A 144,179-nucleotide genomic window follows, 5' to 3' on the forward strand; every position below is an offset into this window, starting at 1 on the left:
CAACTTTTCAGCCTGCTCGTCTCTGGATTTCCAGCCCTCCTCGTCTTCCCTTCAAGGAGACTCTTCCTTCATTTCTGGTGCTGATGTTCTGGAACGTCCAGGTCCTTCTTCTGCCTTGCTGTCGGACCAATGTTCACCTACTGACTTCACTGATGATGTTTGTGCCTCTAATGTTTTACCTGATGGTTCTGCCTCTGCTGCAAATGTTATTTCTGCTCAATTTGATCTTCCACCTGCCCTTAGGCGGAGTTCCTGCTTATCTCAAGGACTATTATCTTTAATTTGTTTTTTTTCTTTTTTTGCTTTTCTCTCTTCCTTCCTTCTTCTCTTTTTGTTTTGGGGAAGGGAGATGTGTGGTATCTATGGTTCAGACCCTTAGTCTATCTATATTCTTTATCTGTCTCTATTGCTTAGAATGCCTGTTAGGTTCTTTCCTTGATGTTCTATCTGTTGGCAGTTGCTGCCTGATCTCTGCTCTTAGCTGACGCTACTTCATGTATGCTGTGAAGGATACTTATTAAAGAACCTATTCTTCACCAGTCTCATCTCCGCTTATCATTGAAGACTGGATGTAACAGGACCCCATATTTCTGCTCCATACAAGGCAGCTGACTGAGCCTTGAATTTAAAAACCTCTATAGCAGGAGATACAGCCTTCGAGGTACTCCCCGTGTGCCTTTTCAAAATGGGAGTATAGTTTTGGAGCAATACAATTCTGTTTTTTTCCAGTTGTGGCTTCCAGGTCAATTTTGTATCTAATGTGATGCCTAAATAGTTAAAACTGTCTTCATATTCTAATCTATGGGCATTTAACTCTATATTTTTCTTAAAAGATGTATGAGGGTTAATAGACATATATTTGTAAATGTAGTGCTTTTATATAGCGCAAGAATCTCCCCCGAAGGGGTCTCAAGGCGCTGTGCACATACCGCTGTGGAACCCTTACTGGCCTTTCCCTGTGAAGTGCCCACTCCTGGGCACCTCCAAGGTGAAGCCAGGCATCCGAGCGCTGTTGGGGCCGTTATGGAGAATAAGCAAGCTATTGCCCTGAGTTGCAGAGTGGGACCCATGATTAGAATAGGCACTGAGGCAAGAATGATCAGGTCCGGGGATATTGAGCCCAAGACCCGCCAAGGCAGGAATTGAACCCTGGTCCGGGCCAGACCTCTGCATCAGGGTCTGCGCCTCTAACCATTTAGCCACACTTCTACATATTTGGTCTTGCTGGAATTTATTTCAAGTCCCTTATTGGTACAATATAAATGGAAGGAGTTCAGGAGACTTTGAAGGCCGCAGGGAGTTTGTGAGATTAAAATAGTATCATCTGCAAAAAGTAATGCAGGACTTACTTCACCCACCAGCTTCGGGGAATCATTTTTACAATCTTTCAGGAAGAGGGGGATATAATTTACATACAAGGTAAACAAGGTGGGCGCCGCCACACAACCTTGATGTACTCCTCGTCTCACTGGTATTTCCTTAGTAAGCTCGCCCCGCTGCCCCATCTCACTTTGGCATAGTTTCCCTCGTGAAGCCTAATTATCTGGACAAGCAGTTCCATTGGAACCCCTAAATCTTTTAAACAGCCCCAAAGGCGACTCCTGGGTACCAAATCGAATGCCGCCTTCAAATATACAAAGGCTTACCTTTCCTTAAAGTTATGTATTTCCAGGCAAGACATAAAAATCTGAAGACTTGATCAATCAATCAATCAATTAAGAAATTCGTAAAGCGCGCTACTCACCCGGAGGGTCTCAAGGCGCTTGGGGGAGAGGGGTCCGCTACTGCTCGAACAGCCAGGTCTTGAGTTGCTTCCTGAAGGAGAGGTGGTCTTGGGTAAGACGGAGGTGGATGGGGAAGGAGTTCCAAGTCTTGGCTGCCAGGTAGGAGAAGGATCTTCCTCACATGGTGGCTTTTCGTATGCGTGGAACGGTGGCGAGGGCATGGCTGGTTGATCGTAGCTGGCGGGTGGGAGTGTAGAAGGTCAGGCGGTTGTTGAGGTACCTGGGGCCAAGGTCATGGAGGGCCTTGTGTGTGTGGGTGAGGAGTCGGAACGTGATTCTCTTGCTGACGGGGAGCCAGTGCAGGTCTCTCAGGTGTCCGGAGATGTGGCTGTGTCGGGGGATGTCCAGGATGACTTGTGCGGAGGCGTTCTGGATGCGTTGGAGTCTTTTCTGTAGTTTGGCTGTGGTTCCGGTGTAGAGGGTGTTCCTGTAGTCCAGTTGGCTGGTGACGAGTGCCTGGGTGACCGTCTTCCTGGTTTCGGTGGGGATCCAATGGAAGATCTTTCGGAGCATGCGTAGGATGTTGAAACATGATGATGAGACGGCGTTGACTTGTCTGGTCATCGAGAGGGAGGAGTCCAGGATGAAGCCCAGGTTGCGAGTGTGGTCTGTTGGTTTGGGTGCGCTGCCCAGGGCAGGGGGCCACCAGGAGTCGTCCCAGGCAGAAAGTGATGATCCAAGGATGAGGACTTCCGTCTTGTCTGAGTTCAGTTTCAGGCGGCTGTTCATCATCCACTCGATCGTACTTGTCTTCTTTCTGAACCCAGCTTGATATTTTGAAAGTAGGTCAATCTCTTCGATCCATGCAGTTAACCTAGATAATATGTGTCTGGCAAATATTTTCTGTGGAATATCGATCAGACTAATGGGGCGATAATTTGCCGAATCATGTCTATTTCCCTTTTTAAAAATGGTGACTATTTCCACCCTCTTCCACGTGTTTGGTATAGATTCGAAATCAGCTATCGCATTACAAAGTTGGTTAATATAGGGTCCCCAGATTCTCAAATCATGCTTTAAGAGATTACCTGGAATTTTGTCTGGACCTGGTGCTTTACCTGATTGAACAGACTCTAATATTAGTACAGTTTCATTTAATGTAAAGTGCAGATTCATTGCCTTTGCAGTATTCTTCATATCATTTGTTATCACAAAGGCATTACCATTAGAGTCAGAGTAAAGGCCATAGAAATGTTCCACCCATGTATTCTCGTCGAGAAATAGGTCTCTTTGGGTTCTTCCCTATCGATTATCTTTAGCTATCAGATTCCAAAATCTCGCCTGGTCCTTCGCTTTGGCCGCACAGATTTGGTCTGACCAAATCGCCTCATCCCATGACCTCTTTGCATCTTCTAGAGTCTGTTTGTAACTTTGCCTTTTTGCCCTCATTCTGTCTATATTTCTGTTCCTGATGGCCTGAATTAGCTCTGTCTTGGTCACTCGGCAATTCCCATTATACCAGGGATTACCAAGGCTAATCTTATCTGATACTCCTGCATTCCCTTCTTTGGGTATTTTACTTAGTACTGGTCCTAAGGCACTTACCAACGTATCATGAAGGTCTGCCATCTTAATTTGGCCTGTGAGATGTTCTTTAAAAGGTGCAATGGTATCTGCAAAGATAGAATAAATACTAACCATTGCTAAAATATGTGGCCACTTTATGGCTCGATTATTTTTCCTTAATATAATTTTGTCCTCCTTGGTATCAGTCACATTGGAACCAGTTTGGGATGGGAGGAAAAATCCTGGTGCTACCATCAAGCTCAAGGGTCGATGGTCACTCTCAGTTCTCGCATCTACTTCAAAGTCGATTAGATGACTCCAAAATCCCAGTGTCACTAAAATATAATCTATATTTCTGCTAAATGTAAAAACGTTTGGTCTATCAGAGGGAAGGCACCCATTACAGGCTCTTAAATTTATGGGCCATTGTAAGCCTTAATAGTGGAGTCGCCGCTACTGTACATTTTACCTCTTTGCTACTTTCTATTCCTGGGATATTGTGTGCGAGGTCTTCAGCATCCAGCAGATTTCCAAATCCCAATACAGGTTCAAATTTACAGTTAAAGTCTCCTCCAACTATAATGTTTGGTCTGTCTCCTAGTGTATCAAAGAGGAGGTCCAGCTGACTTATTACTGCTGACTCACGATGTGCAGAGCCAGGTCTATTGTAGATATTAAATAAAAATAAGATCCCACCATCCTTTGCGACTAATTTTTGGCCAAATAAATCTTGTGATGGTACATTTAGTGGAGCAATAATAGTCTCCAGAGAATCCCGAATCCAGATAACCAATCCCCCCAACGGCCTTCCTTTCACTGAGGGACTTGCTTCCACACTAAATGTTTTGTAATCAACTCTGTGGGGAATTTCCAAGAGCCATGTCTCCTGTAGAAATATCATATCACCAGCCTCTATATATTCATTCCAGGATGGGTCAACCATATTCCTCCTTAAACCTGCAATATTCCACGATGTGACACACAAATTTGGGGTATTGCTAGGGACCTTAAACCGGGTTGAGTCATCTCCAGTAGACCTAAATATTATAGGTGCATCATTAGTGTCCATCATAATGGTTGGGAGCACCTCTATGTCTCTCATCTGCGATTCCCAAGGATCTTCTACTGTCTCTGGATTAGTTATTTCATCCATTGGGTCCCTAGGGAGAAGTGGGTGTTGAACCTCCACCATCATGGTCTCAGGGACGGAACCCCTGTCCAAACAACCATCTTCCCGAGGCACTGCTGGTGCTTTCAACCTACAATATGGGAGCTTTGAATGTCAATCCAGATCTTCGAGGGTTGATAAAACCTCGAAACCATTGTTCAGTGGGACCATTAAATCAATGCCATTTGTATTACCTCTCTCCATTGGTCTATAAAAATAGCCCAACAGTAACACACAGATACTAGTGTTCCGCAAAGCAGTTAAGTCTTTGGTGGCTAAAATCGCCCTGGTCATCTGTGGCCGTCTGAAATTTACCACCACACAGTCCCCCCTAATATTCTTCCTGGATTCTCCCACCCAGCCTACCCTGCGCACCATTAGGATATCAGCTGTTCTCATTGGGTTGAATTGCCTGAATTGTACTAGCCAGTCTATCACCTTGTTTTTCAGGTTCATCCAGTTCTCATTCTGATCCCTCCTGAGTGCCCGTACCCCTGCTAAGACTAACGCATAAGGCGAGTGGTAAATTTAGGGCGTCCTTGTTGGGAATTGGATCTGTACCTTTGGGTCTATATACTATTGGTTTGTCAGTATGAGTTCCTAGTCTGTAACAAGCTAGATCACAAGGTAAAGAACCTCCTGGGTTGCGTTGAGGTTCTATACTAGCTCCTATCTTAGCCACCGTTGTTACCTATCGTCTCCCTTGGGCTTATTATATGATCTGGAGCTGTTCACGGCCATGCCATGGCATATGCTTATCTCTGGTTCAAGCGGTATTGGCCTATTTGCTCCTTGTTCACTTCGTTTTAACGGATCTTCATCATTTTTTCTCATCACTCTCCTCTGGGCGCAGTCACTAAGGGGGAGACTACCTTTACTCAATAATCCTATAGAATTTTGCAATAGGCCCAATTTTTCTTCCAAGGGTCTTAAAGCCACAGTAATATGGCACACTAAATCGGATAACATAGCTTCCTTAGCGGAATCAAGGGATTTCTTTATAATGGACTCAAGATCCCCATAATAATTAGCTAGGGGCGGGTAGTTTTGATCATCATTAGGCTCTGTCTAGGTGCATGCATTTTTCATAGATACTCCTGATGACACAAGGCTGGATTTTATTTTCCCCCCATGTGCCAAACCCCCTACAGCCCTGGCCCTAGATTTCCTTGGAGCTGGAGCCTTCTTTTTTACACACTTGTCATCTCCTTTTTTCCCAAGTGTCTGCATTTGATTTCTTAGTCTAGTTCCCACTGTCGAATTAATTGTGTCGTTTGTCACTGTAGAGACAGAAATATTAGAGCAATTAGTTGCTAGTTCATCCTCTTTACCTGTTTCTATGGATACCAGTGGGGATAGATGCGGGGTACCAGAAAGCCTGGGTGAGCACATTTGTGTGTGTATTGGTTCAAGAGATAATCTCCTTTCGGCAATTTGAATCTCATGATTTAATAGAGATTCTGCCCTAATGATAAAAGCATCTAGGGTAGTAGCAGGCCCCTTGCGTTTACTCATAATACTCCCTTTGTAAGCAAAAGATAAGCAAGAAGATACAAAACACTTTAGAAAGTACAGAAAGTCCAACCACACTAGTAGTTGAAGCTTACCACACGGCTAGAGGGCTACCAATGTCCAAATGTCAGAGGGGTGACCCAGTCCAGTCTCTGTCAGGCTCTGTCAGGCTATGACGGGTACCGACGGGCCCGCCCTTGGCCAGGGCTTCGCCCGGGCAGTGCCCTGTCGTTCTCTAAAAAGATGGCGTAGGGACCTCCAGAAATTCTGCTAAAAATTTACCAGGCCAAGTGCATCAGCACAGCCATATATGGAGCAGGTATCTGGGGTATTGACAATTGTAATGAAATACAAAAGGTTGAGAATGTGTTTTTAAGATTTATCCTGGCAATCCCTGTAAGCTCCCCTGTATTCAATTGTCATGCAGAGCTGGGGATTCGATATATCATCGACTTGATTAGTATGCAACCTGTTTTGCTTTGGCACCGAATGTGGACTACTCCTGACCTTATGTTAAACAGAAATATCATTAAGGACTGCATGGGGTTGGACGAGGCCAGTAAGATACCTTAGCTGATGTATATTCTTAAATTTACCAGGGATCTAGGAAGGCCAGAGTATTACCACCAACCAGACTCACTGCATAAGATTTCAAGAAAGGACTTGAAGCAGTTGTGCTGGTATCATGTCGAATCCCTGAGACTAGATGTGGAAATGAACAGAAAACTCGTTATACAGCATCAACTCACCCTAGTTACATATACTATTCAGCCTTACTTAATTTGGTGCCTGGAGGCCTTTCAAATTCTCAATGTGAGCTCAGAGGGAAAAAGGAAAGGGTCGCCCTCCACTCAAACTTAGTCATACAACAGAAGACCCAGTCCACGGGCGTCAAAGCATATCAGTGACTAAATCAAGACCAGTCAATATGTACTGATACCTATTACTGTCCTCTACAATTTCTAAGGGGACACTGCACTGTACTCCGCCCAAATTAACATTAAAAAGGAAAGCCTATTTTCCTTGACAGTGACACAGAAACTACTATGACCTATATAGGTCAATGTCAGATGTCCACACCACCAGTGTTGGACTGAATTCTGCTTAGAAAAAATGTGTGAGAAACAAATGACACCTCACGGAAACACCACCAACGGGGTAACTGTTATGTAATTTCCAAACAAGCCCCTATCTCATCATCGGTAGTCACTTGATTCTCAAAGAAAGTAGAATGAAAGAAAAGAAGTGTCCAAAACAAACAACCAAAGATATGTGACAAACAGTGGAAAGCAGAGGCATCTGCTAGTGACAAACATATAACATAAACAAGTGCATAAAACACAGCATAGGGTTCCCTTAACCAACTTTATTTATAGGGAAGTGATTATATGCTGCAATGCTAAAAAGGCTTGTAGCTATTCATGCATATCATTACCTATTGCCAGTGCCGACATGTTTCACTGCCATATCGATTTAAGCAGTTTCATCAGGGCTGCACTTATATGCCGCCACTCCACTTTTGGACACTCGTTCTGTGTGAACTGCCAAGGAAGAACAGGCAAAAAGAACCAATTAAAAACATGTAAACCTACTGTTTGTTAGGCGTATGTAAGATATGGTGTATAACCCTTGTTTACCCAGAGTCGGCCTAGTTGTTCATACCAGCCGCCCCTGGGTGAGTTCTCGCCTTCACTTAACATTAAGCTTTCTGCTGATAGAGAAAGAAGCATTTTCACAAATTTGTAGGAAAAAATAAGACCGGACAAACAGTCTTGTTACTGTGTGGCTCGCAACTCATAATCAATCAATCATACTGTTTAGTGATATAAATTCAACACCATTCAACTCTTATAAAAATGTCTTATAAGGAGAACTCCTCATAGCCTCTAGCTGTCAAAGTGTTGGGCAAGATGGGTAGCATAAAACTGCCTAGCTTGATACGTAAAACCGTACTCAACTTATCAGAGCGCGACTCCCTTTCTATTTAGACAAGTGCACGTACACTGCCCTGCCCACCATGTCGGAAGTCACAATGTCCGATCACACTTCTATTAGCAAACTACAGGCACACTGCCCTGCCCACAATACCGGTACCGGCTTGGAAATGGACGACAACGATACTCCTCACCGTGCTGCTGCCGCATAGACGCTTTTACTCCTCCACAACGTATCAAGACCCGGACGCGCTGAAGTAGCAGCTTACAGCGGTCTCCACCCTCAAACACACGTCACGTGACACAGGTGCCGTAGGCGTCGGCCATGTTAGAATAGTCAAGGCGGATGCGGGGAATTGGCTATAGGCGACCAAGCGCGGGGGTATTATCGTATAAACCTTATACCTAGCGTGCGCCCACACTCAGTAGAGGTTTGATATATTTACCAGAGGCTTTTTAGTGGGTATAGCACACATCTTCCACGGAAGCTTGTTACAATAATGTATATGGCAGCCATCTTAGAATGGTTCCATGGTCATACTCAGTAAAGGCTCTTTAATGATTACACTGCACGTCTAGCGGAGAAGCCTATTACAGTGCTCTCTATGGCGGCCATCTTCAAATGTTTCCATGGTTAAAGGGCATGGCTGCGATCTAGATTATAGTGATGTGTGTATATGAGACATGGCTATAGCTGTAAAAGCAGATGTCTATATATAAAGGAATCAGCAACCATTCATGCCAGGTTGAAACTTAATTCTGCAGCTGTGCAAGAAGAGAACTTTGTATGTCCCATACCAATAAGGACTTCCTACTCAGTATATATTCCAGTCCCTATTTATTAAACGCCAAAAGTTCAGAAGGCAGATAAATAGAAGAAAGAAATAATATGCAACAGCCATATCGAAGGTCCCATTTTACCAGCATATAGGCATGCATCATCCATGGGACCTCGGTCCTCAACTACATGGGCAGGGAACAAGGACTGGACTGATACTAGACTCACAGTTTAACCCTATTCCATTCGATAATTTCATTTAGCCCAAATTGGTCAGTTTTTTCGCCATAGATCCACCGTGCTTCCTTTGAGAGTAAGATGCTTTCAATGTTGTGGGGGTCCCTTTCACCTTTTCTAACACTGTCCAATTGAAGGTGTGTTTCTCTGTGAAGCAGTGTTGTACCAGCTTTGTTGTTAATTTGCCTGCCCTTATGGTACTCAGATGTTCTTGTAATCTCACTTTGATTTTGCGGGATGTAAGTCCTATATAGTGTAAACCACATTGGCAAGTCAATCTATACACTACTTGAGTCGAGTTACAATTGCTGAAATGGTTAAGAAACCATTCCTTTCCAGATGTAAGTCTCACACTCGTGCTCTTCTTGGTGACAAACGGAGCACGTCCCACAAGGATAATGACCATTAGGAACCGTGAAGATTGAATTAGTTCTTTCAGTGGGGGCCCGGGAGCGTACAAGTTTGTCTTTCAGATTACATGCCCTCTTAAAGGCAAATCTAGGTGGTGGTATTTGGAATTCATTATCCGATAACAAGGACCAATGTTTCCGGATGGATTGTCTTATTTTGGTTGCCATTGGATCGTATGTCATAACAACCGGTACACATTCTTCTCTAGGTTTAACTACTTTCTCCAAAAGGGCACTCCTTGGTGTACTTAGAGCTCTTTTTTTAGCTTGTTTTACAGTCTTTGTAAGATAGTTCCTGTTGGTGAGTTTGGATGCCAATTCTTCTGATTGTTCAAGAAAGGTATTAGTGGAGGAGCAGTTACGTCTGTATCTCAGAAACTGCCCCACGGGCAGGTTATCTCTCAACACCCTAGGATGGAAAGAATTGTAGGACAGGAGAGAATTCCTGTCAGTAGGCTTCTGGTGTACACAGGTGTTTATCATGTTGTTTCTATACTCGATATCTAGATCCAGATATACCGCCTTGTGCCTGTCATAGGTCCAGGTGAACTTGAGATTTGCATCTTGCACATTGAGCCAGCTGAGGAATTCAAGCAGATATTCTTCCGTGCCTGACCAGATGCAGAGCAAGTCATCTATATATCTCTTTCAGAGTCGGAGATTACACTGGAAGGAGTTGTTATTGTGATAGATGACGTGCTCCTCAAACTGCCCAACGTAGATACAGGCTAGACTGGGGGACACAGTGGCCCCCATAGAAGTCCCCGAAACCTGGAGCTAGAGCTGTTTTTTATAGGTTAAGTAGTTTCTTGTGAGGGCCAACTCAATGCATTGAAGTACAAATGCCGGGGTGGTATCATAAAACCATTCCTGGTCACCCAGGGCGCGGGCTGCTGCCACCAGCGCCGCGTTCTGGGGTATGCAAGTGTATAAAGATTCAATGTCAATAGTGACAAAGAATTCTTCAGTTGGATCATACTGGGTGTCCTCCAAAATATTCAAATGTCAGTGGTGTCTTTTACTAAAGATCTCTGGTTGACCACGGATTCTCTCAAAAAGAAATCAGCATAATGGGAAAGCGGCTCTAGCACCGATTGGATCCCAGCAACAATGGGGCGTCCCGGTGGCGGGCGTGTAGGTTTGTGGATTTTTGGGAGTATGTAAAAGGACGGAGTCCTGGGGTTGGTATTATCCAGGAACTCCGCCTCTTTTACAGAAATCCATTTTTTCTCCTTTGCTGTTCCTACCATCTCACGGATGATTTTCAATAAGTCTTCCAAAGGATCCTTATTGAGAGGTTGGTAGTTGGTCCTTACACTCAAAAGGCGCATAACTTCTGCATCGTAGTCAGCAGTGTTGAGCAGGACAATTGCCCCACCCTTATCTGCTGACTTTATGGTCAGGTTATGGTTGTTTTGGAGGCTCTTGACTGCTTCCCAGTCTTCCCTTGACATGTTTTTGTGCACAAACTGTTTTTGAGTTTTCTCTATTCTGTCTATACACTCGTGACTCGTGACTCAAAAACAACTACCTCAGGGCCAATAGATGAGGCAGGTGGACAGAAGGTGGAAGGTTTTCTCAAATTGGTCCCATAGGAGGTATTCTCAAATAATTTCTTGTCCTTGAAAAATTTCTTCAGTTTAATTTTTCTCATTGTTTCGTGAAATTCAATCCTGCATTTAAAGGCATCATGGGTAGGGGTAGGAATAAACCCAAGGCCTTTATTGAGCACTCTCTCCTCATTCCCTGTGAGGACATGATCAGAGATATTGACTACGATGTTACTCCTTATTTCTGAATCCTGCCTCTGCTGCAGGTCAGCCTGGGCGAGAATGTTTGCCATTGTGGGCGTTGCTGGTTCGGTTGATTGGGTTGGTTTCCTCTGCCTCTTCCCCCGACCTGACCTCCCCCACGATGGTTGTTCCTTTGTCCTTGAGACAAGGCCAGTAAGATACCTTGGCTGATGTATATTCTTAAATTTACCAGGGATCTAGGAAGACCAGAGTATTACCACCAACCAGACTCACTGCATAAGATTTCAAGAAAGGACTTGAAGCAGTTGTGCTGGTATCATGTCGAATCCCTGAGACTAGGTGTGGAAATGAACAGAAAACTCGTTATACAGCATCAACTCACCCTAGTTACATATACTAATCAGCCTTACTTAGTTTGGTGCCTGGAGGCCTTTGACCGATATCTATTAACAAGATTCAGGTTTGATGTTATCTTTCGTTTAATTTCATTCCCTAAAGTAAATGATTGGGGAAGAAATCTGTGTAAATGCCCATGTGACAATTTGTCTACCCAATCTACGCTGCATGCAATTTGTTTTTGCAAATTTTATACAATGGAAAGGTCTAGATGGATCTAACCACTTTTAAAAAAACATGGTACTTGGAAGCAATGCCGCCCAGCTTTACTGTTCTTATTATCCTTAAATGATGTAACATGTGCGCCGTTATGCTGGGTTTTTTAAAAAGCATCTTAAAGAAAAGGAAAAGCTTAATTTTCTGCTAAAATATATGTATTTTTTAAATTATATTGTTAATGTAATGAACTTGTTGCTTTTATGATTTTATGTATTTTAAAATCGAATAAAGCTTTTTCATATCCTACTCATAATACTTCCCTTTGTAAGCAAAAGATACGAAAGAAGATACAAAACACTTTAGAAAGTACAGAAAGTCCAACCACACTAATAGTTGAAGCTTACCAGGCGGCTAGAGGGCTACCAATGTCCAAATGTCAGAGGGGTGGCCCAGTCCAGTCTCTGTCAGGCTATGACTGGTGCCGACGGGCCCGCCCTTGGCCAGGGCTTCGCCCGGGCAGCGCCCTGGCAAGCCTGCACACGTCCCGCACTGAGGGAGACTCGGCGTACCTATAAGCACCTCCTCGCGCTTACAGATGATGCGGGACAGCAGTGAGCCGAGAGAGCGCCGGGAATGCAGGGAGTTGTAGGCGAGACCGTCCGCGTTGCCACCAGCAGAACGTTCTCTCCAGGCAAAGCTCTGGAGATACTTTAGCACCTTCCCACCACGGATACCAGGTGAGTCAGACTGGGCGATTTTAGCAGAGTGTCACCCGGAAATAATAAACAAAGGAACCCGCGCTGCGGGAGACTCGGCGTGCCTATAAGCGCCTCCTGGGGTTTACAGATGATGCGGGACAGCTGTGAGCCGAGAGAGCACCGGGAATGCTTGGATTTGTAGGCGAGACCATCCGCATTGCCACCAGTGGAACGGTCTCCCCAGGTGAAGCTCCAGCGATACTTTGGCACCTTACCACCACGGATGTCAGGTGAGTCAGGCTGGGCGATTTTAGCAGAGTGTCACCAGGAAATAATAAACAAAGGAACTGACATGTCGATTTGGCAAGTGTAACGACTTGCCAGGCCCTAACCTTCCCTTTTCTTACATGTTAGTAACACCAAGGTAGGTCCAAGGTACCACTATGGGCAGGGTGCATTGTATGTGAAAGGTAGAATATGCCCTGATGTGTGTGGCATGTCCTGATAGTGAATTACTGCCAATTTCATTTTTCACTATTGCAAGGCTAACTGTTCCCATAGGACAGAATGGGGAGTGTGTTTATAACATCTTATAAACATAACTGCCGCTGGGAACAAGGTAGGAGTTTAGGCTCTCTGAACTCAGAATTTTATAACACGTCTTTTACTAAAGATGGTTTCTAAATTGTATGTTTGAAAATGCCACTTTTAGAAAGGTTTTCCAGTCCAGGGAAGACATGGCTTGGCAGTTCGGGCTGGACTGGTCCCATGAGGCACAGGGTCAAGGCTGATTTGCATATGGCCATGTCTGAACTGGGGTGGTGTGGTGAGCAAAAAAACGATGGATTTAGGCCCAGATCTCTGTACTGGGGTGAATGTATGACATTGTTCTGCATTCTATCCATCAACTGTTGTTTTTGCATTTGTCACCCCGAGTGAGACAGGTATGCTCAGACTTGAGTCCTGTGCTCTCCACGCCACTGGAGTCAAGCTATCCTGGCTGAAGACGGCTAATTGCCAGAAACTGGTCCTAGGATGCTTGATTCTGGTCCAAGGAAGACATGGCTTGGCAGTTCGGGCTGGACTGTTCCCATGAGGCACAGGGTCAAGGCTGATTTGCGTATGGCCATGTCTGAACTCGGGAAAGTGTGGGGAGCAAAAAAAACGCTGGATTTAGGCTCAGATCTCTGTACTTGGGTGAATGTATGACATTGTTCTGCATTCTATTCATCAACTGTTGTTTTTGCATTTGTCCCCCTGAGTGAGACGGGTATGCTCAGACGTGAGTCCCGTGCTCTCCACGCCACTGGAGACAAGCTATCCTGGCTGAAGACGGCTGATAGACAGAAACTAGTCCTAGGATGCTTGATTCCGGTCCAGGGAAGACATGGCCTGGCAGTTCGGGCTGGACTGTTCCCTCGATGCACAGGGTCAAGGCTGATTTGCATATGGTCATGTCTGAACTGGGGTTTTGTGGTGAGCAAAAAAACAATGGATTTAGGCCCAGATCTCTGTACTGGGGTGAATGTATGACACCGTTCTGCATTCTGTCCATCAACTGTTGTTTTTGCACTTTTAGAAATGTAAGCATTTTCTTGTGTAACCATTCTGTGTGCCTCTTCCTGTTTGTGTATTTGAATGTCTGGTTTTGAAATGACAGGGGCTCGGGAGGTGCCTTCTCTCAGACAGCCACCGGGGGGGTTTGGTGTGCGTCCTGCCTTTCCTGAATGAGTCAGCAATAGGTTGAATAGGCCTATCTGCGTTTGGAGTGGTGGGAGGAGTAGCACCTGTACCTGAATAGAGCTGTGCCTGCCTTCCACAATGCTGGATCCACCCCTCAGTGTTGTGTCTGGAGCCAAGACTCACACGGATAATGGAGGGTGTTCTGCAGAATGCCCCCCAGAAATGGTTTGAACTGGGCTCAGATCCCCTTGCTTAAAGAGAAAAAAGACATTTTGGGGTATAAGTGTCAGACCCCAAACCCCTGAATTTAAGACTACTTCTGGAATCAAAACAAACATTTGCTGAGGAGAAGAGTTGGAGAAACTGAGGAGAAGTACTGCCCTTGCTGTGTGTCGGGGGTTGGCCTTCAGCTGCTGTTTCTGCCAAAGAAAGGAGAAGGACTTTTCTGTGTGCTGTGTCCCCTGCTTGAGGAAAGTCTCCAAGGGCTTGAATAAGCTTGCCTCCTTTTTTGAAGTCTCAGGAACACAAAGATTCACCTCCAGCTCCCCTGAACTTCCTTGCTGGGATTTCTGACCTGTAAGGAGTGCCTGTGATTGTGTGGGGCCTCTGGAGGTTGTTTCTGCTTCTGGGAGTTGGAAAGCAAGGCAACAAACAAGGTCTATGCGTCGCTCTTCTGGCAACAGTTTTCCGATGCAATGTCGTGGTGCGAGAAGAATCTCCCCCAACTGCCGTGCTGCTGCTGAAACCGATGCTGGGCCTATCGCTGCTGCAAGAATGGATGAAGGATAGCAGCTGAAAAGGGTCGATGCAGTGCCGCTCGCCGCAGCTGCATCGTTCGCCAGCGCATCCCGGATTTCCACGGATCGTCCCTGTGCCACACGTTTTCCCCAATGCATCACCCGCGGATGGGAGTTATCTCAGAACCGATGCATCGCTTCCCCCTACAGACCGGACCCGATGCATCGCTTTCCTGCGTACAACAGACTGTCGCATCGCATCCATGAAGGCTTCTCATCGCTGCGGCTGTTTGGCTTGGTGAACTCTGTCGCAATGACAGGTACTTTGCTTTTCTATCAACTCAGTTGCTAAATCCTTTTGAAAGTAATTTTTCCTAATACTTGTATGTTGGACTTTTGTCGTTGTGGTCTTAATAAGTTTAGATAAAGATACTTTATTTACCTAAACTGGTGTGGTGTTCATTTGTGGTGTTATCACTGTGTTACTGTGAGTGATGTTACAAATACTTTACACATTGCCTTTGGGATAAGCCTGTCGGCTCATGCCAAGCTACCAAGGGGTGAGAAGAGGTTACCTAAATTTTGTATCCCCCTTACCCTGACTAGAAGCAGGGGTCCTTATTTGGACAAAGATACATACCTCTGCAAACTAGAGAGCCCCATTTCTAACCCATTCCTGGAGAACATTCACTTGGACATGTCTGCCCTACACAGATTCAATCAGGCTCTGGCCTCCACAATGATGGCAGCCATATCCCAGCACCACCAGTTCCTCCTCCCCTGGCACCTCTTCCACATCCACTGTCCCAACTACCCTGCCTGACCTAAGCGCATGCAAATGCACACATGCAGACACCTCAACAGCCACACACAACACACAAACACGAGTTGAAACCTACACACATACACACTCAGGAGACAGACAGCACACTCACCACCAGGGACATCCCAGCAAATGACACACATGCATCATCAGACACTCTGCAGACCTCAGAACCCTCTGCCTCCACACCCACTACACTTTCCTCTACTGGTCCCCCCTCCATCTACTCCTACCACTACAGCTGCCCCCCCCCTCAATTAGAGCAAACCACTGCAGTGGAGCCAGACACCCCGCCTGGTCCCATGCCTCCCAAAACCCAAGCCAGTCCCACCTATTTTTGTCCCTTTTGTGCCTGGCAGGCCCCCTAGATGCCACTCCCAGGGGAGAGGACCCCTTGCAGGATTTGCGCAGGCAAGAGTCGATGGGCAAGTTGTTTTGACCCATTGGGCTCATGAACATTTATGGACTGGCCATTGGCCTTCTATCATCTTACGTTTATTCCTTTACATGCAGAATAAGCCTGTTACACGTTTTTTATTGCTGATCTGTGTCCCGCAAATTGTTTTTAGTAACTGTAAATCATGTACAATAAGTAGTGTAAGTATATGATGATGTTAGTATGGCATGGATTGCATACGGTCCAATGAGTATGTTCCCTTTGACAGTATGTTTGTGTCTACATTTGCTGTGTGACATCATCCACATCAGTTTTGCCTATGTGGCATGAAGTCACAAACCTTGACTCTTTTACATCACAATTGCACATAGTTCGAGCTTTCATATGTCAACATATTGCAAGTGTCTCAAAGTGCCGCAGTTTAGGAGAATCATGCTGCATATGTTTGTGATATGCAGAAAGACACCTGTCTCATCAATACACCTGGATATATGTGGAGTTTGACTACATTACAGTGCCTTTCGACACACCCATGTATACACAGTGATGTTACAATACTTGTATGTGACTTGATTGTGGTGGACACATGTCTTCTTTCTTCTGGTAGATAAGTGGCAATGTCAAATTTGTCACAGGTGTCATGCCACTGTCGGCAAATTCCCTTCATGGCTGTGTACTCATCTGATGCATTTCCTGAGTGCATGGCGAGTGTAAGGTGAGTAGTATTCTCACAGTCTTCAGTCCTTGTGTCTCCAAGGACTTCACTCTCTGCAGGGATTCATGTTAGGCAAGGTGTGTATTGGCTTAATAGTCCATTGCTTTCTAATTTATATGTCAGTCATACCATCCTGCTTTTGTTTGGTAACATCACGGGTATGGCTTTTTTTATCAGTCCAATGTTAGATTTCATATCTAATCACAGAAGAATTTGTGGGAATTAATTTCTTTATGCATAAAACGTGTGAAATGCAATGTGATTATAATTTTATGAATATGCTTCGTTTTTTGTGATGAGAAAAGTTTAAAATTTACATTCTGGTGTCGAAATAAAACATTAAGAATGTGCAACTTATAGAGACTAAATTGAGAAATTTGTGTTATCATAGAAAGGTATAACCTTAAGCTACAGTGCGTGGGGGTCGAGATCTTGGGTCTTGAGATAGGGACATTCACTGTAGATAGCCACACAGGGTTGAGGTGCAGCCTGCCTTTCCTGGGTGACTCATGGTAGGGCTGAATAGGCCTGGTCTGCATTTAGAATGGTGTGAGGAGTTTTCACTACCACCTGAATACTCAGTGTCTTCTCTGCACAATGCAGTCTCAAGCTCCTGTAGTAACGCTAGGCCAGAGAGGTCAGAACTGGTTTGGGCTGGGCTCAGAGACCCTTGCCAAAAAGAGAACAAAGAGTAAATGTGGTGTGTTCGCCTGCAGTCGATGCTTCTGTCTTGGGCAGAGATAGGACTGGGCTGAACTTTCTGCAATTTCATTTTTGAGTTTCTCCAAAGGCTTGAGGTAGAGCTTGTCCCTTGTTCAAGAAGTCTCAGGAACAGCAAAGACTTCAAGTTCATCTGCTACCAGTACTGGGAACTGTGTGTTTTGTGCTGCAACAGAAGAAAAAGCAACCCAACACCATCAACGATGCAGCTGCTGCCTCCGTGTCCCGAAGGCACCGCAGAGGGCACCGCCACACTTCGCACTGCAACCCTGCTCTCATTGATGAAGCCCCGTGCTGCCACCTAGCTGCTGCGTGCACCAGGACCTGTGGGCACCGCACTTTGCAATGCCTCACTTCACACCGCCACCCTTGTATCACCAAAAACGACACTCCACACCGAAATTGACACTACTCCTTGCGCATTGGTTTGAGGGCACCGTTCATAAGAAACATGATGCCATGCCCCATCCCACACTGCAGCCTTGGCCTACTAACCCCGGCACCATTGACTCTGGTTCGTCAGCCAATGAAAGTGCTTCATCAACAACAACAACACTGCCTACACCATGACCTGCTAGCACTGCAACAAGCACCGCCCCACTTTACACAGCAGCCCTGGTCTCACCGATGCTGCTGGATGACCATCACAGAGCCGCTGCCTGCACCACAACCTGAGGGAATTGCACACCGCACAGCTGCACTTCACACCACAGTCCCAACACCCGCCGATGCCAGCACTTTGTTCAACCCCATGGAGTTTGATCTGCAATACGTGTGACTTCAAGGGCCCTAAGACTCTTGAACCAACCTCCGAACCGACGCCTGCCAACAACGGTTCTTTTTCAGCTCACTGTGAGGTCGCCGACACCCAGCATTTCTAAAGGCACTGTTTTGCGAGTCTTTCCAACAACAATACTGTGATAGGCCCAGACGGAGATATCACCTTCAAGGAACTGTATTTTAAGTCTATTTTTACTTGTTAAACTGTCTAGTGGATTTTTATCATTTTTGGTCTTGATTTGTACAGATAAAATATTCGATATTTTTCTAAAACTGGTGTGGTGTCCTTTTGTATTGTGTTCACTGTATTACTGTTGGTTAAGTGCAAATGCTTTACACCTTGCCTCTGCGATAAGCCTGATTGCTGGTGCCAAGCTGCCAAGGAGGTGAGCAGTAGTTATTCCAGTTGTGTAGCCCCCTTACCCTGACGAGGAGGAAAGGACCCTACTTGGACAGGGTAACAAACTGCCAACTATAGACCCCCATTTCTAACAAGTACCTTATATCCTGGGTGCCAAGAGATGGGGAGTCCTGTGTCATGGATGCATTGTGCAGCAGAGGAGATGTGAGGTCCATGTGATGAAATGTGTCGCACTGCAGCCATTCCGAGGGGCTACGAAGGGCAATGTGATATCCTTGCATGGAGATCAGTCGTGCAGCGGCGGTTGTGATGAGCTTCATTGGGTGAGATGATGTCCTTACATGGAGAGATTTGTCTTCACAGTTGAGCTGTGATGGGCTGTGCAAAGTCCAAGCATTGGGGAAGTCCATGCAGCAGAGGTGATGTGTCAGTTCGGAGGGAAATGCATTGAGCAGCAGAGGTGTTGCTGCGGTATTGTGGGAGCTGTGAAGTGCGGTAGAGGAGATGCATCAGTTCTGCTGAATCCACAGCAGGCTGAAAGAACACCTTGAGGCCCACTTCCAAGGGTCCAGGACTGGGATGACACCACTTGGGAGTGGAGGACTCACAGACGACAGAGTCCAGGTGCTGGGTTCAAGGTTGTTGGAAGGCTGTTATGTTCCTGTAACAGCCACGTTTTGCTTGAAGTCATTCTGGGGATCTGGGTTTAGAGATAAAGATCCTGTCCTTCACACAAAGGCAAGACAGCAGCAGGTCAGCAGAGTTGGCTAAGAGTTCTTCAGAGCATCAGTCCAGAAGATTGGCAGTCCTTTCAGCAGCACAACAGTCCTTCTTCCTGGCAAAGTTCACAGGTCCAGAAGTGTCCAGAAGCGTTGGGGTAGGAGGTCTGTTATTTATTCTTGTTGCCTACTTTGACGAGGAGGAAGCTTCTAGAGGTTTCCACTCCTGAGGTGCCAGACATACCCTTCCTACCTATCCTTGCTCCAGCTTGTCTGGGGTCACAAAAGACCAGTGGTAATCATTAGCAGCTAGAAAGCAATACAATACCAGTATCTCCTTGGCCAAAAAGGCATGGGAAGAGAAGTATTGGGAGGAATTAAAGGAGGCCTCCGGAGCAAAGGATTCCAGGCTATTTTGGAAGATGGTGAAGTGGGGCAGAGGTGGTACCCCAAAAAAACCAGACAACAACGTCGCAGAATCCGCCTGGGTGAACTATTTTAGGCCCCAATATGCTGAGACAAAAGATTGGGTTGGTGGTGATGCAATTTCAGTTGTATTTCCCAAGGATAATTTGTTTACTGCCAAGGAAGTCGAACTTGTAATCAGTTCCGTACAAGGGGGCAGGGCCCCCGGATTAGACGGGCTACCTTCAGATGTTTTCAAGAATGATAAAACTAGATGGGTCCGGTATGTGTTCTTATTAGGGAATGCAATCGCTAAAGGTGCGCTAGTCCCAGAACAGTGGAAAGGAGCTATTATTATACCTGTACATAAAAAAGGAGATCAATCCCTCCCAGCCAATTATAGGCCCATAAGTTTGATTGCCACTATCCAAAAAGTAATTGGAAAGATGGTGGTAAACAAGCTTATGGATTGGGTGGATGAAAATGATTCCCTTTCCCCCTTTCAGGCAGGTTTCCGGAGGTCCACTAGTACCATCGACCAGGTGTTCCGCTTTACCATGCTGCGGTGGGGGACGGTACTTCTTGGCGGGGGCAGCCTGTATGTCGCTTTTGTCGACCTGCGGGCTGCCTTCGACCTAGTCCCAAGGGGCAAGCTCTGGGCAGTTTTAAGCAAGATAGGCATCCCAGCGGAATTGCTTAGTTTACTTATGAGGTTACACGAAAGCAATTTTGCCAAAGTACAGTGGGGAGCAAATGGCCAATCCTCCATCGACTTTCCGGTGGAGCGAGGGGTTCGCCAAGGTTGTGCAATGGCACCCTTGCTCTTTACATTATATATCAATGGGATAGTTGATAGGATGCTAGATGCCAGTGTGGATGCACCTTCGTTAGCGGGCATCAGGGTTCCCATCCTGATGTTCGCTGACGACACGTTAATAATGTCCAAGACCCCTGCAGGGCTACAGCGAGCCCTGAACATTTTTGATGACTTGCCAGGAACATGGCCTGGAAGTAAACATAGGCAAGACTAAGTTGATGGCCTTCTCCCGAGGATGTAAACCTCGCACTAGGATACACATGAATAATATTGGGCTGGAGGTGGTAAGGGAGTTCACTTACCTGGGGGTACAAATTGCAAATAATTATTGTTGGTCGCACCACATAGAAAAGGCGGTTTTGAAACACCAGCAAATATCGGGGGCCTTGCGTGTGGAGCACAAAAGATCTAAAACAAAACCCATAAAACCTGTCCTCGCTGTATATGATGCTAAGGCAATAGGCTCGGCCCTATATGGGGCGGAACTGTGGGGTTTTGACAAGTTCACTTCCCTACAGATAGCAGAGAATAGGTTCCTTAGGGGGATTACGGGACTACCCCAGAGTACCCCATTAATCCCTCTTAGTCTTGACTTGGGGAGAAGATCGGTTAGTGACCGAGCCAGATTGCGTCCCATTCTATACTGGAGAAGACTCTGGTCCACCCCTGAAATTAGGCATTACGCGGAAGGTTTTCTGGCAATAATCAAAATTGATACCTTCCATAAAATATCTTGGTTGAAAAACCTAAGGGTAATGCTAGGTGAACTAGGTCTTTCCAATCTCTGGGACAATCCAGGGGGGGTAGTATTCCCAAGTAAAGATACGCTTAAAAGGTTGTACTGGGAGTGGATAGACGGCAGGCTTTGGAGGGGGGTTAAATCGGACTCAATCGGTGGTCGTTTTCTGGAAAGTAAAATGTGTCCTGTAATAGAACAATATCGGGACAGTATAACTGTACCTATGGACAGGAAGTTATTCTTTCAATTAAGATCTGGTTCCCTCCCGTTGAGATATCTAACAGGCAGATGGAAGGGTTCGAATTCTATGTGCTGCCCAGCGTGCGGCGCTATCAACGAAAGCGTAGGACACTTCCTATTTGCTTGTAATGCCTACGCCTCCCCAAGAAGGGTATGGTTAACCCCTGTCTGCAAGAATCTTGGGACATCTAGTGCAGTTGAGGCTCAGAGAATCATTTGTACTACTTCTGAGGAGCCTATTGTCATGGGAACAGCTAAGTATTTGGGCTGGGCTTGGTCCATTAGGCGGAGAACTCTTTCTCTTAATGCTTCTTGATCAATGTTTTTAGCTTGTATGTATTTTTCCTTTTACAACGATTAAGCTGCGCAACTGTTTTAATATGTACTGGAAGAAATGTTTTATTAAGTGTTATGTTTGTATATGCATGTTGTGCTTTTATGAGTATATAACTCGAATAAAGCTTTTTCTACGTCATTTTACCTCTCCAAAGCCTTGGAGAAACTGGTCAACACACAATTGTCCCGGTATCTGGAAAACAACTCACTCCTGGACCCCTCCCAGACCGGCTTCAGGGCCAACAATAGCACCGAGGCAACGTTGCTGGCAGTGTCGGACAGTATCAGATGCATCACAGATCAAGGGGCATCTGTGGCTCTGATACTGCTTGACCTGTCAGCAGCGTTTGACACGGTATCACACGATTGCCTACTAAACACCCTCCTGAGTAAAGGAGTGCAATCTACAGCTTTAAACTGGATTAGATCATTCCTTAGCAATCATACCCAGGCCGTGCACATGGGCCAGTTCTACTCAAAACCCTATCCCATCGGCTGTGGGGTCCCACAGGGGGCCTCGCTGAGCCCCACTCTCTTCAATGTCTATGTTTCATCTCTGGCTGACATTGGAAGAAAGTGGGGCATCGGCATATGTTCCTATGCCGACGACACACAGCTGATGGTGACAATGGATGAAGGGTCGGAGACAACAAAGAAAAAGCTACACAGCTGTCTCTCTGAAATGGCCCAATGGATGCGCAACCACTGCTTAAAACTAAACGCCGGTAAATCGGAGATACTACTGTTCGGAGGAGCTAAACTTACATGGGAGGCCACATGGTGGCCACTCTCACTGGGGTCAGCCCCCACCCCAAAACAGCACGCCAGAAATCTAGGCATCATCATGGACGACGCCCTGTCCATGAAGGACCACATACGATCACTCTGGGGCAAAGGCTTCGCAATACTCAAACTTCTGGCAAAAATCTTCCCCTGGATACCCCTGGACTGTCGACGTACAGTCACTCAAGCCCTACTGGTCAGCCGCCTAGACTATGGCAATGCCCTATTCGAAGGAATGAACGAACAACTGTTCTCCCGCCTACAGGTCCTACAAAATCAGGCAGCTAAACTGGTCTGTAATAAAGGCAAGCGAGACTCAGCATCCGCATGCCTCATGAAACTTCACTGGCTTCCGATGCGCCAGAGGGCTACTTTCAAAATACTCTGCCACGCGCACAAAGCTCTTCATAAAACTGGCCCCACTATCCTCCAAGGGAAAATGGAATTCTACGTCCCCAACAGGAACCTAAGATCGAATCACTCAGCTCTCGCCAAATCCAAGCTCATCCACAAGGCAAGGACAGGCGGACGCGCTTTCTCATACCTGGCAGCCAAAAGGTGGAATGAGTTACCAGTAGACCTCAGACTCACCATAAACTACCTTCAGTTCCGCCAAAAACTAAAAACTCACCTTTACCCCAAAAACTAATCCCCCAGCACAGTCCTCAGCAGTCCCCTTTGTTTTACAGCGCTGTGATATCCCATGGGATGAGTGTTGCGCTTTACAAATACCAGAAATAAATAAATAAATACATTTTGCAAGAGTGCTCAAGCAGATCCATAGTGATTTGCAAGTGTGGTAGGTGACGACGCCTCCCCCTCAATAACTCAGAGTGGCCCATCCTGCCAACACCTATTTCACTTTTCTCTCACTGTCTGAGAGCAATAAACAAAGACCAACTGCCAGCTACCCCTAGTCATGTGATCCAGGATCAGGCTGCAGGTACCGAATGGCTAGGACAAGAAAATGTCAACTTTATATAAAAGTGGCATTTTCAGGATTGTGATAAAAAATCAGGCTTTACTACTAAAGAGGATTTGTAATTACAATACTTTAGACACCAAACTAGAACTATCTGTCTACCTGTTCCCAATTAGAAGTTGCAGCTTATTTAGTGCAATAAGGTACCTTCAATGTTATCCTATAGGAGATGTAGTCCTTACAGTAGCGTAAAATGGTTTAAGAGTTTTTTACTACCACGACGAGTAATAATTAAATGTACATGTCCAACTTTTTTAACCGCATCGCTTTTCCCGCTGTGTGCGGCATTTTTAAATTTATCGCGTTACATGACGAGCTCAGCTCGTCATCAGCACACGGCAGGTAAGCCTGATGACGAGCTGAGCTCGTCATCGGCATCGAAGTGGTTAATATATTGAACCACTGGGCTGTTCAGGGCCTACCCTAGAGGTGACTTATATGTGTTAAAAAGGAAGGTGTGGGCCTGGCAAAAGATTTGTTTTGCCAGGTCGACATGGCGATTTACAATTGAATACACAGATTACAATGACAAGCCTGAAGGGCTACATGACTGGGTGGGGCGATTAGTGCTGCATGCCTCCTAGTAGCATGTAATTTACAGGCCTGGACACAGGTAGCACCACTTTACCAAACCCAATTCTGCTATATCTGAAGGAGAGAGCACAAGCATTTTGGCTAGCAATGGTAACATTTGCTGAATCCTAAAGCAAGCAAAAATGAAGTTAGCACAACAGGAGAGTTGAATGCAAAAAGTTTGGGAAGAACATGCCAAAGATACGTGGTCCCACTCTTAGATTTTGGCGGCAAAGCAGCAGTTTGAATTGGAGCTCAACAATGATGTGTTTGATTTCAAGAGCACTTTGTGGGCAACAGCCTTTGACCTTGCCCTGCGGGAGAACTTTAAGTTCCTTAACCCCTCCCATGCTCATGACGAGCTCAGCTCATCATGAGCCACGGTTCCTGTGTGCTCATTACGAGCTGAGCTCGTCATAACGGTTAGAACGCTCACACGCGGGGCTAATTCCCCTGCTGTGTGAGCTTTCTACAGAAACGGGTGTGGCCGTGACGAGCCCAGATCGTCATGAGCACACGACCACCGTGGCTCATGATGAGCTGAGCTCATCACGAGCACAGGGGCTCAGTGCGCGCCCCCCTCCCTCCAGCACAGCGGGGGAATCAGCCCCGCAGCCAAGGGGTTAAAAAAGTTAGAAGGTAAAACCCTTGACCAGGCCGACTTGCTTGGTATATCCGACCTCTGGTCCATGGCTGGCAACCTAAAATGATGCCTATCCCCCTGGACAACTGTTAAGAAAGACTTTTAATAGGTGCTTTACTTTTTCTTGGTGCGTTCTACCCCACAAATTCAAAAATTCATATCTCTGGATCCCCTTCACCTACTTCAATGATCTTGGTATCTTTTTGCTTAATTCATTTTTCAAAAATGTCCTAAAGTTTTTGGGAATTTTCTACTGTTGTAATCTTTACTTTGAAAATGTTGGTGCTGCTTGAGCATAGCCCGCACTCTTCTGGAGATTGCCTACTGCCTTTGCCATAAATTCAAGCAGTTGAGCATAAATTCTCTCAGAATTTAGTTTTGTCCTAACCAGAGCAGGATCCATGAGTGAGTTTATTGAGTTGGTAGAGGTTCACCTCTCTAAAATTAATGCCCCACTTTTTGACAGAATAGGAATAGGAAGTAATGCTCATATGTCTTAACAGGACTCTTCAATAATTCAATTTCTCATTGTGTCCCAAAATGCTATCATTTTCTAAGTGTATTGGTACTTCTATATAGGGTTTGTTTTAGTGATAATCTTCCCTATATAAAGTTCTTTTATGAGCCATTCCAGAGTAGGGTTGAAGCTAAAGGTGGGAAAGTGCAATCCATTTGGGGGGGGGGGGGGGGGGTTAGAAAACATTGTGCCTGTCAGGGAGTTGATAGCACCTCAAAATGTGTCCGCAAATCAGAGTGATAAAGATTTCCAATAAGTAATCAGATTATTCCAGACTGACAAACTGAGTGGGGATTTTGTAGCTTACAACTTTGCATCTCACCAAGCTGCACTGGGAATTAATACAGGATACAAAAAAAGATATATATTGCAATTTCCCACACCAACACGACACTCGGAGGTCTTCTACGCCATGCTCAATATGACTGGACCAATGACTGTTCAAATAATCTCATAAAGGCACCCCTCTTCAACTCAACATGACTATATTACTTAAATAAACAGGGTGAACATCAATACTCAAGTATTCCGTCTTGCAGGTTGTAGCATTATCAATGCAAACAATAAGCATCAAGACGCCCAGCTAAGTGCATGGTCAAAGCTTTGAAAGGACTGCTGTCCAGCCCAACTATAAGAAGTATAAAAAAGCCTCTGGACTGACTGATTTGATTTCATTTAAAAACAGCTTTGAGAATACTAAATGTTTCCTTTGGACGCCCCTCAGACAGAAGAGGTGGACTGACATGGTCATCAGGTGATTATTACAGCACCTATTACAGGGCAGATCGGCCCAGACACCTTGATACATATGGGTCACACACTTGATATCTGCCATCCTTGGACCAGGTAAAAAATATATATGGTTCTCGCGCTATGGGATGAAATGTCGATGTCCACTAGCCTGGGATATATTTACATACACAGTAGCTTGTCCTGAAGAAATCCAGTGTCTGTACGAAACACGTTGGCTGCTTTGTGCTGTAAATCTTGTGATGTTCTTTTCAAGAGAAAATAAATAAGAGAGAAGAACCTGAAAAGGTGCCTTCTGGAATTTGATTGGGCCTCTGCGGACATTCTTTTGCTTTTGGGGGAACATACCTGGTCATCACCTCTGCTGCTGGTCTCCCTGGTCTCCCTCTCGCCGCCGCAGCTCACCAACAACGCTGCGCGCCCGCGGAGAGAGGGAACCACAATCCCCAGGAGCCTTAACGGCGGAAGCCGCCACCGCCCACACCGCGCCCTGAGGCGCTTAAATTAGAGCAGAGCCCCGGTGGAGCGGATGCTCTGCGGACATTCTTTTGCTTTTGGGGGCACATACCTGGTCATCACCTTTGCTGCCGGTCTCCCTGGTCTTCTCTCGCCGCCGCAGCTCACCAACATCGCGGCGCGGCCACGGAGAGAGGGGACCACAATCCCCAGGAGCCTTAGCGGCGGAAGCCGCCACCGCCCACACCGTGCCCGGAGGCGCTTAAATTAGAGCAGGGCCCCGGTGGAGCGGGTGCTCTGCGAACATTCTTTTGCTTTTGGGGGTACATACCTGGTCATCACCTCTGCTGCCGGTCTCCCTGGTCTCCCTTTCGCCGCCGCAGCTCACCAACAACGCGGCGCGGCCAGGGAGAGAGGGGATCGCAATCCCCAGGAGCCTTGGCAGCGGAAGCCGCCACCGCCCACACCGCGCCCGGAGGCGCTTAAATTAGAGCAGAGCCCCCGCGTCGCGGGACCGAGCGCGGGCTGTGCCGGGCTAAGCCCGGGCAAAGAGCGAGTCGTCTGTGGCCGTCCGTGGCAGACTGTGGCAGGGCAGGGGCACTACTCTTACTCCTGAACATTTAGAGTGCATTTCTAACCTAACTCGCCTGTGTTTTTTTTTGTTTTGTTTTTTATTGTTATCATACCGTTTTAATACTAGAGCATTGGCACACGCAAAGGAGCAGGAGACCAAGGGGTGGTGGGCACTCTTGATGCCTTTCTGATTAGAGCAGAGTCGGTATTAATAAAGTAAATTGCGCTAACACAGCGCAGACTTTCCCTGGAAACACGTAGAATTTCCATAGAACCTAATTTAATGGGGGGCCCTCTTGTGAATGTTAATAACATTATCTCTGATAAGCCTGACAGCCCCAACTTGACCACTGCACCACAAATGCCCTTAGAACCCACAGTAGTGATATTGGATGCTCCATCTACGCCCCATGTTACTGCCATAACATGTCCATTAGCATCATCACCCCCCTGGCTGTAGCTAGATTTACACGACAATCACAGTTCAAAGCTAAGGGAGGTACGGATCAAGGCCCAACAAGGAAAAGGAAGGCTGGAGGGGCACCACTTATGACACAACAAACCCGAAAGGTGGCAAAAACAAAGGCCAACGCACCGGGGAGAGAAATGTTCAGAAATAGAAGCAACCCCCCGTTGTTCCTCTCATCTAAACGCATCAAAAACCTCCACCGAGCGTTGCCAGGTGGAACTGGAAGATGCAACTATATTAAAAATAGAGGGGAAGCTAGCAGTATTGCTCCAACCTTTACTAGACAAGCTCTCAGATATTGACATCCATAAAACGAATACTCTCTCCACACACTAGCCACATAGTTGACAAGGGGATCGAAATCTTGAATGGCCAAATAACGCACACCACCTCTGAGGCAAAGTCTGCCCCAGAAGTTAGAAATGCCCCAACTAAAAAGGGTTTGCAGGCCCTACCACTGAGTGAGGTTAATACTCAATCAGCGGACGCCAGCATCCCATGGGCAGGGATGGAACTTAGAAGAAGGAAGGGGTTGGGGGCCAAAGTAGGGGTAATTCTGTCCCCGTTAACAGCAACAGAAAGGGATATTTTAGCCTACCACCTGAGTCCACGCCCTACACAGTCGTGCTCACAGATTTTCCACCAATACACCCTAACTCAGAAGAACACTGGTTTACCCTTAAAAACAGGGCCCTACACCTGCTAAACACCAGGACTGGGCTGGGCAACTGCCTTTTCCAAGAATTCAAAATGGTGCTTAGGGGTCCCTGGATAGGGAATTCAAATAAAAGTTTAAAGGGTGATTGTATAGTCCTAAATTTTGCTACTCCTGAGCTAGTTCGAATAATCTTAGAGAGAGCAGGGACCATACAGATGAGCATTGAGGGGATCCTTATCCTACCTCTGGGTTTCTTTTATTGCAACCCACAGATGTCACCCACACACAGGCGCAATAATCAGATCAATAATCAGATTGCTAATCAGATTATTAGCTCAAATGAGGGAAGATATGATTATAACATCCCAAAATATAACCACTTTGAACAGGCTCTCTCCAACATAGATAATCAGGATTGACATTTAACTAGGTTGATTAGCCCTAACAGCCAGGAGGGAAGTCGTGCAAGGGAAATTTTAGCCAATTGGCGCCAAACAAGCGTGAGGGGAGTGGCCACAGTGCAGATAGATACATCTACATGCACTGTAACGCAATCAGTTAATCAACCCCAGTCACATTTACCACCATCCACTAATAATGGTAAAACGACGAATTCATGTAACCTAAAGAAACCAATTAACAATTCTGATCTCAGTGTTTTAAGATGGAACGTCGCTGGCTTAGAATCAAGGCGGTCGGACCCAGACTGGATGGAGATACTGTCTGGTAAAGATACAATAATGCTCCAGGAAACATGGGCTACAGACGACGTATACATTGAGGGATACCATTGCTCCAGCGTTGCAGCACTAAAGCCCGATTTCGGTCGAGCATCTGGCGGGTTATTAACCGGGATTAGGATAGCGGCTGGTGGCAGTATCAAGGTAATACCAACTACAAGCCCAAATATACAGGTAACAGAATATAGAAGACGGGTCCCGTTTTACCTGATCAATTTTTATAACAATGATTTTTCTTCAATCCCAAATAAGAATTTTATTGAGCTTTTTAAAGTCGTGTCAGATTTGGCTCAACACCAAGATACAGATGATGGTAAAAGGATCCTCCTAGGGGGGGACTTTAACGCAAAAATTCCAAAGGCTGATCAGGATATGGACAAATCACAAAAGGACCAAGCAGTAAGAAGGGGCCTAGAATTAGATAGTTTTGTCAGTGAACACATCCTTAGTAACATAATGGATATGGGCTATACCCCCAGGAATGAACACGCTCCTACCTTTAGAGGCAGAGATTGTGCTTCGACCATTGAGTAAATTTTTATGTCCCCAGGCTTAGCTGATTGCCTTATAATGGCAGAAGTCCTTGAAACAACCTTTGGAGACCATAATCCGCTGACAGCGGTTTTACGATTAGGCTCCAGTCCTGTGTTTGCTATCACCCATGGAGCGAGAGATATCACCCTCTCAATACATAATTTAAGGTTAAAATGGAGGGGAGTGGATAGTGGTAGCATAGTAGAGACGGTGATAAAGGAACATCAGCATTTAAACAACTCCTGTGTATTGTCAGCTGGGAATTACGCATGGGTCATCGCAGATTTCACCAAATTGTGTTCCGTTACGTAATAAAATCTCTTTTGTCAGTTCCAATACATAAAATAGACAAAGATCCCAGATGGTTTGATTGTAATTGCTCGGAAGCAAATAGGACCCTGCGTAAAGCCCTGACCTCTAAACCTAGGTGCCCAATAGAGGTAAGGGCTGCAAGGAGGACGTATAAAGCCAAAATTGGAGAACGGAAGGCCGCCTTACTGACAGAGCATTGGGAGGCACTAGTTAACTCAGCAGCAGGGAAAATGGAGCCTTCTTTTGCCTGTAGTTAGAAATATGCGAAATATGGGCCAACAACTGACAACAGTTAGTTGTACTATTTCAAGTGACCGATGGGAAAACCATTTTTTTTAAATATATGAAACTCCTACAGATGGTGAAGTATGCTATGTGCCAGGACAACTGCGCTGCCTGCAGAATAGACTGGATGAGGTGGAATTGGCCATCAGACAGAGCCTTGGTAACAAGGCGCCTGGTCCTGATGGACTTCCAATAGACATCATCAAGTGGAAACCAGAACTCTGGGCCCCAATTTTATTAAATGTTTTTAACAGCTTGCTCCTAGCACCCATGCCAGATAACTGGTCAATGAGTACTATTGTGCCAATATATAAAAAGGGTGACAGATCGGACCCAATTAACTATAGAGCTATCTCGCTCCTGGATAACACTTTAAAGATTCTGGGGCGAGTACTTTATAATAGGGTGTTGGAATGGATGGAGGAAAGTGGCATGCTAGACCCTTGCCAGATGGGCATTAGAAGTAGGGTTGGCACGGTCGAGCAATGCCTGAATTTAAATTTAGTAATAGGTAAATATAACATCGCTCGATCCTCACCAATCTACTTAGCATTCATGGACCTATTGTCCGCATTCGATTTAGTTAACAGGTCTAAACTCTGGTCCATCCTTTTGGATTATGGACTTGATGAATCCCTTTTACACTTCTTGGCATATTTACACACTGACCTCAAAGCGCAAGTAAGGATCGGGATGGGTGGGGAGATCTCTGGGGCCATTAGGGAAGGAAGAGGAGTTAGACAGGGCTGCGTTTTAGCAGCCCTGCTTTTCATTACCTATATTAATGGGCTGAGTAACTCTTTAAAGAAGGCGACCTCAGACGTTCCAAAAATGAAAGGGAATTTACTACCAGCACTTCTTTACGCAGATGATGCGGTCCTTATGGGCCGCACCCCAAAAACTCTACGCATCCTTGTTAAAACCTTCACACAGTATATGGATGACCTAGATCTGCGTGTGAATTAAAAAAAATCTTTTATCATGTCATGTGGGCCGGGGAAGAGGCAACTTAACTCGATCTTGGTAGGGACTGAGAGATTAAACTCCACTAGTTCATTCCCATATTTAGGGATGGTCTTTGCTGCGAACGGCTCGTGGAGTGGACATTTGGTCCACGCCACGAGCAAGTTCTCAAAAGCCATCAATTCCATCCTTAGTCTACGCCGCCCAAAGAAAATAGGTGCTATTAAAGCCATTTAAAAAAAAATTAATTACAGTGTGCCCCAGTGGCTACATATGGGGCGGAGATCTGGGGCATGCTAAACACCCATAGTATACAATCAGAAGAAAATCGCTTCTGTAGGAAAATGTTGTGCACCCCGATCTCAACTTCCGAGTATATTTGCCATAAGAAATTAAATTTGCACTTTATATCTGATTTTATTGAGACCAGACCATCGTTATTCTGGCTTGCGATCTGGAGGAAACAAATCAGCCACTCTGACACAATAAATTATAAGTTACTGTCTCGATTGTGAAAAGGGAATGGCCATCCCCTGGCTCTCAGGGGTCCATAATAGTTTAGGCAGGGTGGATAAAGGCCACCTCTTCTCAGATCCTTCCAGAATCGAGTCCAAAGATAAGAACGAGTTGAAACACGCACTCTATGCACTTTACAATTCAGAAAGGACAAAAAAGGAACTTAATAAATCGTCAGTTGTGGCATATTTGTATAATGATCTGTGCAGGCACCCACTCCCACTCTATCTCATCTTGCCAATGAATAACTGGGAAAGATCACTCCAGTTTCTCTTAAGGGCAGGAACTGTACGATTTTTATTATGTTTCCCCATGGGCTATTATTCAAAATCGAATTACAAGCCTTCTCCTTGTGATGGTGTGAGTACACAAAATGATTTTCACTTTTTCTTTTCCTGTAAATTTTACTTAAAATATATAAAATGGTTTTTATTTCCGTATTTTAGAAAACGAAGACCCCTTTCCTTGGGGCAGTCCCACTTGATGTTGCTCTCCCTGTAAACTGATGAACTGGTCTTTCGCACTAGCACTTTTTTGAGATTTGTTACCCGTGCCCGCCAAACGATGGAAAACCCTGGAATACCTGTTACATCTTGGCTGTAATAATCTGCCATCTAATTTTAATTTTTATTAAATATCTGTAAAGTTTTAAAAGGGATTTTTATGACACTTTGTATATGAGATTGCTTTTATGAATTTTTGAGATTAGAATAAAGATTCTGAAACGAAACGATTGGGCTTTATATGTTGTGTGGTGCATCACTAGTTTAGTTGTGAACATAATTTACCATATGGCAACATCCAGGGGCAGCTGATTGTAGAAGTGAATGCACATGTTTTTTTTTATAAAATATTAATATTTTAAATACATTAGGGATAAAGACAGGGTGAGCTTTTCATGACTCGCTGGCCCAAGCCTATATAGTATTGATTACTAAATTTGAGAATCGAAAACATCAAAAGAATCTTTATTAGAAAATCCATTTATGAGGGTAAAAATGAGAAAACTATTGTAGAGAATTGCAACATTGTATGAAATCCTCAGTATGAAAGATGAGTGAATATTTCAAAAACACCAATAAACTTACAGTTTCTAAAAAAAAAAATTGCAATTTGAGTCGATGATATTTTACCTGAGAAAACAATTAAAAAGAGAAAGTAAACGGTATATAGTCACAAAAACAATGAGTGACACTTGGCAGAGGGCAGTATTTAAAAGTAGTAATTATTTATATTGATTTATTATGTCTATTTACAGTACTCCATCTTCCATCTTTACCATAATCCACTATGTTACATAAAGGTAAAACAAGACGAGACACAAAAAGGGAAAGCATTACTGTGAGAAAGTCCTTATTTTTTTTATGGTTCTACCCCTTTGCTCAATTGGCACTGCTGCTTGTTTAACTCTGTGCACTGGGAAACTGCTGCCCTGTCCCCAGCGTATGTGTTCTGCCCCCGGAAGCACTGTAAAGCCAGTTAACTTCTAAATGATAAATTTCAATCTTCAGTAAGGCCACAGTATATGGTTAAAGAAAATATTCAAATTTCATAGAAACTTAAGTGTCATTTGTAAACGGAAGCACCTATATTGCAATTCACTAGGTTAAAATGGAAAACATGGCTTCAAGTTTACGTGTAGGCTGGCTGCTGCAGCTTTTACAACTAGACATGTGAAAATTTGTTTTTGACATGAGGGAAACCCTACTTTTAAATATTTAGTGCATTGCCCCTAAGTATGCAGGTATCCCACCAGGTAGGGTGCCCTGTATTTAAAATTGGAACATGTAAGAATTGTATGTGATTACCCCACAAAGGTGATTTTCAGTGTAAGGGTTATAACTATGTTTATGAATAAGCATGATTCAGAAAAGGGGGTGGTGATGAACAGAGTGTCTGAATAAAGCAGACCACTCTTACCCAGTCCAAAGATCAGGGCTTGATCCATCACCGTTATTTATCTCACTGCCCCATCCCAGCTCAGAACCTGGCTATATGCAAATCAGTCTGTCCCTGGCCCAGTGCATCATGGGAACAGGGCAGACTAAACTACCAAGCCAATTCTTCACCAGAAAGGAGACGAGCTACCGGGGACCGGTTTCTGGCATTTCAGCCGTCTTCGGCCCGGCTTGCTTGAATCCTGATGGAGCAGTGAGAAAGGGACTCATGTCTGAGTATACCCTGCCACACCTATAGTGGCCAAAAACGATTCAGAAAAGGGGGTGGTGATGAACAGAGTGTCTGAATAAAGCAGACCACTCTTACCCAGTCCAAAGATCAGGGCTTGATCCATCACCGTTATTTATCTCACTGCCCCATCCCAGCTCAGAACCTGGCTATATGCAAATCAGTCTGTCCCTGGCCCAGTGCATCATGGGAACCGGGCAGACTAAACTACCAAGCCAATTCTTCACCAGAAAGGAGACAAGCTACCGGGGACCGGTTTCTGGCATTTCAGCCGTCTTCGGCCCGGCTTGCTTGAATCCTGATGGAGCAGTGAGAAAGGGACTCATGTCTGAGTATACCCTGCCACACCTATAGTGGCCAAAATCGATTCAGAAAAGGGGGTGGTGATGAACAGAGTGTCTGAATAAAGCAGACCACTCTTACCCAGTCCAAAGATCAGGGCTTGATCCATCACCGTTATTTATCTCACTGCCCCATCCCAGCTCAGAACCTGGCTATATGCAAATCAGTCTGTCCCTGGCCCAGTGCATCATGGGAACAGGGCAGACTAAACTACCAAGCCAATTCTTCACCAGAAAGGAGACAAGCTACCGGGGACCGATTTCTAGCATTTCAGCCGTCTTCGGCCCGGCTTGCTTGAATCCTGATGGAGCAGTGAGAAAGGGACTCATGTCTGAGTATACCCTGCCACACCTATAGTGGCCAAAAACGATTCAGAAAAGGGGGTGGTGATGAACAGAGTGTCTGAATAAAGCAGACCACTCTTACCCATTTCCAAAGATCAGGGCTTGATCCATCACCGTTATTTATCTCACTGCCCCATCCCAGCTCAGAACCTGGCTATATGCAAATCAGTCTGTCCCTGGCCCAGTGCATCATGGGAACAGGGCAGACTAAACTACCAAGCCAATTCTTCACCAGAAAGGAGACAAGCTACCGGGGACCAGTTTCTGGCATTTCAGCCGTCTTCGGCCCGGCTTGCTTGAATCCTGATGGAGCAGTGAGAAAGGGACTCATCTCTGAGTATACCCTGCCACACCTATAGTGGCCAAAAACGATTCAGAAAAGGGGGTGGTGATGAACAGAGTGTCTGAATAAAGCAGACCACTCTTACCCAGTCCAAAGATCAGGGCTTGATCCATCACCGTTATTTATCTCACTGCCCCATCCCAGCTCATAACCTGGCTATATGCAAATCAGTCTGTCCCTGGCCCAGTGCATCATGGGAACAAGGCAGACTAAACTACCAAGCCAATTCTTCACCAGAAAGGAGACAAGCTACCGGGGACCGGATTCTGGCATTTCAGCCGTCTTCGGCCCGGCTTGCTTGAATCCTGATGGAGCAGTGAGAAAGGGACTCATGTCTGAGTATACCCTGCCACACCTATAGTGGCCAAAAACGATTCAGAAAAGGGGGTGGTGATGAACAGAGTGTCTGAATAAAGCAGACCACTCTTACCCAGTCCAAAGATCAGGGCTTGATCCATCACCGTTATTTATCTCACTGCCCCATCCCAGCTCAGAACCTGAGAGACCCTTGCTCATTGCACCATCAGGATTCAAGCAAACCGGGCCGAAGACGGCTGTAATGCCAGAAACCGGTCCCCGGGAGCTTGTTTCCTTCCCAGTGTAAGAATTGGCTTTTGTAGTTTGGTTTGCCCTGTTCCCATCATGCACTGGGACAGGAACAGACTAATTTGCATACAGCCAGGTTCTGAAACTGGGATGGTGCAGTGAGCTAAAAAACGGTGTTGGATCTAGCCCTGATCTCTTGACTGGGTGAGAGCTTTCTGTTTAATTCAGAGACTCTGTCCCTCACCACCCCTTGTCGTAAATATTTTTGTCCACCCTAAGCGTGGAAGGGTATTCTCAGATGTGAGACCCTTGCTCATTGCACCATCAGGATTCAAGCAAACCGGGCCGAAGACGGCTGTAATGCCAGAAACCGGTCCCCGGGAGCTTGTTTCCTTCCCAGTGTAAGAATTGGCTTTTGTAGTTTGGTTTGCCCTGTTCCCATCATGCACTGGGACAGGAACAGACTAATTTGCATACAGCCAGGTTCTGAAACTGGGATGGTGCAGTGAGCTAAAAAACGGTGTTGGATCTAGCCCTGATCTCTTGACTGGGTGAGAGCTTTCTGTTTAATTCAGAGACTCTGTCCCTCACCACCCCTTGTCGTAAATATTTTTGTCCACCCTAAGCGTGGAAGGGTATTCTCAGATGTGAGACCCTTGCTCATTGCACCATCAGGATTCAAGCAAACCGGGCCGAAGACGGCTGTAATGCCAGAAACCGGTCCCCGGGAGCTTGTTTCCTTCCCAGTGTAAGAATTGGCTTTTGTAGTTTGGTTTGCCCTGTTCCCATCATGCACTGGGACAGGAACAGACTAATTTGCATACAGCCAGGTTCTGAAACTGGGATGGTGCAGTGAGCTAAAAAACGGTGTTGGATCTAGCCCTGATCTCTTGACTGGGTGAGAGCTTTCTGTTTAATTCAGAGACTCTGTCCCTCACCACCCCTTGTCGTAAATATTTTTGTCCACCCTAAGCGTGGAAGGGTATTCTCAGATGTGAGACCCTTGCTCATTGCACCATCAGGATTCAAGCAAACCGGGCCGAAGACGGCTGTAATGCCAGAAACCGGTCCCCGGGAGCTTGTTTCCTTCCCAGTGTAAGAATTGGCTTTTGTAGTTTGGTTTGCCCTGTTCCCATCATGCACTGGGACAGGAACAGACTAATTTGCATACAGCCAGGTTCTGAAACTGGGATGGTGCAGTGAGCTAAAAAACGGTGTTGGATCTAGCCCTGATCTCTTGACTGGGTGAGAGCTTTCTGTTTAATTTAGAGACTCTGTCCCTCACCACCCCTTGTCGTAAATATTTTTGTCCACCCTAAGCGTGGAAGGGTATTCTCAGATGTGAGACCCTTGCTCATTGCACCATCAGGATTCAAGCAAACCGGGCCGAAGACGGCTGTAATGCCAGAAACCGGTCCCCGGGAGCTTGTTTCCTTCCCAGTGTAAGAATTGGCTTTTGTAGTTTGGTTTGCCCTGTTCCCATCATGCACTGGGACAGGAACAGACTAATTTGCATACAGCCAGGTTCTGAAACTGGGATGGTGCAGTGAGCTAAAAAACGGTGTTGGATCTAGCCCTGATCTCTTGACTGGGTGAGAGCTTTCTGTTTAATTCAGAGACTCTGTCCCTCACCACCCCTTGTCGTAAATATTTTTGTCCACCCTAAGCATGGAAGGGTATTCTCAGATGTGAGACCCTTGCTCATTGCACCATCAGGATTCAAGCAAACCGGGCCGAAGACGGCTGTAATGCCAGAAACCGGTCCCCGGGAGCTTGTTTCCTTCCCAGTGTAAGAATTGGCTTTTGTAGTTTGGTTTGCCCTGTTCCCATCATGCACTGGGACAGGAACAGACGAATTTGCATACAGCCAGGTTCTGAAACTGGGATGGTGCAGTGAGCTAAAAAACGGTGTTGGATCCGCCCTGATCTCTTGACTGGGTGAGAGCTTTCTGTTTAATTCAGAGACTCTGTCCCTCACCACCCCTTGTCGTAAATATTTTTGTCCACCCTAAGCGTGGAAGGGTATTCTCAGATGTGAGACCCTTGCTCATTGCACCATCAGGATTCAAGCAAACCGGGCCGAAGACGGCTGTAATGCCAGAAACCGGTCCCCGGGAGCTTGTTTCCTTCCCAGTGTAAGAATTGGCTTTTGTAGTTTGGTTTGCCCTGTTCCCATCATGCACTGGGACAGGAACAGACGAATTTGCATACAGCCAGGTTCTGAAACTGGGATGGTGCAGTGAGCTAAAAAACGGTGTTGGATCCGCCCTGATCTCTTGACTGGGTGAGAGCTTTCTGTTTAATTCAGAGACTCTGTCCCTCACCACCCCTTGTCGTAAATATTTTTGTCCACCCTAAGCGTGGAAGGGTATTCTCAGATGTGAGACCCTTGCTCATTGCACCATCAGGATTCAAGCAAACCGGGCCGAAGACGGCTGTAATGCCAGAAACCGGTCCCCGGGAGCTTGTTTCCTTCCCAGTGTAAGAATTGGCTTTTGTAGTTTGGTTTGCCCTGTTCCCATCATGCACTGGGACAGGAACAGACGAATTTGCATACAGCCAGGTTCTGAAACTGGGATGGTGCAGTGAGCTAAAAAACGGTGTTGGATCCGCCCTGATCTCTTGACTGGGTGAGAGCTTTCTGTTTAATTCAGAGACTCTGTCCCTCACCACCCCTTGTCGTAAATATTTTTGTCCACCCTAAGCGTGGAAGGGTATTCTCAGATGTGAGACCCTTGCTCATTGCACCATCAGGATTCAAGCAAACCGGGCCGAAGACGGCTGTAATGCCAGAAACCGGTCCCCGGGAGCTTGTTTCCTTCCCAGTGTAAGAATTGGCTTTTGTAGTTTGGTTTGCCCTGTTCCCATCATGCACTGGGACAGGAACAGACTAATTTGCATACAGCCAGGTTCTGAAACTGGGATGGTGCAGTGAGCTAAAAACGGTGTTGGATCTAGCCCTGATCTCTTGACTGGGTGAGAGCTTTCTGTTTAATTCAGAGACTCTGTCCCTCACCACCCCTTGTCGTAAATATTTTTGTCCACCCTAAGCGTGGAAGGGTATTCTCAGATGTGAGACCCTTGCTCATTGCACCATCAGGATTCAAGCAAACCGGGCCGAAGACGGCTGTAATGCCAGAAACCGATCCCCGGGAGCTTGTTTCCTTCCCAGTGTAAGAATTGGCTTTTGTAGTTTGCTTTGCCCTGTTCCCATCATGCACTGGGACAGGAACAGACTAATTTGCATACAGCCAGGTTCTGAAACTGGGATGGTGCAGTGAGCTAAAAAACGGTGTTGGATCTAGCCCTGATCTCTTGACTGGGTGAGAGCTTTCTGTTTAATTCAGAGACTCTGTCCCTCACCACCCCTTGTCGTAAATATGAATAAGCATGGGCTGAAAATTTGTTCCGCTCGCGGAATTTGCGGATTTTCCGCGATTTCGCGAATCTCGCGATATCGCGGTAAAATCCGCAAAACAGCGGGGACGAATTTTCAGCCAAGCACTTACAGGGTTACAGCAGCAGGTGCAAAAGTTGAAGCTAATTTTTTGTAACCTTTTACAAAAGGCTTACAAAGAAATTAACTTCAACTTGGGCACCTGCTGCTGTAAGCCTGTAAGTGCTTCCTGGCGCCTCATTGCCTACTTGCAACTATTCTCTGACCCTGCTCTGACCCTTGAAGCAGGGTCAGAAAATAGTTACAAGTAGGCAATGAGGCGCGTGTCATGAAAATTAAACCTCAACAGGAAGCACTGATAGATATAAAAACAAGAATTTGCAATGCAATAGGTCTCGCTTAAGGAACGTTTGAGCTATTGGTCTAGTAAATGACAATTTTTTTAATTTATGTGTTGGTTTTGAAAATAGCTAAATTAATAGCTTTGTCATTTACAATGCCAATAGTTATAACTTTCGCAAATGTGACACCTATAGCATTTGTAATGCGATATGTTTTGTATTTACGTGACTTAGATGTATTGATATTACAAATTACAATGGCTTTTAATTTTTTTAAAGAATTAATACTTAAATAAAAGTGATGTTAATATATAATGGCAATAGTTTAAACTTTTGTAAATAACTTTTGTGAAGATTATGTTCAGTGTATTTTATTGTGACGAAAATCCAAGAACACAAGTGAAATATTAACATATTTTTGTGACATTTGTAATAAAGCTTGAAACATTGAGAGAACATATTTGAACCAGTTGTTGTTGAATGGTTGTGCAGATTGATGCTGTGGTGGTACCGAGTGATGCTGTGGTTGTACTGAGTGATCCTGGGGTGGCACTGAGTGGTGCTGTGGTGGTGCTGAGTGGTGCTGTAGTGATGCTGAGTGATGCTGTGGTGACGCTGAGTGATGCAGTGGTGGAGCTGAGTGTTGGTGTGGTGATGCTAGGTGATACTGGGATGGTGCTGATTGATGCTGGGGTGGTGCTGAGTGGTGCTGTGGTGGTGCTGAGTGATAATGTGGTGGTGCTGAGTGATGCTGTTGTGGTGCTGAGTGATTCTGTGGTGGAGCTGGGTGGTGCTGTGGTGGTGCTGAGTGGTGCTGTGGTAGTGCTGATTGATGCTGTGGTGGTGCTGAGTGATGCTGTGGTGGTGCTTAGTGGTGCTGTGGTGGTGCTGAGTGGTGCTGAGTGGTGCTGTGGTGGTGCTGAGTGATAATGTGGTGGTGCTGAGTGATGCTGTGGTGGCGCTGAGTGATGCTGTGGTGGCGCTGAGTGGTGCTGTGGTGATGCTGAGTGATGCTGTGGTGACGCTGAGTGATGCTGTGGTGGCGCTGAGTGTTGGTGTGGTGGTGCTAGGTATGGGCGGAAAATCCGTTTCGCTCGCGGATTTTGCGGATTTTCGGGAAATTCGCAATCCGCGAGATTCGCGAATCTCCCGCAAAATCCGCAAATCCGCGAGCAGCGGATTTTGCTCGCACTGCTCGCACTGTTCGCGTGAGTTCGCGGCTTCCCAGTACAACTTCGCGCCCCGCGAATAAGTGCTAAATTGCAGAAATACGATCTTAGCAAAACTGAAACTACTTACCAGGTTCAAAAGTTCAGGCTCATCATTAGTAGCCATTTCCTGTAGTGCTTCCTGAGGGGCCCCTCCAGAGTTCAGTTGCCAGTTGCAACTAATATGTGACCCTGCTCTGAACCTCAGAATAGTTACACATATGCCACAAAGGTCCTGAATTACAGCTAAGGGAGACAAGCAGGAGCCAGGCTGGAAGTTAAAATCCATTAATCAGCCCCTAATTCATTATTTTCAGTTGGGGCAGGGCAGGTGTTGTAACTAATTTTGCAACAATGAAAGCACTTAGCAAGTGCAAAAGATCACTAATCAGGGCGCACTAAGGAAGCAGGTGCCAGCTAAAAAAATATTCTGTGACACATTAATCAGCCCCAAATTAATTCAGGTCACTTGAGGCAGGGAAGGTGTGCTTTGCTTTGCCGAAAATAATGTACACTGGACAACCAGAGGGTGTGGTGATGAAACAGAGGGTGGCATGGGTGGGCCAGAGGGTGGCATGAGTAGTCAGAGAGTGGCAGTGGTGACAGAGAGTGGCAGTGATGAAGAAGAGTGTCCCAAACAGGCTGGACACGTAGAAACAACAAGTTCGCAAAACTTGCGACCCGACAGGTAAGATCGCAAATTGCGAAATTGTAAAAACCCTCGCGAACTGGCAGAAACACGGGCGAACACAAAAAAAAAAAATCCGGGAATTCGCGGATTTTGCGGATTGCGAGTTCGCAAATCCGCAAAACTCGCGAACGCGAGATTCGCAAAATTCGCCCATGCTTAGGTGGTGCTAGGTGATACTGGGATGGTGCTGATTGATGCTGGGGTGGTGCTGAGTGGTGATGTGGTGGTGCTGAGTGATGCTGTGGTGGTGCTGAGTGATGCTGACGTGGAGCTGAGTGGTGCTGTGGTGGTGCTGAGTGGTGCTGTGGTAGTGCTGAGTGATGCTGTGGTGGTGCTGAGTGATGCTGTGGTGGTGCTTAGTGGTGCTGTGGTGGTGCTGAGTGGTGCTGTGGTGGTGCTGAGTGATAATGTGGTGGCGCTGAGTTATGCTGTGGTGGCGCTGAGTGGTGCTTTGGTGGTGCTGAGTGGTGCTGTGTTGGTGCTGAGTGATGCTGTGGTGGTGCTGAGTGGTGCTGTGGTGGTGCTGAGTGATGCTGTGGTGGAGCTGAGTGATGCTATGGTGGTGCTGAGTGGTGCTGTGGTGGTGCTGAGTGACAATGTGGTGGTGCTGAGTGATGCTGTGGTGATGCTGAGTGGTGCTGTGGTGGTGCTGAGTGATAATGTGGTGGTTCTGAGTGATAATGTGGTGGTGCTGAGTGATGCTGGGGTAGCGCTGAGTGATGATGTGGTGATGCAGAGGGCAGAAAGGCACAAAAAGCAGTCTAACAAAGGGCAGAAGGGCAGAAAAACAAGGGGAAAACGAGTCTAACAGAGGGCAGAAGGGCACAAAAACGAGTCTAACAGGGGGCAGAAAGGCACATAAACGAGTCTAACAGAGGGCAGAAGGGCACAAAAAACGAGTCTAACAGAGGGCAAAAGGGCAGAAAAACAAGGGAATAACAGAGGGCAGAAGGGCACAAAAAACGAGTCTAACAGAGGGCAAAAGGGCAGAAAAACAAGGGAAAAATGAGTCTAACAGAGGGCAGAAGGGCACAAAAAACGAGACTAACAGGGGGCAGAAGGGCAGAAAAACAAGCGGAAAACAAGTCTAAAAGAGGGCAGAAGGGCAGAAAAACAAGGGAAAAACGAGTCTAACAGAGGGCAGAAGGGCACAAAAAACGAGTCTAACAGGGGGCAAAATGAATCCCGCCCTGCGTGTTTGTCCACGAAGATGCCACCGTTTTGTGCAATACCTCTACTCAACTGGAGTACTTTCTACTGTTTAATCAGTAAATGCTCCCTCGTTGGCTAAATGTATAGGGGCAGATTTACAATAACTGGTGCATCCCCAGGGATGCGGCAGTTATTGTGCGCCGCAGCTCCGCCACCCATTGTCCGCTGCATTTACAATGAGGTGCACCATGTGACAAAAACGGCACAGATGTGTCACGCATCTGTGCCGTAAAAGCAGCGCATTGCTGGAGCTGCGTCGCAAGCGCGACGCAACTCCAGCAATGCTCTGGGGGGCCCTATCTCCCCAATGCTGCGTCAAGCCTTGAGCCTGCTTTAAGCAGGCGCAGGGTTTTGATGCAGCATTAGCCTAAAAGTGACTTAGTGAAATCTTCTAGATTTCACTCAGCCACTTTTAGGAGGCGTTCCTGCGCAGCAACGCCCTCCCCTGCGCCAGAACGCCTCCTGATGGCGCAGGGCTTTACAACGTGACGCATCTCTCAGCATTGCTGGACGCAGCTCCAGCAATGCTCTGGGGGGCCCTATCTCCCCTATGCTGCGTCAAGCCTTGCGCCTGCTTCAAGCAGGCGCAGGGTTTTTACGCAGCATTGGCCTAAAAGTGACTGAGTGAAATCTTGTAGATTTCTCTCAGCCACTTTTAGGAGGCTTTCTTGCGCAGGAACGCCCTTCCCTGCGCCAGAACGCCTTCTGATGGCGCAGGGTTTTACAACGTGACGCATCTCTCAGATGCGTCATGTTGTTAATACCCAGCACCATGGTGCATCTTTAGTGCTGCCGCTCCGTCACAAAAGTGATGCAACTGCGGCGCAAAAGAGGCGCAAGCGGCTTGTAAATCTGCCCCATAGTGCTTTTACCACACTGTAGCTGCATAAAGGGTCAGAAGATGTGTCTCCAGTGACCATGTGTGCCTGTGCCTGTGTTACAGGCACACATGGTCACTGGAGACACGTCTTCTGGCCCTTTACGCAGCTGCAGTGTAGTAAAAGCACTATACATTTACCCAATGAGGTACTTACTGGATTAGCCAGTAGAAAGTACTCCAGGGCAAATCGCAAAGAAATCTGCGATTTCGCTGGAAAATTTGCGAATGTGCAGACATTTTTGCGATTCCGCGGGGAAATCCGCGAATTCGCGGAACGCAAATTCGCAAATTTCGCCCATGCTTATTTATGAAGAAATGCCTAAAGAACAATTAATATGTTATTCCTGTATATTGGGTTTGGATTAAGCTACAGAGCCTGTTCAAACACTGTTTTTAATAATTAATTAAAAAATCCAATTTCAAAGGAGTAGGTGGATTTTTGATAAATGTGCAGGAAAAGTAACTTTTAAAAAATGTAATGCTTTCCCATCGGAAGTGCCTGCAGGTTTGTTAGCACTGGCCAGCCTGCAGCTGGTCTGTTAGTCCTGATTTGATGGTGTGAAATACTGCTCAAAGAGCAGAGAAAATGGGTTGTACCAGGCAGGATGGCTCAAAGGTGGAATGTGACCTAGCTGAACCCAAGCACAGCAGTTTAAGAGTGTCCATAATCTTCACTAACTGAAAAAGGACCATGGGAGAAATCTGTACTTTTATAGTTTAATAACAAAGGAGTCCTAGATGGGATGGGTCATTTGATCCCAAAAAACTTTAGCCTCCTTGTTTTAGTTTAAATGGAGGAGAGAGCTGTCCCCAGAACTAGTTTGGAATGATTGAGTGGGAGAGGACTTTTCCTTACCTTAAACACACCCTGGGTGTGCCACAAACTCAAAGGGCAAACTGTGTTTGCCATGTTGGATTTTACTGAAAATGATACACTGTGGTATGGTTTTCTGTGAGACAAACAGGATGTACTGCAAAAATGGGAAGGCTTGCCCGTGGCAATAGTTTTCCCATTGGATACAGATTGCCAAAGAGTCACCCCAACCCACTGGCTAGTAAATCGAACAAATGTAGCACTTCACCTCTAGCTACTCTGATGAATTTTTAGACTTACGATAGAACTGGAAAGAACTGGACCAGCAATCTGTAAACTGGGAAAAGACCTAAAGGGCCCAACATGCTCCCACATGCACCTAGGACAAAGAAGTGGCCCTGATGGGTCAGTTGGTGATCTCCTTTGTGGTTTAATTGACATAACAAGCTGCTAGAGACCTTTTTGTGTAGTGACCAATGAACCAGTTACAAATGAAATTGGGATGGACCTTGTCGGTTGCCTGCTGAAGGGTGCCTTATTTCCTAAGTGCTATTCCTGAAATCCTGGTAGCCTTAAAAGTGGCTATGCTACAATGATCTACCTAAGGAAGTCTAACAAATAGAAAACAATAATTATAATAATACTAGTATCTACAATTATAGTAACTAATATATATTAAAATAATTTAAAACTGTTGTTAATACATCCATAATAAAGTAACTGATATTCTCTTCAATTTTTTTTTTTTAAATATAGTGTGTACAAAAATAGAAATGATTACCTTCTATGGTCTGGCCCTCAATATTCTTGAGATGACGATACTTTTGACACAGTATTGTTACACCTTAATATTTTTAAGACAATGTTTTGAAATGTATGTCAGAGAGGAACTTTGGAGAGATAATGGGCACTGTTGGAGCGTGGTAGTGAGGCAATTCATGGAAAAAGGAAGGGGGAGAATGTGGGAAACACCTAAAAAGATTGTTGCACCAGGCGCTACCAGCACTAAAGCCAGCCCTGCATGAAGCCAACCACTGACAGCAGAGAGAAAAAATGTTCATTGTAGCTTCTACACTGCTATTATCAATAAACAGTTTACCGCTTTCCCTCCAAATCAAGTTTCAAATCCTAAATATGTCAAATGGGATGACTACCCCATATAGAATGCTATTTCTCACTGCTGTTAAAACTGCAGCAGGAAGCCAGATATGAAATCTGTAGCCATTGTATTTTTATAAAAGCAGCATCTGAGGATTGGAAGTTCAGTTTCAGCTCTGTTGAATCGGCAGTCCTTTCTATATAATGTCAGTAGTCCCAAGTACTCCCAGGAGTTCATTTGGTGGCTAAATAGAACCGCGCGTTGAAACCCTCATTTACACACATTTAGGAGTACTTTACTTCGGATCACAAAAGATCCCGCAAATATTCACTATGAAGAAAAATCTATATCTAAAACTGAAACATGAAAAATGCAACCCTCTTCTCATATACCTTTTTCATGCATTATGAAACATTCATTCAGCGCTTGTGTGCACCATGAGGTGAACCTTAACTTGCATTATGGAAAGTAAGAAATATATTTTCAGCAAATTTGAATGATGTGACAGTGGTTTATTTATATGAAATTTAAAATATTAAAATATAAACGCGTTCACAAAATGAAAAATATACTTTGCCGCTATGAAGGTTAGTAGCTGCTTGAGCATAACTGGCTTTCAATAGTACCTTTCGTCAATGCTTATGATGTCATTTCAAAGAGACAAATTTTTTCAGTTTTATACAGCGCAAACATGAGCACCATTTACATCACACAACCACAAATGAATTTGTTGAATCACAGGATGCCGAACCCGGGTGACTCTGGAATCTGCTTTTTCAGCGCGAAAGTCGGCAGCTCTACAACCTCATATATGAACAACAAGAGAGTGAGGATAAACAAGAGGTCACTCCTATATCCCCAGTAATAAATACAAAAAACAACTAAAGAGTGACTTGTTGGTGCTGTGGTCAGAGAAATAAAGCCAGAGACACCAAAGAAACCAACCTCACAACAATAGTAACGAGGCAGTATCGGAACAGGAAATGGAGAAAAGAGTGAAACACATACAAAAAAAGGAGGGAACAATAACTCATATTTGGTTAAGAAGAACCCTCACTCACCCTAGTGGTGACATGCTTCATCATGGGGTTCCCACTGGAGGAACCGAATGTCCCTCCAGTGTGCTTCAACGCCTGATTTACAGCGGAGCAGGTTATTGTGAAAAAGATTTTTTGTTTTTATAGGTATGTGTTATGTGCAAGTGATGGTGAGGATTAAAAAATATCAGTTGTACCAAAAACAACTTTATTTGGTGGTCAGCTAATATTATTAAAAACAGTGTGTTGGATATTAGTAGTGGTAATATTCTTGACCACTTATATCCCTTCAGAGTTAGGTCAAACTCTGAAGGGATATAAAAACAAAAAATCTTTTTCACAATAACCTGCTCCGCTGTAAATCAGGCGTTGAAGCACACTGGAGGGACATTCGGTTCCTCCAGTGGGAACCCCATGATGAAGCATGTCACCACTAGGGTGAGTGAGGGTTCTTCTTAACCAAATATGAGTTATTGTTCCCTCCTTTTTTTGTATGTGTTTCACTCTTTTCTCCATTTCCTGTTCCGATACTGCCTTGTCACTATTGTTGTGAGGTTGGTTTCTTTGGTGTCTCTGGCTTTATTTCTCTGACCACAGCACCGACAAGTCACTCTTTAGTTGTTTTTTGCAGCTCTACAACCTCACCCACAAGAGCAGAAGCATTTTCAACATTAAATACAACGAAGTCATGTTGTTGCTTATTTATCTTATGCGATGTACAACCACTGACAAAACCAATAGCCTGACTTCTTGAAGGTGTAAAGTTATATACTGTGTTATATATCTGGATGAATTGACAGAAGCAGCAAAATACCAGCACACTATGCTAAGTACAGATAAAGTGTTTTAAGCTACGCCCTTAATACATAGGCCATGTCCCTATGAGAGACCCTATGAGAGACCAACCACTTTATTCATTCCACGTAAAGCCATGGTAGAAGGTAAAAAACGTTGTGGCTGCCTGCTGCCTGCTGCGCACTCCCAAGAGGGTGGCCCCTTATTGCCGACTTCTGGCACACGGACCAGCTGACCAGTCTGCAGGACCCCTGGGGGGGGGGGGGGGGAAATCCCTCACTTCCTGCACTCGCCAGTGTCATGTCCGGCACCTGGTGGGATGGGGCCAGGTACCTATACCGGCTCCATCAGTTGCCCCACCTTCTATTTTCTGCACCAAAAAAAGACTTAAATATGCTTTTTGCACTACAGTGCGATTTTATTTACTAGGAAATTCGTATAACAGATGTTTTAGGTAAGCCCGGGTAAAAATGAAATTTTGCCGACATAATTCACTGAATTTTTGGAACATCACAATAAGTTTGTGATGTGACGTTTCTGAAAATAAGTTACACCACATTGTGTAATTACACTGCAATTCGCATCATATTTAACATCACAGGACAGAAACGACAGAAGCAACCAGAATCTGAGCAGCTGCTGTTTATGACAAATTTTTCTTTCCACCTATTTTTTTTAGCACAAAATGCGAAGTTGCTTCAAATGCTGATATGAGGACACGTTTCAAGCTAAAATATAGCACAAAATGATGGACTTGCATTTCGTGAAATTACATGTAATTTTGCATTTTTGTCCCGATTATTCACTAATTACTTGAAAGTAAATTACATGGAGAGCCAGAAACTCATTAATTTGCTGTATGTTCATTACGGAAAACTATCGCAAAATCACCCAAGAGTTTGTGGAATTACGCAAGAAGAGTAACTTTGCACTTAGCCTAGTTTCCTAGTGCATAATGTACCCTCGCATCCTAAATGAGTCAGAGGAAACGTTTTTGGATAAGAAAATATTGCAAAATGCAACAGAATTGCTCCTGCTATGTTCCTATGCTCTAGGGTAGTCATCTTTGCCACAAATTAATCTAATATTTGGCAATTTTGGTTCGCAAGAGAAGCGAAATTGCCGCAATTACTCCAACTATGTTGGCCTAATTAGACTTTCTCCCACGCCTACAAATCACGCAAATTTCAGACACCAGTTTTTTTAAGTTTATTTTGTCCATGTCAAAGGCTTTACAAATTGAGAAAAAAAAACACAAAAAAGCTTGCGGTTCCAAACTGTTTTTTGTTTCATTAATTTTTGAAAAGATAGGATTTTGTAGAAGATTAAACGTCCGATGTTAAATGAAGGTTTTTCATTTAGGTAAGACATAAATGGGCAGCTTTGCATTTCAGGTGGATGCTTTTAGTTTTCAGGTTTCTGACTTGGAATACATGTAATTTTCGTATTTTTTCCTTGTCACGAAATATATAATGGTCAACGCACGCACCACACAAATGGAAGGAGAGACATAAACAGGCCGGTGTTTGTAACATACTGTTAGATCTACGTAGATTAAAAAAATACACACTGTTTTTTTGCTGCTGCAAAATCGGAACACGGTTCTGAATTGGACGTCAGCGCAAACTGTCAGCACCCAGGCAATGTACCTGTCTACCTGATGCAGCCACTCGGTGTAAAAAAGTGCAAAACACACTTTGCGCCATCCTAAAAAATTGGAGCCTATTCTGACAGTAAAACATACATTAGGCATGTGCAGTAGGATAAGGGACAGCAGCTTGGATCCGGGAGCCAATCTTCGTTTTGCGGACGTAATTTGTTTACAGTGTAAATGCTCAAAAATAAATCATGGTACTATGGAAGCATACGTATTCGAATAGATCTATGTTGCTCAATAATGACTCTATAGGAAGTCTAGGGTTTCACTTCAAGGTCACTGTTAACAAACATCCTGTTCCAATAAGTGTGTAAGGAAATCCACACGAGCAAGCCACCATGCACGAATGCGATTCATCGATTACTTCTTAACAGTAATATACATACACGGCAGGGCATGTTTTGGCCACTCCTAGGCCCTTTACAGAAATCAAAATTCAAATATTGCTTAGAAAAATGTATCTATGCTCACATTTGTGATCAGCAATTACACTTAAACCAAACATCTCCATATGAACACTGTGCTCCCATTTCAGTGGCATTCCCGAGGGGACTGAAGCATGTTAGGTTGTTTGTAAAGTTCATGAAAGCCTTTGGCACTAGTGCGCGCACAGATGGTGCTGCTGGGCTGTTTGCCGTAGCAAGACACTTCCTGATCTACACACAGGGCCCCTAGTCACAAAGATGTGCCTGTGGCTTATCTTTCAGGAGCACTCTTGCTTTACTCCTGGTATTCAGGCGTAAGCTGGGAGGACTAGCTGAGTACAGCATGACTGCCTATAGAAAAATAATGGCGACTGAAGCCCATACATAATAAAAATATGAGACACTCTTATTTAAGCACTACGCATTCACGATATTGAATATTCCTTCATTTTGATCGTTAAAAATGTACTAATACGTATATACTGTTTTTCTTTAGGCATCTTAATTGGTTGAATCTTATTGTACCCTATATAAGTATATATATATATATATATATATGTATATATCCAAAGTTTTTTGAGAAAATTAAAAATGCGCACTCAGAGGGGAGTATCAATCAGCAGTTATGTAATCCATACTATCGTGACGCGGTTCGACGCTCCGTGGCGTCTTGGTCACGTAATGGGTAATGGGGTGCAATTAAATGTATATATATATATATATATACGGGACATTTCTCTCTCTCTCTCTCTCTCTATATATATATATATATATATATATATATATATATATATATATATATATATATATACATATATATATATATATATATATATATATATTGTCTATATGTATAATATTTCGTTTTAAAATTTTATAAATACATTTAAAAAAAACTTCACAGTAAAATTGAGGTGCTGGTTTGAAGTATACGTTTTTGTTTTTTTAAATGCTGTCCCATAAAGTTCTGAGAAAGGGCTGCTCAGCTAAACACCAGTCCCTCTTCGGTCAAGGACCACTTAAACAGGCAACAGAAACCATCAAGTACAGCCCTCAGCCATGCAGGCACCAACAACAATAACTTACCACACTCTAGTCCAGAGGCGATATATTGCTCTTACATCGCGTCAGTGTCACTCTTCCTAGCAACATAAAAAGTTCGATTCAGTCGTCAGGATAATATGCGTGTGTTGGGGGCACGCGATCCTCTTTTCCGCCCCAGCGCTGGCCCGATGCCCCTGGACCGTGTGCGGGGGAGCTGCGGGGCCTCCTTTTATGCGCGGACCGTGTGCTTGAGAGCGATGCTCATTGGTGGAAAGTTTCCTGACGGTCTGGATTTCTGCCAGAAATAGTAATATTCGTACAGGGAGCATGCAGCTCAAGGGTTTGCAACTGCCCTCAGCAATTACTTACTTTCGGGACGACTTTGAGCCTTGCACCATATCAGTGAACCAGCTGCGGCCACCGCTCTCCTGAGATACTCTTGAGATACTAGTTCTGTGATTTCATAAGAGTACAAACTGCACACTTTTCTTCTTGCAATTTCTAGCAGTTTTACAAACACATTAAAAAAGTCTGCCTAATTGAAAATACTGACCCATGGTTATTTGCCCTGTTAAATATCGTTTACTATCTTTTCCATTCGGGTACGGCAGAATGGAACAGTTTCGGCATACCCACCCCCCATGTCCGGGGCGGGACCACTGCTTCGGGGGGCAAACGAGTTCATCTATGTCCCGAGACCCGGAATGATCGAGTCTGCCTGCTCCGGACCTGATAGCTAAGGGTCCAAAGACACCAGTTTTATCTTTGTGAGCAGCTACTAAGGCCGCAGGCAGCAGCTGCACCCGGCCTGCCCCCATTTGACCTGCATAGGGTGCCACTGTGTGTCACATGATATTGGCTTCCTTTAAACAATCACCTTGTAAGAAGCTGCTTTCATACGCTGGATCAAAAGGTGGGCAGAAAGCCCCTGCATAGAAGGGGGTTACAGCTCATGTTTAGAGCCTCTGTACAGCCCACGCCCCTACTGGGTTGTAAAAAAAAACAGGAATTCGGTGGTGTAGCACTTGTACGTTTTTTGTTTGGGGGGTGGGGGTGGATGAGGAAGTGTCATATGGTAGATACCTACCTGGTAAAAACTGTGGTTTTGTTGGACAATATAAACGTTAGACTGGCGCGAGTCTGATTCCACGCACCTCCTCAGGGTATGTTGGCCTGGGGTCCTGCTGACTCACAGTGCACCATCGGGACCCTTATCCTGACAAGGTAACAAATGGATTGTGCAACCTCAGAAAATGCCAACCCTGACTACCCTAGAAAATTGTGGTAATAGATCTAGAAACCTTTTCACTTAGATACTCATGCATACCCAAAGAGATGCACAAGAAATACACAACATGCAGTTTCAATATTTATTGAAGCATTGCGATTCTTCAGTAAAATATGTACGCTGCAATGATCGTCAGAATGAACACAGAACAATGTGATTAGCATTACGAGAATGGTGAAAAAGTTAAACAGTTTACCCATTTTGCTTATTACAGAGAAGATATGTTTGCATAAAAGTACTGTAATATATTATACTGCTACATACCGCTATCTAACCTAGTGTACCTAGGGTAAAGGTGAATCTGCAAAATTCCCGTACAGTGACCTAACTCCCCTTTACCTGTGGGTACGTGTCTTCATGCTGCTTGTCCTGGTGGAGATCTGGGCAGCATCCATCACATGACATAAACAGGAATCAGCTGAGCTGGAATTTTGGCATGACCTCTCTGTGACAGCGAAATGCTGCTCTCCCTAAAGCAGGAAATTATTTTGTTTATATAACAAACCGTCCATAGTGCCATGCTGAAGTCTCAGTCGGGCTCCTTTGTTTATTCTTTTGGGGTAGCTCTGTTGCCAAACAGCCAAACAAATAACAACATTTTGCATAATGAATTTAGCTCTTGTACAGAATGTTCAAAGGTATTTGATAATATGCCTACGAAGTGGAAAAGTAAGCAAAGCTGAATTCAGAGAATATAATCCTGCAGAGACAGGCAAGCACATGTGTGTTAAATGTCACCTTATTTAAGAAAAGAAGGCAACTTTAAAATGTGAGTATGTAAAATCATGGTATTGCCAACACGGGCCTAATGTGACCACATAACAGAAGATTACAATTCCCTCACAAGCAGTGCTTGGGGACAAAGCCCCCCCACATCATTGCTCCCTGCCTCCTCTCACACTGAAAAATGTTCAGACGTTGGAGGGTCTGCTAAGTTTCCTTAGCTGAAGTAAAACCAGCACTGCCTTTCCTCAACTCTCCACCCACGTTTATTCCCCTACAGCTGAGAAAAGAATCCCACACCACATTTACCACATATAAGAAAATGCCTCTTTTTTGGCATGGTCACCCCTATTTGTGTCTACTGATGCTGTTGGGTTTTAAACTGTGCTTGCTGATATACTGGTGTCCAGACCCCAATCTAAGTACTCTGACTCCTAAAACGTAATAGAATTGGCTACTCCTGGATTGGCATATTTAACTTCCAGTAAGATTGTAGTATGTGGTGCAGGAAATAAATCAATGGTATGGAACGTTAAATGCACTTGTGGATTGCAGTCACCAGACTGGCAAAGAAAACATAGCTTCAAGTCTCCATATGTTGCCTAACTACTGCAGCATGAAACCTACAGACAGGCTCTTCACAATAGCCTCTTTTTGAACAGTAGCTGACCGACTTTTAAATATTAAGTATGAAACCACTCATTAGGCCTTGCAGTGCTCATAGTAGGGAGTATGGCATTTGAAAGTGAAACATAAAAAGTGAAGACTGTCATGTTCTTGTGGTGACTGACCCCCTTGGACAAATTACTTCCCTTCGGTGACGATCTTTGAGGCAGATACACTATCTAACCACAGGTCCCACACCTTAGAAAACTCCCAGGTGCCAGATGGGGGGGGGACGGACTCCGTTGGGTGCTGGGGTCATCTGAAGAAACAGGTGTTGGGGTCCTTCCTGAACTAGAGCAGTGTCTGGATTTGCTGGAGGTGGAGGGGAGGGTGTTCCAGGGCTTGGCTGCGAGGTAGAAGGACTTTCCACCCGTTCTGGTCTTGTAGATGCATGGTGTTGGACTTGGCCCTTAAGGCAGGTTCCCCCCTAATCTTTTTGCTTTTAATCTATGATATGTGTGGATGATTTTTGGTCTGTGCGCACTTTTTCCCTGTGTCCCAGAGTAAAGTACGTGCATGTAGTTAGGCTGGCCTGCCCTCCCATAGGAATGCATGGGGAATGTCTGTGTCCCTAGTAGTTCCTGATGCGTGGGGAGTGCATGCTCGAATTTGGTATGTGCGAGCTCGTGGGAATGAATGCTTCGCAATGGTGTATGTGGCATGTGTGTGTCATGTGTAGAAATGCCACTTCTAGGACTTGGCATATTAATGTAAAATATGCCTGCAGTGTGATTGGCTGGAGATGGCTGGTGAGCCTGGCTCCAGGAAGGCTGGATGGGTTTGCCCGGTGGTGAGTGTGAGATTAGCATGTTGATGGCTTGGGAGGAGTGCACCTGGTCCCTGATGGGCCTGGACTTTCCCCACACAATGCTGGCTCCACCTCCTGTAGTGCGACTGATGACCCTAGCCCTGCCAGTGAATGAAATGGGTGGTTGAGCTATCAAGGGTACTTCAAAACCAGCTGCAACTGGTTTTCCCCCACCCTGCACCTACAGACAAAGGATTTTACAGTATAAGAAGGGGCTGTGTCCCCATACAATTTGGTTCTGTTCTGCCTGTGGATCCTTGCCAGAGGGGGCTGCTGCTGCTGCTGGGGCCAGGAGGACCACCACTTGGCTTGTCTCCCTGCATGGAGACCCAGTGAGCTGGCTCTGGCCCTGCCTTGCCCCCCTGCCTGCCTAAGAGACTTTGTGCTTGACTTTGTGTTTAGAGAGCGCTGCTCTCTGTCCTTCAGAGCTGGGGAGCTCTGGAATCCCTTACCTAGCGTTTGAGAGCGCTTTATTTGGCTCCTAGCGCTGTGAGCGCTTTATTTGTCCTGTGGCGCTTGGGAGCGCCTGTTCTTCGTTGCTAGCGCTTGGAAGCGCTTTGTGTGTAGCCGGTGCCCACCCGGCATCTGCCCATTTTGTTTGGCCGATTTTCGGCAGAGCGAGTGCTGACCTCGCTCCACATTTTATTCGGAAGCCGGTGCCCACCCGGCATTGCCCCGTGTTATTTTATTTATTTAAAAAACGGTGCCCACCTGGCATTGCCCGTGATCACCGCCGCAGCACAGGGACTCCGAAAACCGTTGCCGGGCCGCTGCCTAGTGCGACCCGGAAGTGCTGGCCTGTCTGGCCAATTGCAGCGCGGCCCGGGAGAGGCGAACCGGAAGTCCCGCCCCCCACCGAGCCGCGAGACGAGAGAAGCAGCCGGCCGAGCCCCGCGCTGCTGAGAGGAGGTCTGGTGAGTGGGGCCGGGAAGACGAGTGCAGGGAGGAGGGCGTCGGGGCACATTGCCGGTGCCCACCCCTCCCCTGCAGTGCGCGGCCCAAGTGTGTAGAGCCGATTGAGGCTCTGGGGCCATTACCTGATCCCGAGTCCCCCGTGAGGGACTCCAACGAAGCCTGCCGTTTAGATTGGAGCCCCGAGGCTCCTGGGGGCATTTTCATTGTTTTAGAGCCCTGAGCTCTTAAGTGCATATTTGTTCTAGAGCCAAGAGAGGCTCAGCACTGCCACAGTGGTGGTTCTTGAGCCCACGTGGCTCCAACGTTTGCCCAGCTGTAATTCACAACTGTCCAGCACTTAGTGGACAGTTGCTACGTTTAGGCTTGTGGTTTGCGCTGCCTGAAAAGACCCCCTGACATTGAGACTCAGGGCATTCAGCCCCTTGCGAGGCCAGTTGGCCTGAGGGACAATTCTAGTGTTGTGGTATATGCACCCTGCGCATTGTAATTTACTGATGTATGTGAATCTTGCGCAAATGTTCTAACCTGCACCTCTGAATGTGTTTAATGCCTCATGTGCAATTGTTTATGTCCCATTACCTTTGCTAAAAGTGACCTGCTTAGGTATTTTATGTTTATCCCCTTTGCTAAATGTGACCTGCTTAGGTGATTGTTTAGGTTTTCTTCCCTTTGCTAAAAGTGACCTGCTTAGGTGATGGTATTCCTTCCTTAGGTCCTGATGATAAGGTCCTAGTTCCCTGCGTGATTTTCCTACAGTGTTTAGGGTTGCGTAGGAGGTATTTACTCTTTACCAGTGATTACTGGTTGTGTGCTACATGTACTATTTTGGTGCTATTCATTATATGTTTATGTGCTAAGTGTATACCTACAAGTATTATTTCTAACAGGTACCATGTGGCCCTGTCCTGTACATAATCCCTTGTAAATTCTGCCCGTGCCTGTTGGCACATTGTAAAGTTGTGTGTTATCTAATGTGTTTTACTATAATACAAAGGCTATTTTTTATATAACCTTGTGTGGAGTTTCCTTTGTTGTGGGACTTGGGTGTTGTTGCTGGGGTGCGTGCGCAGATACTTAACTCATACCGCCTCCAAGTTTAGCCTTGCTGCTCGCGCCACGTTACCTAGAGGGTGAGCAGGGGTTATCTTGGCGTGTAACTCCCTTGACCTGACTTAGGAGTGGTGGTCTCTGACTGACTTTGGCGTGAGCCCTGGCCAGCCAGGGATCCCATTTCTAACACATGGGATGGTCGCCAGAGAGAGGTTGGCTGATCAGAGGTTTCTCTTCGGAGCGTGGAATCTAGAGGGGGTTGTTTAGGTATGCTGGTCCAATGTTGTGGAGGGCCTTGTATGCATGCGTGAGGAGATTGAAGGTCATTCTACTTTCGATGGGGAGCCAGTGGAGATCACAGAGGTGATGGGTGCTCTGGTTGTGCCGGGGATGTCTAGGATCAGTTTGGCTGCGTCGTTCTGGATGGTCTGGAGCTTGTGAAGGAGTTTTTTGTTGTTTCCGGCACAGAGGGCATTGCCGTAGTCTAATCTGCTAGTGATGAGGGCGTGCATGACTGTTTTTCTGGATTCGGAAGGGATCCATCTGAATGTTTTTTGGAGTATGCGAAGGATGTTGAAACAGGCTGGAGATACAGCATTGATCTGGCGGTTCATAGAGAGAGATGAGTCCAGTATGATGCTGAGGATTCGTGCATGGTCAGTCGAGGGTGGGGGACCACCAGGTGTCGTCCCATTCTGAGGTGATGGAGCCAAGGATGAGGACTTCTGTTTTCTCAGAGTTGAGTTTCAAGCAGCTCTTCTTCCTCCAGGTGGTGACAGCTTTCATCCCTTCTTGGAAGTTGTGCCCGGTGATGTTGGGTTCCTTGGTAAGGGGGAGGATGAGCTTGGTGTCGTCAATGTAGGAGACAATGTTGACCCCGTGGTTTCGGATGATGGTAGGGAGGGGGGCCATGTAGATGTTGACGATGGTGGGGCTGAGGGAGGATACCTTAGGTACTCCACATCTGGTCTCTGTTGGTTCTGAGAGGTAGGGTGGGAGTCTGAGCTGCTGAGTTCTGCTTGTGAGAAATGAGCATATCCAGTCGAGGGCCTTTCCTCAGATACTGGCATTGTGGAGTCTGGTGGCTTGTGGCAGCAATTTCCCCAAGTTCTCCCAACACTATGGGACTCCCAACAGAGGATGGTCTCCTGGTACAGGATGTGTCCTCCTGCCTATGCCCACCCTGAGAGCAATCCAAGCACTCTGACTGGAAATAGGGTACCCCAGGCCTCTTTCCACCCCAACCCTCTTCCTACTCTTGAAAAGGACATGAGACACCCTTTACCCCCCCCATTAAACTGGGATCTGTCTCCGTCACTGTGAGCCCCTCACTCTAACAGGGACAATCTGAGCCACACCTATCGAGATCACTCCCCAGTGCCATCCCAGAACCACTGGCACTGATCCAGAGGTCTACCTCCAGTGAAAGCTCCCTGGGGTAAGAGAAATCACATGCCACCAGGAGTTGGCATAGCTATGGAAAACTGTCATTGAACACTCTTCAGCAATCAAATTGGAGAGCCCCTCATACATATTCACCATACTACTCTTCACCCAACCATTGAGTACCTTGAAAAAGTACCCCACACCATCTCCCATCGGGTGAGACAGTATCTGAATGTCCCTGTAACTCAACCCATACTCTTCAGGGGTGACTCCATACTTCTCTACCAGAGCTTCCTCCATGGGGGCGCAACTCACCCTGTCACGCCTTTCTAGAGCTAGTAGAGTGTCCCTCCCACCACTGGGAATATGACTCCCTATGTCAGTCTCACAATCCTCCTCAGGGACCCTGCACACCTTTGGGGCTACCTAATATGCCTTAACTCCCTGGTGTATGTCATTCCTCACCTTGAAGCCAGGCACCAAGTCTCTGGGTATGCAGAACTTTACTTTGGGACTGGACATGGTACTTTCGCCTCCACCATCTGTGTTGGACTCAGCCCTCTTGGCTTCCAAGCCAGCTCTCCCAACTTCAGCTTGTAGTGTTGGGCCTCAGCAAGGCCTACCAGTGCTAGGGGTTCTCCCTTCTATGCACAGAGTCCTCATACCATAGAATAGAAGTTGGCACAGAAATTGGAATAGAAAATACAAGTTTTATTAAACCTCATGAGGTGGAACTACATTCACACAGCACCCTTCAGTAATGTATGAAGTAGCACACTGAATGGAAGGAGCTTGGTCCTTTTATACCCACACAGGGGCTCAAATGAAGGCGGTACAAGTACAAAATGCTGGTTTTAGGTACATATAAGGTCATACAGATACTGCACAGTCAACAAGTGGGAGGAGCTAACAGTGGCTGTTTTTGGCAAACACTTCTTGACAGTTACATTCTAGTGGCAACTGAAAAGACAGCTGCAAGCTCAACTGAGCATGTGCGAAAGTGGAAGATGCTAAATATATCTCGTCTCTAGGCAGATTTCAAGATCAGTTAACAGAAAGGTAGGACAGAGCACATGGTGAGCCCATGGTAGCACATGGCAAACAAAATGGCTGACAGAAACACAAAATGGATTCCACAAAACGGACAAGATAGTCTCTTAATACAGGATGGCTTCTGCTAATGCTAACCTAATCGCTGCCAAATTACAATAGACAACCCTTTTAGCACAAGCTGAAGACATTAGTTTATCTGGGGTAATCCAGATATGCATCTTGGACATTGATGCTCATAATCTTAATGATCTCTTTATTTAGCATTTTTTGTGCTTTCATTTCTGCAATATTTCTCTTGGCAGGTGTACAAGCAGTGATGCACATGGAGCACAGCATAGGACCACATTGTATACAAGTACAGCATGTAAATAATATCTCCAACAGTATACATAAAATAGTCAGCAGTTTCCAGCCCCAAGTAGAAAATCGTGTCCAGAACAGGTCGAAAAAGTCCATGTACGAGTCTCTGGGTGAATCTCTGCAGCAATCTTATAGTGTTTTGATATTGCGTTGTATACTGAAGGTGAGTGATCTGGTATAAATACGCAGGAACTGCTACCGATGAGGCGACGCACCACCTCTATCAGCCAAAATCACATCAAGCACCATTCTGTTTTGGAGTACTACAATCCTTGCAATTTGCAGTTCCTCTGTAATGTTCTCAAGTGCCATTGCTGTCTGATTGGTAACAGCTTCCACAACATGAGTGAGTCTCCTTATTTTCCTACTGTTTAATGCAGCACCCACGAAAAAGAACAAACCCAAATTAAAATCGACATATTGTTGCAAATTGGTATTATTCTGATCAACCTCATCAGTACTTATTATCCTCTTATTTCTGTTCTTGGAAATGTCATTGTACAATTTGAAGTCGAGGTAATATGACGCAGGTGCAAAAAACACAGGGGGCAACAGAAAGGACATGTAGCAGATCCCTGACCACCCAACGGGTGGGTGATAGTATCCCTTATTTCCGCACACAAAATAAGTATTATGTGAGGCTGTAAAACTGCTGTTATTAGCACCTTCAATGGTCAGAACTACTGTAACTCACTCCTTCCTACTGGAATTCTCCCATCACTACTAATACACAAATCTGCTTTAGCTCAAGAAACAGAAATTACAAAAGGTCAATGGTTCTTAACATTTCTCATGTTCGTAAAGACATATGGTGTTGAAATATTGTCAGGTTGATACTCTTCCGATTCCCATTTAGTCCCTTTAGCTTGTGGATACCATTCTTTATCTTGGTAGCATACTTAATTGAGGTGAAAGTTAATCCCACCTACTGAAGGCTTTCTAGATGCAAACTAAAGCGGATGCGCAGCTTGACATGAACCATTATGGGAAAACATTAGAGGAATAAAAGGTGTTCCTCCCTTTTTCTGGTGAGCAGGTATCATCCCACACACCCAACAGTTGGTGGTATTCGTGGCATTATGTGTATAATGCAACATTTGAATAAAAGTATTGTTTAAGTAGGATTATCGATGCTTCTGCTCGTGATAGGGAAGCGAAAAGTAGTGATATTCCATTGGTACTGTAGTAGTGGCAACAAAAAGCTATCCAGCAGGAGCCACTTTCTCAACAACCCAAGTTATTGCTGCCAAGGCCACCATTGCAACAACAAACCCTATTGCACAAATGATCCTTTTACTACAGATCCTGGCAACAACAGATCTTTTTGTAGCCATGATCACTTCGTTGTTTTAAAACAATCTTTGGAGCTCTTATCCCTGGGCAGCCGTTGATTTCTTCACCACGGCCCAAGACGGCTAGGGCGCTCGACCTCGGACCTGGGGAACTGAGTTCGAGTCTCGGTAATGTCGTTAAACATCCTGTGATTCTGGGCAAATCACTTAATCTCCCCGTGCCTAACAAAAAAAATGAATGTGTGTTGTTAGACCTGACATCATTGGCTTGAGTCTCTCCTCCATTTTTTCTGTTTGCCTCTACTGTTTTACGATGTTTTGCTGGTATATGCTTTGGGCGCCGTGTCACTGCTGATCAGTGCCATAGCGCAAGTGCTCCCTATGTTAAAATGATGTATCTATTGTATCCATGTTTGGCTTATTTGGTTTACTGTCAGTCCCTAGTCTAGTGCACCAGGAGTGCCAGGGCTTGTAAATACAAATGCCGCTCGTGGGCTTGCAGCACGTGTTGTGCCACCCACAGGAGCGGTCTTGTAAAAGAATGTCTACGGGTCGGTCATTGCGAGACCCACGTGCAGTCTTGCACTGTCACGTCGGCTGCGCAGGTATAACTACTTGCCAACCCCTCCAACCTTCCCTTAACTTCATGTTAGTCACCCCTATGGTAGGCCCATGGGCCGGGTGCATTGTAAGTGTAAGGTAGGACAAGCCTGACCAAGTTGGCATGTCCTGATAGTGAAGTGCCGCCATCTTAGGGCTTCACTATTGCGAGGTAGCCTGCTCTCCGTTGGATAGAATGGGCCGCCGGGATTATTAACGCTATAATCCTAGCTGGCTCGGGGAGCATGGTGCAATGTCGAGTTTGGTATCCCTGAACTCGGGGTTTAATTACGCATCCGTTGGTGTGGATGGTTTTTGGACTCTGGGTTCGAAAATAGCACTTTTAGAAAGTGTCTATTTTCTTGTCTAACCATATCTGGTCTCTGCTGGTCTTACGTGTGTGTGACAGGAGCTGGGTGGCTCCAAGAGGTCTGGATGAGTCAGTGTGGGATGAGTGGGACATTACGTTGAGAGTAGGGGGAGAGTAGTTGTTGATAGCCTGCCTTGCCTGATACAATGCTGGCTCCACCTCCTGCCGAGCGACTGATGGCTCTGTACCTGCCATGGACGATCCTAGCCCCACCTCCTGCCAGGAGGGCGATAGCTCTGCTCCTGCCAGTGTCAATGCTGGCTCCACCTCCTGCGGGGCGTCTGAGGACCCGGCCCGGCTCAATGAATAGGCCAGGTGCTACTGCCTAGCTCCACCCACCACAGACCCAGGATGTTGGGAAATCCCCGGCATAGACAAAGGGATCAAAGACGAAAAGGGGTATAAGAGGAGGACCCCTGAACTAGGAAATCAGATCACTTCTGACAAGGAACCCTGTAACCAAGGACAAGAAGCCTGCTGATCTAAAGGACTGCCTACCCCTTCTGCCAGTGTGCTGTTGTTGGGGGAATCCTGCAGTGCTTCTTTATTTTTGCCAAGGAACCAGGAGAGAGGAACTTTGTGTGTACTCTCACGCTTGCTAAGAAAATCTCCAAGGACTGGAAGAGTGCCAGTCTCCTGCCGAAGTCACAGGGCCAAAAGACTTCACCTGCTAAAAAGTGCTATCCGCTGGAAGTTTGAATCCAGCACCTCTGAAAAGAACAGCATCACGACGACCGGACACTGGGCCCAACCGACGCCAGCAGCAACGCCAGTGAGTAGGAGTACGGCTCTAACTCCAGAGGACCTCGTGTCTGCCCCGCTGCTGATTGCATCAACCGAGTGCCCTTCGACGCCGTGAGCGCTGCTCACTCTGTGCAACTGCATCATCGACAACGCCTGCTGAGGCCTGATCGACACCGAAGACGCGACGCCGGATTGCTCGACGCCGCGGATCATCGTGTGCTTCATTTTCCTAAGGTACTGTGTTGTTGGGGGTCCGTGTGACTCCAGGCCCGACGCAGCGCTCCTCGCGGTCGACGCCATACCTGTGGATTAACTTTGCCTCGACGTTGTGTAGCTCCCGTGTGAGTTACCCTGTTGCTAAGAACTGTGTTTCCAAGAAGAAGATTTGCTTGATACTAAAAGACTTTTGTGCTAAAGAAGAAACTACCGTTGAACTATCCTTTTTTCCTTCCTAAACGTATTTATTCCGATTGTGTACAGTTTTGCCGTTATTTGGTCTTGTGCTAAGCCTTATATAAAAATACTTATTTTTATAATACTACGGTGTCGTGCCCATTTGTAGTGTATTCACTGTATTACTGTATGTGGTCATAATTGCTTAACACACAGCCTCTGAGATAAGCCTGTTCTGCTCTGCCAAGCTACCAAGGGGGTGAGCAGGGGTTATCGAAGGGTGTGATCCCCTTGCCCTGACTAGAAAAGGAGTGTCCCTATTTGTCAGAAGTGTATACCTCTGCCAACTAAAGACGGCCGGATCTAACATGTGTCATAACGTAACTGGTGCTACGTAAAGCGCTCTGATAACCTATTCGGTTCAAGTTCGCGCTATATAAAAAAAACTCTAAAAAACTCTACAGTATGCAGGACTGATCCCCCCCTTGCCACATCGGTGTTCCATTTCACTAACCCAGGGCGGTAGCTCAACCAGTCTTTTTCGGCAAAGCAGATTCTTTCCTTGGTCTCAGCTGATATCGGGATTCTCCTGCGATCGTGTGGTCTTTGAATACTTCCGCAGATTCATCAGGTAAGATAGCTTGACCTTTCCCCGTCTCCAGAATCTCTTGATGGTCGGTCAACACAGCAGGTTCCACCAAGGCAGGCGACACACGTTTGCAGTGTGTGCTATGGACCCAGTTCTTCTTGTTTGTCACTCAAACTGCTGTCCTTGTTGCTAGGAGCACCTGCTCCGGTCCTCACCACCTCGGTTTCAAACTGTTCGATATGTCGAAGACCTTGACCATCACATGGTCGCCAGGACGGAGTTCATGGGCCTAACCTGTAGATATGTCAGGAAGAGCTTCTCGAACCTGTTGATGAATAGAGATCAACTGTGCCAAATAGTCATTCATCAGAACACATGGAACTTCATGTATGGGGTTTGCCTTAGGAACTCCCCAAATGTTAATTGGTCTCCCAAAGACCACTTCATATGGGGTAAGGCCAGATCGTGAATGTGGCACCGATCTTATGGACAACAATGCCGTGGGTAGTGCATCTGGCCACTTCAAAGACGTGGAACCCAGTACTGCATGGAATTTCTGCTTGATCCCTAATCCTTTCAGGACATGCTCAACAACTTGCCCGATAAAATGAGGTCTGTTGTCACTCCACAAAAGTTTACAAACAACATATCTAGGGAAAAACTCCTTTAGAAGCACCTTCGCTGTGGTGAGAGCAGCATTATCCTTTGTAGGGTATGTCTCTATCCATTTACTGAAGGCACATACCACCACTAGGACGTATTTCAGATTATTGCAGCATTTAAGTTGGATGTAATCCATCTGCAAAACTTCAAAAGGTGCGGTTGGTGTAGCAAACCCTCCCGTTGGAGTTTGTGTCCCTTTACCAGGATTATACTGCCAACAGATCAAACAGGACTGTACTACTCTTTTAACTGTGCTGGCAATTTCAGGATGCTCCCAAATTTGCGTAAGCAATTTAGTTATTGCTAGAGCTCCAACATGTGCCAGCCCATGTCCCATTTGAACCATAGGTTGTAAATAGGCTGCAGGCAATTTCCATGTATTCATATCTTTGTTGCGCCAACAACCCTTGTCGTCCAATATTCCTTCTTTAGCCCGTTGCTCAAGTTCTGCTACAGAAGCAGATCTCTGTACATCTAATACTTCCTGTCTAGCACCATGCCATCGCTCAGCTTGAGACTTCACTACATACATCGAAGTAGTGCTTCGTTGCATTGCAGTCTCACGAGCTACGCGATCTGCAAAGGCATTACCTTGTCCTATCTTATCAGTCACTTTCTCTTGTGCACTACACTTCACAATCACTATCTTCTTTGGATATGTCAGTGCAGTCAAAAGGTTATGCACTAATTCTCCATGCATTATCTGCATCCCGATGGGATGTAAGAAAGCCTCCTTCCTGCCAAAGCAAGCCAAAATCATGGGCCACTCCAAAAGCATAGCGGCTATCTGTACAGATGTTCACACACAAGTCAGTGCTAAGCTCACATGCTCTTGTCAAAGCTATTAGCTCAGCTGCTTGAGCCGACTTCTGAGGTATGCAAGCTGTTTCCAATACTGTCTGAAGTGTTGTAATTGCATATGCAGCTGAGGTCCTGCCATCTGTTAACTTCAAACAGGACCCATCAACCCACAGATCCCATCTTCATCTGGAAGGTGCGTATCTTGCAAATCGATGCAACCCTTTGTCTTTTCCTCAGTAAGGAATATACAATCGTGAGACTCCTTTGACTGAGACTCAGTGGCAGTATACGGCAACAAAGTGGCTGGGTTCAGTGTCGCCCATCTCTTCAAGGTAATATGAGGTGCTAACAGTGTCAATTTATATCCTGTCAGGCGAGCACTAGTTAAGTGTTGTGTCTTAGTCAGATTCAAAAGGGCATCTACTGCATGGGGTACTAACACCAACAGTTTGTGTGACAAAACTATCCCTTCACTCTGGTGTATGGACACAGCTGTTGCTGCAACTGAACAAAAACACCCAGGCAATGCGCGAGCAACAGGATCAAGAACGGCTGAAAAATATGCACAGGGACGCTGCTTGTCACCGTGTGTTTGTACTAGAACTGACAATGCACATCCATCTTTTTCATGTACATAGAGTGTAAAAGGCTTTGTGTAATCTGGAGTGCCTAACACTGGTGCAGAACAAAGAGCTTGACGTAACTGTCGAAAAGCATTCTCACATTCATCTGTCCATGGAAGGGGCATTGGAGTATCTTTCGTCAAAAGTGCTAGCAAGGGTTTGACAATGTGAGAAAACCCTAATATCTGTTGCCTACAAAACGAATCAAAAAGTAAATTCCCTTTGGGCAAGTGAACATCAATACAAAGGTACTTACAGACAATAGACTCACTAATACATAAGCATAACAAGGAAGCAATGAAAAAACGGAAAATTCAAACACGTGAAAACACTATAATAGGATCAAAACATTAGTACAATTTATTGACATACATTATGTTGGTTAAAAATTGGGAAACAAACACAGGACGGAACAATAATAAATAAAAACATTCCAATAAAAAAGGAGCTACAGGAAAAAGGACTAAATTCAAATAACACAATTATTTCGAATTTTCCTTGATTTCTTAATCCACATTCACTCCTTGAGCATCGACGCATTTCGGCGGTATGAACAAAGTATAACCGCCTTCATCAGGGTATATGTATACCTGTTTCCCACTATTTCTGTACATTTAAATGAGATTGGTCTAAATTATAATAGGCAAAACAAATCAAATTTAAAGATACACTTTAGAAGTTATTGGTGTTAATCACGTTTTGTTCCCGTCAGACACAGGTTGTCAGGGATGCAAAGTTATTTAGATTAACTTCCTATTAAAATACAGATAAGGCATTTTTTATTCATAAACCCCTCTCTTCCCTCAGACCAGTGTGTTGATGATAATCCACAATATCTACTCAGGGCCATTGTTATTAACAGGACAAGATAGCAGAGCTCACTACTCCTGCTATACTGAAAGAGGGTACTTTTAACCCAAACAACAACTAAACATGCTTCTTATTAAGAGAGATGCTGATTCGAATCAAAACCTCAGCATGACCTACAGGATTTTACACTGAATAAAGTGTCACTAAGTTTCAGACAAAGGATACTTGATGTTTGAAAGTGTATATGCAATGAAATGTAAGGTACTGCCTAAATTTGTGGACCTATTTGTTATCTATTCAATATGCTGTCAATGTTTATAAAATTGTTTAGTGTAATGTTTCTGTATTTATGTGTTGTGCAATGTTGGAAGCAATGCTATAATGTGTGTTCAAAGACAGAGTAGGACATTTCATTGTGTTTTAAAAAAAAAAAAAAGTGTATCTTTAAATTTGATTTGTTTTGCCTATTATAATTTAGACCAATCTCATTTAAATTTACAGAAATATTGGGAAACAGGTATACATATACCCTGATGAAGGCGGTTATACTTTGTTCATACCGCCGAAACGCGTCGATGCTCAAGGAGTGAATGTGGATTAAGAAATCAAGGAAAATTCGAAATAATTGTGTTATTTGAATTTAGTCCTTTTTCCTGTAGCTCCTTTTTTATTGGAATGTTTTTATTTATTATTGTTCCGTCCTGTGTTTGTTTCCCAATTTTTAATCAACATAATGTATGTCAATAAATTGTACTAATGTTTTGATCCTATTATAGTGTTTTCACGTGTTTGAATTTTCCGTTTTTTCATTGCTTCCTTGTTATGCTTATGTATTAGTGAGTCTATTGTCTGTAAGTACCTTTGTATTGATGTTCACTTGCCCAAAGGGAATTTACTTTTTGACTTGTGTCTATTGTGGTACCCTATCCCTTTGGTTTAGGGGTCCCTCTCTCTTTTATTAGAGAGCCTACAAAACGAGGTCAGACCAATGAATGCACGGACATCTTTCTGAGTGGAAGGTACTGGTGTGTCTAAAATTGCTTGAATGTGATCTGATGTAAGTGCACGGCCCTCCTTAAACAGAAGGTGACCTAAGTAGGTTACCTTTGGTCTACAATATTGAAATTTCTGTTGTGACACTTTATGATGGTGTGTAGAAAGAAAAGAAAGCAAATACAAAATACACCCTTCACATAGTTCAGGCGTATCGGCTGCCAACAAGATGGCATCGACATATTGAATGAGAGCCACCCCTTTAGGTAAGACGAAAGAATCAAGTTGTCTTTTCAGTGCTTGGCTATTGATACTAAGACTCTCAGTGTACCCTTGAGGAATTCTACATAATCTGTATGATTGATTATTTAAAGTGAAACCAAACAAATATCTGCTATTAGGATGAATAGGGATCGAGAAGAAAGCATTCTTCAAATCAATCCTTCTAAATGTAGTCGTTGTCGGGGGAACCAAAGTAAGTAGTGTTGTTATATCAGAAACCACTGGGTATTGTGGTACTACAATCTTATTAACTTCTCGCAAATCAATAATCAATCTGTAAATCCTAGTATCAGTATCCTTTTTCAAAATGGGCAGAATAGGACTGTTTCAAACATTGTAAGGGACTTCCTCCACAACCCCCACTTTAATCAAATCATGGACAATGCGAATGAGTGCTTCTTCGCCTTCCTGAGAATCTTTATATTGAGCCAAGCGCAGCAATGAAACGCCCTCCTTGGCACTAATATGCACAGGTGGAATAACCATTTGTCCTACATCAGTGTCTGAAGTAGCCCACAAAGCACTAGGGAGTGAAGCTAATGCAGTATCTTCTTTAACCAAACAAGATCTCTCATGCCTGGGGTAGTTGTCATTCAAAATAACACGAACTCCTTCAGGAGAACATCGTATCATAGCCTTGAAATACTTGAGCATATCAAGACCCACAATATTGTCTGGTGTGTTCGGAGAGAGCAAAAATGGACATGGACCAGTAAACTTATCAACATGGAATGCGAGTGGTTGTGATAATGGGCTAAGGGAAGGCGTTCAATCGAACCCTATCGATGTAATGGTTGAGCCAGAGAGGGGAGCCCTTGGAACCAATTGTTTAGATAAGATGCTACGAGTAGCTCCTGTATCAACCAGAAAACTGATCAGTAGAACCCAAAACATGTGCTGTAACATAGGGACCCCTCTGATCTACTGGACCTTCAACTGATTCCTTACCCCATCCTAGGCAATCCTTTGCATAAGCAGAATCTTGAAAATCAGACGGCACATAGTCGGACATTTGATATTGGTTCCTTCTATCAAAAGTGTTAAACCCATCCTGCCCACGTGTGTTAGCATCAAACCTAGCACGATCATTCGTGCTTCCTCTAGGCCCTGGATATCCTGAACGATTTCTCATTTGTCTTCAACCACGTGGACACTGCTGAGCATGCAGCACTGGACAATCAGAAATCCAATGTTCAAATTTCTTGCAGTACACACACTGGTAAATAGACGAATTCGGACGAGCATAAGAAGAAAAAGACGAAACATAAGATCCACGTCCACCTCTATCATTACTTCTAGAAGGCGGACCATAAGCCTGAGCCAACATAACCTTTGTTTTCAACTCTTTAGTCTTTTTATCCTCATTACCCTTCGCTTCTAATTCCTGGCGTTCATAATACTGAGCCATAGTCAAAAGAGAAACCGTGGAAGAGGTAGTCCATGAACTCTCACTGGCCTTTAGGCGACTAGCTATTCCTGGTAAAAGGTTTGCGACATATTTTTCGACAAACAGATGCCTACCCGTGTTATCTGTCAATGACTGGCCACTAAAATCGTGGAATGCCTCCTCAAAGCGTGTAATAAAATCTGAAACCGATTCATCTGCCTTTTGCTTACACGACGCTAATACAGTCCAATCTATCTTTTTAGGGGGAATAATCATCTTTAACTTAACTAATAAAGCTGTAGGGAGATCTAAAATCAAATTACACGGTTGCTGTGCAGTCTCCCGGACTACATCCATTTGTTCTAACTCTTTCCATAATTCCCCAAAAGTTGCACGATCATCAACTTTACGCACAGTTCTTCACATGTCAGGCTGCAATATCAATCTGAAAAACAAATCAATATCAGGCAAAGTCAAGGTACAAGAGCTAATAGCACCCTCAACTTCCTCATAAAAAGCTTCAGGATTTTTGTGCGGATCAGGCAATGCATTTTTAAGGGCCATAGCAACCACTTTATTCCAAGGAGTATAGACCCAAATATAAATAAAGTAACCCTTTGCATCAGCAGAACTTTTATCATCATCTGTTCCCTCGCCTCTAGGAGGAACATACAAAGGCGTGGCTTCCAGCATAGGTTTCGCATGAACTATCATAGTCTTATCTGTTCTGACGATAGAAGCTTATACCACGCCGGTCTGAGATGTTAGTGCAGCTGCTGCTGCATTTTTCTCCCCTCGCAAATGGACTGCATCAGCACGCAGTTTAACCAAACTCCTAATTGTATCAGCCACCTGAGAAAAGACAAAAAGACCATCACGCATTTGCTTACAATCAGTTGCTACATCATCAGGTTCCAATTCATCAGAATGTTTCCTAAACCGCTCAACAACTTCTGCAGCAACTACCTCGGTAAAATATATTTGCTCCCTTTCCTGCCAGTTTTTTATGTCATCTAAAAGCTCAGAAGCAGGGGCAGAACTACAAAGGGTCTAAGGTTAGACGCACGTCAGCGGACAACATAGAACGAGTTCCCATGCTTTCTCCTGTTCTTTAGAAGAGTCCTCATCTGACTCATGAGGGGCAGAGGGAAGAATATACGGAGGTGGAGAACGATCTAATAACAAGAAATAATCTTGAAGTTTATTAAGGATAGGATAAAGGGGTTGCCTAACAGCGTATTTGCCAGTTACCTGTAAATGGCGCTCCCTATCCTCTCTCTCTTTCAGTTCTTTTAGGTCCTTGTTTTTCAACTCTAATGCTTTTGCATAAATGTTCTTTCGCTGTTCTTTATCAATCAAGGCTTGCTCACGCTTCATCCGTTCACGTACTTCTTTCTCCCACATTCGTGCACAGTCAAACATATCTTGCCTAGTCTTATGCTTAAACATACATTGTTCTACATACTGAATCTTTCGCAAATCAAATAACCCATGCATAGGCCAACGCAACTCAGGACCCTTACGAGTATATTTATTCCATAACGTGCCGTACATTATAGAAGAAATACCATACTTAATATACATATCCCTATTAGGTGTCCCCTCCGGGGCGGGCGGTTGTGCTTCATCTAGTCTCAAACTGGTACCTCTACAAAAGCAACACATCCTACCAAGTATGCCAGAAACAGGCATCAAAGTGGCGCTTAAGGTACTCTTCGTACGTTGCGCCGTTCAAACAAATTCAATTTGAGAAAAATCTACTCATTACCTGCCTATATAAATTGCAATTTATATATTACATACATACGAATACAAATATTGGCCAAGGCAGCAAAAACCAACAGCAAGTGCCGCAGAACGACTCTTATCAATCAAGTGGTGTCAAAGTTCCAACTGCCAAGTTCTCAAATTGACCAAATGGTCACTGCACGGCGAATCAACAGAAGAGATCTCAGTCGAGGACCGGCATCACCTGGATGGTCGGATCAGAAAGAAAGAAAAAACACTGTGGTTGGCAATACTCGGGTCTCCTCAGGCAGCGATCGCGTCCAAAGCGAGATTCCAATCCTTCGTTTCGACCAGTCCTTCGGGCATCCGAGTTCGCCGATGATCTCCACGTAGGGCGCCAATTTGTGGTGATGGGCCTCAGCAAGGCCTACCAGTCCTAGGGGTTCTCTCTCCTCTGCACAGAGTCCTCAGACCATAGAATAGAAGTTGGCACAGAAACTGGAATAGAAAATACAAGATTTATTAAACCTCATGAGATGGAACTACATTCACACAGCACCCTTCGGTAATGTATGAAGTAGCACACTGGATGGAAGGAGCTTGGTCCTTTTATACCCACACAGGGGCTCAAATGAAGGCGGTACAAGTACGAAATGCTGGTTTTAGGTACATATAAGGTCATACTGAAAATGCACAGTTATCAAATGGGAGGAGCTAACAGTGGCTGTTTTTGGCAAACACATCCTGACAGTTACATTCTAGTGCCAACTGAAAAGACAGCTGCAAGCTCAACTGAGCATGTGCGAAGATGGAAGATGCAAAATATATCTCGTCTCTAGGCAGATTTCAAGAGCAGTTAACAGAAAGGTAGGACAGAGCACATGGCAAGCACATGGTAGCACATGGCAAACAAAATGGCTGACAGAAATACAAAATGGATTCCACAAAACGGACAAGATAGTCTCTAAATACAGGACAGCTTCTGCTAATGCTAACCTAATCGCTGCCAAATTACAACAAGCTCATGAGCAAAGCACATTTTTCTCTCTTCCATGGCCAACTTATACTTTTTTGCCTCTCTTTTTGAGTTTAGCCAGCTCCAACTGGAGCTCCCTTTCATGCTCCATTTTGAACTTTTCCAGCTTCAGCTCGTGCTTTCTAGCTTCCCGTCTGTGCTCCAGCAACTTTGGGGATAAACCTTTAGAGGACACATTGCTGCTGGCTCTGGAGGGTGCTGTCCCCCCCCAGACAAATCCTGATTCACTAAATCACCATGCAGTCTCATTCTCGGTGTGCTCTCATCAGCTTCCCTGACTGCCAACCAGGCCCTCAGTGCCTTTTGCATCTCCTCCTTTCTATTGAGGCCTTTAAATGCACATTTCAGTTCTTTGCAGAACGCTTTGAGCTGAGGCACCGTATAGGTTTCCAAATTCTCCTGCTCATCCACCAAATCTGCAGCTACAGCTGATGGCTTATCAGACTGAGACATGACTGTGGAAAAAGCTCAGAAGTTGCAAACAGACCAAAAAGGTCAGAAATAAACCCAGTATGTGGTTGCGTAATGGTATGCGATATGGAAGTAGTGTACATGAATCACTGTATGTAAAGTATAAATACAAGTTCTATCCTCACTGCTGACCAACAGTGTTAGAAATGGGTCTTCTAGTTGACAGTGGTTTGCATCCATTCCAAGAAGGGACCCTCACTCGAATCAGGGTGTGGGAGTCACGCAGCTAAGATAACCCATTCTCGCCCCCTTGGTAGCTTGGCAGGAGCAGTCTGGCTTATCTCAGAGGCAACGTGTAAAGTAGTTGTACACACACATACAGTAAAACACTGAAAAGACAACAAAAGGGAGTCAAAACCATTTTAGAAAAGTATCCAATATTGATATGAATAAAACAAGTCCAAATCGATAAAAATCAAACATACACAAGTCAACATATCACTTTTAAACAATTAAGCAAGTTTAGTCGATAGAAATCAATTAGTGCACTTGTTTAGGACAAAGTACTTTAGATGCATCAAATATCAAAGACGAGATAAGGCGCAAGGGAGGTGAGGTGCCGGAAAAGCTAAACAACATCAGTTCCTTACTGCGCAGGAGAGGTGATGCATCGGTTCTTTACTGCTACAGGGGCGGTGAGGTATTGGCTCCTTACTGCTAGGCAGGGGAGGTGATGCGCTGGCTTCTTACTGGCAGGGGAGTAAATGCGTAATTTCCTTACTGGCAGGGGAGGTGATCCGTCATTTCCTTACTGGCAAGGGGGGTGATGCGTCAGTATCTAGACACATGGCCTATATCGCAGTGCAGTGTCAATGAAGAATCAGCACCCAGGGATGATGCAATGAAAATCAACAGAGGCAAAGCAGGCGCTGCATCAATTCCACAGCGAGGAAGCAGGAACTGCATCGGATGTCACGGACGTCGGTAATGCGGTGCTCGAGACTCACGCAGCAGCGATTCTTCTACGTAGTGCGACAGCAAGCTGGGGCCTGTGATGAAAGCCGTGGTGGATGCGTCAAGCAGGAAACATGCTTCAGGGCAGGCAGCAGCAATGCATCCATCTTTACAGCGAGGTGTTGAATTTGACAGACACTGGAAGTTGATGCATGGATTTTCTCCCTAAATCACCAGAAATCAATTCCAAGGGCCCAGGAACTGGATTTAATGCCATTTGGCAAGTCGGGACTCTTAACACTAACAGATGAAGTTTATGATGGGCCTGAAACTTTTTAACAGGAAGCAAGCTGAACTCAAGTCCTGGAGAACCTTGGAAGCAGGATACAGAAAGCAAAGTCCAGTCGGTTCACTCCCAGGACAGAAGCAGCAAGCAGCAGGCCAACACGGCAAAGCACACAGCAGAGTGGTTATCCCTCCTGACAGCTTATCCAACGCTTCTTCCTGGTAGAATGCCCTCAACCCACAGGTGTTCTAAAGATATGGGGTCACAGGTCTAGTACTTATACCCATTTTAGTCTTTCTAGTAGGCAAACTTATAAGGACAGTCTTTGTGGTGCATAAAACCCTGCCTATCCCTGCACGGGCTCCAGACACACTACAGGGGTGGAGACTTCTTTGTGTGAGGACCAGATTAGCCCTATTCAGTTTCAGATTCAACTCCTCCCACCCCTCTAGCTCAGGAAGGCCCATTCGCCTGGTCATTGACCATCAGGATATGCAGGGCACACCTTAGCTCCCTTTGTGTGAGTGTCTAGAGTGAATTCACTAACAGTCCAACTGTCCTCCTAACTCAGATGTGTATTCAGCAGATGGGCAGAGGCACAGAATGGTTAAAGTAAGAAAATGTCAACTTTCTAGAAGTAGCTGTAGACAACAGGGGCAGCCATGAAAACCTGAACTAGTGGCAAGTAATACTGGAATCGTAACAAGGGTTCGAGTTGACAAAACATACATCAAATATCAAACCAAAACAAAAAAGTCAGTAACATGCTAATTGAAAAAATAAGAGAAATAAAAAAAGGAAGAAAGAGAAAAAGAAATAGAAAGAGAGAACCCATGTACAAATAAATACAGTTTGTAGAAAATGTATTATCAAAAATAATTGAATACTCCTGTAGTGAAAAACGAAATTAGCATTATTTCACTACCAGGACATGTAAAACACAGCAGTACATGTCCTACCTTTTAAATACACTGCACCCTGCACATGAGGCTACCTTTGGCCTACATTAGGTGTGCCTTAACTGTAACAAAAGGGAAGGTTTGGGTCTGACAAGTGGGTGCACTTGCCCGGTCAAAAGGGCATTTTAAAACTGCACTCACAGACACTGCAGTGGCAGGTCTGAGACATGTTTGCAAGTCTACTCATGTGGGTAGCACAGTAAGTGATGCGGCCCCACTAGTAGCATTTGATTTACAGACCCTGGCCACACACAGTACACTTTACTAGAGACTTACTAGTAAATCAGACATGCCAATCATGGAAACCCAATTACCATACTTTAGAGGCGAGAGCATATGACATCCTCCTCATTTGGAAAGGTAACCTTGAGACTTTGAAGAACTTCCACTGCTGGTTGAATAATCAAGATGATTGTTTGAAATTTATATACGTTGCCATTTTTTAGTTTCTTGTACAAATCAGTGATAAAAAAACTGTACAATTGTACACAACTGTGTTGTCTCCTCCTATTCCCCTTTCCCTATACGTTGTTGTGTGCACGTCTTTTTCTCTTTACAGGTACAATGCGACCTTCTACTACCCGAAGAATCAGGTTATAAATTTACCTATTCTTTCACCTTTATTCACTGCACCCCTTTGTTTGGTCCTGAAGAAAGCCTACTGACCATTTGGCAATCAAGGCTGAAACATGTCGACCTCTATATCTCACTAATGGAGTGCACTAGAATTCATAATCGATTCATTAGCTGCACAAAATAAATTTTATATTTGTCCAACTCCAGATTCATTAAAAATCGATTCACTGGTTGTTTTGGACAATTTTTAAGATATCACCACCTTTTCACTCACCTATTCACGATCACTACTGCCTCAACCAAAGGTAAAGCCTCCTGGCGGAGGGTGCACACAAAAAATTGACCCAAGGATTACGCACTAACGTGTTTAAATGAGCGGGGACACATTATATACCGCTACGAGATATCAAAAAACGTGTGTATGAGGGTCTTTTATTGGGAGACACCCACTCACCTACCTGCAGTCCTTGGTTTACGCCAGACAAGTGATCCTTTCCCCTTTTTGATCATGAATAACTAAATGGAGTCTGAAAGGATCCGATCTCTCTCTCCTCCCTCAAATTGATTATACGTGCAATAGAAATATTCATTGCAGCAGTCAGAAGGTATTTTCACAAACAGAAACATTATGGTAGTGGAGGGTATACCCCTGACGATATTTTTCCCTGAAGATCAAAGCCCACAAACGTGGCCATTTCCACTTGCAAGAAGTTGAATTCACAGTGTGCTAGTGAAATATTTTTAAATAGCAGCAGGTGCTACTCTCAAGCTCAGGTACACCAGTGAAGCCATTGCCATTGTCCAGTTTTGCCAACAACATCTTTTGACAAGTCTAAGATTTTCCTTTGACTGTATTATTTGGAGCTTATGTTACCGGAAAGATGTGTGAGAGGCACATGCAGCCTATGTAGTGCAGTTATTTTCTTTACATTCCTTACATTCTGGGACTTCTAGTCCTGATTGTTATAATAGGATCAATGGGAATAGATATCCATACTGCAAAAAAAAGCACTTGGACTGGAAGAGCTAATCATGCAAGGAGCTGATTTGCGCTTGAGCGCTTTATTTTATTTTATTAATTTTAATTGTATTTATTTTAAAAGTTTTGTATAGCGCTGGCTAGACCCAGAGGTTTACATGAGAAGATAATATAAAGCAAACAAGTAGATAAAAAGATAATGAAACATCATGTGAAATATACAAATCAAAATAGATATACAGGTGCAAGAGCTGTACACTTCAAGTAATAAGTGGATGATGTTCAGAAAATGGACAAATATAACATGGTGATTGGAGATCAGGTGCAGGTCACAGGCTAGGATCCCCAATAATAATTGGGCCAAACATGGCATACAAGTAGATAAAAGATAATGAAAGCAACTTGCGAAATATACAAATCAAATAGATAAACAGGGGCAAGAGCTATACATATCAAGTAATTAGGTAGATGATGTTCAGAAAGTGGACAAATATTACTGGACTACCATAACACGGTGAATTGGAGATAAAGTGCAGGTCACAGGTTAGGATCCCCTATAATAATTGAGGAGGTGGATTTTTAGGTCTTTTTTTGAAGCTGAAATAGGAGGGGTTACAGCGCAGGTTTTTTGGGAGTGCATTCCAGATGATAGGGGCATTACCAGAGAAGGAGCATGATTGTGTTGCTTTCTTTTTATGCAGTGGTGGGATTAGGAGGAGGTCGTTGGTGCTTCTCAGAGGTCGTGTGGTGCCCACAATGAGTAGTTTATTTGAGCGGTACTGCGATGTGTTTTGGTGGAGGACTTTATGAGTAATTGCAGGCAATTTTGTAGGCAGATCTGCCTTCAAAAGGGAGCAATTTAAGAGATTTAAGAGCCAGGGATATATGGTTTAAGCGTTTGAAGTCTGTGATGAACCTGGCTGTAAGGTTGAACACAGTTTTGATTGGATCAAGGTGGACCATGGAGATTCTGTTGAGGATGGCGTTACCATAATCAATACGTGAAAGAACAAGTGACTGAACTACAAGTTTAAAGTCATTGGTAGGTATAAAGGGTATGATTTTCTTGAGGTGACGGAGAGTAAAGAGGGATCCTTTAGCAAAGTTTTTGATGTGGACGTTAAGGGTTAGGGTGTTGTTGATAGAAATACCAAGAGATTTGACGGAGTTGGACAGTGTGAGTGAGCAGTTGAGTGCGTAAAGATTAGAGATCCAGGATAGAACGAGGAGAGGGTTACTTTTAGAGGGGAAGAGAATGATTTTGGTTTTATGAGAGTTAAGTTTGAGATGATTGGAATGGAACCAGGTTTGGATCTTGGTGAGGGTGTTGTTCAGGTTCACGATGTCAGCATGAGTTGTAACCTTGTATTAGATTTGGGTGTCATTGGCGTAGAGGTGTAGAGGTGGTATTTGATGCCTGCTTGTTTAAGAATGAGGGTGAGGGGTTCCAGGAGGTTAAAGAGGAAGGAAGAGAGAATAGATCCTTGGGGGACTCCAAGGGAGACAGGAGTGGGGTTAGAAATACAGTTTTGAATTTTGATTTGCTGAGTTTGGTGTTGTAGGTAGGAGACAAACCATTTATAGGCAGTAACATTAAGGCCGAAACGGGTCCTAAGCACATTTAGTAGGGCTGAATGGTTGACTGTATCGAACGTTACGGAGAGATCAAGGAGGATAAGAAGGCAGGTCTCTCTATTATCAAGAGGGCGGTGGATGTCATTAAGGATATTGAGCATTGCCGTTTCGGTGCTGCAGCCTTTCCTGAAGCCTGATTGAAAGGGGTTGAGTAGGTTGAAGCTTTCTATGTATTTGTCTATTCAGGTTATATCAAATTAACATAGTGTGAGAAAATGATTTGAAATTAGGCCTTGCATTCTTTTGCTCTTGTATGGAAATACAATTTGAGACATGATTTTCACAAAGTCACATAGGAGTAACTAGATGTAGATTCTCATAAATTAAGTTTATGTTTCATTTTTGGATTTACAATGAAACATTTCTCATTCATGATTGGAAGCCTTGTAAAATATTGCAATGGATTATAACTGCAAAAAAGATTAAATGCATCTCAGGTGTTTTAGGATGCAGCAGCTTCAAGTCAAATCCTAATAATCAATTAATAAGAATCCCATACATTGTGATCTTAGATGGTTTTAACACCTTACAGTGGTCTTTCATTCCCTCACATTTGGAGCACATAGTGCAACATACACTGGAAGACACACTCTGTAGAGGTCTCACAGATGAACTTTTGAGATGATGTGTAGAACTCAATTATGACACAATGTACTTTACCAGAGAGAGAGCTCTCTTGCCCCTTCTTAGATGCATAAAAAGATGTCAATGCATAACACAGACTTTCTAATAGCAAGTGAGTGAGCAAGTATATCCACACATAGTAGTCAGAAAATGCCTTAACAAAAGCGTGCAAAGGAGAGAACTTCAAATGATTAGATTACAAAGAACTAAAATGGATTATGTAAGAAAAAGTCAACAGCACTTTGACCTGCGCAGTATCAGGTTCATGATCTGGAGTAACTGAAACAAGCATTGGCAATGCCAATAGGTCTGGCTTTAAAGGAATGCCCTATGGAAATGTGAACTATTACAGGCAAGTTGCACGGGCAGGAATAGATATGTATTTGTGAGGAAGCAAATCACTAGAATATTGTTGGAGTAGGTTATTATTATTTTTATTATTAAGGGAAATTTATAAAGCGCCTTGTTACGCATGGATGGCGTGTCCCCGCGCTGTGGCGAGTTGGGTCAGCAGAGTCGTGCCGCAAGGTCAGCTCGGCTTACTGTGTGTAAAGGTGGGTTTTTAACTTATTCCTGAAGCCAAGTTCAGATGGCTCCAAGCGAAGGTCCAGTGACAAGGCATTCCAGCTTTTCACGGCCAGGTATCTGAAAGACCTACCTCCCATGCGTGCCTTTTTTATCCTGGGGACCTTTAGCAGCCCTCTATAGGAGGAACGCAGAGCGCTAGCTGGCGCGTACCGGGTGATCAAACCCAGAAGCGGAGCTGGAGCCTTACTACCCAGGATGCGGTGGCATGTGCAAAGGGCCTTAAACTCGACCCAGCTCCTTACTGGTAGCCAATGAAGGGCCTGAAGGGCTGCCTTGGATGCTGATCTCTTGGGGAATTTCAGAATCAGGCGAGCCGCTGCATTCTGCAGCACCTGGAGGCGATTGATCGCCTTACTGGTGGCTCCCAGATACAGCAGATTGCCATAGTCCAAGCGCGATGTGACGAGGGTATGCACCAGCATCCTGCGGGCTGATGTGGGAAGAAGATCTAATACCTTCCGCAGGCTTTTTAGGACACTGAAGCAAACCCCCACCCCGCGGCCTATTTGAGGTCCAAAAGACAGGTCCGCGTCAAGTCACACTCCCAGGTTCCTGGCTTCTTGACAGGGTAAGGGGACCTCCCCTAGACATGATGGCCACCATGCCGATGACCAAACAGATGGGCTCCTCCCCACCACGAGCACCTCAGTCTTGCTGCCATTTAGCTTAAGACAGTTGGTGGACATCCAGGTAGCCAGTTCCTGCATGCAGGCCCTGAATCTGTCCACCGCAAGACCGGGCGCACGCGAAAGGGAGATGACCAACTGCGTGTCATCGGCATAAGACACTATGTGCAGACCATGGCTTTCAGCGATGAGCGCCACCGGGGAGACATAGAGATTAAATAGGGTTGGGCTCAGGGATGAGCCCTGAGGCACGCCCTGGCCCAAGCCAATCTCCCTAGAATAACAGTCTCCCTGGCAAACCTGAAAGCCTCTTCCTGTCAGGAAGGACTGGATCCATTCAAGTGCAGCTCCTGATATCCCACCACCATTCAGACACTGTAGCAAGGTGGTGTGAGCCACAGTGTCGAATGCTGCACTTAGGTCCAGTAGGATGAGAGCCATAGTCTGACCCTCATCCACCCCCTGACGTAAGGTCTCCACTGCCATCAAAAACGCTGATTCAGTTGAGTGGCGGGACGGAAACTAAATTGGGTCTTGTGCAGGAGGGAAGCCTCTTCCACGAAATCCATCAGTTGTATGTTTACCGTTTTCCCCACCACTTTAGCCAGGTAAGGTAAGAGGGAGACTGGTCGGAGGTTCTCCAGTTTTTCGAAGCTAATGTTAGGCTTCTTTTGAAGAGGAAGCACCACCGCCTGTTTCCAGTCTCTGGGCACAGTCTTGGTCCTGAAGGAGATGTCCAAAAAATGTCTGATGTACGATTCCATGACTGGCAAGCTGTCGGCTAGCCGTTTGGCCGTGGTGGGGTCCCGAGGGGAGCCTGACTTAACAGACCTACAGATCTTCAAGAGAGTCTCCGGGAACGGGGTGACGAAGTTGGTCAAGATGTGTCTATCCCCCCAATCCCTCGGGGTTTCCACAAACTCTGACCCTGCGTAAGGATGGCTTGGGAAGGCCGAGTAGATTTTCGCTACTTTTTCGGTGAAGACGTCCGCGATCCTATCCTATGAGGTCAGAAGACAGTTCCACTATCAAGCCAGACCTGCAAAATCCATGTAGGGTAAACTGTCCTCCTTCCATCTATGCTGCTGCCAGAGAACAACAACATAAATTATCCAGTCGTCTAAGAAACTTTAAGAGCATCCCAATATCATTTGTGTGCCCCTGTAAGCAGGATAAATAAACAAAATGATCACAGCTGCATAGAGGGCAATCACTTTTTTTGTGAAAGCATACAACTTCTGGCCAATCAAAACATGTACTCCTAGCTCCAAACATGTGGGTGGAAAAAAGCCCCTCTCTAGTGATGCTCACATAATTGTCTGGCGACAGCTTTGCTATCAAGCTAGTTGATAAAAAGCCAGATAGAGTATAGGAACAGGCCAAACGTTCCAGATCCCTCAGTGGACTCACATGAAACTGTTGAAAACTGCAACCATCAGAAGGAGTCTGGAGTTGTAAGGGAATCTAATCAGCAAACGCGCAAGCAGGGTGAAAGAAAACTTATTTTGCCATACAACAACCAATTCCTATAACTTATTCTGAGCAAGCATCTGCATTCCAGTAAAACAGAAGGACCTGTGCAGGATACATTCCAGTGCTTAATTTGTAACAAAAGGAGTACCGGTATCAAAAGGACTGGTGCTATTAAATGTCCCCATGCCAAATACCAAGGCTGCATAATCTAGAATCCACCTCAGGTCTCTTTAATTAATTGCTAGACTCTTCCCCCCTTTATCTCACTCTTGCCGGCTCCTGCTTTCTCCCTTGTTGATGGTTTTCATGTCTTCTCTTCTTCTTCTTTTCCGTTTGTATGTTGTCCCCTCTATTGCTCTCAAGAAATGTCTGATACTGAAAAATAAGTGCTGGTGGGCCCTACCATACCCAAAACCAACTGCTGGTTGGCCGCACTGACAAACATCGGCTCAAATTAAGCACTGATATGCATCACCATGATAAATCAGACGGAGATCTTCTGCTCTGCCGCTCATATTGGCATACTTTTTTGTGATCTTTAGACCTGCAGTCCTTTGAGGAGCCACGTGCAGGACTAATGATCCTACTGTTTTATGGGATGCTCCAGTTTCAGAACAAGTTAACCATCGACTTGAACCAAATAATGATTGTCCATACATTTTTTTGCGATCTGACCATAAGCAATACTAAAATTTTTTCCTGTATTTGGTCATTTGAATTCACCCTCCTTTCTTCACTCTATTATGACTTTTATGGCTAAAGGCCCGATTACGACGACGCGGAGGCACTCCGCACATCGCCACACTGGTGGTCCACCCGCCATATTACAAGTGTGGCGGTGGGGCCACCACATGACCACTGCAGCTGATGGGGATCTGTGATCACACAGGGTTGGCGCCGTGGTCAGAGCCACAATATGTTGCAGGTGCTACTGAGGCACCGCCAAGCATATTACGAGTTTCCTCAAAGAAACCGTTTTTATGGCAGTGAGCCCGTCATGAAAAGTGTGGCGGTGAGGAAACTAAGGGGGCCCTACAGGGCACCCTGTTATCTCTGGGCCTGGGGTTGCATGAAGGGGACACATGTCGGGTCTGTATGCACCCCTTGTTCCAGCACAGTATGGACTGCACAGTCCATACCATGCAGGAACATGCTTTGGCGCTCCCACGGCACTGCTTTCTAAGGCTCAAATATGAGCCTTAGAAAGGCACTGCTGTTGGACCGTCAAAGTAGGACAGCCCAACCTGGATTCCAGTCGGAATCCTGCGGGTGGTCTGACTGCAGGTTTGACGGTGTTGCAGCGGGGCCCTGGGATGGCGGCCTGCTGCAACACAGCCAAATTCAAAATCAGGCACTAATTGTTAATCTCCTTGAGTAGCAAACACGTTTTACTACTGACTCTCTTCTTATTGTGTAATCCATTTTTTAGTATTAAAATCTTTTTATTCATTTGAGTACAAAAACATTTTATTCCTCAGTATTGTCTTCTCATATATCTTAATGTAATATGTGCTTGTATTTACTGCCTCTAATGACATTTACTGTCGAGGGGTAGTAAGAAATATATAAATGCAATTATAACACTTATAATTATCTCTCCAAGAAATGTCCAGAAAGTATTGTGGTTTGAAGAATAGAGATTCATGGCTCCAGAATCGGGGACCCATTCGAGGACACAGATCGAGTGGGAGAAGGCATTGGAACCTGGTTCTGTCCTCAAATAGGCATCACGTGTTTACTATGAGTTAGGTATTGCCAGGGAAACATAGAGATGCGGCACTACAGAACAGATTATTTCATTTTGATGTCTACATGTGTGTAGGGTACTTCATCCCAGCTATAGTATCGGGTTTCGTATGTGATTTTCTTCATCCGCCCTGCTGGAGCTATGGAACAGATTTACTTTTAGAGACCTAATATTTTGGCAGACTTCTTTTATTATCTGGTTTTAAGATATTTAGGTGGAGGCTCCTTGTGGGATGATTAATGGCTTCCCTTTGTTTCCTGTGTGTGAGATGTGCGGGTTGTGTGTCCCAGGGCCGTCAGAAAGCACTATGCCCTAACTGTAAAAAAATTGGGTATTTTAGCTCTGCCTAGTCGGTGTTTTTTTTCTTTTAAAATGGAAAGGTACTTTGCTTTACACACAATTCAATAATAAAATATATATAGAATGACAGGTCGAAATGTCTGTGGGGACATCCTCGAAAGTCATCACCAACCACAGGAGGTGTAAAACGAAGAAAAGTCGCAACAACTCTCTAAATATACCCTGGGACCCTTTAGCAGTTTACGCACCAGCAATCCCTAGCAATACAAGAAATGTACCCACCAATGTACTTAATCGCCCTCTTTGATAAAATGCATGACCTGCGTTAATTAAATGCTCAGCCATACTGAGTTTAACTAGAGTGTCATTATACAAACAATTAGAAGAATATTAAGTGTTTGAAAGTGAATTATTGATTAGGGTTCATGGTAGTCCACCAGAATTATTAATAAAGTCACTAACCTGTTAGGTTCACACTAAGGTTTCAGTAATTTAAAAACTAAGCACAAACCCAGGTAGCTCAATGTCAAGAAGACAGGCTTAACTTAAAGAAAAAAGTAAAAAGAAGTTAGAAGTGTCAAAACAGTTGAAAAAAAAGTAAAACACATGACACTATACAAATTGCACTCCAATTTATTAGAATAGAGTCAAATTACAAAATACTAAAAGTCCAATAAGAGAAACCAAAGAAATTAATTTTCAAAAGACTTAAGGAAAAAAGCACCAAGTAAAATTATAGCGCCAATCAGTAGTCACTGTTCATGGTTGACCAGGACCTAAGAGTGAATTCAAACTGATTGCGATGGAACATGGGTCTGAGACGCCAAGCATGTTCCTCCCAGTGAAAGATTTTACCTTAGGACTTAGGGCCATATGTATCAACATCCTCATTTGAGATTCTCAAATAGCGATTTTTTAGAAATCGATATTTGAGAATTGCAAAACGGGATGTATTATAGAAATCACAATTTTTTTGCAAATTCTTAGTATTCCTTTATTGCGATTAGCAAATTGCGAAATCGCAATTATGGAATACTTTCCTAATCATTTTCTATGGGCCAGAAGGCCCATGGGAATGAATGGGAAGTAATTCTCAATTTGCAATTTTAGAATCGCAAATTGAGAATAATTTCAAGGGTGCAAAGGTGTCCTAAGGACACCCTCATGCACCCCTGAAATGAACATGTGTGCGCATATGGCGCACATAATGCCCTCAGGGCATGTATGTGCGCCACATGGCACCTTTGCAAATGCCAAAAAGTGCATTTGGGATAGAAATCGCAAACTACCACCAACTTGAAGTTGGTGGTAATTAGCGATTTCTTAATGAGTAATCGCACAACTTGGGTCCTTCACACATAGCATTTAAGGAATCGCAATTAGCGATTCCTTAAATGCTTACGCAAACTAAGGAATCGCAAATTTTACGCTTCCTTAAGTTTGCGATGCGATTATCTTCATACACACCGTTTTCCGAATTTTGAATCACAAACGCTGCTTTTTTGCGATTCGCAGCGTTTGCGAATCAAAATTCGGTTGATACATATGTCCCTAGGTCTCTGAAATAGAGTTGAAATCTTCCATCGGAGCAAGGCTGCAAGCCGTATCTGAAGAAGTTCTCCCTAAGACACAATACCATTGCATGAGGTTGCGCTGAAACCATTGATTTTGAAACTAAAAGCTCAGAGCGGGAGAAGTTCAAATTTTGTTCTCAGGGAAGTCCTCATGTTGACTGGATACTTTTCGCATTGTTGCCCGGTCAACATTTCTACATTTAGACTTAGGGTCTTAATTAGAGTTTGGCAGATTGAATACTCCATTGCAAATATTTGAGAATAAACCTAAACAGGAGCGCTCTGTATCTTGTGTAACATAGCTTTCCTATTTATGGAACATTACATCTGGTAGTGAATTAAACAATTATCATTAGATCAACATTAAATTCATGAGCGAGATTTATATTACACAGAGTCAAGTATTCCTTTTGAGGATTCTTCTTTTTATTTATATTCTTTATAATCACTACTTAATCAGCCAAGCCAACGGGTTTCGTCAATGTGGACTTCATCAGTCCCTCATGTAGTAGTCACAGCACTGGGACGAACATGCTTGGCATTTCTGATGACATTATTAGAATTGCAAAGACAGTACTGGATACTTTGGTGGTGCTGGTGATATGAATCCTACTGGGACGATCTAGTATAATGGAGTGACACGTTTTTATGGTGACATATACCAATTGAATCAATCTGAATAGTTCTCACCAGATATTGAATTTGTAAGAAGAATTGAACACTGATCTGACTACTACATGAGGGAATACACAGTGCTATACAGAGGCTTCTACTATTGCTAAGGGTTACATGGAGTTACACACAAAAATGTAAACCACAATGAAGTCTGCATGGACGAAAAACGTTGGCGTGGCTGATTAACTGATGATAATAAAGAATATCAATAAAAAGAAGAATTCTCAAAAGCCATACGTTTCTCCGTGGGATATAAATGTCACTCATGGATTTAGTTGTTCTGCGCACACAGCCTGCCTTCCTCTGTGAAGCTGGGATCTATATACAGCATGAGAATCCTCACTTCCTCATTGTGAGTTCATCATGCTGCTTCCAAAATCAAATTGCCAATTTGCTTCGAAGCAGGGATTTGCTATTTGGAGAATCATGCTTTGGTAATTGCAAAAGCTAAAGCAGATCCTAAGGAATCTCAAAATGAACACCTGTGATCATGATACACCAGGAATTGCAATTTCAAAATTGTGATTCAGAAAAAAAACATATTTGGATATCTCAATTCCAAATCTTAGTGCATCGGGTGTTTAGTGAATGGATGGCTGTCATAGTTACAAGTCAAAATTGGTTTAGGCTCTTTAGTGGACATAGTACATAGAAGTACTGACTAAAAATGATATCATGCATGTACATACCACCAACCTGCTTTCCCTTCACTTATCTCTTTTATGGAACATGTAACACCATAAAAATGGACTATACTCTTAAGGCATAAGCCTGGAGGCCATGGCTTAAAAGTGACTCTGCCCCCGTGGCAACCTGTCAGAATGTTGAATTAATGTGAAGTGTTAACATTGTACTATGTATAAACATGAAAACGTGACGTGTTTTAGGTCAACATCAACGTAAAGAACTTGTATTGTGTAATTGACACTTTATCATGAATTATATGTGCTCATTAGTCATGCTATTTCACATGTAGAGAAAAGTACTCATTGAAAGTGCCTTGTTGTGTCAATTTGTAAAGCTTATATGAAGTTTCTTATGTTAGTTAAACCTCATAGGCCTGAAATGCTGTTCCCTGGAAACTCTTGCTTTATAATTAACAGTGGGATTTCACGTGTGCTGTGGAATTTGTTGGTTCTCAAGTTTTGTGTTGCAGTTGAAAGAAGTGCTCTCATTAGCTAGAATAATGTCTTTGTTTTATTACGCAGGAGAGAAGAAGTTACAATCTTGCTGCTTGAGTCGATAAAGGAAGGTTGTTGTATTTCATACAGGAGACGGCCTGGGAATCAAGCACAAACTGTAGCAAATAAAGTACTCTGTTGTCCCGAGGAAAACCATCTTCAGGACTGTACACAGAGCAGAATAGTGTGACTCTAGCACTGCACCCTGGGAATGCTACCTTCGAATAACTTGTTGAAGCTAAGGATCATGCCCACTTCATTTTTTGCCTTCGGAGAGAGAGCCTCTTAAAGGTAGCTCTGTCTTGGTCGCTTTATGCTACATGACCCAGTGATCATGGAAAAGCTTCTTAGGAAGACTCCAATCACTGACACCTTTTACCCCTCCATCTGAAAATGCTTAAGTAAGGATGTCATCTTAGTGCCAGAGTAGGGATAGATATAATGCTTTTTACTCACCAACCCTCGATGCAGGGGAACATGGTCTTGATCTTTTGTATCCTACTTTTTGAACTAGTAGTCTTGCTTATGTTGCATCATCTAAACTGGATATGCACATTTGGCATCATACTAATTCCTATGTATTTCTACACTTTCATAATGAGATGTCTCTATGTTCAGTTTTTTGGGCTTTGTAATAAATCAAACTAACCTTAAGTAGTTGTCCATGGTTGTTATGTGTCCAAGAGGATTATTGACCAATTGGTTGGCCTTTTAACAACTTTTCTCCCCTTTACATTTTCTCGTTGCAAAAAAGAACCATCGAATTGTGACTCTGGAACCGGTCTAAAAACTATGTAGCAGAGTGGGATGGTTCTTACATGAATTAGAGGGAGAATCCAGAAATAGTCTAGAATAAGCAGAACCTAGAACCCAAAGCCCTGAAATAGAGCCCAATGATCAAGAACGGAAGGCAATGAAATCTAGCGAAGGCCAATGGAGTTGAATGGTGTCGTGAGATCAGCGGCAGATGGAGGAGAAAGTATTAACAGGGTGCATGCTGTGTGTTAGATTGCAGGAATGATTTGGTTGTGTGATATTTTGCAGAGTTGGTGTGAGAGTCGAGTGAATTTGGTTTTGGCTCGGAAGTGGTCCAAGGATTGAGATTTGAGTCGCAGGTCCTGAAGTGGTCTAAGATCCCAGGATATATAAAAGGGTGTAGAAGACACCAAGATTGTCATTGGCTGACCAAAAAATTGAGGAGTTGACGTGAGACATCACCAGCAGTTCCAGATAAGACAGGGAACTTTGTGTGAATGGGACGAATGTGAATCTTCTAGTGGACCTTGTGCACAGAGGTGAACTATAGAGATTCAGGTGGTCCATGCTGGTCGAGGGTCATCGTTTGTGAATGTTCTTAAGTGACTGAATGTGTGATACGTCAGGTGTTGTAATGCTGTGCTGGGATTGGTTGGTGAGCCTTGGGAAATTGTGGCTGAAGAAGACCATTTTATCTTAATTTGGTGAACAATAAATTGCAATTTGAAATCATGGGATGTTTTAGGGTGCTGCGAGATCTTTACACTCGAATGGACGAAGAGGCGCCACCCAAGGATACTCCAGCACACTAATGGGGGCAAAAATTGACCTTCATACTATAATTTGCCTTCAAAATTGGCAAAATATCACTGAAAAAGAGGGTGAATTCTATTTTTCATGCTTTGGTTCATTTCAGTTGGATGTATTGCATCAGTTAAGGGGAGTAATGTTAGCATTATGACCTTTGCCTAGGGAAACACAGTCTGAAGTGTTAGGTGCATGGGTGTGTGCACCTCATGCTCAACAGAGCAAGAAATACCAAGGGAGGATGAGGAAAACTGTGAGGACATATCAGGACGCACAGCGGGATGTAAGCTTAAGAGATCATGAGTGGATACTATTGAGGGAGAAAGGTTGTACCCAATGAGAGTAGGAGAAGGCGGATCCCAGGACTGGAGTAAAAATGCACAGGGGAGTGACAGCATGACAATGAAGATAGCTTGTTGGATGGGTTACTGTCTGAGAGACCCCCACCTTGCAGCCAGCATAGAGGGGATGGAAGTCAAGACTCAGGGAGTGTCAGGAATGTGGGAAGTGTAACAACTCCAGTGGACCCTGATTCAGGGGTCGTGGGAAAGATATCGGCAGGAGTAGAGGGAACAGGAGTATTCACTTTAGGTGGTATACAACATAATGGTGTAAACGCTGTTTAACGGTTGCCCAAAGCCCTTACAGTACCGGTTGCCACTGGTCCTGATGTTCTTGTGTATGACCCCAGCTCAGTGGGAAGCATTAGTCAGAGACAGTTCATACAGGCTGAAGGGACTGGATTGGGAAGCATATGGAGCATGAGCGAGAAGTGTCCTTCTTTAGTGCCTGTGGAATCTAGCACCCTTTTAGCGGCTACTGCTGATCCTTCTGCAGTACGCACTTGTTCCAGCACTATATGGTCTATCCCCATGGCAAGCACTAATTCAGACATATGCATGTTGGAAACTCTGGCAAGAGGACCAAATGGTGCTGCTTTAGAAGCAATCGCAGGTCAGGGAGCATCTGGAAATTGGCACGTCTTAGATGTTGCAGAATTGAAATCCTGGTTGAGAGACCAAAATAATAACAAGGATAGTCAAAGTTTTATGTCAAGTCAGGGTACCATCAAGGCTGCAGTCAAGGCAAAACTGCTGGATGTGATGAGAGTGAAGGTTGAGGTAGACGAGATCATCAGTGGGAACTTGCCTCTGGATAGACTAGAGGCCTATGAACCAGATGACCTGCTGTTTGTGGTGAAGGGTGTCACCTGTGGGGGACGAGTAGTTGACAGAGTTAGCTTAGAGGTATGGAGTAGATCTTTCTCAAGCAAAACTGTTGCAGGGAATTCATACAGTCACTAGGAGCTAGAGGAAAAGAGAGTGACAGGATTGAAAATATCAGAGAGTTGGTTATAGAAATAAGGGCTTGGAGTATGCTGGATACGTGGGAATAGAGATGGTCAAAGAAGAAGAGTGCGAAGAAAGCAACAGGAGAGACACCACCTCAGAAGGGGAGACGCAGGGAGTAGACGCATATTCATTATGGGAGGTGCCTAGTGGAAGATATGTGCATGTCCCGTGGAGTAGAGGTGATCTAGCTATGTTCACAAATGATTTTCCCAGATTGAAGGGGAAACCTGTGGAGTAGTATAAGCAAGTCAGTTAAAATCTTTATTCGATTTTTCTTATTCGAGGAAAACCATAAAAGTACAAACTTAACATTTTTACAATACAAAACTCTCTTTTTAAAAAAAAAATACATGAGATAAAACAATGATTAATTAATTTTTGGGCGGTGGTTTACACAAAATGTTAAAAAACAGACAATGAATTTAGCGTACAGTTCATTTTCTAACATCTGTAGTGCTAGGAAAGCTGGGCGGCAAGTTCGGAGACCCATTTGCCTCAGTATCGGGACAATCCATCATCTGTGTGGAGCCTCATAGAACTTGCAGAACAGAGAAACATGGATTGAGGATTGCGGGGAATTACAGTCGCATGGACATGGTGGTAAGTTGTTAGTCCAGTCATTCTGCTTTGGAAACGAGATCAGCCTATGAAAAGTATTTAGTCTAAATCGAATGAGCAAAAAAATTTCGAATTGACTTAGGCCAAACTTCAGATATGGCTGGATCGAAAAGGTGGTTTGAATAGTCAGCAGATGTTGCGCTGAACTTTTTCCTATTTCTTGACTTAATCGAAGGTCGCCCAGATGAAGAAGAGAGATCCTTTGTAGCTCTTTTCTGGGTATTTCAGAGATAGTATATGGGTGAGTAAAATATCTCTGAAGGCCTATATCGTTAAAAAGGGACTTTACATAAGCTAGCCATCTGATCTTTTGCATATTATCAAGTAGCATGCATTCCTCTATAAGGGAGCGGGTTAGCTCACACTGTTCAATGGTCCAGATACGCTACCACAGCATTATTGGCTGGATCTTTAGAATATCTGATATGTGATCCAGTCCATATTCTAGGTGGCAGCCATATGTCGTTGTACTTTGGGGGACTGACAGAAGGTATCGGAGGAAGGAGTTCTCTACTCTCTGTAAAACTTCAGTATTTAGGTACTCCCATAGACCTGAACCATAGGTGGCAACACTGGTACATTTGGAGTAATAGATCTTTAGCATTTCTTCGGGCGATCTCTTGCCTAACTTTTGGGCAAATGCCACCAGTGCTTTCATAGTCCTTAAAAAGGCTAGCTTCCTAGCTTGGATAGCCTTTACCCAATTTAGCTTGTTGTCTATTAAAATCCCTTAATAAGGGTAAGAAGTTGTAGACTCTAAGCTAGAATTGTTGACAAATATGTCTTTAATTTTTGTTTTTTTTCTTCTCGAGCCGATATGCATAGCAAATGTATATAAGCAAGTCAATCACTTTGTTAAAATCTCAAAAGTGTTGTGGGATTGATTTAAATACCTTGCTTGAAATTGTGGTTCCTAATGACCTATGGTCTGCTTGTAAAATTGTTACTGAGTTCCCTGCTGCTAAGCCAAAAAGGGATCTACTAACTCATGGTCCCGTGGGTTAAATACACTCCTCTTTATGGTATGGGACAGTTGTACCCAAGTTTGTGACTGGACTGAGGCCAGAGATTAGCCTCATGTTCCAACAGCACTTAATATGCTGGCAAAACAAGTCTGTAGACAAAATCTTATGGTATGCAAACAAGAGTCCTGTGCACACGTTAGGTAAATCTAGGATAATCTCTGTAAGAAAATACACAATGTAAAGGCGGTAATGGAGACAAGGTAGACACAAGTAGACAGTTTCTTTTGCGGTGAGATGTATTCAAACCTTCTTCTTCAGATGGAGAACATCACAGAAAAACCAGCCTACATGTGTTTCGTCAAGGGGGCAATGTGCCCGTGACACTTCAGGGCTGCGGATAAACAAATAACATAGTACAGTACAAACATAGTTTATCAAAATGAATTTCAAGAAGCAAATGAGTGAACCGGCGCAAAAAACACATAATGCGAGTGAAAACCCTATAAAAGAAGTGGAAAGAGCAAGAAACAACAAAATAAGTGTAGAGAGTGGTTCTTAGGTTAGTTCACTGTATACTTTTAAAAGAATGCATTAATGTTCAGTATTCTGTATTCTGGAATGTTTAGTGTGCATCATTCATTATGTACCTGCGGTTTGACTGGATTAGTCGTGGGTCCTATGTAAGGAAATAAATCTTCATTTTATACAAGCCAACTTTGCAGTAGCTTGCTGATTTATTCATGAGAAGAACTTCCTAGATTTAATGGCGACAAGGATTTAATGACATCAATCCTAAGGCATTTGGGGAATTCGATATTACTATGTGTGGATACTTTTCTGATTCCATCAATTTTAAATGGAGAGGAATTTATACCAAAATCTATGTGGCTGTGAATGGTCGAGACATCTTAGGTTGACAAGATCAAGCGAAGTTAGGAATCATTTTAAAACCTGGACATCCTGAGCCTGTTGTTTTGGGTGATTTGCCAATATTATATGTGATAGATGATACAATCCAAACCTCTGACGATCCAGTGATGATGAATTATTTACAAAATATGTCAATGTATTTTCTGAGAAAATTGGTTTAGTTAAAAATTTCCAACATAACATTATACTTAAAAAAATGCAGTCCCAGTGGTTCAAAAATGCAGACCCATCCCATTGTCAGCCAGAGAAGATTTCAAGAAAATGCTTCATGATTTATGTGCACAAGATATTATTATAACACCTGTTGAATCCTCTGAATGGGTTTCCGCTCACAAAAGCTCTGGCGAGATTCATCTACGTGCGCCCTGAACCGCAATATTCTCATTGACTGTCATCCCTTACCCAGAATCCAAGAAATGTTAGCCAATCTAATCTAGGTGGTAGTAGGTATTTTACAGCAATTGATTTAAAATCTGCCTACCATCAGATCCCACTCTCAAAAGAATCCTAGCCATTGACCACATTTGTTACTCCTTTCGGAGTGTATATGTATAAACGTTTACCATTTGGACTAGCGTCCGCAGCTAGCGTTTTTCAACGACTTATGGACCAATTATCCTCACACATAGATGGCATTCAAGCGTTCCAGGATGATATTTTAATTCACTCAGCAACATTAGAATCACATTACAGTCTGCTTGACACAGGTTTACAAAAGTTGGAAACAGTTGGTAAGACTATTAACAAAAACAAATGCAAATTTATCATTCAAGATGTAGATTATTTAGGGCACAATATTTCTGTTAGTGGCATAAAACCTAAGGTATCATTAATTAATGCGATCAAAGATGCTCCAAGACCCCAAGATAAAGATGCGTTAAGAGCATTTTTAGGACTTAGCGAGTACTATGCTCATTTTGTTCAAAGCTCTGCCATAATTGTGCATCCTCTCAGAGATTTATTAAAGAAAAATGCAAAATACATACGGTCTAAGGAAACTCAAGAGTGGTTTGATTCAATAAAAAAATTAATTTTGGAAGCACCAGCTATAAGAGCTTTTTTCATGGTCAAACTTCTATTGTGACAGTACATGCTAGCTCTAAAGGATTAGGTGCTGTATTGAGCCAAATAATTGATGGTCAAGAATATACAATAGCCTTTGCTTCAAGAGTTCTAAGTGGTGCAGAATCTAATTATAGTACAATTGAAAGGGAGGCGTTGGCGTGCTGTTGGGCCGTTGAGAAATTCCGAATGTATATTTGGGGTCCTAGATTCCAACTTTTTACTGACCACACACCTTTAATATACATGCTTGGGGATAGTTACTCAAACAGAGCTTCTTCTAAATTGGTCAGACTTTGGCTAGATTGCAAGTGCAATTTAATTTTTAAATTAAATATATACCAGGTGGAAAAAATGTCAGGGCAGCCTGTTTGTCACGAATTCCTTTGGATTGCACTGATTTGGATTTTTCTATAAAGGAGAATGATTGTGATGTGGTTTTCACTATTAGTGATTTAACACAGTGTAGCAAGCTTTCTGAGGAAGAGTGGATTTCATGTAATAAGGGTGATCTTTGTCTTGAAAGAGTAAAAAAAATCTTTTGTCCAAAGTTGGCCTTGTGATAGGAGCTTATCCATGCAAGGCAAATGCTACTCGCAGGTTGCCGCAGAATTATCCATTGTTAATAATGTCTTAATCAGAGAAGACAAAGTGGTACCACCTGAAACTGAAGGTATGAGGTCTAAAATTATTTCTCTTGCCCATGAGGGACACATAGGAATGTCCAGTACAATTTAGAAGATCAAAGAAATGTATTGGTGGCCAGGTATTGATGGTCAAGTTAAGAGTTTTGTAGATAAGTGTCCTGAATACTTATGTTCTGATAAGCATTGGCGCTTATCCACTTCTCCTTTGTGTCCTGTAGAATGGCCTAAAGGCCCAAGGCAAAAGTTAGGATTGGATTTTTCTGGTCCGTTTATTCCCCTTGGCAGCGATAACAGATTTTTGATTGTGATCATCGATTATTTTTCTAAGTGGCTATCCTTTTCATTTGTAAAGAGTGCTGATTCCAAATCCGTGCTTACGTTTTTACAACGCTTATTTATGATTGTAGGGAAGGTCTTCCATCTGAATTTGTGACTGGCAATGGAACTCATTTTGTTTTAAATGAGTTTGAAAATGTTCTGGCCTCGTTGAAAGAGCAAACAGGTTATTGAAAGAAGGCGTGTAAACAGCTGTGGCCAACAATCTAGATGTTTGTAAGTATGTTTGCGGTAAAGTCCGGAGTTACAATACAACTCGACATTCAACCTTTATGTATCACTAAGAGGTACAAAACCTATTTGTATGCTTAATCCATCATGGTTGAGAGGAAACATAGGGGACATTAATTCTAATGCTGATATACGTAAAGTTAGAGAACTTGTAAAAGAAAAACAAACATCGTACAAAAGACATTTTGATTTGAGAAAACATGTCAAAGTAACTTCTTTATCTATAGGTGACTGGGTGCTTATAAAGAAACCTATTAAGGTTAGCAAAGGGCAATCAAAATTTTCAGAACGTGCAAGAATTGTTAGATTATCGAAAATGGCTGTAATGCTACAAAATCGTGGATGGTAGAATCGAAATGCTGCGATTAAAATTACTGAGGAACAAGCTAAAATAATCTGTAAAAGAGTCAAAACTCAAACGGATGCAAATTGGTTTGATTTTGGTGATCTTGTTCATAAGGAAGACAGTCTCAATCACACCACTGTTTCTTCACAATTTTCTGAGAATATGGGGAGTGGTGATTCTGAAAATCAGAAAATCAGAATATCCCTTGGTTCAAAGATGTTTGGAAAATGTTCAAGATAATGTCATTGGTTTTGGTGATGATGCACCAATTAGGTGCAGTTCTCGCATCAGAACTCCCTTTCGTTCTGATGATTTTGTTTATTATTGAAATTGTTTTATTTATCTGTAAGTTTGTTTGTTTATTGATTTATTTATTTATTTGTTTGGTTTTGTTTTTACTTCTTTATAGGATGGGGGGTGTAGAGAGTGTACAGTACACCTTTAAAAGAATGTATTAATGTTTAGTATTCTGTATTCTAGAATGTTTAGTGCGCATCATTCATTATGTACCTGCTGTTTTACTGGATTAGTCATGGTTCCTATGTAAGGAAATAAATCTTCATTTTATAAAAGCCGACTTTGGAGTAGCTTACTGATTTATTCATGAGAAGAACTTCCTACAATAAGTGACTTAATGCTGTTGGAGATACAGAAAACTGTGGTGTAGTGAATATATAGATATGAAAAAAACACGGACCCCCTGGGTACCGATAAGGATTCCTAGGGCAGGGTAAATACCTATGTGTGTATAAAACCTAGGACATCTGCATATTATAGACGACCAAATTAGTTTAAACTAGCAAGTGTGAAAAATAAACAAAGACTAAAATTGTATACAGTATATAAATTTAATATGTATTAATTAAAAATCATATAGACAGGCAAACTATATGATAGGGCTAAAAAAACAGTTCATTAAAACCAAAACACACATATCGTATTCCACTATAAATTCTCAAAATCATACATATAGTGACGAAAGCAATACATTCATGAATTTAAATGACAATAAAAACATATAATCATAAAGTAACTCGACGCGCGTTTCGGCAGAAAAAACGCCTTCTTCAGGAGTTTCTGCTGATAATCTTATATTCTACAGATAGCGTCCTATTTTTCTTTTGATGTTGGGTCCTTGGACCACTGATGGGTAGTTCCAGAATATGGATGATGATCAGTGGGTCCTTTTATATGGTCCTATAGCTCTTCGAGAATCTAGACTGCGAGCTTCATATTTTGGCCCGGTTATTGTTGTTGTCAGGAAGGACACTTTATTTTAAATGGCTCTCGTTATCATAAGGATGTTCTTAAAAGGGGGTTCTTAAATGGAGGTTTTTTACTGTCCTTGACGGAGCTTGTTATTTTCGAAAATCGCGGAACTCAGAAGCCTTGAGTATTTATAAATCATTTGTTGACGGGATTCTTGATTGAAGCGGTAAAATCGGTTTTCATTAGACGGCGAAAAGTGATAAAACTTGGTTAGACGATAGAATAAACGGACAGCAAGATGGTGCTGCTCCAGAAGGACGAGGATCGTAACGTCGGACCCTTCAACCGGGAAAGAACTTTCCCGGTTGAAGGATCCGACGTTACGATCCTCAAGTTTTATCACTTTTCGCCGTCTAATGAAAACCGATTTTACCGCTTCAATCAAGAATCCCGTCAACAAATGATTTATAAATACTCAAGGCTTCTGAGTTCCGCGATTTTCGAAAATAACAAGCTCCGTCAAGGACAGTAAAAAACCTCCATTTAAGAACCCCCTTTTAAGAACATCCTTATGATAACGAGAGCCATTTAAAATAAAGTGTCCTTCCTGACAACAACAAAACCGGGCCAAAATATGAAGCTCGCAGTCTAGATTCTCGAAGAGCTATAGGACCATATAAAAGGACCCACTGATCATCATCCATATTCTGGAACTACCCATCAGTGGTCCAAGGACCCAACATCAAAAGAAAAATAGGACGCTATCTGTAGAATATAAGATTATCAGCAGAAACTCCTGAAGAAGGCGGTTTTTCTGCCGAAACGCGCGTCGAGTTACTTTATGATTATATGTTTTTATTGTCATTTAAATTCATGAATGTATTGCTTTTGTCACTATATGTATGATTTTGAGAATTTATAGTGGAATACGATATGTGTGTTTTGGTTTTAAAGAATAGTTTTTTAGCCCTATCATATAGTTTGCCTGTCTATATGATTTTTAATTAATACATATTAAATTTATATACTGTATACAATTTTAGTCTTTGTTTATTTTTCACACTTGCTAGTTTAAACTAATTTGGTCGTCTATAATATGCAGATGTCCTAGGTTTTATACACACATAGGTAGTGAATATATAGACCATTCAAAAAGCATATCTTACTGGTAAAAAACTAGAGGGCGGTCAAAGCCACAAAACAAAAAATATACAGGGATATTTCAAATGTTGTTCTCACATATCGAAAATCCAAAGTGGAGCGATAGAGTGGTGGGGTGGCAAGGGAGTAAGTGAACATTATGAGGCGAAAATGGAATAAGTCAAGGCACCTTGTAATGAGCCCTATGGCAGATCTTACCTTGTGTTGCTGATTGGTTCAGAGTGGTTGACCGCTTCCAAGCATTTCCCTCCATCCCATTGCACAAGGAGAGACAATTTTTATTTGCTTGTCTTAACATCGTGTCATATCCCTCTAAGGTATAGCGAAAGTCCATCCATATTTGACCACTTCTTGAAGAAGAACCTTGAGAGCTTGATTCTGCCCCAAAACTCAGTGTTAGTCCAGTACATAGACAACCGCTTCATTGTGTCTGAAGCATGGGAGGCTTTCAAGGATAACACTATCGCCTTACTGAACCATCTGGCTGACAATGGACATCAGGTGTCTCTGAGTAAGCTTCAGTACTGTCTGAGTGAGGTACAATATTAGGTTTATCAAAAGGGCAAGAGGACATTTTCGCCAGAACAAGTGGAGGCGATCATGAAAATAAATCAGCCTAGTACTCAGAAAAAGGTCAGGATTTTTTAGGGAATTGTTGGGTACTGCCGACATTGATTTCCTAATTTCTCCTCAATGGAAAAGCCTTTACAGATGCTGACCCACAACGATGAGTGTGATCCAGTACATTGAGAAAACAACTGTCTGCTTGCTTTCCTGGAATTGAGAGAGTGCCTGTGGTGCGCTCTGGCTTCAGGAATGCCTGATTACAACAAAGTGTTTTTGCTGTTCTGCCATGGGAAGGTTGTGTTCTTTCGGTACTCACCCAGACAGCTGAGGTGCCCGTAGACCAGTGGACTATTTCCCAGCTAAATTAGAACATGTAGTTACAGCATTTTCTAGATTTCTCATAACCGTTTCTGTAACAGGTATCAGTATTGAATGATTTGAGTATTGGAAGGGTCATTCACTTAGGGCAAATGAACCGCATTCTCTTGAACTCCTGATGACGAAAACCAAAACTCACTTTGCCACCTGATTCAGGCAAGCCTGGCTGAAGACGGCTGTAATGCCAGAATGGATTAAACCCAGATCTGTTGACTGGGTGTGAGTATTTGATTGGTTCAGATACTCCGTCCATCACCACCCCCTTTTGTGCCTCTTTGTTCGCCATAAGTTGGCAGGGTATGCTCAGATGTGAGTCCCTTGCTCACTTTGCCACTGGATTCAGGCAAGCGAGGGTGAAGACGGCTGTAATGCCAGAAACCGGTCCTAGGAAGCTTGTTTCCGGTCCAGGGAAGGCATGGCTTGGCAGTTCGGGCTGGACTGTTCCTATGAGGCACAGGGTCAGACTGATTTGCATATGGCCATGTGTGAACTGGGGTGGCAGAGTGGGCTAAAGAACAGTGATGGATTAAACCTAGATCTGTTGACTGGGTGTGAGTGTTTTATTGGTTCAGATGCTCCGTCCATCACACCCCCTTTTGTACCGCTTTGTTCGCCATAAGTTGGCAGGGTATGCTCAGGCCTGAGTCCCTTGCTCACTTTGCCACTGGATTTAGGCAATCCTGGCTGAAGACGGCTGCAATTGCCAGAAACCGATCCTAGGAAGCTTGTTTCCGGTCCAGTGAAGGCATGGCTTGGCAGTTCGGGCTGGACTGTTCCCATGAGGCACAGGGTCAGATTGATTTGCATATGGCCATGTCTGAACTGGGGTGGCAGAGTGGGCTTTAGAACGGTGATGGATTGAACCCAGAGCTGTTGACTGGGTGTGAGTGTTTGATTGGTTCAGATGCTCCGCCCATCACCACCCCCTTTTGTACCGCTTTGTTCGCCATAAGTTGGCAAGGTATGCTCAGACTTGAGAACCTTGCTCACTTTGCCACTGGATTCAGGCAAGCCTGTCTGAAGATGTCTGTAATGCAAGAAACCGGTCTTAGGAAGTTTGTTTCTGGTCCAGGGAAGGCATAGCTTGGCAGTTCGGGCTGGACTGTTCCCATGAGGCACAGGGTCAGACTGATTTGCATATGGCCATGTCTGAACTGGGGTGGCAGAGTGGGCTAAAGAACGGTGATGGATTGAACCCAGATCTGTTGACTGGGTGTGAGTGTTTGATTAGTTCAGATGCTCCGTCCATCACCACCCCCTTTTGTACCACTTTGTTCGCCATAAGTTGGCAGGGTATGCTCAGACTTGAGTCCCTTGTTCACTTTGCCACTGGATTCAGGCAAGCCTGGCTGAAGACGGCTATAATGCCAGAAACCGGTCCTAGGGAGCTTGTTTCCGGTCCAGGGAAGGCATGGCTTTGCAGTTCGGGCTGGACTGTTCCCATGAGGCACAGGGTCAAACTGATTTGCATATGGCCATGTCTGAACTGGGGTGGCAGAGTGGGATAAAGAACGGTGATGGACTAAACCCAGAGCTGTTGACTGGGTGTGAGTGTTTGATTGGTTCAGATGCTCTGTCCATCACCACCCCCTTTTGTACCGCTTTGTTTGCCATAAGTTGGCAGGGTATGCTCAGACTTGAGTCCCTTGCTCACTTTGCCACTGGATTCAGGCAAGCCTGGCTGAAGACGGCTATAATGCCCGAAACCGGTCCTAGGAAGCTTGTTTCCGGTCCAGGGAATGCATGGCTTGGCATTTTGGGCTGGACTGTTCCCATGAGGCACAGGGTCAGACTGATTTGCATATGGCCATGTCTGAACTGGGGTGGCAGAGTGGGCTAAAGAACGGTGATGGATTAAACCCAGATCTGTTGACTGGGTGTGAGTGTTTGATTGGTTCAGATGCTCCGTCCATCACCACTCCCTTTTGTACCACTTTGTTCACCATAAGTTGGCAGGGTATGCTCAGACGTGAGTCCCTTGCTCACTTTACCACTGGATTCAGGCAAGCCTAGCTGAAGACGGCTGTAATGCCAGAAACCGGTCCTAGGAAGCGTGTTTCCAGTCCAGGGAAGGCCTGTCTTGGCAGTTCGGGCTGGACTGTTCCCATGAGGCACAGGGTCGGACTGATTTGCATAGGGCCATGTCTGAACTGGGGTGGCAGAGTGGGCTAAAGAACGGTGATGGATTAAACCCAGAGCTGTTGACTGGGTGTGAGTGTTTGATTGGTTCAGATGCACCGTCCATCACCACCCCCTTTTGTACCGCTTTGTTCGCCATAAGTTGGCAGGGTATGGTCAGACGTGAATCCCTTGCTCACTTTGCCACTGGATTCAGGCAAGCCTAGCTGAAGACGGCTGTAATGCCAAAAACTGGTCCTAGGAAGCTTGTTTCCGGTCAAGGGAAGGCATGGCTTGGTAGTTCGGGATGAACTGTTCCCATGAGGCACAGGTCAGCCTGATTTGCATATGGCCATGTCTGAACTGGGGTGGCAGAGTGGGCTAAAGAACGGTGATGGATTAAACCCAGATCTGTTGACTGGGTGTGTTTGTTTGATTGGTTCAGATGCTCCGTCCATCACCACCCCCTTTTGTACCACTTTGTTTGTCATAAGTTGGCAGGGTATACTCAGACGTGAGTTCCTTGATCATTTTGCCACTGGATTTAGGTTATCCTGGCTGAAGATGGCTGCAATGCCAGAAACCGGTCCTAGGAAGCTTGTTTGCGGTCCAGGGAAGGCATGGCTTGGCAGTTCGGGCTGGACTGTTCCCATGAGGCACAGGGTCAGATTGATTTGCATACGGCCATGTCTGAACTGGGGTGGCAGAGTGGGCTAAAGATCGGTGGTGGATTAAACCCAGTTCTGTTGACTGGGTGTGAGTGTTTGATTGGTTCAGATGCTACGTCAATCACCACCCCCTTTTGTACAGAGAACCAAAACACAGTACTGGACAAATAACAGGTTGATAAGATACGAGCAAGTGTTGCTCGCTGTCGAGAATATTACCCTGAAGAGTTGTTCTGCTGCATTGTTACCTGTTCCAAATGCCAATAGGGAAGACTGTGAATACCAAGACTGTTTAGATGTCACTGAGCAAGACATGACATTTTTGATGAGCCATTGCCTGATCCAGATCAAGTCCTTTTTAATGATGTTTGATTTTTAAGAGACAATGAGGGTAATTTGAGAAAAGTGTTTTCTATCTATACCATCTCTGGAGTGGTGGAAGCTGCTTGTTTAAAGGTAGTACACTTCGCAAAGGTGGCTAAATTCCTTGCTTTGACCCGTGCATGTTGAGTTTCTGAACAGATCAACGTCACCATCTATACAGATAGTCAGTATGGTTTTGGTGTAATTCATGACTTTGGACAGCAGTGGTCCAAGAGAAGCTTCCTGTTATAACTGGGGGTCTCTAGATGGCAATGGTAAACACCTTTGACCAAATAGGGACTCTTGCTTCTATGTCAGGGAAAGGGGATTACACTACTGGATAACCCCTGCTCACCCCCTTGGTAGCTTGGCACGAGCAGACAGGCTTATTTCAGAGGCAGTGTGTTAAGCTTTTTTGAATACACACAGTAATACAGTGAAAACACTATAAAAGGACAACGCACAGGTTTTATAAAAATAAGTATTCTTTATATAGACTTAACACAAGACCACAAACGACAAAAATCCACATTACTGTACTCAAAATAGACTTAAAGATGGTAGAAGTTACTTAATTCACAAAAGTACCTGGATGCGTAACGCAAAACAAACAAAAAGTACGCAGAAAGGGAGATGCATCAGATCCTTGCTTCAGGGGAGACGATGTGTCGCTCCTCAATGCTTGCGCAGATTAGGGAATGCGTTTTGGTCCTTACAGGAGAGAAGGGGGTTGCGTAGATTCTCATAATGCAGTCCGGTTGCAATGCAACAAGATGGCGCCTCTATGCGATGTGACCATCCGGTGTGATGTGATAAGATGGCGCCCTTGATACGATGACGTGAAGACGATGCATACAAGCCCGGCAGCCGCGCAGCGAACTCTGTAGCTTTGGAGCCGCAACAGGCCCTGCGACATGCTTCTCTGGTGATGCGACGGATAACAGCTTTGACGAAGGCACGCTTCTCTGGTGATGCAGTGGCAACCTCTGTAGCGGTGGCACAATTCACCGGCGATGCGACGGCGATAGCAGCGACTGCGACATGCTTCTTCTTGATGCATCGCGCTTCCAGATCTCAGCGACACGCAGGCTTCTGCAGACAGAATTCCAATCAACGAAATTCAGAGGGGAGCTGGTGGTCCCTGAGAATTCAACAGAAGGCAAGCACAAGTTCAAGCCCTTGGAGTAATATTCTGCAAGATGATGAAAGTTCCTTCTCCTTTCCTTGGCAATAAAGAAACCACTGCAGGCCAACCCAGCAAACAGCACACTCGCAGAGGGGCAGTCCAAACTCCTGCAGCTTCCTTGGTTCTTCTCGTTGGCAAAAGGTTTGTCTTGTTCCCAGAAGTGATCTCAAGTCTTGGGGTCTGGGTCCCCATATTCATTTTGCAAAATCATTTGTCCTCTGAAGGCGGAGAGGCCTTTGCCTAGTCAAAACCAGTTCTGGTCAGTTTGGAGCACTTTGTTGACAAGACTCCTTCTTTCCTTTCACAGTGTAGGCCCAGGACATCAGACACACCACAGGAGGTGGAGCCAGCATTGTGGAGGGAAGGCACAGCCCTATTCAGGTCCCAGGTGCAACTCCTCCCACCCATCTGCATGCAGCTCTCTCTATTCAGCCTTGTGCTGACTCATCCTGTCTCCTGGAATCGCCCTGCCCCTCTCACTCATACTCCAGACAAGGAATACACAACCTAACAGAGGCAGGCTTGTATAGTTAGGCAAGAAAATACCTACTTTCTAAAAGTGACATTTTCAAAGACAGAATGTTAAAACCAATTTGACTAAAAGATGTATTTCATCATTCTGAGTTCAGGCATACTAAATTCGAATTTCTGCCATGTTCCCTGAGTCAGATAGGATTATAAAATGTTATAATCAAACTACCCATTCTGGCCTATGGTAAACAGGTAGCCTTGCAATGGTGAAAAACACAAATGGCTGTAATTCACTATTAGGACATACCACACACTCCAGGGCATGTCCTACCTCATACTTACAATGCACCCTGCCCTTAGGCCTACCTTAGGGGTGTCTGATATGAAGATAAGAGAAGGATTCGGTGCTGGCAAGTGGGTGAACTTGCCCAGTCAACATGGCAGTACTAGACTGCACACAGGCTCTGTAATTGCAGGCCTGCGACATATTTATGCTTCTGTGGATGGTACAACCTGTGCTGCAGCAGTATTTGATTTACAAGCCCTGGGCACACATGGTGCATTGTTCTAGGGTCTGACCAGTAAATCAAATAACCCAATCATGAAGTCACTAATCAATATATCAATTTAACATAGGGAGCACTTGTAATGTGGCACTGAATAGCAGTGGCACATTGCCCAAAGCATCTAATCAGCAAAACAGATTAAAAACAGAGGATTTAAGCAGTGAAAAGTGGAAGGGAGACTCAAACCAATGATACCAGGTCTAACAGTTCCTAATGTCATCAGGTTCTCCAATTAGGAACCGTAATTATGTGATACAACTGCTGGAAGCTTTACAATTACCAAGAGAAGTGTCTGTCATTCAGTGCACTGCCCATGGAAGGGGAGATTATTTTGTTACAACAGGGAATAAGTATGCAGATGAAGTTGCTTGATTCTGTGCTATGCATGCATGTGCTTTCAATGGGGAATATATCAGCAAGAGTACAGAGAAGACCAAACTCAGCATGTTGCTATCTGTTGCCGACACATGGGATACAGTTAGACATTTGCATATGGACGCCACAGACAAGGAACAAGATTGTTTGATCAGGAGCAGGTTGTGAGAAAGGGTAAAATTAGATATTGGCATAAGTTGACTGCTGGACAGTATTACCAGATTGTCTGTTATACCCAATGGCAAGGCAAATTCATGAAGCAGATCATATAGGAAGGGATGCAATATTGAGATTGTTCAGGCACACTTGGTTCAATCCGAGATTTTGTGTCATTGCAGAAGCAGTGTGTCATCGGTGTGTCACGTACCAACAAATGAATGATGGGAATAAGACTGTTGTTGCCTTGAGTCACACTGGCAGATCAGGAGGTCCCTTCAATCGGATCCAAATTTTGTTGAGATGTCTTTGTGTAATGGTTTGAAATACATTCTAGTGGTTGTGTGCATCTTTTGTCAATGGGTTGAAGCTCACCCAACTAGAAGTTGTGATAGTTGCACAGTAGCCAAATTATTGTTGAGGGAACTCATTACTAGATTCGGATTTCCAACTACATTGGATTCGGATAGAGAAACACACTTTTGCTTCGACATCTCTGGAGTGACCAGATGCGTTGCCTTTGGTGTTAATGAGTTTGCAAAGTATTCCTGACAGGAGAACTGTGTTGTCGCCACACAAGATATTGATGGGAAGAGCAATGCACTTGCTCGCTGTGCCTGCTACTGAATCAATAAATATCACAGATGAATTTATATTTGTCTTCTGTTAAGGATTGATTGATGTGGTTCATTCTGTGACTTAGCAGGCTGAAGCAGAGACTACACAGTCTTCAAAAAACCCCTGCCACAACCTGAGCCCCGTTGATTGGGTGCTCATCAGAAAACATGTGGGGAAAAACTGTCTTGACTCTCGGTGGTGTAGACCTTATGAATTGATTCTTGAGACGAACACTGTTGTGAAGTGTGGCGGAATAAAAAGTGGGTTCATGCTTCCCATACCCGATGAGTCACAGGTCCTTGATGAAACAGCTCCTCTTCCATGAAACATTTCCAGGCGTGCCCAAGGGGTCACTGGAGAGGACAAGCCAAGCTGTGGAGGTTCCTGATGGGGCCAGATACACACCTGATCAATCTGATTGATTGGGGTCAATGAGTGGGGTCAAGCTACACAAGGCCCTGGTATAGACTCTGAGGGAGATGGTAACGTTTTGAGGGGTATAAAGTCTGACTCAGCAGAAGAGACTGGTGTAACAAATTGTCGTGTGCAGTTCATAAAGGAAGATGCTGCAAGTGAGATGTGGCCTGTGAGACAGAGAAAGAGAAAGCAGAAACTTATATCCGAAAGAGAACTTGTACCGATAAGTGAATCTTTGGAGTCTGATTTTGGTGACCTGGAGGAAGTCACAGGAAGTGCTAGAAGGTCCATATGAGCTTGAGTGCTGTATAAGAGATATTCCTCTCCCAAATGGACTTACCTGGTTACAAATGTTGGGGAGAGAGAGATCAGAGATTTTGATACTGATTGTTGAGATCTTGCTGAGAGTTCCTGGAATTAAAGCTAATGTACTTCTGTATTTGACTGTGCCTTTCCCATGAAGGTTGCATGGCTTATGGACTCTGTCTTTGGAAGACATCAAATTCCCAAGCTTCAGAGTACCACAGTCTCCTCAAGAGATTGCAGCATTGAGAGCTGAACTCTTACAGCGAGTCATTGAGGAGATTTTCTCAGCTTTCACAAGGGATGTAAACAGAACTTTTTAACTGTACATAAATTGCTTGAAAGAAAATAACCTAAGCCTGAGTGGAAGAAGAATAAAAATAGAGACTTTCATTTAGAAGAAGAAAGAGGGCTAGGGAAGTCTTCCAAGTTGGATAAATACTGAACAAGAGACTTTTGAAAAGAACTTTCCAAAGTTGCTCAGACTTTGTTGCACGAGAGCAGAAGGCAGACGAAAGAGACTCTGTGTGTTGATCCTCTTACAAGCTTTGATCCGAGCTACTTTGAAATTGGAGTCTTGAAATTTGAATCATAGGCACAAATGTATTATAGGTACACTCATCATAGCAGTAATTATAGTAACAGCTTTATTCATTACTGATTCCATTTGAAGCACACACTAAAGTGATATACATGGAGTCCACACACCTGCCACGGCTGCCTCAAAAGAGGGTACATTAGGATCTGAAAAAGGCTTAATAGAGCAAACTAGTTGCCTTCTTCATCTAGATTTGTGTAAAGGGGTTTACACGCTGACTTCTTACGCTAAATTTCTTTGCAAATACGTTGACACTATGGAAGTGAAAGATTGGCATGTGTGTATGCTATTGTCTGCTTCGGTTGAGATGGGGAAACGCTGTCATCACCTACCCTTGACTTATGGCATTAGTTGTAGTCTACTTCTTATCATGTTTAATGGAAAGAGTATAATGAATACTACTTCTCAAATTATGATGTAATATTCTCAGAAATACCAGTCTACAAACATTTGAACAAGGACGCTCTAATTGATTGAGGAAATTATCTCCATGTCTTTGGTGTTATGTAAAAGAATTGGCAACTTCCAGTTTTGATTTTGTGAATGCAGGGAATGTGTATGAGCAAGAGCAAGGCAGAGCATAGGTGTTTTTAACGGGTTGGTAAAATTCTTTGCGGCTGTTCAGGTATTCTGGTTCTGTGTTGTTTAGGTGTATGCAAGAAGTTTGAATTGGCTGTGCTTGTGAATGGAGAGCAAGTGAAGCTTCTTGAGGTTCGATGTGATGTGGGTATGGATTGGGAGGTTGAATATTAGTCTTGCAGAGGTGTTCTGAATAGTCTGGAGTCTGTATAGGAGTTGATTGGAGATTCCGGCAAAAAAAGTATTGCCGTAGTCCAGCCTGCTGGTGATGAGAAATTGTGTGACGTCCATCTGGTGTTCTGAGGCAACCATTTCAAGATCTTTTGTAGCATGCATCGGATGTGGAAGCAGGAGGCACCCACTGAGTTGACTTGAGCTGCCATGTTTAGCTTCTCGTCTAGGATGATCCCTCAATTTTTTCTGTGGGCGTAGGTATTGGTCCTATCTCCTCTGGCCATTTGGAGGCCTGTTAGCCAAAGACCAGTACTTCTGTCTTATTGGAGTTGTGCTGCAGGCAGTTGGTTAACATCCAGGCTGCAACCATGGTCACACAGTTGGTCAACAGACTCTACAATTGAATACGCACTAAAAGAACATCTACAAGAATCTCATTCCAAAGTGATCCACCTCACAACAAAGCCATCCACCTTTTAGTAAATTTGGCCACCACTCGACAAGATCAATAACCTTGCAGCATGACTAACCATCTCCCAGCAATGACATACACAGCACAGACGAGATACTCATTATGTAGCAACGCCAATCATCATGCAGCAAAGATGATCACCTTGCAGCAATATTCCCAATCTTTCACCAAAGCAAAGAGCCTCATCCCTTGACAAAAACTCAAAACTTGTAACTCTGACCTATCTTTTACAATCACAGCTCCAGGAACGTAGTGAAGTGATGCATATCTCAGAGTCATGTTATATCAGCAATTTCATTCATGCAACTGTTGCCAATTCATCCGTTAGTTAAATTCCTTTATACAACTGCTTCTGCACCCATGCTCCCAGATTTCAAACTTCACCATCTCTACAGAGAAAGAGAGAGGGAGATACACAACAGAAGGAACATTGGTGAAATAAAGTGAAATGTCAAATTACAGGCCCGAATGCAATATGAAAAGACTGATTGGTCCTGCTAAATATTAAAGGAGAAGCATGAAGACCTCATGAAGGCATTTTGGTTGGATTATTTATTAATATATGTTGCAGGAAAAGTGAAGGTGGCATTCTGCAGGGAAAACAGCACTGGTGAGATAGAGAGGTGTAAGCAAAATATAAATGGAGATACAAACTTATTGGGGGTTGAAATATCTGTATATCATTGTGGGTCCTGGCCCTAAATCCAGTGGGAGACTAGTAGCCTTGAATATTATTTAAAGAGATGAACAAACCAGTACATTGTGAAGGTCTCATCAAGTAGGGAAAAGAAAGGCACAAAATTGGCACTTTTTAAAATGTTATTATTTCATCTCTACTTGCAAACCTTTTTGGGAGTGGGAGCTCATGAAATAAATAACCATTTCTTCAAGATCTGCCAGGACAGGACACCCAGAAAGAATATTGATCTTAGTCAGAAAATTAATTTAGGTATACCTTGATAATGTATTTGTAGAGCACCAGATACTGCTCATGTGCATGGTCAACTAAGTAGATGGCACGAGAGAAATTATCTGTGTCTGGGAAATTAGGTAATGGCTATGTTCAAGGGAAATATCATCCAACATATATTCTATAATGGGGCATATAGGGCCAGATGTAGGTAGCCCTTTACCGATCGGAATCGGCCGAAAATACCGATTTTCGGCCGTTTCCGATCGGTAAAGGGCTAGGGAGATGTAAGTGCACATATTCGGTACTTTTACCGAATCGTTATTATTACCGAATCGGTAATAAGTACCGATTCGGTAATAATTACCGAATCAGTAATATTCACCGAATCGGTAATATTCACCGAATCGGTAATATTTACCGATTCTGTAAAATTACCGAATATGCTATGTGGGTAGCCAATTTTCTATTGGCACATGGCTTACAGAATCGGTATTTTACCATGGAATACAAATCCATGGTAAAATACTGATTCCTGTGTACATGCACATCTGTGCATGTACACATGTGCCATGTGACAGACAGACGTGCCCTTAGGGCATGTCTGTGTGCCACATTGCACACATGCCCGTTTTGGGGGTGCTAGAGGGTGTCAAAATGACACCCCCTGCACCCTTGTGAATTCTCTAATTACCGATTCGGTAAATACCGAATCGGTAATGTCTAATCATTCCTATGGGCTTCAAAGCCCATAGGAATGAATGGGCATTACCGATTCGGTATTTACCGAATCGGTAATTAAAGAATTGTTAAGGATTCGGTAACGAATCCAGATGTTGGGACCTACATCCCATTTACCGATTTTGAAATACCGAATCGGTAAAATTCGGTATTTCAAAATCGGTAAATGGGATTTACCTACATCGGGCCCATAATGGGTGCCTCGTGTACTACGGCAGCGGAATTATCATGCCACAGCATTAGTCAACTGGAATTTAACATTACTATGCCCACCAGAGAACAGCTTAGAGAAATAGCTAGCTGCTAAATGTAAATACATCTGGAAAAACATATGACTTTCTAAATACCATGGTGCACTTGTATAATTTGAGTTACTGGTAAGCCATTAATAGCAACTGGCTGTATACCGCCTTTGGTAACAGTCAAATATAAAATCCGAGGAGCCGTCTGATTAAAGTTAAAAGGCTGCTGACTACATGAACTGCCGCTTGTATCTTGCCCCAAGACCATACATGGAGGCATCTACAGACGCAGGCTCAGCATCTTGTTCACACTTTATTTGTTATTATTATTTTATTTGTTTTTATTGTTTCATTAAAGTTTGATAAACAAAACAATTTATAAACAGTCCGTATACATTTTTGGTAATCTCTGATAAAGGTGTCCAATACAGTGTACAATATGGTTGTGAACAATACACAATCATGTGTAAAATAACTAGGTTATAGCTCAGCTGTCAGTGGAGATAATACAAAGTGCAATACATTGCAAAGTTGAGAAAACAAATGTAAATGGGGGGAAAGAAATCAAAAGGATATATTGGGTAACAAGGTCTCAATCAGTACATATATATAGAATCATGTTTAACAGTAATACAGTCTCTTAGTTTAAATCATGAGGTTAAAAGGAAAGGGTATAGCTCCAGTCCATTAAAGAACTGCTGGCTTAGTGACAGACCTTAGAATAGGTATAAACATTGCCTTCTTTGTGATAGCTGTGCGAGTTAAAATTTCAATGAGCAGTATACCTAAGTATGTTGCAGCCATGTACTAATGGATCTGGGTGGGTGACATTGGTGAGACAATGTTGTCATTGGTATGTACCGCCATGTTGGGTGTTGCGTCCTGAGCTAGCTCTGCCGAGTGAAAATCTAACAATATTGCAGCCCATGCCGGTGGCAGGGTTGCTTACGTACCCCTACCGCATCTTCGCGGTGAAGTGCAACACTCTCCGCCTGTGTCCAGCATAAGAGGGAGTGGTACCAGGCCTTGGCCACTGAGGGTTCAGGAGATTTCCAACGGCGTGAATAACCATTTAGCTACTATGTGGCCTAAGTCTATGTATCTGTATGTCACTTTGTGTTTCTTAGGCCTGTGATAAAGACCCAGGATACACACCTCCCAGTTCCAATCCAGTGCCCGCTCTGTGCATAATGCCAGTCTCCTAGTAACTTCGGCCCAGTATGGCTGAAAAATAGTGCATGACCACAGCACATGTAGAAGAGATACCCCCAATTTGTTACATCTGGCACACTTGGTGTCTGCATGATTAAAAATTCAATTAATTTTGACAGGTGTAAGTTAAGCCCTGTGGAGTTTATAGTACTGGATGAGCCTAAATTGTGCGTTACAAGGAATTTGCATGGGGCTTTAAAGTATGTGGTTTCATTCACGGTCTGTGACCTGGCGTTGAAAGTCCACATCCCAATGGGCATACAGAGAGAGCAGCAGTGGCATTGTGTGGGCCCTTAGTGAGTCTGCAACCCGTTTGGTGAGATGTAGACCAGCTCGAAGTTTGTGCAAATAGTGTATGGTAAGCTGTGTGTCTGACTCCTGTAGTGTGGTTCCCCACTGTGTGGTGAGCGCGCGAGTCACCGTGGCATGCAGTAGGAACTGCCTGTGTGGTAGGCCAGTATTTTCTGTCAGGTCTTCTGCCAGGTCAGATAAGTTGTCCATCATTAAATAACTCTCCCACAGTTAGTATGCCCACTTCCTCCCACTGTATGAGATACACGTTAGATACCGCTCGTTGCTTTCTGGGAGTACCCAGTATAGGCAGAGAGGGTGCATAAGGTACCAAGTGTTGTGTCAGGAGAAGGCAGCGGCGATAGCATTGATAAGCTACCTTCAGCAATAATTGTATAGGCGGGCTCCCTTTCCCGTTATAGTGAAAGAGCGCCACTATTTGAGGCTGGGTGTGTCCAGGTGCCTGTGTTGCCGTCTCCAAGATTGCAGGCACTGAGTCAGCGTGTCACCCACTGAAGTTGGGCTGCTAAGTAGGAGTGTTCCATATTGGGTAATGACAAGCCTCCCTGAGTGGTTGAAAGGTACATTTTAACTATTGCCACGATGCTGCATAAATCATGCCAGATAAAGTGCGGAATATCGGACTCCAAATCCTTGAACATAGGAGGTCGGAGATAAAGTGGCTAGTTAGTAAAATGATAGAGTAATCGTGGCAAGACCACCATTTTTATTAGCACGATTCGGCCCATAACTACTAGGGGTAAGGTCTTCCAGAAGGACATTTGTGCCCGTATTGCTGTGATGGCACGTGTCAGATTGCGCTCCAGGAGATCTGCTGCTACCAGTATATGTGAACTCCGAGATATCGGAACGTGGTCATTTGCCAATACACCGGTTTACCATTAATAACTAAGCGCAGGTCTTGGACAGGGGAGGAAAAGCTATGCTGGTGAGGCTTGACCTTTCTGCGGCTTTCGACACCGTCCCCCATGATCGCCTCCTATCTCGTCTCTGGGAGATAGGTCTAAGGGGGACGGTGTTTAGATGGTTCAGGTCTTTCCTCACTGGCCGTCCGCAAACGATCTGGGCTCCACCTTTTTCTGCCGCAATGCCGCCTCTGGAGGTCGGAGTGCCGCAGGGCTCAATTCTGAGCCCCTCACTCTTTAATATCTATATGACCCCTCTGGCGGCACTTGCAGAGGATTTTGGGGCTCAGATCGTGTTGTACGCTGACAACACTCAACTCCTGTTCACTTGCGACAAGGGACAGGACTTCGACGGGGCATCTATCTGGGGCTGCCTTGGGGCTGTGTTTGACTGGTTTAGTCGACACAGCCTCAAGTGCAACTCCGATAAATCCGAGGTTCTTTTCTTTGGCTGCCCCGCTGACCCCAAATGGAAAGAATGGTGGCTGGCTGCTATGTTCCCTCCCACTGGTGACTTAGGGGCTGCAAAAAACCTGGGCATTCAGGTTGATAACTGTCTCTCCTTTGGGGCCCAGGTGTCGGGTCTAGTCGGCAAATGCTTTGCCATATTAAAGATGCTGAGAAAGTTCCTGCCACTTCTATCTCTGGAACATAGGAAGATCACTGTCCAGGCCCTGATCGGCTCTAGGCTGGACAATTCTAACATTCTCTACCTTGGTCTGCCTGACTACCTCCTATCGCGTCTTCAGATGGTACAGAACTCGGCGGCCCGCGCCATCTTCGGCCTCCCCAGAAGAGCAAGGGCCAGTGAGCTTCTCAAGACTCTCCACTGGCTTCCCATGAAGAAGCGTATCATCTTTAAGGCCCTGACCATTGCATTTAAAGCTTTGCATGGTACAGGTGTTTGCTACCTTCAGAAATGGGTCTGCTTTTACTCTCCATCCAGATCCCTGTGCTCTTCTTCCCAGGCCAAGGCAGTCACTCCCATTATCCGTCGTGCTCGCTGTGGTGGGCGCTCTTTTAAATACCTCGCCCCGCAGCTGTGGAATGATCTTCCTCTCTCTCTGAGATCCAGCCCCAATCTTTTGGCTTTCAGAAAAGACTTGAAGACCTTCCTCTTCCTGCAATAACACCGCCTGCTGAGCTATGCTCTTGTCACTTATCAGTCTTTTTCCTCTCTGGACTTGCAGAGGCTCGGACAGCGCCGGGACACTTCTCGGAGTAGTCGTGCGCTATAAAAGCATCCCCTTAACATTACCATTAACATTGGACAGACTCCACGAAGGAATAGAGGCATGATTGTCCCAATTCACTTTTAGTCCAGATACTAAGGCAAAATGTCCCAGCGTACGCTCAACTAACCGGCAAGCGCGTCCGACATCTCGAAGATAAACGAGCAGGTCATCTGCATACAGCAAAACTGCATGTATGCCGTCGCCCAGTGGAATCCCACATTCATCTTGCGTGATGCGAAGTGCACCCGCTAAAGGTTCTACTGCCAGTGCGAACAGTAAGGGAGATAGTGGACAACCATGCCGCATGCCACGACTAATGGGAATTTTGGTCAACACATATTGTCCAGTCCTAACTTTGGCTGTGGGGTTCATGTATAACAGTTTAACAAAACTTAAGAACACATCGCCAAGTTCATACCTTTGTAACGCCTCAAACAGAAACCCCCATTCCAGGGTGTCAAAGGCCTTTTCTAGGTCCAGAGTCCAAGCACCCAGCACTTGGCCAGCTGACTCCTGAGTAGTACGCTACTCTAAAAAATCGTGTCAGGTTCAACTAATCTTGTTCACACTTTATGATCCTTCTAAATCATCTCCCTCCTCAAATAAATCCCCAGGCCAGCCATGGCTATGATCCTGACTCTGCCTTAAATTCTTGTGTGGATCTTATATTCCAACTGGGCACTTTTTCAGAAATGCCCCCTTTCTCACTCACTCCCTAAGACTCACTCAGTCTATGCATCTGTCTTGCTTGCTTTCTGACACATCACTAAGGGCCATATGTATCTTTTTTATTTTTTTTATTTTAACAGTTTTTATTTATTGTAGGAAAAAACGACGTCCCCCAAAAATACACATATAATAGACAAAAATATATAACATAGATTTCACAATTGAATACAAGCAGAGGGTTACAGTACATACAATCACAGGTATTTAAATCATAGCATGATGTCAATAAAAAGAAAGAAAGAAAATGAGCTGGTCTCTTTGAATAGTTACATGTGAATCAGATAAATGTTCCCCACATTTTTTCCCTCCCTTCCAATGCCTTAGGACCCCTTAGTTTAGCCAATGAAAGTTCCATTGTATATATTTCATTAATAAGATTCCACCACTCCTTAACACTAGGAGGTTCCTTAGAGATCCAAGTCCATGCAATGACCATCCTAGCACAAGCAAACACAATTGTTATCAAATCTTTATAATTGTTATTAGTATCTTGTATGTCAAGCAATATTAAATGAGCCGAGAGTGTTGGATGTAATATTTGTCTACTATTTAAAGCCGCTATTATTCCTTTCCAAAACAGAGTTAATTCCGGACATTGATAAAGCATATGTTCTATACCGGCAGCTTCCAAACTGCATTTCGGGCATTTAGTTTGCTCGCTAGAGACATTCCCAGAAGTCCAACTAGCAATTCTTTGAGGTGTATAGTAAATTTGGCTCACCGTTCTATAGAATTGTAGCCTTAAGTTTGAAGATAGGACCACTTGGTTTATTTGTCTAAGCGATCCTGCGATCTGATTAGGGATAATATTGACTCCTAGTCTATTGGACCATTTATCTGCCATTTTCGCACAATCCCCTTCCTTACCCCTATTTAAATAAGCGTAGCTTTTACTAATAAGTGATTTAGTATAACACGAATAGAGGCATTTTAAAGTGTCCGAATGTTCAACTCTCTCCATTTCCATTTGATTGACCAAGAAGTCTTTAATTTGAATGTATTTAAAATACATAGTGTCGCTAATTTTATATAGTAATTGTAGTGTATTAAAGCTTAAGAGACCATCAGAACCATGTAGGTCCCCTAAAGTAATTATGCCCTGCCCTATCCACAGAGCGCCAGCTCCGTCGGAAAATATACCTGGTATCCCCAGGTTCCCCCAGATTTGTAACTCAGCGTTGAAAAATGAGATCTTATCAAAGATCATAATTCGATCCCAAATTCGCTTAATATGTCTTGCGGAGAATTACGTGGTTAGGGGAGGAACCAAGATGGCGGATTGCTGCCGCCAGCGAAGGTAGCGAGGTCGAGAGGCTTGCGTCTCCTCTGATAACTGCTATGCGGAGAGGGAGTCTTTATTCTTGAGGATTTGAAAATTGAAATTGTCTATGAGATTACGCGACGCGATGGTGGACTGCGGGGCTGCGCTCATTGGCTTAAGACGGGTTGACGGGCTGACGAGTAATGACTAGTCGAGTCTCTGAGTAGCTTGGCGGTGCGGCTACGTGTGGGGTGTGTTATCCCAAGGACTATACCACAGACTATTAGCACCGCTAACACCCCTGCAAAAACTTATCGGTGGGTCTCTGTGCACTGGCCCAGGAAGTCGACGGCGGATGAGGTTGCTGAATTCTCGCTGGAGGTGGCAGACGCTGCCTGTGTGGAGGCTCGCTCTGAGCCGGTTGGTCTGGGGCGCTGGGCTCGGTGGGCAGCTCTAGCGCTACTGATAGTTAGCAAGGAGTAGGAGCAGGATCGGAACGAGGAGGCAGGAGCCGGGCTCATTAACGAGGAAATGGCTCCCAACCAAAATACACGCTCCACAAGGAAAACGGCGAAAACTGATTCCCCCGCTGGGAGCATATCAGTGGCCCAAAAGGTAACAGTGGGGGGGTCACAAGGATCAAGCACCGGACAGAAAATAATGGCGGCTTCAGCAGAGGGTTCAATAACTGTACAATCTACTATGAAACAGTTAATTAAACCTCCAATGTTCGTGATAGATTTAAAGGGCAATGCTACTAATGGTATGAGTGAAAGCGCACCATGCAACTGCATGGCAAATATAGCAGAAGAGACAATGAGGCTGGGCGGCACATGCCCTGAAGAACAGACTAACATGCAAAAGAGTCGCTTGGTTACTTACCTCGCTATTCGACAAAAAATAAACCCCCCCTCCCCAAGCGCCTTGAGACCCTCTGGGTGAGTAGTGCGCTATATAAATCCCTGATCTTGAACTTGAACTGCGGCATCGGCCATAGTAGAGAGCGATTCCAGCAAAGAAAGGGAACACCCTTCGCCTCCTCTTAAAGACTCATCAAATGTAATGGTGGAGAACATCGAGGAGAATAGAACAAGTGAGGCGAGCCTTCAGCTGGGAGGCAACGGGGAAAGCATACCGTTTGAACAGGCGGAGGGGAAGTGGATGTAGGGGCAGTTGGAGGTACAGAATTCACCACGGATAATGTGCCTAAAGATGGGGGAGAAAAGCTCCTGAAGGCTACAGGAGATATAATAGGAGATATAACAGAAGACCGCCCCTCTAAATTAGTGGATCAATTAGAGAACTCACATGATATGAGAGATGATACAGAGGATAACAATGCAATAGGAGATGACATCGTTGAGACTCTTGATAAGGAAAGTCAAATTGCTATAGACCCAGATACGGTCGAGGAGGGACCAAACTTGGACTACGAAGATATTTTGGATGAAGAAGATCAAGAAACTATTGATAATAAGGCAAAAAACTCCAAAACTTCTAAAACACCAGGCTTAAAAAAGGGTAAAATGAAAGCTAAGACTAAGTTAAGGAAAACTATCAGTAGCCCTCTGGTTAAAGATATATCTGCAAACTATGTGGGGGGGAGAAAACTGAATAGGGATGAGAGCCCCATAAGAAAGTAGATGCAGGCTAAGGGCGGAGTTAAAAATATGGCCTTGAGACTTTCTGGAGCGAGCCCTGAAGAAGACTCAAATTCGAGGACTTGCTCAAACTCAACCTTATGTACTGCTATTCTAACTTCATCTGTACAGGAGCCGAATGTAATTGTCTTGGATATACCTGCTACTGTAGGTAGCGAATTAAGCACGGAAGCCATAACCATGAGTACAAGTACAAGTATAAGCATTAGTACAGAGCGAAATAATATGATACATGTTTTGGATACTATATATACTGGAGATGTAGTACAGTTGCAGACTTGTAATTCAACTACTCAATTGCCCGTGGTACAAGGGGCAATAGACACAACTATAATTAAAGGGCTACCTGAAAGACTCAGAGGAGTGAATAACAATGGTATTGCTACTACTGAGACTTTGGTCGGGGACCTACCAATGCCTACTTTAGTTTCGGATACGGAATCTAACGTACTTGCTGAAAAAGCTAGAGAAATAAACGAATATTCGGATAATGGCGAAAAAAAGGGGAACGGTAACCCCAATATCTCCTCTATGGATTTGATCATGAGGACATTAATGGCACAGCGACAGGAGAGTCAACTACACTTTCTACAATTACGAGAAGATAACTCTAAACTCCAGACTTTTATGTTAGAGGTATCTAGTAAGTTAGGTGGAGTAACACATGAAATAGAGGAACTAAAACAGAGAGTTGAGGGGGTGGAAGAAGGGGCAGCTAGATATGAAACTATAACTCAATCACATAATGGAAGAATTGCTAAGTTAGTGGCTAAGGTCGAGGATCTAGAGAACAGAGCGAGAAGATACAATCTTAGATTATTTGGTATACCCGAGGGGGCCGAAGGGGCGGATCCTATGACTTTTGTCGTTAAACTTTTTCAGAAAGCCTTTGTTGATCTGTCTGATTGGGATTGGGATTCCCAATTACAAAGAGTCCACCGGCTGCCATTATTCCAGAGTAATAAGGATAGTAAATATCCAAGACCATTCTTGATTAATTTTGGGAACTTTTTGTTACGCCAAGCAGTATCCTTAAAGGCGAAACTTAATTATCCAGTCACAGTAGATAATCTCACTTTTTTTTCCGATCAGATCTGAGTAAAGAAACGATGGATAGGCGATGGCAATTACAAAAGATGATTGATTCATTTAAAGCACTCGGATGCACAGTATATCTACAAGAGCCAGCCAGGCTTAAGGTTATCAAAAATAGTCAGGTGTATTTTTTTACTGAAGAAAGGGAGGCAGAGCAGTTATTGACTAAACTAAGTAGTTAAAGTCAGTAAGAGAAATTAACTTGGGGTATTTTAGAATAGGATATTTGATATATAGGTTATGATATTGCCTCGCAGAATTATAATCCGAGGCTAGACTCTGTCCCTTCTATCTCTTTTTTTCCCCTTTTCTGTGGTTCTTTTATGGGCCGTCTGATAATTATTTTAGTAATTATTTGTCTAATACTGATATATCGGCCAGAAGTCTTATAGTGGGGGAGGAGGCAGTGGGGAGGGAAGGTATAACAAGTAAATTAGCTTATGGTATTTATTTTCTTTGGGGTATAATTAGGCTCCTATATCCTTTAAAGAAATGTTTGAAAGACTTATTCAGAGGTAGGCGGCCGTAGTCTCTCCACACGCTACTTCGTGATGCTGCCATTCCATTTGCAGCAGGGTATAGAGGGGAGTTCTGCCTCTGGACACTTTTGGGTGGGTTGGGTGGGATGGGTTTGGGGTTGGTTTGGGGTAGGGTTAAAAGGGGGAAAATTGTATTTCAAGGAAAAAAAATGGGTAGTTTTAGAGGTAAAACTTTTTTTTTTTTACCAAACAATATATAAAGCAGAGATGTTTGAAAAATACAGTTACTAGATATGTCTTTTCTTAGGTGTTTGGTGTGGAATGTTGCTGGTACAATAGCAAATGTAAGAGGAGATTGGTGCAAGAAGAAATCAATATGTACAAACCTCATATGGTATTGATCTCTGAAACTCATATTGGATTTCAAGATCGCAGACTTTTGTCTCAAATGGGCTATGATCTTGTTGTTTGTTCAATGCTAGGAGCATAAATTCGTGGTGTAGCTATTTTGAAACAGAAACATATAAGAATGAATATTATAAAAACTGCAGCTGACGATAGGGGGAGGTGGGTAATTGCACAGATGCAATTTGATCAAAAATGCTATGTGTTTTGTTTGTTTCATGGTCCTAATATTGATGAACCTAAGCTATATGAACAATTATATATTTTGCTACTTGAGTGGGAGGGCGAATTGTTGATAATGGGAGATTTTAATTGTGTCATGAATTATAAGATTGACTTTACAAGTAAAGGTAATAGTACCAGGATGCGCAAAGTCAGGGCAGCCATAGTGGAATTGGGTAGGATACACAATTTGAAAGACGTTTGGCGCATTAAACATCCTACCATAGCCGGTTTTACATACTACTCGGCCCCATACAAAGTCTGTTCTAGAATCGATATGGTATGGGCAACAGATAATATTTTGGAGAATTGTAATATAGAGCTCCGCCCTAGAGTTACATCTGACCATAATCCTATACTGTTCGAATTTAAAACTTTTTACAAAGAACTAACTCCCCGACAATTTACATTCCCTAGATACTTATTCATAGATCCTGAATTCGTCTCAGGTATCAAAGCCCATATAAAAGAATTTATAACATTTAACATTAACTCTACAACTGTTAACTTTGTATGGGATGATGTAAATGTAGTATCAGAGGCTTTGTACAACAATATATTCTAAGGAAAAACGCAGAAAAACGGAGGGTGGATAAGCTGACCACATCTAGTGTTTTATTAGCTGAACAACATCTGGTGGATGCTCTAACACAAGGTAAAACAAATATTGAAGAGTTAAGATTAGGATTAGTGTCATTGCGGTCTGCACTAAAAAAGACTCTCAAGGAAAAATATAGCTCTAAAATACATAAATATAAATTAGCACAATATGAGGGGGCGACAGAATTGGTAAAGTCATGGCTTATAGGGTAGCTGATAAGAAAGCCAAAACTGTTATTAAATTAATAAAAGGATCAGACCATATTGAATACAAAAAATCGGAGCAGATTTTAGATCAGTTTGCTAAATATTACTGTCACGTATATACCCCAGAAAGCTCACCTTCTCAAGAAGCAATCAGACGCTATCTAGATAAATACTTGCCCTGACGACCAGATTCTGAAGCATTTAAACAACTTGGCTCTAAGATCACAGCTATTGAAATAGAGATAGCCATACAGGCATTACCTTCTGGCAAGGCTGCGGGAGACGATTGCCTGCCTATAGAGTTATCTAAGATCTGTGCGAAGGAACTTCTCCCGCTCTTTCAACTGGTGATAGACTCTATGGGGCAATCAGGAGGCGCTCCTATATCTTGGAGAACCGCCAAAATAGTTTTCTTCTTGAAAAAAGGCAAATCGCCAGAGGAATGTGGGTCATATAGGCCCATTTCATTAATTAATACAGATGCGAAAGTTTTCACCAAAATGTTGGCTAATCGCTTGGCACCCATCATGCCGGATCTAGTGAATTGTCAGCAACATGGATTTGTGGTGGGGAGAGACACCACTACCCATGTTAATACGGCTGTGACTGCATTCGATGTGGCTTCAACTACTCTCACCCCACTCGGAATGGTTATGTTAGATGCAGAAAAAGCATTTGACCGAGTGGGGTGGGAGTATTTGTGGGCGACATTAAACGCATCGGGTATACGGGGGCAATACCTTGGATGGGTCCGGTCTCTGTATGATTCTCCAATGGCAATAGTAAGCTATGCAGGAGCTTATTCGGCTAACTTCCCAATCAAGTGGGGGACTAGGCAGTGGTGCCCTTTGTCACCCCTGCTTTTCGCTTTAGCTTTGGAGCCTTTTTTAAATGCACTGACAGCCCAGGATAATATAACACCAGCACAGCATGGAGGCAAGAGCTTGAAAATAACCGCTTTTGCGGACAATATAGCTATTTTCACCACTGACTTAGTTTTGGCCATTCCCAATATAATCGAGGAAGCTAGTACATTTCGGGAGATATCAGGGTACAAATTAAATGTGAGTAAAACTCAAGTAATTGCTAGCTACAAACCTGCTCAACTGATACCAGGACTCTGTTCAAATGCTATCTATTTAGGAGTTAAGCTTGCTGCAGAAGTAGAGAAAATTATAGCATTGAACTACGATCCTTTATTCAAGGAGATAACTGCTTCATTAAAAAACTGGCACAAGATCCCACTTAGTTTGGTAGGACGAATAAACCTAATAAAAATGAAGATTGTACCAAAGCTGTTGTACTTATTTAGATCCATCCCATTACAACTTAATAATCTATATTTTTTAAAAATCGAGGGTATATGCAGTAGCTATATATGGGGCTATAAAAAGCTCGCAGATCAATAACGATTTTGAAACTGCTGATAGAAAAAGGAGGTTTGAATTTTCCGGATTTTAAAATATATTTTTTTGCAACTTTTTTCCAACGTATACGCAGCCTTTTGGCCAATGAAAATTCCTTATTTTACCATCACTTTATGCTGGGACCAGATAGTAATCAATTTTTGTTCTGTGTACATGACCCTAACTATTACAAGAGAGTCAAGTTCAAGACCGCAAGACAGGGCCATATGTATCAAGCTAATTTTTAGTCGCAAACGCTGCGATTTGCAAAAAACAGCGTTTGCGATTAAAAATTTGTTATTTCATATGTATGAGGCACAATCGCATCGCAAAAGTAGAATTCGCAAATATAGCGATTCCTTACGTTGCGAGAACCAGAATTCTGCGAATTTCCTTCGCAAACGGAATATCGCAAATTAAGAAATAGCTATGTAATGTATAAAAAAAAGTGCAAATAGTGAATTCACGGAATTCGCAAATTAGAGAATCGCAAATACCACCAAGTATGAGCAGGTGGTAACCAGGTGCAAACTATTTAAGGAGTCCCACAATGCAACACATTTTTCCACAATGGCTGGGCTGTATGTGATAACCAGGAGGTTGGACTCAGAGCTGCTGCACAGAGGAGGAGATGCCAGGAGAGGATATTCTGTGCGTGCATTACCCTGTTCCAGCGGACTGAGGAGGACATCCATACATACTACAGGCTGGATGAAGAGAGCATCCTAGACTTAATGGAGGAACTCAGACCTATTCTTGAACACCCCACAAGCAGGACACACACCATGCCCACCCACATCCAGGTCCTGTACTCACTGCACCTCTTGGCATCAGGTAGCTTCCAGGGGGTGATAGCCTCAGTAGGAGGTGTGTCACAGAGTGCATTCTCACGTTTTTTTCCATGTGTTCCTCAATGCCATGGTACAGAGGCTGCCCCACCACATCCACTTCCCCTGCACCCCACAGGCACTAGACCAGACCAAGCAGGAGTTCTATCAAATAGCACAATTCCCCCACATCATAGGATGCATAGATGGGACACACGTCCCCATATCCCTCCCTCCCACAATGAGTATGTGTTCAGGAATCGCAAATCATACCATTCCCTGAATATACAAGTGGTGTGTGATGCCAAGCACATTATCACTGGCATTGTAGCTAAACACCCAGGCAGCACCCACAACTCGTTCATCTTTCGCCACAATGGGGGGATCTACTGTCGACTCACTAATGGGGAGTTTGGAGAGGGCTACCTTCTAGGTAATTGCATAGGAAACAGTGACACAACAGTAAAGTACAGCAGTGGCAGGACAGAGTGTAACCTATTTCCCCTTGCCTCACAGGTGACAGTGCGTATGCAGTCCGGGACTTCATATTGACCCCATACCTGAATCCTGCAAATGCAAGGAAGCAGAGGTACACCAGTGCCCACATTGCCACCCGCAGTACCATTGAGGGGACCTTTGGTATCCTCAAGAGCCATGTCACATGCCTGCCTAAGAGTGAAGGAGCACTGCAATACAGCCCTAAGACCTGCTGCAAGATGGTGGTTGTGTGTGCCATGCTGCATAACATTGCCACCCGTAAAGGCACCCCAGTGGAGCTCAGCGATTCAGACACATCAGATGAGGAGGGGCCAGCTCCAAGACGCAGGATAGCCGGTGTGATTGTAGCAGCAGCCGGGCGACAGAGGCAAGATGACATAACACAGAACTATTTCTAGGTGAGAAATTATGACACAATGCCATGTATTCAGGATAAATTGTGTTTAATATCCTTTAAATCAGGATTTATGATATCACACAGCCCGTGTGGCACACAATGTGTATAGTATTATCACGTACATGTTTCAATCACAGTGCATTAAAAATAAATTGTCACTGGGTTGATCCACCCATTGCCATTCGTAAGTCCCGGCACCTCAACGGCGGCGCTGATGTCCCATTGCCTTGTGCCCTGAGTGCACATTCCCCTCATCAGTGACATTTGCAGCCCTGCCATGACACTCACTACGGCACCTGTCCTGTTGGGGAGTGGAGTGAGGCTGCTGCGGTTTGACTGTGCAACCTCCTCTAGGGAACTGAGGACTCTTGTCTCACCTGTGGCAGCTGATCCACAGCACATGTGTGGGACTTTGAACAGCTCGTTGTCTGGATTGTGGCACAGAATGTCCCTGGACCTCATTGGCCTCTTCATCGGTTTCACCGAGTTCGTCCTCAAGCGGTGGCAATGGAGCCACTGCAATGCGCCGGGGGCGTTTGGGTGAGATGACTGGGCAGCCCTCCTCCTCCACTTGCCCTCATCTTGCAACGCTGTAGGACTCTTCCTCCCTTCCAGGCCCCTGGCCCTGTGTTTCTTGTGGTGCTGTGGATGTAAATGCACACATTAATTTGCTGTCCAGCCTTGCATTGGTAATGCAATAAATTACACTATTTGGTTTATTATGTGGGTCCTGACTGTCTGTACAATTCCTTCACTCATACACACATACTGCTTGAGACTAGCTGGGTTTCACTGTTCACTGCTGGAGAAGTGTGGCTCAATGATTAGAGCGGCAGACCCTGATGCAGAGGTCTAGCCCGGGACCAGGGTTCAATTCCCCGCCTCGGCGGGTCTTGGGCTCAAAATTCCAAGGACCGCCTTGGTGCCTATTCTAATTATTGAGTCCCACTCTGCAACTCTGGGCAATAGCTTGCTTAATCTCCACAACGGCCCCCACAACGCTAAGGATGCCTGGCCTCCACCTTGGGGGTGCCCAGGAGTGGGCGCCTCACAGGGAAAGCCAGGATGTGTTCCACAGCGGTATTCGTACAAGCGCCTTGAGACCCTTGCAGGTGAGTAGTGCGCTATACAAGTATCAATTTACATTTACATTACTGTTCCACTGTTTGCTTCATGTGACTACATCTTCCATAATGCATTGCTGTGGTTGTGCGTGTGCCTGCACTGGATTGGCATTTGGGATGCGTGCCTGGGTCTCTCATGGGGGTGGGGTAGGTCGGTTTCAGGGGTGTGATGGCATACTTCTTACCTTGTCTTGGTCCTGGTAGTTCGGAGCTGTCTAGCTCAGCTACGCCACTCACACTTTCCGGTTGTAAGGTCCCCTCCACCAATTTCTCCATTGGCGTGGAAGCGGGGACAATGGATGTCCCTCCACCAGTCAGCTTTGCCTCCTGCAGCCTGGCAGCAACCCTTTCCTTCGAACGCTGGCGCATATCGTACCAGCATTTTCGCAATTCCTCAACGCTGCGGTGGGTGACGCCTATGGAATTGACTTTTTCTTGGATCCCTGCCCATATCCTCCTTTTCCTGGTCTCTGGCACTCTGAGGGATTTTTCCAGAAAAACAGCTCATGGCTGTGCACCATCTCCTGAATGAGCACCTCCTGCTCCCTTTCAGAAAATGTTTGTTTCCTCTTTCTCTGGCTTTCACCCTGCTGCCAGGGCTGTTTCTAGGTGTTTTGCCGCCCTAGGCGAGAATTGAAAAATGCCGCCCACTCCCTTTTACTACCATCACTCTCTCCCCCCATCATCCAGGCTAGAAGCCTCAATCATTTCCTGCTTTGATAAAGTTTCTATTATGGTCTTTTGGGTCTTTTTGAAGCATTGTACTAACACATTGGTGTTGGTTGGCACACATCGATGCAGTAAATCACTCTAGCTTGCTCTCACATTCCCTCAAAGGTGAAAAGGTAAAATTTGTTCCTTGACAGGATATCACATTCTTTGAAAATCCAACCATGAAGATGAGTGAAAGAAGGCTCTCGCCATCATCTCAGAGGCACCACCACGGAGTACATATTGCAATGGTCCACCACACCTTTGACACACTTATGGCCTGTGTCCATCATCTCACATGGGACATCAATAAATGGTAGAGGCAACGAAGGAGCGTTTCTGTGTGCCTCTAGAGCTATCAGAACAGGTACTTACACCTGTTCTGGTTCTATAGGTTTTCTGTATGGTAGACCTTCCTCCCAGACCAAGCTTTGACTGCTAACCACTCCAGTGGCAACTTTTTCTTTGACCACCATGCATAGGTACCAGTAGAGTAGGACACTCTTCCTGTATTTGTTTGAACTTCCACCTGTAGCTCTGACAATGACCCTGAATCAAATACAAGAGTGACCCCAGGGGCGTCAATGTCTGAAACAGAGACAGCGAGCACCATAACAAAATATACTCAGACCCTGCCCTGGTTTGCACTACAATGCACTCTCTAGATCCTTCACCTCCAGGTGTGGAGACAACCTCAGCCTAAAGTTGAAATGCTGCCTGTGATATCGACAGCAATGTTGTCCGGGAAATGCAGGCCTCTTGCCATGGCACTAGCTCAGGCAGAATTAGGTTATTGCAAAGCAGGCACCCAGCACCCTTTATCTGTTCCACAGCTATGTCGACCAAGACCATCTAGCTGTTTACCTCTAGCACGCGTCTGTTTGTTTGCAGTGGCTGCTGGAAGAAGTCTCTGACAAGGTGCTTGAATTCACGGGCACCGGTGGCAAACAGGGCCTGACTTGGAACCAAAACCGGCCCTGGCAAAGTGCTCAGCCAGCCGCCGAGCTCTTTGCCAGGGCCGTTTTCGTACGATTTTGTTACAGGGCCGATTTTGCAGCAATGCTGCAAAAAAGGCCCTGTAACAAAATCGGCCCCCAGGAGCTCAAAACCAGCCCCCACCCGTGCGGCTCACCGGGGGATTGCCCGGTGCCCGCTACGGCCAGTCCGGGCCTGGTGGCAAACCGAAAATGATTGCTGTGGGAGGTGGCACGAGGCAGCCCTTAGCCTGCTGCTGCAGAGTCAATGGCCGAAGCCAGACACACAGCGCTATGGCTGCCTGGATGAAGATCAGATCACCAAGAACAGAGTGTTAAGTAAAGTAAGTTTTGCCACCCCCACCCGAGTATCTGTAAGAGTACTAGATTAGTGACCTTCGATTTCTGTTCCTTTGACCTGACTGTGCAGTATGTTTAAAGTCTTCTTAGTGTTTCTCGTTGCTGAAATTAATGCAATTTCTGATATTCATGTGCTTCCCTCCCCTCATCTTTATGTTGCTTGCCAGAAAGTGTCACTCATAGTCCCTGAAACGTCACTCATAATTACACTGAAAATATGCAAGTCACATCACACATAGCATTAACATGAAATCAGCCATCCCAGGTATAGAATGATGTTTAATTATCTCTGCAATTGGTGTAATCCTAATATTTTAACTCTATTATAGCCCTTTTATCTTCATAACTGATTGAACCACATGTTAGGCCCTAGTCATAATAATAACATAAAAATATGGGCAGATATTTACATCTCTAGCTAAAAGTACTTTTCTTTTCTATTTGCACGTTCCCAGAGGTATGCCTAAAAAGCTGCCCCAAACAGAGATGTCCGTGTATCCTGGGAACTCATGATACATATCCCAAGGGCTCCTCTTCCACCAGTGCACAACTCTTCTTGCCTTAGAGTTTTGGCAGCTATGGTTTAATGGTGTGCCTGGAATGACCCGGCCCTGCACGCACTTCAAATCCCTCTCGGCTCCAGACGGACACGACCTTGGCTCTCAACTTACTGCTTGCTTACTTATTAATACTTAGTCTGGGCCAGGTTATAACTAACTGACCAGGCCTTTAGCCCCCTATATGTTTTTACAACTACCTGCCGGCCACAGCTGACCCGGATCCCACCCCGGCCTCCCTCAGTACCTGATAGGCAAGCGCAGGCAGCAGCGGGACCTCTCTCGCTCTCTATGCCTCTTGCTGGCCGCACGCACACAGCCTCCACGCGCAGGTCACCCAACTAGGATTTTACTAAATACTCACCTGGGCCCATAATCAAAAGTTTCATGTACCTTATCGTTTATTCAGAAAACCCACGCTCTACTATCAGTGTTTTAATTACCATACTAATTCCTATGCCAGTAACTTACCAATCCTTGTTACTAGATACCTAAGACCACGATGAATCAGGGAGTTTAATAAAGAAAGACACTCAAAAATACCATAACATTTTCTTTTGTATAATAACCACAGACTCAGGGTAGGTTCAAAATCTTTATCTAATCATCATCAAAAGTCATCAGCCATAAATTGAAAGCGATTAAACTATCAATGACTAAGATCAGAAACAGTGTATAGCAATGCAATAGGTAGATTATGCCAACCATTTAGCAACTTGAACTAAAGGGAAGGTAAGAACAAGGAACATGCTATTTCTAGAAACAGACTTTAGCAACTTGATTAAAGGAGGGTAAAGAAAGGGAACATACTAGACACAAGAAGTTTGGCAATTATGGGCAGTTTGGAAAAAGAGACCACAAATATGCAAATCGAAATTCAGATTTAGCACGGTAACTATAGGGAAGGTAAGAATTGGAACACACTATAAATTCAGTTCAACTCCTAGAAAGGGAGGGTAAGAAAAGGAACATATACTAACATGAAAAAAATTTGGCATTGACTAAAAGGTGGGTCGAAAATTGCAACATTCTAAAGAAAGTAATACATGAAAATATCTCATTTACAAAGGGACGGAAAAAAAAGGAACATATGCAATCAAAGCTTTGCAAATTCAGGGAAGGTAAATAAAAAGACACAAATTAGAAAGACAATTAACCACACAGATTTATATTTACCTAGAATAGTGTGAAGACCAACTCTGGCCACGGGTCAGTTGGAAAGGATAGGAGAAACCTTCAGTGCCAGTAGGTGCAGATCATTGAAAATCAGGACAGGATACCCCAGAATTTGGATCAGGACCGGACCAACAAAGGTTAAGACCAGCACCCACAGTTTCGGTTGCAACGCCTGCGCTACTCGCTCTCTGCAAGGAATCAGCCAAAACCCCGATTGGGTTGCAGCTTTCACCAACAAAGTGCTTCGCAAGCACTTTCACTTCCCAAAAACCCCGATTGGGTTCTCGAACCTCCCGACAGAGTGCTCCGCAGCTCTCTGCTCTTAGTCACCTATTGAGTGTGTTGGGTCCGTGACAGGTCAGCTATTTGGACAAGTCAGACAATTTCTCTAGCTAAACCAACGCTAATTATACTGTATTTTCAGGTGAGTGTACCACCCCCCCCAATGTTGCAAGTGTAAGGATCCCCAATTTTGATTGGACAAAGGAGGAGGACAGGGCATCACACCACCTAATATTCTGAATGTTGCCGTCTCCTATTCAAATTCATGTTCACGCCCATCAAATTTAAGTTCTCATGACATATTCCTTCCACCTAACAATGGTGATTTTAACATTAAATACATTGTAATAATTTGAGTACAGTTCAGCTTCTTCTAGCAGGGTTAGGGTTCATCTTCCCAGGCACATCTTGGCAGTGACTTTCTTTGCTCCCGTTCAATGACAAATGTTTTCAACTTCTCGCTGCAGACTGTCCTGCGCGGAAAAGACTTCCAAGATGGACTAATAAGCACCTCCCAGGCCGTAAGAATACGATACATGAAAAGTAAAAGGAACCAATTTAGAACACAGAAATAAATTATTACACTGTATATCATGAATTTCTACACTATACCCATTACTTTATAATAAACTATAGCATTAGGATTAAGCAGAACGAACAGCGTAGCAAAAGCAGCAGTGCAAGCCTCTCGCATGTGAGAACACAGAATAGCCATATTAACACTAGTGCGCAGATGTGACAGACTTCCCTCCACATCTGCGAGTACATCATGTCACGTGCACATGACAGACGCATGCGCAGTAGAAATTCCCGCGTAGCAGCAGCCATTTTGTTTGCGAGCGAATTAGGATTAGAAAACACATAAGCAAGCTTCTCTTGGATACCCAATGTCAAAGGGAAAAAGAAAAGAATTAGTAAGGCGAACATGTTTATTATGCAGTTAGGGTTATTTGAGGCTCATGATACAAGCAAGTCGCTTTTCGTGCGAATCCTTGCTCCATCAATCCCCTCTTTGATGATATTGTATATCATCACAAATTAATGAAACAGATGCCAACTTCTCACATTTCACCCATTTCAATCTCTTCAAACTTTCTATTCTGCTTTTTCTCATTAATTTTATTCGGATGAGAATTTTTCATCTTTTTATAGATCTGACTATTCAACTCTTCTAATTCAAGTTCTTCAATATTTACCTTCACTCCTCGCTGATTTACGGAATATTTCTTTTTATGTTTTCGACATTTGCAGCAAATTATTATCCCTAAAACTAATAAACCTATTCCCGCCATTGGCATCAGTATTTTACTCACAAGACTCTTACCTAGATTAGAAAACCAATTACCTACAGAGGAGGTCTCTTCCAGGCACTATCAATCTCCAGTTGTTTAAGCTCTCTTTCCAAGTTAGTAATGTTTTTCACATACCTCTTAATTTCAAAACTTTTGTCAGGAATGTAAGTGCAACAATGTTGCGCTTTCAACATTCTACAGACTCCGCTCTCTTTTGCCAATAACGTGTCAAGAGCAAGTCGATTTTGTAAAACCATAGATGTGATCCCAACCAATTCGGTATTGACCATCAGGAAACCTCCAGCAGTGTCAGTTGATAACTGGTCCACTACTGTTGAGAATTTGCAAATTCTGTGTGTATTCAGAGCCACTCCCACTGTAGGTATCAATGCACTAAATATATCACCTATTATTTCTCCAACACTTTCTCTTTTGCTACATACTAATCCATTAGTTTCTTCATTGCTTCCAGTGATTTTATCCACATGGTATATCTTCGGGAAGACAATACCAAAATAACAGCTTCCATACCAATGATCTGGTAATTTAAAATAAGCCTTGTTCCCACATATGTAATAAATTCCGGGAAACGCAGGTTCTGACCCATCTTTGAAACCCCATCCTCCTATTACCTTGTAATTGTGCTCACATTCACTGAAAGCAATGAATAATTTGTTATAATAACTAGTCTTTTCTCTGTGAAGACAGAGTTTCCCCTTCTTTTCGAAATCCAGCAACATAACAGCATTAGCTACACCATTTGAGGTGCTCCCTATACTTTCAGCCTATTTAGGGGTTTTCTGATTCTTGTCATTTGCTTTTCTTTGGAAACTCTCTCTTCTTTTCTCTACCATATTTAGAAATATCTTTTTTTTTTCGTGTAATAGACATGTTAGGTTATTTCTGTGTGCATCATCTATATCTATTTTTCTTACAGTTAGAAAATATTCACTCATATAGCGTGCTACATCTCTAGTAGTATGGACAGGGTAGGTTTCTACGTACAGGAAGTTCGGAAAATATCACATCTGAGTTAGAATAATAATACTGTAAAGGTCCTTTCTTGTAAAATAAGCTAGCTAAAACACTACAGGAAATTCCATATATTAGCGGCAAGTGGTGGTATGTCACACCCTCAGCAACTGAAGTAGGCAGCTTCATACAGACATAGCAGTCTTCTATCTCCATTGCTTCTACACAGTGTACTAACAGGTTTGCAAACACATTTAAATGAGTTCTGTTTTTAATTCTATTATAATGCAGCCCTTCCTCATCTGGTGCATCTAAGTCTATTTTAGTTTGTCTAAGGCTAAGTGCTCTCTCTTGAGTGTCTACTCTTTGAGGTGTATCTCTTGTTTGCAGCTTTTCCGTGTCCATTGTCATTTGCTTAGTAGAGTACAGATTTGTATCTTTACTCATCATGTAAGGAATAGCTATTGTTAGTCCTATCCAAAGTATAAGTGCTATTGCTACACTACATAAACATACTTTACAGCATGTTTCTAAACAATTTCTTTTCGGTCTTCCATAAACCACATCGATGCTGATGACGGACCCGCTCCGTCATCAGCCGTGGTGGCGCTGTGCTGGTGACGGAGCAATTCCGTCATGGCCCGCCCGACGCGCCTGCACGGAGCTGATTTCGCGCCTGCACAGCGCGTTCTATTGAGCGGGCGGGGCCATGACAGAACCGCTCCGTCATCAGCACAGCTCACCCGAGGCTGATGACGGAGCGGTTCCGTCACCAGCGTGTGAGCGCCGCGCGGCCCCCCGCCCCCTTAGCGCTGCGGCGGAATAGCCGCCGCAGTGAAGGTGTTAACAGTAGAATCAGCCATTTTTTGTCTAAAGGAGTCTCAACCCCTCCATGAAGCTTTTACACAGTCTTTCCCCTGTGCAACTCTCAGGTGGGTCTCACTTCTTCGTCAGTCTGATCAGCAATTAATTCTTCATCATTTTCGCCACTTATGTCTAGATTTTCAAATTCTTCCAAAACGATGTTGGTCCACTCATGGCCTTTGTACCTGTTATTCATTCTTTTTAGTTGTGGACTTTTTCTTCTGGGTTGTATCACAGGTGGATCAGTTTGACTTGTTACCTTATCCACTTATTCAGGCTTTTCATTAATTTTCTTTAAACGTAGTCTCAGTCTTTTGACATATCTAGGCCATTTGTCTCTTTTTCTGAGTCTTTTAACTGGTACTGTGTCTTGGTCCTCTTCAAATGCTCTTTTATTCTCGCTCAGTTGTGGCACATTGATTTCAGGGTTTTCTTCTTCTTCCCTCTCTATCTGACTAGTTCCAGGTCTTATTTCTGTTTCTTCTGCCTGGTCACTAAACTGGCCTTGTTCAGGAATCTGTTGGATTTGCCTTTTACCCGTTTCACTTTCTTCGTCCTGAACACAATTGTCTATTCCTACCTAGTCCTGCTCATCTTCTTTCGCTTGAGTTTCCGCCCTAATTTCTATCTGTCCCTTTTCAGATTCAGGAGTTCTGGCTGGAGTATCGATTACTTGATCTTTCCCTATCTGGTCCTCCTCATCATCACCATTGACATGGATTACAATGATCTGAGTATCTCTTTCTAGACCTGTCTCATCCTCACTATCACTCTGCCTGTCAAGATAGGTTTGGCTCCTTGTTCGAACATATTCTGCAGGTATGTCGAACACTGGAATCCAATCATCTTGACTGGTGCTCGGTTGCTCTTCTTCAGCTACGTCAGGATCAATATCTTGGGACCCTTCAGCTGCGCAACCTTCAGCCTCAGTTTCCTCAGCTCCCGTCACCCTTTTCGCGTGACTGGCATGGATCCAGTGTGGAACTCCTGCACACTTTACAGCTGTGGTGGTGACCAGAATCACTTGACGTGGTTTACCCAACCTGGGTGTGAGGCAAGATTTTCGAGTATGTTTCTTGAGTACAACCCAATCCCCTGGGTTCAAGTCATGAGCTGGAGTTGCTGGTCTGACGACAGCGTCTTCCCCAACCTGGCGAGAGATAGAACGTACTTGGTCAGCCAGTTCTTTGCAGAATTCCAGTACTAAATCATCAGATATGTTTAGCAGACTGTGTCCTGGCACCCATGCTTGTCGCATTGCTCTTCCCATCAGTATTTCATGGGGACTTAAGCCTGTGTTCCGGTCTGGAATACTTCTAAGTCCCATCTGAACAAGTGGCAGAGCACCTGGCCACTCCAATCGAGTTGACTCATACATTTTTCCTAATCTTGACTTGATAGTGCCATTCATTTGTTCTACCACTCCAGATGCTTGTGGGCGATATGCACAGTGCAGTTTTTGCTTAATTTTGAATGATTCACCCATTATTTCACTGTCAAAATGTTTTCCTCTGTCTGATTCAATTGTTACTGAAAATCCGAACCGTGGGATAAGCTCGCTAAGCAAAAGCTTAGCCACGGTGATGCTATCGTTCCTACGAGTGGGGTAAGCTTCTACCCATTTTGAAAACAGGCAGACGATGACAAGTACATATTTTAGTCCTCGACAAGGGGGCTACGGAATGAAATCAATCTGCAATCGAATAAAGGGACCTTCTGCCTTTCCAATCTTTCCTGGTAATACCACTGTTTTTTTCCCCAGGTTCATTTGCTGACAAATTAAACACCTCTGGCAGAGTGCCTCTGCTATTTTCCTGAACTTCGCATCAAACCATGTTGGTCTGAACAGACGTATCATAGCATCTCTTCCTAAATGTGACTCTCCATGAATCAACCTAGCCATAGGAGCAAGCTGACAGTTTGGTAATACTACTGGTTCATCAAGGTAAACAATGACATCACCTTCATCCCTTCTCTGACACTCTCATTTCCTCCATTGTTCTTTCTCTTTAGATTCTGCTGCATTCTGCAAATCTCTCACTTCTTCCCATGTATCCACACCATCCAGTAACATAAGTTGGCAGCTGTTTCCTCCCACTTCAAACTTTTTGTTAACAGCCATTTTGTATTTTGCACAATGTTGGGCTAACTGGTCAGCATATCGATTACCAGCTGTCACTTTACCATTGCCAGACTTGTGAGCAGCACACTTGACCACAGCCACTTCTTTTGGCAACTGCATTGCTTCCAGTAAATCCTTCACATATTGGCCATTTCTGATTGGGGTGCCTGCAGAAGTTAGAAACTCCCTTTGCATCCACAATTGGCCATAGTCATGCACAACCCCGTAACCATATTGGCTGTCAGTGAATATGGTTACTTTCCAATTTTTCCCAAATTTACAGGCTTTTGCCAGGGCAATCAATTCGGCTACTTGTGCAGACTTGACTCCAGGTAAATAGATTGCTTCCACTGGACATCCCAAGGTACACATTGCGTAGGCAGCGCTCAAACCTCCTTCCTCATGTCTCGTGCATGAACCATCAACAAATAGTTCATAGTCAGACTCATTTAAGGGCTCCTCTCTTATGATCGGTCTCGGCTTTGTGCTGTATTCAGTCAGATCAATGCAGTCATGCTCAGCTTCCTCCTTAAGTTCTGCACTATATGAATTAGGCAGTAGGGTGGCTGGGTTGGTTCAAAATGTTACACCTAGCAATGGTTACATTTCCTGTACCTACAAGAATTCTCTCGTACTTAGTCAGCTGACTGGGTGTGAGATACTGAGTCTCAGTCCTGGTTAGCAAGATTACCAATGCATGTGGAACATACACGGTTACAGGATGTCCCATAATGATAGATTCACTCTGTTCAAGACTCATGCAAGTTGCAGCTACTGCTTTCAGACATCCGGGCAATGCAGCTGCCACTGGGTCTAATGTGGATGAAAAAATATGCCACTGGGCGTCGCACTAGTCCATGAATCTGAGTCAGAACTGAAAGTGCACAATTATCTTGTGTGTCACAGAAAAGTGCTGAATCTTTAGTATAGTCAGGCATTCCTAATGCTGGGGCTATACACAGGCAATCTCGTAAATTCACAAAGGCAGTCATGCTTTCTTCATCCCACTCTACTGGGTCTTTGGCTCTTTTCTTAGTCATTTGTATCAGGTGTTTTGCAAGGACTGCGAATCCCACAATCCATTGCCTGCAATATCCTACAACTCCAAGAAACATTCTGATCTCTTTTTGTGTTTTTGGCAAATTCATGTTTCTAATTATTCTAATTCATTCTGTGGTGACCTTCCGACACCTCTTTCTATCTGATATCCCAGATATTTTACTGAGGTTGCACAAAATTGCAATTTCTCTGGGGACACTTTATGTCCTCCTTCAACCAGGTGATTCAGTAATAGTATGGTATCAACCACACAGTCTTTTCGTGATTTGGAGGCCACCAAAAAGTCGTCTATGTACTGAACCAAGACAGACTGTCCAGGTAGTACTACCGACTGAAGGCACTTTTTAAAAATTTGGTTAAAAATCGAGAGACTCTCTGTATCCCCCTGAGGGACACAAGTCCAATCATAGACATGACTGTCGAATTCAAATGAGAAAATAAATTTGCTATCTGGGTGTAATGGGATCGAGAAAAATGCGTGGCATAGGTCAATGACAGTAAACCATCCAGCTTCCCACGGTATCTGATACAGAATCACTGCAGGATTTGGCACAACTGGACAGCAAGGAACAACGATCTTATTAACCTTTCTAAGGTCTTGTACGACCCTGTACTTACCACTCGGTTTCTTTATGGTGGAGAAGTGTGGTTCACTGATTAGAGCGGCAGACCCTGATGCAGAAGTCTGGCCCAGGACCAGGGTTAAATTCCCGTCTCGGCGGGTCTTGGGCTCAATTTCCTCGGACCTGTTAATTCTCGTCTTGGTGCCTATTCTAATCAGGGGTCCCACTCTGCAACTCTGGGCAATAGCTTGCTTAATCTCCACAACTGCCCCAACAACGCTAGGATGCCTGGCTTCACCTTGGGGGTGCCCAGCAGTGGGAACTTCACAGGGAAAGGCCAGGAAGGGTTCCTCAGCGGTATTCATACAAGCGCCGAGATGCCTCCAGGTAGTCGTGCGCTATACAAGTACCTCTACATTTACATTTACATTTATACCAATTATGGGGGCGTTACATGGACTGCTCAATACCTCTTGCAAAATGCCTGCTTCTATTCCAACAAACACTTTATTTCTATTGCAACACCCGCCTTTGTTTCTTCATTCATTTTGTATTGTTGAGTATTTGGGTAGACTGCGTCTTCTTTTATAGTCACTTTTATTGGGTCAAGATTTGCCATTAATCCTACATCTTTTCCAGTAAAGTCCAACACCTCTGGGCTTACTGTCTGTTGCAGTTCTTCTGGTAAGTCTTTAATTGTCATTCTTGCAATTTCTGTTTCTTGTGTTGCTAACATTAATTTGTAAACCCCATCTTCGTCTGGGGTTTGAATTTCAACGCCATTAGGAGTGCAAAAGAAGGTGCAATTCATTTTGCACAACAAATCCCGTCTTAGCAAATTTACAGGACTTGAGTCACAGACTCTGAATCTATGCATTTCTTTAAAATTCCCTATTTTTAATTCCATTGGTTCAGTGACTGGGGTACTAATTTGTTTATTAGAAACACCCACTACTTGGATCGCTTCTCCCGAGAGGGGTAGGTTTGGAACGTCTGCTACTCTCACAGTAGAACGGGTAGCACCAGTGTCCAACAGGAAGGTGACATCATTTCCTTCAACCTTTCCTTCAATGTATGGCCCTGACTGGTCTACCGGCAAGAAGGCGCCAAGCACGCACTCCTCGCCCTCCCACCTCAGGCACCGTCAGTAAGGTTCTTCGCAAAAGAATGTGTCATTCAAAAGAAATTGTGAGGTTGATGCATCTCTCTTTTCCCTTCCTTCCCAATTCGAAGTCTCTACATTCTGTTATGCTTTTGATCCTATAATTTGGCATAGGCGCCGGGGGTATCTGGTTCTGTGTTACCTGCACCTCAGGCTGCGTCTGTGGATTTAAATAATTATTTTGCACGTTACCACTCTGCACAACCTTACACTCGTCTTTCCAGTGCCCCAACTTGCCACATCTGTGACACGGGAACTTCTTTTTCGCATCTTCCCTATTGAATTATCCCCTGGGCCTTCCCCCACTTCCATCACCCTTATTCTGATTACTGGCCATTTGATTTAACTGTTGTTCTTGTTGCTCTGCTAATTTCACTTTTTCTTTTAACTCTTTCCGTTTTTTTCTAGCTCATCTTCACAATATGTTGCATATTTCAGGACCTCATCTATGAGCTTAGCTTGCCAACACATTTTATTGTCTTTAATCCATTGTGAAATTTCTGGTCCTAATCCTAGCACAAATCGATAAATGAAATGTGTCATGTCTTTCATGTCGATGTTGTCTAGTCCGCTGTATTGCTTAAATGTCTGTAATAGACGTTCATAATATGATTGCACGGTTTCATCCTCATTCTGAGTGGTTTTCATCCAATCTGTCTCCTTTGCAGGCACCTTTCCTTTTAGGTAAAGTATTACCTGATAGTATTTTTTCATTACATCCTCGGAAGGTGCCCCTGTCTTCGGGTCTCTTGGGTACTCATCACTAGGCCAATCAACAGCAATTTTGCATTCTGACCACAAATCTACGGGGACTGCAATGTCAAATAAGCCATCTAAGTCTTTTAAAAGACATTTTGACACTTTTACAAATCTCTCGACCTGTCTGTACCACTCTAAAGGTTTTTCTCGAAGTTTTGTAAAATCATTCGTAAATGACAAAATATCCTGTCTGGACCATGGATCATGCACATAGCCTCCACCTGGTACCTCTCGCATGGGACACAATTTTTCTACTTTTTCTGCTTTTTTTAAAACATATTCTGAAGTCATTTGCCTTGATCGAATTTCTTCCTTTTTGTTTGACAATCTTGCTTTCCATTTCTCTAGTTCTCCCCATTTTTGCATTAATGTCATCAGCTCTCTTATCTGCATCTTTTTCCCTGACACAATAATGTTTTCTAAGTCTTGTCAGAGAATTCAACTCAATAGGGTCTCTGCAATACTTTAGATTTTCCAATGTCAATTCCCATGCTAGCTGCAGTGTCCATTAATTTCTCATGAAACACCTTTGTATTTCTAGTGGTCAAAGCTGGAGGAAAGGAACATTCCATTGGGCCTTCTCACACAGCTGATCTTACTACACACTGATACATGGGTCCAAGTAAAGCTAGGACCAGGGGACCAACTGTCAAGAAAAATAAAGACCACAAAGGGCCTAAAACAAGGATGCGTGCTGGCGCCAACACTATTTAACATCTTTATGTCAGACCTTGCACAGCAGCTGGACGACACTATCTCCCCCGCTCCAAGCATAGGCGGACTCACCCTATCCAATTTAATGTACGCTGATGACCTAATCAGAGAACACCGATAGGGTTACAACATCTGATCAGCACCACGTTTAAGTACTCGACAGAAAACAGCATAAGCATTAACCTGTCAAAAACTAAAATAATGAGGATAAACGCAAAAACATTGTTTGCAGGGTTCCACTGGCACATGGGAGGGTTCACATTGGAAACAGTAGAGGAGTACAGGTACCTGGGAGTAACTTTTGATAGAAAGGGCTCTTTTTCCCGCAAAAGGAAGCAATAAAACGGAGGGGTATCAGCATAGGGATCGCACTAAGGAGCCTCAAAACAAAAGCAGTCGGTCGAAGCTTTACCCCCTTGCTTCAAGTGCTTCAGGCAAAATTAACATCTGCTTTAACCTACGGAAGCGAATGCCTCCGAGGAAGGGACGCCCAGCAACTGAACAACACAATAGCGAAGTCCATGAGAATGATTTTCAGCCTGCCCAACTATACATCACAGGCACAAATAAGGCTGGAATTTGGCCTGAGAAATCAAACGCTGGAGCGAATGGGTGCCTACGCCAAAAGTTGGCATAAGATCCAGGGAGAAAATGCCACAAGTCTAAATCACCACCTATGGAATGAGATGGAAAGAAAGAGCAATAGTCCAGCCGCAAAATACCTCAAGCACTCAATAAATTCCCTGTGCCTACAAGAAGCCTGGAAGCACAGCGGAACTCACAACACATTTAAACAGCTAGTGAACAAATCAGTCAGATCAATGTCGTTACTCGAAGATAAAGCAAGTCTAGCAACCCGGGTGCATGGCTGGACGGTAATCCAAAGCTACACAAGCAGCCGTAGCCAAAGCTATCTAGGGGTCGGGTTCACTAGGCGTACAAAGGAGAAGTTCCTATGCTTACGGCTGGGCCAACTTCCAGCACAAAAGCATCTCCTGCCATGGAAAAGGCCCAAAGAAACAATCAATTGCAGAGTATGTGGGAACACAAAAGAAGACATCCTGCATCTGATATACACTTGCAAAGGTCTGGACACAAAGCGTAGACTCCATCTTAAACAGCATTTCAACCAGCTCGGTATAAGAACACGTCGGCAAGCGATAATAGCTTGCTTTAATGGAAAGAACATACAACTAGTAAGCCATGTCATCAAATTCTTGGAGGAGGCAGAAAAGAAACAAGAGCAACAGAGGCCCGAAACAGGATAAGGCTCACTTAAGAAGCAATTTCCAAATGGTCACTGAAAAAGGATCAACCACACGATTCGGGCAAAATACTGACTCCTGATGTGCCTCTAACACACAATAAAACAGTAGAGCTCCCAAGAAGAACTAACAGGCTCTATAGTAAAAAAATATGCATTTCTTACGCTTGTAACATTTATCACAGTTTGGTTCCTATCGAGAAGACATATAAGCTACTCACTCTCCTTTTTAACACAACGCTCTGCCCGAAAGAAGCATAAATCTTTTTGTACTATCTACTATATTTATATAAAGTTATTCTTATTTTATCTCTCTTTATAACAATTGTATTTAACTAAAGTTTTTTTTCAAATTGCTAATACTTGCAATGGTTTTAATTAACTGCGCAATAAAGATTTACTTAGTCGTATTTCTAGTATCTTTTAAACCTCAAGTCAATGCATTAACCTCTTCCATCCACTGGATTATGAAAACCATTGGGAAAGTTCTCCCCTTTCTATCAGACAGTAGCAGGAAAACGGTGGTGACAGCACTTGTGCTGTCCCTCCTTGATTACTCCAACAGTTTCTTCTTGCAAGCCCAGCAAGGGCTGCTCAATAAACTACAGACGCTGCAAAATGCAGCTGTTCGATTAATTACTGGGCTGCCCAAGTTTGCACCGGTGGCACAGGAACTGAGGAAATTGCACTGGCTCCCGGTACGCAAGCGGATAATGTTTAAATCATTGTGTATGGTGTACAAGGCAGTGAATGGACTGGGTCCATCCTTTCTCCAACAACACTTTCAACTGTACACGCCAGGTAGACAGTTAAGGTTGGCCAATAAAGGGCTAGTCAAGACCTGTCGGATTAGGAAAGCACGATGGGGAGGCTGTAGCTTTATCTCTGGAGCCTCCACCGTCTGGAATAAACTGCCCCAGGCCTTGAAACAAAGTACTAACCTGATGGCCTTCAGGAAAAACATAAAAACTTGGCTCTTTGGCCTTTATAATAGTATAAATATATAATTAAGTAATGCTTTTACAAATAAACAATAATTCATCTTCACTAAGGGTATTTAATCTCTCCAATCCCGCATTTCCAGCCATCATTTCTTCTATTTCAATCCTCAATTTATATATATCTAATGGCTTAGGCTGTGTCTTTGGTCTCTCTATTTCTCGTGTCCATCTGTCTATTTCTTCAGGAGTTACTACAGTGGCACTTCTCGTACCTGAAGAAGTCTCTATCTGTACTTCGCTTGAGGTTGTAGGTGTGGTTTTCCTCATTGAACATCCTTCAGGTTCCCTTATTGGTAAATCCATTAATGATATCACTGATTCACATTCGCTTGCCTGATTATCTATTATCAGTGGTTCTTTTATTGGCTGTACTACAGATGCAGTTATAACTGGAGCTTTTGGACTAGCTTGCTTATCTCCGTACAAGGGAACAACTTGGCCAATAGTCACTGGAATAGTCAAAGCCTCAGGATTTGTATTTATTTATTTATTTTTTTAAATATTTTTATTGACGATTTTTACAGCAATTTTTTACCCCCCCCCGCACCAGTCAATATCTTTCAACAGCAGGTAAATTTCTGAATAATCACATAAAACAATTCCATTGCGTACTTGCATACTTCCATAATATATACTTCCTATAGCAAAACAAAACGAATTGGGGAAGAAAAAGAAGAACACAGTAGATAAGAAAACATTAATAAAACGCAGTTAAAGGGAAATATAAAGGAGACAAAAGATACCCCAAAGAGGCATATGTAAGGCGTATATATATTTTATCACATCCAGCTCTACACCCCCCTAGACACTTGCCATCCTACTTTTCCATTCTAAAATGGGCTTCCACAGCTGTAGTCCCAGGGCTCTACCCTTTTTCCCCCTTCTGGCATAGATAGCTTTCTCCAGATTATACATATGCAGTAACCTAGCCAACCAGTGCTGGAACGGGGGTGGTATCTTATCTTTCCAAGCAGCTGCTATACATAGGCGCAAAACAGCCATGGCCACAAACAAAAACCCCCCATTTTGATTTTGCTGTGAGTTACTCCCCTCTAGTCCTAGTAGTATTACTTCTGGTGTCAGCTTCAAGTTATATGCCAAGGAGTTATCAAAAAATGTTTCAATACTTTTTATTAGCGGAGAAAGGTTTGGGCACCCCGCAAACATATGCACTATATCTGCCTCCATACTGTCGCACCTAGGGCACCTAACCCCCTGTGTTCCTCCCCACTGGGCAATTCTAGCTGGTGTGTAGTAGAGTTTGTATAGCGTCTTGTAGTGTTGTGCCTGCAGTGCCGCTGAACACAGGGTTTCCCGTCCTAATCTTAGTGACCTTAAAAATACGCCCTCTGTTACTCCTATTGCTTCCCTCCATTTAGTCTCATATTTTTCAAGGTCATCCCCTCGATGTTCTATTAGTTCAGCATACAGCCTTTTGATTGAGCAAGATTGGCCCCCCTCAACCATCTGTATTATCAGATTTGCTTTAAAACCCATCGGTCCACCTCGTTTATTACCTAGAAAGCTTCTTAGTTGTAAATATTTAAAAAAGGTCCTATTGCTGACACCAAATTCCTGCTGGATTTCTGTGAATTGCCTTACCCCTGCCTCCCCTATTAGATCCCCCAAGTTCTTAATTCCCAAACGAACCCATTCCTTAAATATAGCATCCGCAAATATTTCTGTGGGCAGCATTGGATCCTCCATTAATCTAGTGTGTGCATGAAGTCTTCCCAAGCCCAAACTTTTCTTGAATGCTTTCCATATTTTACCAGCAGCTTCTAGCGTCTTGAACCTGGTCCGCTTAAAATAGCTTGGCTCCGAGTATCTAAGAAAAGCATTGTTTGTCTCCCCGCCAAGTATTATCCCGTACACCTCTGTTGATCCCGTAGGAATCTCAATTTCCCCCTCAGCACCTCCCAATAAACCCGTCATCTGCTGTAATGCTGCCGCCCAGTAATACATTTTGAAATCTGGCAACGCCCATCCCCCCCTGTCTCGTGGTAATGACATGTACTTCAATGCTCTTCTCGTCTTCCCCTGGGACCAAACAAATCGATTTACCATATTCTCCAACTTATTGAACCAACTCATACTAAAAAACAGCGGAATTGTTCTAAATAAATACAGAAATTTCGGCAACAAGTTCATTTTTACGTAGTTTACTCTACCTACTATGGACATATGTAAATTATTTACCCTATCCAGATCTTTCTTTGCTTTTGTAATAATGGGATTAATGTTAATTTCCACCAATTTTTCCAGTTCAGCCGTGATCGTAACACCTAAATACATTCCCTCCTCAACCACCCTTGCATCTGTACATATTGTGTAGACATTCTTTATAATTTGTGACTTGCTTTTGTTCAGAGCATACCCTGCTATTCTTCCGAACCGATCTGCCTCTAATTCTGTTTCCCTTATTGCATCTATTGGGCTAGGTGTAATGACCGCAATGTCATCTGCATATGCTAGGACCTTAATATCTCCCCTGCTAGTGTTTATTGGATTAATTCGATCGTTCTGCTCTAACCTCAATATCAAGGGGTCGATGTACATAGCAAATAATAGGGGCGAGCAAGGGCATCCTTGCCGAGTGCCCCTTGTAATATCCAGGGGTCTAGTGCGGCCAGAGTTCACCCTAACACAGGCAGTAGGGTTCGTATAGAGTGATTGAATGACTTTGACAAAAACCTCACCTACCCCTCCCCTTCTTAAAACCGCCCACAAATACTCCCATGCCACCCTTTCAAAAGCTTTTTCTGCGTCCAGTAACATGGCCGCTATATGTTTCCCTTCTACTTCCTGAACATCAAAGAGTGTTATCATTTTCCTGATATGAAGTGTAGTGCCCCTTTGTGGTATAAAGCCATGTTGATTAGTGCTGACTAATTGGGTTATTATCCTAGCGAATCTATCTGCCTGTATTTTCGAGAATATTTTGGTGTCTGCGTTAATTAATGTTATGGGGCGGTACGACCCTGGTTCTGTTGCATCCTTTCCTTTTTTCAATATTATTACGATGTCAGGATTTGTATTTAATTGGGAAATTTTCTGAATTAATTCACTTCTTTGTTTATTTAAAGCTTCTCTTTCTCTTTCTTGTAATACCCTTTCGATGTAGGTCTCATGTATCACTTGTGGAATTAAAGGTGGCTTTAAAAACGGGGCAGTGGGATTTGCTGTACTTGACTCCTCATTATAAGGTGGTTTAAAAAACGTGTTATTCGGATTCACTGTTCTTGGTTCCTCATTATAAGGTGGTGGATGTTTCATTAATAAATCCTCCAGGTAATCATCGTCTGAATCACCACTAGCCATTAAATGTTTAGTTTTTTTCAGTCCTTTTCCCTCCCACATGCTCCTCTACGGTTAGTACTGGGTAAAGCCCTTCCACTAACATATTCTGTCTCCATTGTTTCATTTGTTTATCTTTGGAATCTCGTGGAACCTTTGGGTAAAATGTACTCAATCCTTTGTCAATTCTAGGTCTGTTTCGCTAAAAAGCCTCAATCTCCCATTCTTCTAATGTCTCATATTGTGTTAATCTAGGTTAGGGTTGTAAATCATTCATTCAAGTCCTTAAATTAAACAAAATTCTTCCATTAAAGGTGCCTTCTAAAGGAAATGCCAGAATTCCATCATCTTTTGTGTATTCCACCCAATATTCTAACCATACACAGGAATGATATCCATTGTCAAACATCATGAATGATGCAGGAGTATTCGGTGGTGGAATAATGACTCCTTCTCTAGTTTTCATAGGCTTGTCTTTTTTAAAGTAGTTTTTAACTTTATCCACAAGGGACGATTTTCTCTTACTTCCGTACATAGTGTTAGGTCTGCCTCTTAATATCTGATCCTTAGCAAACCCTAAGTATCTTGGATCAGGTCGATTTTCTGGATGACTTGAATACCACATATATTTACCAAAAATTCAAATCGTGCAAAAATACTTCTTTCTGTTTACTAAATGCTTCCAATTCTAGCGTTTCTTTTATTTCTTGACAACCAACCAATACTGCGGTTTCAAATAATTTCAACCAATGGGTGCACAGCCTTTCTTGTGAGATGAGTTCTCATGTTCCTGCACTAACCCCTCCTTTACAATGCTATCTCAGCTACACGGCCGCTGTCTTGACCAATACAAGCAAAGCTCTGAATGACGTCAGCGCAGCTCCCCAACTGACTCCCTCCTTCACACGGTAATGCGAAAACTAAATTCTTTTGATTTTAAAGTGCAGATTTTTTTACTTAACAACGAAAACACATTCGCCACTGTACCCGAGTGACTAGATAGGAAAAAAATATTTCACTGCAAGTAAATCCCTTCTGTTTACTTTTCATACACTAGGAGTAGAACTCTTCCGCCTACCCTTCATACAAGCATTAGAGAACCTGCTACTCCTTCAGACTTTATCCACTCCGAGATATGTACTAAGACCAACGTTTCACCAGCGAACCTGCTACTCCTTCCGTGTGACCCTTACTAGGTTATATCACAATAGAAGTTTTGCCAGCGAACTCTTTGCTATCATTTATACGAAAACCCTAAATAGTGCTTCCGGTTCTGCCCAACCATGCACTAACTTCCTCAGGTAAGTGACCTCGCCGCGATGTGGCTTCTATTTACCACCCGCCATTCTGCCCTCGGGGATTCCAGACAAAACATATAACAGGTACGAACGATTTTGGTTAATACATAAAATTAAATATAGCAGCATCAAAACAACCCTTCAATAATACCACATTTGATTGATCAATAAAACATGAACTATAACCAACTAACTAATTAACTACCTAACTTTAACTAATCCCTAACCATAACTCTGCTAACAAGAAAGAATACTGATAGAGCGCGCAGGTCACCCAACTAGGATTTTACCAAATACTCACCTGGGCCCATTATCCAAAGTTTCATGTACCTTATTGTTTATTCAGAAAACCTACGCTCTACTATCAGTGTTTTAATTACCATACTAATTCCAATACCAGTAACTTACCAATCCTTGTTACTAGATACCTAAGACCACGATGAATCAGGGAGTTTAATAAAGAAAGGCACTAAAAAATACCATAACATTTTCATTTGTATAATAACCACAGACTCAGGGTAGGTTCAAAATCTTTATCTAATCATCATCAAAAGTCATCAGCCATAAATTGAAAGCGATTAAACTATCAATAACCAAGATCAAAAACAGTGCATAGTTATGCAATAGGTAGATTATGCCAACCATTTAGCAACTTGAAATAAAGGGAAGGTAAGAACACGGAACATGCTATTTCTAGCAACAGACTTTCGCAACTTGATTAAAGGAGGGTAAAGAAAGGGAACATACTAGACCCAAGAACTTTCGCAATTTTTGGCAGTTTGGAAAAAGAGAACACAAATATGCAAATCGAAATTCAGATTTAGCACGGTAACTATAGGGAAGGTAAGAATTGGAACACACTATAAATTCAGTTCAACTCCTAGAAAGGGAGGGTAAGAAAAGGAACATATACTATCATGAAAAACATTTGGCATTGACTAAACGGTGGGTTGAAAATTGGAACATGCCAAAGACAGTAATACATGAAAATATCTCATTTACCAAGGGACAGGGAAAAAAGGAACATATGCAATCAAAGCTTTGCTAATTCAGGGAAGGTAAAGAAAAAGACGCAAATTAGAAAGACAATTACCCACACAGATTTATATTTACCTAGAATAGTGTGGAGACCAACCCTAGCCAAGGGTCAGTTGGAAAGGACAGGAGAAACCCCCAAGACTTCTGTGCCAGTAGGCGAGTAGGTGCAGATCATGGAAAATCAGGACAGGATACCCAAGAATTTGGATCTGGACCGGACCACCAAAGGTTAAGACCAGCACCCGCAGTTTCGGTTGCAACGCCTGCGCAACTCCCTCTCTGCAAGGAATCAGCCAAAACCCCAATTGGGTTGCAGCTTTCACCAACAAAGTGCTTTGCCAGCGCTTTCACTTCCCAAAAACCCCGATCGGGTTCTCGAACCTCCCGACAGAGTGCTCCGCAGCTCTCTGCTCTTAGTCACCTATTGAGTGCGTTGGGTCAGTGACAGGTCAGCTATTCGGACAAGTCAGACAATTTCTCTAGCTAAACCCACGCTAATTATACTGTTTTTTCAGGTCAGTATAACATCCCCCCAATGTTGCAAGTGTAAGGATCCCCAATTTTGATTGGACAAAGGAGGAGGACAGGTCATCACACCACCTAATATTCTGAATGTTGCCGTCTCCTATTCAAATTCATGTTCACACCCATCACATTGAAGTTCTCATGACATATTCCTTCCACCTAACAATGTTGAATTTAACATTAAATACATTGTAATAATTTGAGTACAGTTCAGCTACTT

The sequence above is a fragment of the Lissotriton vulgaris genome, chromosome 5 (genome assembly GCF_964263255.1).
Source record: "Lissotriton vulgaris chromosome 5, aLisVul1.2, whole genome shotgun sequence".
NCBI classification, from domain to species: domain Eukaryota; kingdom Metazoa; phylum Chordata; class Amphibia; order Caudata; family Salamandridae; genus Lissotriton; species Lissotriton vulgaris.